Here is a 144,179-nt window from a genome sequence, read left to right as displayed (position 1 = left end):
TCCTGCCTTCACTTCTGCACTCATTTTATACTGTCTGGTTTTGGGGTATACAGCATTTGTTTTTATTGTTACTTTAACCGGGTCCACATTTGCCATTAGGCCCACATCTTTTCCTGTGAAGTCCCACACTTCGGGTACTACCCTTAGCTGAAGTTCCTCAGGTAAGTCCACAATTGTCAAAGGCTTAATATCAGCATCTTGTCTGACTAACATCAGTTTGTACAGGCCATCTTCATCGGGGGTCTGAATTTCGACGCCATTTGGTGTGCAATAAATGGTACAACGCATTTTGCACAACAAATCACGTCCCAGTAGGTTTACAGGACTGGAATCACAGACCACAAATCTGTGCATTTCCTTGAAATTTCCTATGGAAATCTCCATTGGTTCAGTTACAGGGGTACTTATTATCTGATTTGATACGCCCACTACTTGGATCGCTTCTCCCGAGAGGGGTAGGTTAGGAACATCCACTGTTCTTACAGTGGATCTGGTAGCGCCAGTGTCCAACAGAAAGGTGACATCTCTGCCTTCAACCTTTCCTTCAATGTATGGTCCAGTCTGGTCTACCGGTAAGGAGGCGCCAAGCACGCACTCCTCATCCTCCCCTCTCAGGCCCCGTCAATCTTGATCTTCACAAAGGAAGGTATCACTCAGCAAGTACTGTGGAATGACTGCATTTCTTTCACTCTCAACCTCCCATACTTCCGCCCTCTCATTCTGCTGACCCTGATTCTTAAAATTCTGTCTAGGAGCGCGAGGTACCGGAGGTAATTTTACCTGTTGCTGGGTTTTCCTTGTCCCCTCTTTCGGCACCTGTGGATTTAAACCATTTACAGGAGCATTACCGGCCTGTAGGTGTGGACACTCGTCTCTCCAATGCCCCATCTGGCCGCACCCATGGCACGGAAACTTTTTCATGGCCTCCTCACGACTCATTTTAGGTCTGGGCTTTCCTCCCCCCCCAGAATTGGTATTCGGAACATTATTATCAGAAGTTATTTTACTTAACTGTTTTTCTTGTTGTTCGGCTAATTTCACCTGTGCCCACATCACCTTCTCCTTGAGGGCTTTCTTTTTATTTTCAATTTCATCTTCACAGTATTTTGCATATTTCAGAACATCATCTATGGGCTTTCCCTGCCAACTGATTTTGTTATCTCGAATCCATTGGGATATTTCAGGCCTTAATCCTAACACAAATCTGTAACTGAAATGGGTCATGTCTTTCATGTCCACATTATCAATACCACTGTAAGTTTTGAACACCTGTAGTAACCTTTCATAGAACGAATGCACTGTCTCGTCACGTTCTTGGGTTGTTCTATCTATACGGGTCCAATCTGTCTCCTTTGCTGGTACCTTTTTCTTGAGGTATTGTATGACTTGCTCATATTTCCTCATTACTTCAGGTGCGGGGGCTCCTGTCCTCTCATCTCTGGGATATTCATCATTAGGCCAATCAATCTCGATTTTACATTCCGTCCACAGATCTACAGGGACCACAATATCGAAAAACCCATCCAGGTCTTTCAGCAGGCATTTCTGAACTTTTATGAAACGCTCTACCTGTCGGTACCAGTCAACTGGTTTCTCGCGTAATTTCGGGAAGTCATTTGTAAATGACACAATGTCTTGCCTGGACCAAGGGACATGGACGTACTTCCCTCCCGGGACCTCTCTCATGGGACACAATTTTTCTGTTGGGGTTACTTCCTTTAATACGAATTCTGAAGTTACTGACCCAGCCCTGCTGCCTTCCTTCTTCTTTGCCCACCTTGTTCTCCACTTCCCCACTTCGCCCCATTTCTGCAGGAGTTTCAACAATTCTTTTACTTGGATCTGTTTCCCCATCACATTCAGGCTTTCTAAGTCCTTGTCTGAAAAGTCCACTCTGTAGGGTTTCTGAAGGATTTTGGAGCGACTAACATCAACTCCCATTTCTGTGGCAACATCCATTATCTTTTCGTGGAGCACCCTAGCACTCCGGGTAAGATTTTTACTGATGAATAGTAACTCTGCTTCATTATACGAGCTCAGGCGCTCAACTCCCACGTTCCCAGCCATCATTTCTTCTATTTCTACTCTTAATTTATATATTTCCAATGTCTTAGGTTGAGAAGTGGTCTCTTTCTCTATCTCCTTTGTCCACCTGTCTAATTCTTCGGGGGAAACTAGAGAGGCGTTCCTGATTCCAGATGCACTTTCAATCACCACTTCCTTTTGTCTAGGCTGACTTCTTGCCCCTACTATACTGGCCCTCGGCTCCCTTATGGGCAAATCCATTAAACTTCCAGATTCACACTCACTTTCCTGATCCTCATCTATGAACACTTCTTTCCTCGGGGTCTGGAAGCTAGTAGTAGGCAGCATTGGGGTGATGACAGGAGGAAGGGGACTAATCAAGTCATTTTTATACATTGGGATAGCAGGACCAATAGTTACCGGAATGGTCAAGGCCTCAGGATGGGGATGCATCTGTGCAATGGTTCTGGCTAAGTCCTCTCGCTGTCTAGCCAGGACTTCTCTCTCCTTTTCCTGCAACCCCCTTTCAGCAGTATTGCCATGTAATACCTGGGGTACTAAGGATGGATAAATACTCGGAGCAGTCGGGGTAACCAATCGAGGGGGACTTTCCCCGAATGGTTGATAATTCGGGACTGCGGACTTGGGTCTGCAAAACTCATCCCTTCCACTATGCTTACTGCTTGTATCTGTCCTGTCTGTGTCACTCTCCCTCCTACTCCGGGGGCCATCAGTAACAGAACCTTGGGAACGCACCGAATCTGATTCCGCCACATAGGGAGGTGGATCCTTCATTAACAAGTCTTCCAGATGTTCATCTTCTACATCCCCCATAGGTGCTAGGTGATGGGTTTTTGCTTTACATTTTCCTCTTTTCCCTTCTAGTACTCCCATCATGGGAAACAGCCCTTCAGTTAACATAGACTGCCTCCACTGTTTCATTTTCTGTTCTTTGGTTGGCGTTGGAAGTCTGGGATACCACCTACTCACTCCCTTATCCATTCGGGGTTTATCTCGCTCTGCAGCCTCAATCTCCCATTCCTCCAAAGCTTCGTACTGGGTCAACCTAGGTCTAGGGTGTAATTCGTTCATGCGGGTCCTTAAGTTAAACAGGATCCGACCATTAAATGTACCTTCAACAGGGAATGCCAGGACTCCGTCATCCTCAGTATACTTTGCCCAATTTTCTAGCCAGACACAAGTGTGATACCCTTTATCAAACAACATAAAAGAGGCAGGGGTATTCGGTGGGGGAATGAGTACACCTTCCCTCGTTCTAATGGGCTTGTCAGTTTTGAAAAAATTCTTTACTTTATCAGAGAAGGACAATTTTCTCTTTATTCCATACATCATGTGCGGTCTACCTCGTATAAGCTGATCCTTATGAAATCCTAGGTACTTTGGATTCGGTATGAAGTCTGGATACCACATACAACTCTCCAGACTCGCTTCTAACTCGGCTTGATTAATTTTGTTTACCTTCGTGCTTCCAATGCTAGCGCGACTTTTATTTCGCGCCACCCAATCAGGTCAGAGAATACAACTACGGTCAACCAATGGGTGCGCGGCCTTTTCGCAAGACAGAGTCTCCCGTTTCGGCGCTCACCTCCTCCTTCACAAATTCAGCTCCGCTACACGCCCGCTGTCCTGACCAATACCAGCGCGGCACGGAGTGACGTCAGAGCAGCTCTCCGACTGACTCCCGCCTTCACAAGGTAACGGAAACTTTTTACTCTCTCTAAAGTGCGAGTGCAGGTCTTAGTTAACAATACACAACGTTTGCCACTATGTCTGAGTGTTCTAAAGAGAGAAAAGACTTTTCTTTCGCTACTAGTAAACCACTTCTGTCTACTTTTCATTCACTCTGGATAGACTTCTTTGCCTGTCCCTACACACTAGTAATATAGAACCCGTTATTCTTCTGGCTCATCCACCTTAGTCGGGGATATGTACTGAGCCAGGATTTCACCAGCGAACTATTTTACTTACCAGACAAGCCTCGGAGACCCTATTACTCCTCCCGTATGCGACCCTTACTAGGTGATATCGCAATGAAAGTTTTATAATGGACTCGTAGCTATCATTCACTCCAGAAACAAAGGTCCTAATTAGTGCTTCCAGTTATCCTTAACCCTGCACTAATATCTCAAACCTAGTGACTTCAGCAGCTAACCGGATTCTACTCACCGTTAGCTAAAATACTTTCCCCGGGGATTCAGACTACACTGAACATTTACAAACAATTCTGGGTTAATTCAACATGCAGTATTTATAACAGCAATGCAAATTCATGAACATTTACATATAAAACACATTTCAAAAAATATGGTAAAATACAGTAACAATCAGCATACAGTAACAATCAACAGCACGTTTTTGTATTCACGGTTTTATTTATGACTATCCTGCCTACCTAATCCAACTAGTCCAAACCATCCTCTGCTAGCCAGAAATTACTGCTAGAGCGCGCAGTTTTCCCCAGGTCACCCGGGATACCAATTCTCTACCACGCACTGGGCCCTCGGCGTGAAGAACACATAAATTTCGTTTGGGTGAAACTGGGTGAGGACTTCTCCTCCTGCACGCTGCTAGGAGTAATCAAGTTTGGATTTACCTCTGCTTACCATGCACCCGACTTACCACAGGCACAATTCTTTGACGGACCTGGAGCTGTTAAGAAAAAGTAGACAGGCCTAACATCCAATACACCTTTAAAATCCTTAAAATACTTTCCACAGTTTGTAAAATGACCACAGACACCTGATTAAGTTTGAGTTTTTATATAAGAATTCAAAGAGAAGAAGCCAAAATAATAAGCGATACACAGAGTAATATATCAAACATCAAAATCAGTACCAAAAGGTAACTTTGCACAAACAATATGACCATTTAGAATATATGGGAAACTACAGGGAGAAGTTTTAGCACATACTATTCACTGCAACGTTATACTAGAACCTAGGAATGGGATGGGACCTAGAACATGTACTTAACCTAAGTGTTCAGAATATTCTTGCTAAGCTCACTGCAAACCACTAAAGGAAAGGGAAAACGGGAACATGCTATGGTTTATAAAATCAATGAATTTCTAAAGGAGAGGGGGAGAGAAGGAACCAGCTAAAATTCAGGCACATATAAGTTCAATGGCAATAAGGCAATAACACAGGTAAAATGCTTAACTGATTAGACGAGCAAGAGAGAGAGAAAAGAGATACACAAACCCACAAGCTATATTTACCTAATTCAGATTGAAGACCAACCCTGGCCACGGGTCAGTTGGGAAGACGGGGACAGGGACCCTCAGAAAAGGAATGCCAGACTGTGAGCAGGTACAGCTCACGGAGAATAAGGACAGGATACCCCTCAGGTTCGGATCAAGGACTGGGCCTCCCAGGATACGACCAACACCCACAGCTTCGGACAGCAACGCCTGCGTTACCCCCTTCTGCAAGTAATCCGCCAGAAACCCTGATTGGATTTTCGAATTTCCCCAGCAAAAGTGCTTCGCCAGCACTTAGGATTTTCCACCCCTTGGGAGTTTGTGGAAAGTAAGGACAAAGTGCTCCGCAGCACTTTCAGGCTGAACACCTATTGAGATCGTAGGGTCAGTGACAGGTCTGCTACTCGGACAAGTCGGACAATTTTCCTAAGCTAAACTAGGGCAGTTATACTGTTTTGGGGACCCTCAGACCACCCCCTAATGTTGCAAGTGACAGTTTCCCATATTGTGATTGGTCAGGAGAGGTGGTGTGGTCTTTACCACCTCCTAAATTCAACGTTCCCATCATATTTATTCAATTTTCATACCCGCCCCTTCAGGTTCACGTTCCCATGCATAGAATACAGTAGTACAGGACAGTTTTTCAAATAGGTAGCAACAGAATTGCTTCTTTCAAGGTGAGACTCCGTATTCCCAGCGATGTTCCCAGGCGCATTGTGCTTCAGGAGCCAGCTGGCTAGGTTTAGCTTCTGCGCAGTTGGAACTTTCTCTGGTCAGCTGACGGTGCCCAGCAGAGCCTCAAGCATGGCTCCGCTCATGAATACCCAGCCCACAAAGACGCGGTACATGAAAAGTAAGCGAAGACAAATTAGAATCATACATAAAAATGATCGCACTGTATACCATGATAAAGAATAACCAACCCTTACTGTATAATAACTATAGCATTACGGATTAATGCGAAAGAATAGATAGGCTAAAAGCTGCTGCAATAAGCAGAGAGCGTGGTGAGAGACAAGCGGCCATATTTAGCATCAATGCGCATGAGCACAGAATCCCTCCAGAATGCGAGTGCGTCACATCACATGGGTATGACCGACGCATGCGCAGACTGAATTTGCGGCAAAGCAGCCATTTCAGCGCAAGCTTCGTTAGTACGTGAAAAGACAAACAAGCAAGCATCCTAGGGACACCCGCGTGTAGGGGAAAACACTTTACAAATGACGAACAATGGTGTTAATATGATTATACAATTATAGACCAGGGTTTTGCATACGAGCAAGGCGCTATGCGTGCGAATCCTTGCTCCATCAGGGCAACCACTAGCTGCGTGTCGTCAGCATATAAGACGATGGCGAGGTCCCATTGTTTGGCGACAGCAGCTAGCGGCTGAACATAAAGATTAAATAATATGGGGCTCAATGCCGAGCCTTGGGGGACACCCTGCTCAATAGGATGTGCCTGAGATCGGAAAGGAGGGGTGGAAACACGAAATGACCTCTCGGTCAGAAAAGATCTGAACCAGGCAAGGGCCAAATCAGTGATACCTGCCTCCTCAAGCCGGTGGAGCAGAATCTTGGAAACAGTGTCAAAGGCGGCACTGAGATCTAACAGGATCAGTGCCGCCGTTTGACCATGGTCAAGGATAGATCACAGGTGTTCCGTCATGGCCAAGAGAGCGGTCTCGGTACTATGACCAGCGCAGAAACCATGTTGTGTTTCATCCAGAATGTTATTGGAGCTCAGAACGTTGATAAGTATAGAATTAACATGTGATTCTGCCACCTTCGCTATCCCGGGAAGAAGAGAGATAGGCCTGAAATTTTCAGGCTTCATAGGGTCTAAATTAGGTTTTTTAAGGATGGGAGAGACCCACGCCTGTTTCCATTTCACCGGAACCATGGCGGATGAGAAAGAGGCATTAATCAGCTGGTGTAGCGGGGCCATACAGGGCAGAGAGGATTCTCTGAACTGGGCAGCTTTGAGTGGATCAGCTGGAGAGCCCGACTTAATTTTCACAGTCAATGTGCTAAATTCTTCCCAGGAAATCTCAGGAATAGCCGTCGGATCAGAGGCTAAGGCTGGTCTAATGAAAGGAGATGGACCGGGCATAGTCATAGAAGAAAAAGATTGATAAATAGCCCGTATTCTCTCCACGAAGAAGGAGGCCAATTCTTCACATTGGGATTCTGACGTGGGAATAGGCGCTGGAGATTTTTTGGCACTGAGATCTTTGAGAATTTTGAAGATGACTTTAGCGGGGTTGGAGCTCAATTTAATCTCAGAAGCCTAGTACTCCGCTCGAGCCCTGCATGCAGCTCTATGATATGTTTTAAGTTTGGCTAGATAGTAAGCTTTTTTTCGGGAGCATAGACTTTCCTCCACTTGCGCTCATACCTTTTGCGTGTCTTTTTCAGGGAAGTCAAGGTGTCATTATACCAGGGGTTAGAATCCTGTGTGCGACCCTTGATCTAGGTTGCCGGTATAAGAGTGTCAAGTGCCCGGGTGATCCAGGCACAGAATGAATCATATCCTGTCTCGACAATTACTAAAAGGGCCTAAAGGGTCCGCTCCTAAAAGTGCGTGGAATTCTTCAAGTCGAAACTTGCACCACGGTCTTTTAAATACCGAACGTTGAGTATTGTTGTGTGAAGATGCAGGTGTGGGAATGGTCATTTCAACTAGGAGATGGTCGGACCAGGCCAGAATAGTCTGATCCAGGTCCAGGTTAAGACCGCCAAAAATGCTAAAATTATCCGATTCCATGGCAAATGCTCCAACTGCCTCTAAGAGAGCATTGTTAAAACCGGAGGCAGGTCCGGGAGGCCTAAATATTAATTAGGGCTCCCTGTTTTCCGTTTTTCCGGATTTTTACATATAATTACAGACAGAAAACAATGGGTTTTGTGTTTTCTGTCTGCATTTATTTTTAAAAGTGGATAAATACAGAAAATGGTGCTCCTTTAAAGGGACTCTCAATGCTGTCTTTGATGAATTATAGGTCAGCAGCTGAGCCTATGGACAGCATGGTTAATTAAAAAACAGGACAAAATGTATTTAAATAACAGCATATGTCAACATACATGTAATCTGTGCACTGCACTGCATCTCAGGGCACTATGAGTCTGTGCACTGCAGTGCTTCTTAGGATACTATGAATCTGCGCACTGCACTGCTTCTTAGGACACTATGAGGGATCTGTGCACTGCAGTGCATCTTAGGACACTATGAGTCTGTGCACTGCACTGCTTCTTAGGACACTATGAGGGATCTGTGCACTGCAGTGCATCTTAGGACACTATGAGTCTGTGCACTGCACTGCTTCTTAGGACACTATGAGGGATCTGTGCACTGCACTGCTTCTTAGAACACTATGAGTCTGTGCACTGCACTGCTTCTTAGGAAACTATGAGTCTGTGCATGCTGCAACTCATCTTACTTCACTGAGGAAGCTGCACTGCACTGCACCTTACTGTACTATGAGGAATCTGTGCACTGCACTGCATCTCAGGGCACTATGAGTCTGTGCACTGCAGTGCTTCTTAGGACACTATGAATCTGCGCACTGCACTGCTTCTTAGGACACTATGAGGGATCTGTGCACTGCAGTGCATCTTAGGACACTATGAGTCTGTGCACTGCACTGCTTCTTAGGACACTATGAGGGATCTGTGCACTGCAGTGCATCTTAGGACACTATGAGTCTGTGCACTGCACTACTTCTTAGGACACTATGAGTCTGTGCACTGCACTGCTTCTTAGGACACTATGAGTCTGTGCATGCTGCAACTCATCTTACTTCACTGATGAATCTGCACTGCACTGCACCCTACTGTACTATGAGGAATCTGTGCACTGCAGTGCATCTTAGGGCACTATGAGTCTGTGCACTGCAGTGCTTCTTAGGACACTATGAATCTGCGCACTGCACTGCTTCTTAGGACACTATGAGGGATCTGTGCACTGCAGTGCATATTAGAACACTATGAGTCTGTGCATTGCACTGCTTCTTAGGACACTATGAGGGATCTGTGCACTGCAGTGCATCTTAGGACACTATGAGTCTGTGCACTTCACTGCTTCTTAGGACACTATGAATCTGTGCACTGCAGTGCATCTTAGGACACTATGAATCTGTGCACTTCAGGGCATCTTAGGACACTATTAATCTGTGCACTGCAGTGCATCTTAGGACACTGTGAGTCTGTGCACTGCACTGCTTCTTAGGACACTATGAGTCTGTGCACGCTGCAACTCATCTTACTTCACTGAGGAATCTGCACTGCACTGCACCTTACTGTACTATGAGGAATCTGTACACTGCACTGCATCTCAGGGCACTACGAGTCTGTGCACTGCAGTGCTTCTTAGGACACTATGAGTCTGTGCACACTGCAACTCATCTTACTTCACTGAGGAATCTGCACTGCACTGCACCTTACTGTACTATGAGGAATCTGTGCACTGCACTGCATCTCATGGCACTATGAGTCTGTGCACTGCAGTGCTTCTTAGGACACTATGAGTCTGTGCACTGCAGTGCTTCTTAGGACACTATGAGTCTGTGCACTGCAGTGCATCTCAGGGCACTATGAGTCTGTGCACTGCAGTGCATTTTAGGACACTATGAGTCTGTGCACTGCAGTGCATCTCAGGGAACTATGAGTCTGTGCACTGCAGTGCATCTTAAGACACTATGAGTCTGTGCACTGCACTGCTTCTTAGGACACTATGAGTCTGTGCACTGCAGTGCATCTTAGGACACTATGAGTCTGTGCACTGCAGTGCTTCTGAGGACACTATGAATCTGTGCACTGCACTGCTTCTTAGGACACTATGAGTCTGTGCATGCTGCACCTCATCTTACTTCACTATGAGGAATCTGCACTGCACCTTACTGTACTATGAGGAATCTGTGCACTGCACTGCATCTCAGGGCGCTATGAGTCTGTGCACTGCAGTGCTTCTTAGGACACTATGAGTCTGTGCACTGCACTGCTTCTTAGGACACTATGAGTCTGTGCACTGCAGTGCATCTCAGGGCACTATGAGTCTGTGCACTGCACTGCTTCTTAGGACACTATGAGTCTGTGCACGCTGCAACTCATCTTACTTCACTGAGGAATCTGCACTGCACCTTACTGTACTATGAGGGATCTGTGCACTGCACTGCATCTCAGGGCACTATGAATCTGTGCACTGCAGTGCTTCTTAGGACACTATGAGTCTGTCCACGCTGCAACTCATCTTACTTCACTGAGGAATCTGCACTGCACTGCACCTTACTGTACTATGAGGAATCTGTGCACTGCACTGCATCTCAGGGCACTATGAGTCTGTGCACTGCACTGCTTCTTAGGACGCTATGAGTCTGTGCATGCTGCAACTCATCTTATTTCACTATGAGGAATCTGCACTGCACTGCACCTTACTGTACTATGAGGAATCTGTGCACTGCACTGCATGTCAGGGCACTATGAGTCTGTGCACTGCAGTGCTTCTTAGGACACTATGAGTCTGTGCACTGCAGTGCATCTTAGGACACTATGAGTCTGTGCACTGCAGTGCATCTCAGGGCACTATGAGTCTGTGCACTGCAGTGCATCTTAGGACACTATGAGTCTGTGCACTGCAGTGCATCTCAGGGCACTATGAGTCTGTGCACTGTAGTGGTTCTTAGGACACTATGAGTCTGTGCACTGCAGTGCATCTTAGGACACTATGAGTCTGTGCACTGCAGTGCATCTTAGGACACTATGAGTCTGTGCACTGCAGTGCATCTTAGGACACTATGAGTCTGTGCACTGCAGTGCATCTCAGGGCACTATGAGTCTGTGCACTGCAGTGCATCTTAGGACACTATGAGGAATCTGCACTGCACTGCACCTTACTGTACTATGAGGAATCTGTGCACTGCACTGCATGTCAGGGCACTATGAGTCTGTGCACTGCAGTGCTTCTTAGGACACTATGAGTCTGTGCACTGCAGTGCATCTTAGGACGCTATGAGTCTGTGCATGCTGCAACTCATCTTACTTCACGATGAGGAATCTGCACTGCACTGCACCTTACTGTACTATGAGGAATCTGTGCACTGCAGTGCATCTCAGGGCACTATGAGTCTGTGCATTGCAGTGCTTCTTAGGACACTATGAGTCTGTGCACTGCAGTGCATCTTAGGACACTATGAGTCTGTGCACTGCAGTGCATCTCAGGGCACTATGAGTCTGTGCATGCTGCAACTCATCTTACTTCACTATGAGGAATCTGCACTGCACTGCACCTTACTGTACTATGAGGAATCTGTGCACTGCACTGCATGTCAGGGCACTATGAGTCTGTGCACTGCAGTGCTTCTTAGGACACTATGAGTCTGTGCACTGCAGTGCATCTTAGGACGCTATGAGTCTGTGCATGCTGCAACTCATCTTACTTCACGATGAGGAATCTGCACTGCACTGCACCTTACTGTACTATGAGGAATCTGTGCACTGCAGTGCATCTCAGGGCACTATGAGTCTGTGCATTGCAGTGCTTCTTAGGACACTATGAGTCTGTGCACTGCAGTGCATCTTAGGACACTATGAGTCTGTGCACTGCAGTGCATCTCAGGGCACTATGAGTCTGTGCACTGCAGTGCATCTTAGGACACTATGAGTCTGTGCACTGCAGTGCATCTTAAGACACTATGAGTCTGTGCACTGCAGTGCATCTCAGGGCACTATGAGTCTGTGCACTGCAGTGGTTCTTAGGACACTATGAGTCTGTGCACTGCAGTGCATCTTAGGACACTATGAGTCTGTGCACTGCAGTGCATCTTAGGACACTATGAGTCTGTGCACTGCAGTGCATCTCAGGGCACTATGAGTCTGTGCATTGCAGTGCATCTTAGGACACTATGAGTCTGTGCACTGCAGTGCATCTCAGGGCACTATGAGTCTGTGCACTGCAGTGCATCTTAGGACACTATGAGTCTGTGCACTGCAGTGCATCTCAGGGCACTATGAGTCTGTGCACTGCAGTGCATCTCAGGGCACTATGAGTCTGTGCACTGCAGTGGTTCTTAGGACACTATGAGTCTGTGCACTGCAGTGCATCTTAGGACACTATGAGTCTGTGCACTGCAATGCATCTTAGGACACTATGAGTCTGTGCACTGCAGTGCATCTCAGGGCACTATGAGTCTGTGCACTGCAGTGCATCTTAGGACACTATGAGTCTGTGCACTGCAGTGCATCTTAGGACACTACGAGGAATCTATGCACAGGAGCTGCCCGTGCAGGTAAGGGTGGCGGGCGGGGAGTGAAGAGCCGACGACGAGGGAGAAGATCGCCAGCCCACAGCAGCTATACTTAGGGTGACCAGAATTTTAAAGCCAAAAACCGGTACATTTCACAAAAATAGAAGAAGGACTACAATATTACTTCAAGCGATGAAAGCGCTCCTCAGCAGAGAATTACAGAACAGGCAGTAATAACATACATAAAATGTAATTTTTAAACCCAGTAGCTTGCCTGTTAATTAAACTGCTTTCTTGAAATAACTGCTAACTTTCCTTGTTTTGTAAAACATAAAAAAGGGAAACGGCCACTACAACGCGGCCGTTTCCACGGAAACAATAACCACGCATGCATTACAACGCATGCGTGGTTACCACAAAAGCCTTTACCACGCATACCTTTACTACGAGGTACGTAGTAAAGGCATGTGTGGTGAAGGCTAACATTAAAAAAGGGGGCTTGGGGGGGTCTCCCCCCCCCCCCCAAAAAAAGACTCACCTAAAGTCACTCGGCGTCGTTTAAGAGGAAACGGAAAGAAACTTCCGCTTCCTCTTAACGACGTACGACGTCACCACGAACAATGAGTGTAAAAGGTTACTCGTTGAAATAGCATTCCGTTGTAACGCATGCGTGGTAAAGGCATGCGTTGCAACGGAATTCGTGGTAATAACATACAACCCATAAAAAACACCTCCCACCGTTTTCAGTCGACCCTCTCTAAAAACCGGGACATGAGCTAAATTTCTTGAAATTTAGACCGTCCTGGCAAAACGGGGACACCTGGTCACCCTAGCTATACTGTCTGTGTGTGCCTGGGGGAGAGACTGCTAGATTCTACCCCCGAGATAGATGGACTACTTTTCAACGAGAGCGCGGACCTTTCAGTGTCGAAAGGTCTTCCAAAAATTCGCCAAACCTTCTCCTCAGCGGCACTCGTGGTTCAGCTGATTTAAGAAGGGCAAAAGCCATCTTAAAATGCGCAGACATTGTCCTCAGCTCCTGAGCTGGTTCAATGGCGCGCGCTTTCAATGTTACGCCGACCCCCCATGCGGACGTCACGCGGCCACGAGCTCGGACAGGCGCGTGCACGTCATGCAGAGTCTATCTCTGAGGTGAGGTCTCACGAATGCCAAGTGTTATTTATTGTGTTCGGGAGAAGGGTTAGCCGTCTTTGCAATGCATTATGGGCCACCGGATGTGCGTTGGGAGGCTGTCACGCGGTACAGGAAGTGCCATCCTAACACCGGATGTGCGCCGGGAGGCTGTCTCGAGGCACCAGGAAGTGCCATGCTAACAGCGCTGCTCAAGGAAACAAGCATTTGCATATGCAAGTGATCACGCGTCAGTGATAGTTTGAGCTGCTGGAGCTGCAGGGAAGGAGCGCAGCTCGTAGATTGTCGGCACTATCAAACACCCTCTGCACTCACACCCTGATACTGTGAGCCAGCACCTCCCCGCCTTCACACGCATGGCACTTTGTGTGGCTTTAAACGCTAATATGAGGAACACAAGTGTGATCCATTCCGATGTGGATTCATGAATGTGTGCTCATGAACCCACAGGGGCGGTCAGGTGACAGTTGTCATGTATGAGGAGGCTTGAGTTGGACTGGGACCTCTAGGGACGATCCCTGGTACTGCACGCTGACCTGACCATGAGGTACATGTAGAAGTGGTCGGAGTCTAGTATTTTTGGAGTAACGAATACCTCAAAAAATCACAATTTTTAGGGGGTAACTTAGCTTGTATCTAAACCATAAATGTCACTCAAAATAGAACAGGTTCATACATTCGGTGCATATTTTTATTTTTGCACATCTTAATTATGAATTGATCAAATTCAAAACATTAGAGTAGAAAATATTGCAATTATTTCATTGGCGATATAAATCAAATTAAAGAAAGCACATTTGAATACAATAAATACATTCAAGTATGTCAACGCGCTCACGGTGCACAGAAAGGAAAGTATTTAGAAGGGATGGGTGTGTGGGGGTAGAAGTGGGGACCGGGTAAAGGTGGTGTGACTATGTTATAATCACAGTGAAAATGAAGCCTTTACAGTCTATATACAGATCAATGGGTTCCAAGAAACTCTCAAGCATAGGTTCCGTAGCCATCCGTTATTTAGTCCTATGCTTAGAAAGGTACAGAGTATAGGTTGTCGACGTTTCGACCCCTAATGGAAAGGGTTGTTCAAAACCTCAGGCTGGGGTCTTCATCAGGACGCGTAGTAGAGCAGGAGCGCCTATAAGTAATGTGATAGTAATGAATGTATCTGTCACTACCATAAACAATTAGTGCACTCGAATTAAAGTGAAAAATTACATACTTTGTGTGGGGCCCGGATTGGGCCTCGAGCTTGGGACCTTCCAGGGTTCCTATGTTGTATATTATGGCCTGTGAATTGTGTAAAAGGATCATAATTACAATGGGCTGTCCAACATGTGGACAGGTCACCAGTGTAAAACACAAACAAATTAAAACCGAGGGAGCACTTACTGGGAACTTAGCAACTTCCAATTGAGTTTCGTACGAGTCTTTGGCCAGCTAGGACGGCCGGTCCGTGGAGAAATCCGTTACTTTCTAAAAATGAAATGTTAAACACGGATCAGTCTGAGTAAAGGAAAAAGAAGTAATTAACCGCCAATGCCACACTGTGGTTGCTGGGCACATGCGCGGCAGTATGCATGCAAATGATGAGGTGGACCTCAAAAGCTGGTTGTAAAGATCACAGCTGGTGCAGCTATAGCTTAAAATAATATGCGGGCCATCATACTTAAAGGTCGTTAAGGAAATGTCCAGGCACGCCCTGGGTGCTGGGCATGAAAACGGCATGAAAAAGGCAGCCGTCAAGCATCTGATGCAGTTAAACGTAATCAGCCTTTGTGTAAAGCGGTATTGAGCTTCGCTCTGGGTACATAAAGATAACTGCCGGGAGAAATGCTCGGATTGTGCGTAGGAATCCCGACCATTTCAAGAGGGCAGAGTGACCTGAAACAGATTCACTCATCGCTTATCAGAATATCTTAATGTCAAAAAGCAGTAAAGCGTGAACCGGTATACAGCGCACAACCAGTATTTCAGAGTCAAATCAAATAAATGCCAAATGAAATGTGCGTGGAAAACCGACCATTTCGAAAGGGCAGAGTGACCTGGGACTGAGTCACTCGTAGTCTTACAAATTATCCACAATGTCAAAACGTAAAAGGACTATTTGAGTAGAACGAGTAAATAGTCTAACTCTGTCCGGCCGCCTGAGAACGGAGAAAAGCGGCAAAAAGCGTCAATGTCTCACCTGTTCAATGGTAGTGATAGAGCGCGCAGGTCACCCGGCTCACCGAATTTTTCCACGCACTGGGCCCTGGCGTGTTTATTTTCAATCAATAACGTTTCACTGGGGTGAACCAGGTGATTTTCCAATACACGCTCCTATGAGTAATCGGTTGGGTGACTCTTACACCACTTACTATTCATGTACCTGACTTACCACAGGCACATTACTCCTGACGGATCAGGAGCTAGCAGTGGATAGGTGATAAGGGTTTTCCTAAAAGGGAAAAAATTCTATTTTACACATTTAATACTTTTAATATTACTTTAATGTATAATGACCACAGACACCTTGATGGTTTTAGGGGTTTTATATAGTAAAAGTTTAGAATGAAAATGTCATTACAAGTAGGCAAATGCAAAGCAATGCGTCAATGATTAAAATCAGAACCAAAATATAACTATGTATCAGCGTGAGTATCATAGAGTAAAAGGGAACACTATAGGGCATGAATCATAATGAACATTTATCTAATACAGTTTAAACTAGGGCAAGGACGTGAGAAGGACCTAATGTGAGACCTAATATCTTTATACTAATTCCTAAACCTTATGCTATCTTTACTAACTTCACGGCAACCATACTAAGGGAAAGGGAATAAGTGGAACAATCTGAATAAACAGTCGGGTTCAACAATGTCCTAAAGGAAGGGTAAGAAGTGGAACATTTACTAATAAGCAACTGCATGTAATTTCATTCAAAGAAGATATGGAGAATATCACAGGCAAGATTGCTTTAATCAGAGGAGGAAAAGTTAAGGGTATAGTATAGACAGACGCCCACGTAAATAGTTACCTAAGTGAGAATGAGGACTAACCCTGGCCACGGGTCAGTTGGGAAAGAACGGGACAAGGACCCTCAAGGATTCAGGAATACCAGAAGGCGAGCAGGTACAGCTCATGGACAGTCAGGACAGGATACCCCTCAGGTCTGGGTCAGGACTGGGTTCACCAAGGCACGACCAACCCCTTACAGCTTCGGATGCAACGCCAGCATTACCCCCTCTCTGCACGGAATCCGCCAATAACCCTGATTGGGTTTTCGAATCTCCCAGTAAAGTGCTTCGCTTTAGCACTTAGGACTAAGTTCCACCCCTTGGAGTTTGTGGAAAGTTTCAGGCAGAATGCTCCGCAGCACTCTGTATCCGTCACCTATAGAGTTCGTAGGGTCAGTGACAGGTCTGCTAGTCGGACAAGTCGGACAACTTCTCTAAGCTAAGCTAGGCTATATATACTGTTTTGAGTCCCCAAGACCACCCATAAATGTTGCAAAATGACAAAGTCCCATCTTCTGATTGGTCAAGGGAGGTGGTTAAGTCATAGGTACCACCTATATTCTTATTACGTATTTCACGTGACATTTCCCTCCCCCCAACAGCTGGGTTCCCAGGCATACGTGTGGGAAAGTACAATAGTAGAGCACAGATTTGCAACATTGTTGCGCATTTCAGAGTAATAATAGCATGTCTTCAAGGTCAAAGGTGCGCCTGGAAAGGACAGTCCCCTTTTCAATGGCCAACTGGCCAGGTTCCATTGCTGCACGTCCCAGATCTTTGATCACGTGATGAGGGATACGTCAGCTTCAAAATGGATCCCATCCCTATTTCAAGGCCCTCAGTTGCGCGGTACATGAAAAGTAAGCGAAAACAAATTAATAACACAGAATAAAATGAATACACTGTACACCATGACCAACTACACTTAATCCCTTATTTCATAATACTTATTGCATTAAGAGTTAGTGCAGAAAAGATGCATAGACAAAAGCAGCTTAAGCTAGCATACCGCATGATTAGAGACAAGCGGCCATTTTGTCAACAATGCGCATGAGCGAACTTTTCCCTCCAGATTGCGAGTGCGTCACATCACGTGGGTATGACCGACGCATGCGCAGACTGAATTTCTTTGCAAAGCAGCCATTTTTAGTGCAAGCGTTATTAGTATGGAAAAACACATAGGCAAGCCTCCTAGGGACACCCGTGTGTTGGGGAAATACAAAACAAATGACAAACAATCGGAGTTAGTACAGTTACGATTTAGGCGAGGTTCATGATAGAGAGCAAGTCGCGTTACGTGCGAATCCTTGCTCCATCAATCCCCTCTTTGATGATATTTACTATCATCACTACACGTGAAAACAGATGTCAACTTCATTCATCCAATTCATCCATGTCAATCTCAACGAACTTATTGTTGAGCTTTCTCTCCGCCTCTCTGTGTGAATGATTGTTCTTTATTTTCTTATATATTTGGTTTCTTAATTCTTCTAATTCTAATTCTTCAGCCTTTCGCTTTCCTCTTTTATTCACTATATATTTTCTGCATTTCTGGCATTTGCAACAGATAAATATGATCAGAACAATCAAACCTATTCCAGCTAGTGGCATCAATATTTTCCATATAAGACTTTTACCTAAGTTAGAGAACCAACTACCTATAGAGGAGGGACCATCAGTCAGTCTCTTCCAGGCACTGTCAACCTCTAATGGTTTGAGTTCTTTTTCCAAATTAGTTATGTTTCTTACATACTTCTTAATTTCGACACTTTTATCAGGAATGTAAGTGCAACAATGTTGTGCCCTCAGCATCCTGCAGACTCCGCCCTCTTTTGCCAATAAGGTATCAAGAGCAAGGCGATTCTGTAAAACCATTGATCTGATCGCAACCATTTCGGTATTGATCATCAGAAATCCAGCAGCAGTGTCAGTTGATAACCGATCCACCACTGTAGATAATTTGCAGATTCTGTGAGTATTCAGAACTACCCCCATTCCAGGTATCAGTGCACTAAAAATATCACCTACAATTTCTCCTACACTTTCACGTTTGCTACGCACTAAGCCATTAGTAATTTCATTGCTTCCAGCTGCATTGTTCACATGGTATATTTTCGGAAAGACAACGCCAAAGTAGCAGCTTCCATACCAGTGATCCGGCAATTTGAAATAAGCCTTGTTTCCACATATATAATAAATTCCTGGAAACACAGGTTCTGACCCATTTTTGAAACCCCAACCTCCAATTACCTTGTAATTGTGTTCACACTCGCTGGAACCGATGAATACATTGTTATAATAACTAGTCTTTTCTCTATGAAGACAGAGTTTCCCTTTCCGTTCAAAATCCAGCAACAGAGCAGGAGTCACTTCGCTTTGTGAGGTGTTATCCATGTTTTCTGCCCATCTAGAGGTTCTGTCCTTCTCGTCATTTGCCTTTTTCTGAAACTTTTCCCTTCTCTTCTCTGCCATTTTCAAGAACATTTTCTCGTGGAGAGGTGTGGCTCACTGGTTAGAGGCGGCAGACCCGAGTGCAGAGAACGGCCCGGGACCAGGGTTCGATTCCCGACGCGGCAGGGTCTTGGACCAGGATCAGCGGACTGATAATTCTCGCATCGGTGCCTACTCTGACCAGGGAGCACACTCGGCAACTCTGGGCATTAGCTTGCCTCATCTCCACAACGGCCCCACACAAACGCCGGGGATGCCTGGTTTCACCTTGGAGACCCCCAGGAGGGACTATCTCACAGGGAAAGCCAGGACGGGCTCCCCAGCGGTCTATAGCGCTACGAGGCCTCCGGGTAGCAGTGCGCTTTACAAGACACAACAATTTACAATTTACAATTCTTGTGCATGTAAAGAACATGTCAAGTTGTCTCTACGAGCTTCATTCAGATCTATGTCACCTATTGTCAGGAAATATTCTCCCATGTATCGGGTTACCTCACTTCTAGTATGTACAATGTTCAGGTTTCCTCGAATAGGGAGTTCAGAAAAGATAACGTCAGTATTCGAGTAGTAGTACTGTAAAGTGCTCCTATAAAATAAGCTAGCTAATATACTACAGGAAATTCCATAGGTCAGGGGTAAATGGTGGTATGTCACACCTTCAGCTACTGAGGTAGGTAGCATCATGCAGACATAGCAATCTTCTATTTCCATAGCTTCTACATAGTGCACTAAAAGGTTTGCGAAAACATTTAAGTGTGTCCTGTTCTTCATTTTGTGAAAATGTAGTTCTCCCTCATCTGATGCTTCTAAGTCAGGTCGTGTATGTCTCAGACTCATTGCATTGTCACGTCTTTCTACTCTTCGTGGTGTTTCTTCAGTATGTACAACTTCTGCGTCTTGTGTCGTCGAGTCTGTAGGATATATGTTAGGGTCTTTGCTTATCATAAGAGGTATAAACACTGTTAATCCTATCCATATCACTATCACTAGTACTATACTACAGATGCATATTTTACAACAGCTAAATCTGGACCTTCCAGTGACATTTGAATCAGACATTGTATCTTACAGGTGGCTTTCTCAACCCCTCTTCGTTTGTTCTCAGCAGAGGTTTTACTTCGCTTCACCTCAAGGAGGGTCTTCGTCAGAACTCCGATCAGTGATTGACTCTTTGTCGCTTTTGCCACTTGCTTCGGGCTCATCGATTTCTTCCAATACCAAATAGGTCCACTCAGGGCTCCGATACAGTCTGTTCTGTTTCTTTACTCTGTCGCCCTTTCGGATGGACTTTCCTCGGGATGCTTTTCTTTCACTTTCAGCCCTTTTTCGGTCTTTCAGTTTCTCTTCGACTGTTTTTATTCTTAGTCTTAGTCTTTTTACATATCGAGGTTCACCTTTCTTTTCGATCCTCTTTGTAGTCGAGGAAACTTGACCTTCTTCGTGAGCTCTTTTGCTTTTTCTTCTTTGTGGCACTATTGCTTCAGCAGTGTCTTTTTCCCTTCCTGTCTGACTAGTTCCAGGTCTTTCATCTGTTTCTTCTGCCTGGTCCTTAAGCTGACCTAGTTCAGGTTTAGACTGTATTTGATCTTGGTTTGCGAGTGATTCACTGGACTCTTCTTCCTGAACACGTTCATCTATTACTAACTTACCCTGTTCATGCTCTTCGATCTCTTGATTTTCTTCCGCATGAACTTCTGCTTTGACTACTATCTGTCTCTCTCCAGTCTCTGGTGTCTTAGGAGGAGTGTTGAAGACTTGATCTGTCCCTACTTGGTCTGTTCCCTGATCAGATTGTATGATTGTTGTGATGATCTGACCTTCTCCCTCTTGTTCTGACTCACCTGCACTGTCCCACTCACTACCTAGGTAAGAGTATTTTCTGGTTCTTATTGGATCAAGAACCTGGTCATCAGCAGGAAACCATTCAACTTCTTGACTTGTGCCTGGTAGTTCGATGTCAGCAGGATCCGGACCCTCTTCTGGAGTCTCCTCAGCTGGACTACCTTCGGCTTCAGTCGCGTTTTCTCCGGTCACCTTCTTCGTGTGACTTGCATGGATCCACTTTGGTACACCAGCACACTTCACAGCAGTTGTGGTGACAAGGATCACTTGTCGAGGCTTGCCCCACTTCGGTCCAAGGCAACTCTTTCGGGTGTGTTTCTTCAACACCACCCAATCACCTGGTCTCAGATTGTGCGCTGGAGTTGTAGGCCATTCGACAGCAGTCTCTCCAATCTGGTGAGAGATAGAACGCACTTGGTCACCCAACTGCCTGCAGTACTCTAGCACCATATCATCAGAAATACTTAGCAGTTTGTGTCCAGGTACCCATGCCTGTCGCATCATTCTTCCCATCAGTACTTCATGGGGGCTTAGGCCTGTCTTTCTGTTTGGAATACTTCTCAAGCTCATCAGCACCATAGGCAAAGCTTCTATCCAGTTCATTTTTGTGGAGTCACACAGTTTTGCCAGCCTGGACTTGAGAGTGCCGTTTATCTGCTCAACTATTCCAGAAGCCTCTGGATGATAGGCACAGTGCAGCCTTTGCTCCATTTTAAATGCTTTGCAGAGTTCTTTTAGGACTTCGTTTGAAAAATGTCCACCTTGGTCTGTTTCAATTGTCCCTGGAATTCCAAAGCGGGGGATCAGTTCCCTAAGTAACAATTTAGCTACTGTCAGGGCATCATTCTTCTTTGCTAGGTAAGCCTCCACCCACCGGGAAAACAAGCAAACTATGACCAGGACATATCTATATCCTTTGCACAGGGGCATTGTTATGAAGTCTGCCTGCATCCTAATGAAGGGACCTTCTGCTCTCCCAATGGTACTTTGTTCCACTACTGTCTTCTTTCCTGCATTGAACTGTTGACACACTAAACACCTCTGGCAAAGTTTGTCTGCTGTGCTCCTGAATTTTGGACTGTAGAACACCTTTTCAAACATTCGGCACATGGCATCCCTCCCAATATGTGTTGGCTCATGTATTATCCGTGCCATTGCGGTAACCAGTCGTTCAGGTAGTACAGGCATACCAGTCACGTGGACCACAACACCATCCTCTTCCCTTTGTCGACATTCATCCTGCCTCCACTTGTTCCTTTCTTCCCTGTCTGTTGTCCGTTGTAGTTCTCTCAATTCATCCCATGTTCCCAATCTTTCAAACAACATCAGTTGACAGCTGTTTCCACCTCCCCATAGTTTAATTAGGAGGGACATTTTGTGTCGGGCACAGTACTGGGCAATTTGGTCAGCATATCTGTTTCCGGCTGTCACTTCGTCATTTCCAGATCGGTGAGCCGCACACTTGACCACAGCCAATTCTTTGGGCAATTGGATGGCTTCTAGTACGTTTTGTACCGGTTTTCCATTTCGGATAGGAGAACCTGAGGAAGTCATGAATTCTCTTTGCAACCAGTGCTGGCCGAAATCATGAACAACTCCATAACAGTACTGACTGTCAGTAAAAACAGTTACTCTTTTGTTTTTCCCTAGTCTGCAAGCTCTTGTTAGGGCTATGAGTTCAGCTACCTGAGCCGATTTAACTTCGCAAAGATAGGAAGCTTCCAGTGTTCTTTCTAATGTGACTACAGCATAGGCAGCACTCAAACCTCCATCCTCATGTCTCAAGCATGAACCATCCACAAACATTTTGAGGTCTCCATCAACCAAGGCCACTTCTCTGATATCAGGACGGGGTTTTGTGCTAAATTCAGTCAAGTCTATGCAGTTATGCTCAATTTCATCTCCTGCCTCTACATCAATGGGAAGGGGCAATAGAGTTGCTGGGTTTAGGATGTTACATCGGGAAATTATTACATTTTCTGCACCAATGAGAATCCTCTCATACTTAGTCAGCCGACTAGGGGTGAGATACTGTGTCTTGGTTCGGGTGAGCAAGATCACAACTGAATGTGGAACAAACACAGTGACAGGATGTCCCATCACAATGTTCTCACTCTGCTCTAGACTTGTACAGGTAGCAGCTACTGCTTTCAGGCATCCAGGTAATCCAGCAGCCACTGGATCTAGTGTGGCCGAAAAGTAAGCCACAGGACGTCTAATCAGTCCATGTTCCTGGGTTAAGACCGAGAGCGCACAATTGTCTCTCGTGTCACAGAACAGTTCAAAGTTCTTAGTATAGTCAGGCATTCCTAATGCAGGAGCTGTGCACAGACAATTTCGCAATGTTACCCAAGCGGTCATGCATTCATCATTCCAACAAACAGGGTCTTCTGCTCCTTTCTTTGTCATGTTTACCAAGGGTTTAGCTATAGCTGCGAACCCCACGATCCACTGTCTGCAGTATCCAACAACTCCTAGGAACATTCTTACTTCTTTCTGGGTTACTGGTAGTGTCATCTCTCGAATGATTCTGATTCTTTCTGAAGTGACCTTTCGGATCCCTTTCTCTATCTGGTGCCCCAGATATTTTACTGAGTTCTTGCAGAACTGTAGCTTGTCTGGTGAAACCTTATGTCCTCCTTTTCCTAGGTGATTCAGCAAGGCAATGGTATCAGTGACACAGTCGTCTTGACTTCTAGACGCTACCAGCAGGTCATCTATGTACTGCACCAGGACAGACTCTTTAGGCAGTACTAAAGATTCAAGGCATTTCTTTAGAATCTGGTTGAAAATCGATGGACTTTCGGTGTACCCCTGGGGAACACGATTCCAGACATAGACCTGGCTGTCAAATTCAAAACTGAAAAGGAATTTGCTTTCTGGATGCAATGGGATGGAAAAGAATGCATGGCATAGGTCAATGACAGTGAACCATTCCGCATTCCATGGAATCTGGTACAGTATCACTGCGGGGTTTGGTACAATTGGACAGCAAGGTACTACAATTTGGTTTACCTTGCGCAGGTCCTGCACTACCCTATATTTTCCGCTAGGCTTCTTAATTCCAAGTATGGGTGAATTACAGGGACTGCTCATCACTTCCTGAATGATGTTTGCTTTGAGCAATCTGTTTAATTCCTTTGCGACTCCTTCTTTCACTTCTGCACTCATTTTATACTGTTTGGTATTTGGGTATACAGCATTTGCTTTTATAGCTATTTTCACTGGGTCTACATTTGCCATTAAGCCTACATCTTTTCCAGTAAAATCCCAAACTTCAGGTATTACGCTCGATTGCAGTTCTTCAGGTAGACTTTCAATGGACATGGGCCTAATTTCTGTGTCGGGCCTCAGTAACATCAATTTATACAGGCCATCTTCATCTGGGGTCTGAATTTCAACCCCATTTGGTGAGCAAAAGATGGTGCAACGCATTTTGCACAGCAAATCTCGTCCTAGTAGGTTTACGGGACTGGAATCACAGACCACAAATCTGTGCATTTCCTTGAAATTTCCTATGGAGATTTCCATAGGTTCTGTTACCGGAGTACTGATTATTTGATTAGAAACTCCCACTACTTGGATAGCTTCTCCCGAGAGGGGTAGGTTAGGAACATCCGCTGTTCTCACAGTGGAACGGGTAGCACCAGTGTCCAACAGAAAGGTGACATCTGTCCCTTCAACCTTTCCTTCAATGTATGGTCCAGTCTGGTCTACCGGTAAGGAGGCGCCAAGCACGCACTCCTTGTCCTCCCCCCTCAGGCCCCGTCAGTATTGATCATCACAGAGGAATGTATCATTTAACGGGTACTGTGGAATGGGTGCATTTCTCTCATTCTCTCTTTCCCACACTTCGACCCTTTCATTCTCTTGACCCTGATTCCTATAACTTTGTCTAGGAGCGCGAGGCAACGGAGGCTGGTTTACCTGCAGTGGGTTCTTTCGGATCCCCTCTTTCTGCACCTGTGGATTTAAACCATTTACGGGGGCATTACCAGCCTGCAAGTGCGGACATTTATCTCTCCAATGCCCTATCTGACCACATCCGTGACAGGGGAATTTTTCCATAGCCTCTTCTCTACTCATTTTTACCCGGGGCCTGCCTCCACCCCCTGGAGTTGAATTTTGTGCATTATTAATGTTAGTCATTTTACTTAACTGTTTTTCTTGTTGTTCAGCTAATTTCACCTGAGCCCACATTACTTTCTCCTTTAGGGCTTTCTTTTTATTCTCGATCTCATCTTCGCAGTATTTGGCATATTTGAGAACATCATCAATGGGTTTCCCTTGCCAACTGATTTTGTTATCTCTAATCCACTGAGATATTTCAGGTCTCAATCCTAACACGAATCGATAACTGAAATGTGTCATATCCTTCATGTCCACATTATCGATTCCACTGTAAGTTTTGAACACCTGCAGTAACCTTTCATAAAAGGAATGGACTGTTTCATCACGCTCTTGGGTAGTTCTATCTATACGGGTCCAATCAGTTTCTTTTGCAGGTACCTTTTTCTTTAGGTATTGTATGACTTGGTTATATTTTCTCATTACGTCAGGTGAGGGAGCTCCAGTTACAGAGTCTCTCTCGTACTCCTCATTGGGCCAATCGATTTCAATTTTACACTCGGTCCATAGGTCCACAGGTACCACAATGTCGAAAAACCCATCCAGGTCTTTCAGGAGACATTTCTGAACCTTTATGAAGCGTTCAACCTGTCTGTACCATTCGACCGGTTTCTCCCTCAGTTTTGGGAAGTCATTGGTAAAGGACACTATATCTTGTCTGGACCAAGGGACATGGACATATTTTCCCCCTGGGACTTCTCTCATGGGACATAATTTTTCTGGCGTGTTAACTTCTTGTAGGACGTACTCAGCAGTCTGTGATCTCTCCTTACTATCCTCCTTTTTCTTTGCCCACCTGGCTTTCCATTTGTCTAGATCTCCCCATTTCTGTGCTAAGTTTATCAGTTCCTTGATCTGCGTTTTCTTCCCTGCTGTGTTCAGGTTTTCTAGATCTTTGTCTGAAAAGTCTACTCTGTAGGATTTCTGTAGTACTTTGGATCTGCTAATATCTATTCCCATACATACTGCCGTGTCCATTAATTTGTCATAGTATATTTTTGCGTTCCGGGTAAGGTGTTTGCACATGAACAACAACTCCTCTTCATCCCTGACATTCAATCGTTCTAAACCCACATTCCCTGCGCTTAGTTCCTCTAGCTCTATTCTTAGCTTATAAATATCTAGTGGTTTCGGGTGAGGGGTTCCCTTTTCTAATTCTCGGGTCCATCTTTCTATTTCCTCGGGAGTTACCACTGTGGTACTTTGAGTTCCTGATGAGGACTCTATTAGCACGTCTTTGTTCCTAGTCTGAGTTCCAGTTCGAGACATACCAGGTCCCTGTTCCCTATTAGGCAGATCCATCAAGGAAACCATGGACTCGCATTCACTTGCTTGGTCATCAATAATTAGTGGTTCTTTTCTGGGCTGGGGTATCATCGGGGTTATGACTGGAGTTTTAGGAGTATGCATTCTGTCCCCATATAGAGGAAAAACAGGACCAATGGTTACTGGAATCGTCAGGGCTTCAGGATTCGGATTTATCTGAGCTATGGCATGTATGAGATCATTTCGCTGTCCTCTCAGGGCATCCCTTTCCTGCTCGTGTAACGCTCTATTCACGGGGGAATCCTGTATCATTTGGGGTACTAGAGAAGGATATATATTCGGAGCTGTCGGAGTTGATAAAACTGGTCTTTCTTCGCCAAAAGGGTTGTAATTTGGGACCACGGAGTCGGGTCTACCAAATCCCTCTCCTCCCGCTCTTCTCTGATCTATTCCTGTGGAATCTGCTTCACTAGTACTTCTTCTTCCTGAAGGTCTCAATGTGTTAGTTTGATTCTGAGATCTGGTGTCTTCATTATAAGGCGGGGGATTTTTCATGAATAAGTCTTCTAAAAACTCATCTTCCGATTCACCCAGGGGCATCAGGTGTCGGGATTTCTCAGTACATTTCTTCCCTCCCGCCATTTCATTAGCTCCGAACATAGGAAATAACCCTTCTACCATCATGTTTTGTCTCCACTGTTTCAATTTCTGCTCCTTGGTCTCTTTTACCATTTTTGGATACCATCGGGCCACTCCCTTATCCATTCGGGGTCTGTCTCGCTCTAGAGCCTCAATTTCCCATTCCTCTAAAGCTTCATACTGTGTTAATCTAGGTCTGGGATGTAATTCATTCATTCGGGTCCTCAAATTAAATAGGATTCTCCCGTTAAAAGTACCATCAATGGGAAAGGCTAAAACTCCATCCTCCGCAGTGTACTTTACCCAGTTTTCTATCCATACACAGGTATGATACCCTTTCTCTAACATCATGAAAGATGCTGGAGTATCTGGCGGAGGAATGATCACACCTTCCCTAGTTCGTACGGGTTTGTCAGTTTTGAAGAAATTCTTTAATTTGCTGGCAAATGACATTTTTCTCTTTCCTCCGTACATGTTGTGAGGTCTGCCTCTACTCATCAATTCCTTATGACACCCTAGATTTCGTGGATCAGGCAGAAAATCAGGGTACCACATACACCGCTCGTAACAATCTATAAGCTCGGTGCGGAAAATTTTTACTTCGTTTGTGCTTCCAATGCTAGCGCGACTCCAATTTCTCAACAACCAATCAGTGCAGAGGTTGCAAAAGTTCTTGACCAATGGGTGCGCGGCCTTTTCGCGAGACGCGTTCTCACGCTCAGGCACTCACCCCTCCCTTACAATTTCGGCTTCACTACACACCCGCTGGTTTAACCAATCCCAGCGCGGCACGGAGTAACGTCAGAGCAGCCCTTCGACTGACTCCCTCCTTCACAAGGTAACGGAAACTTGGTATCTTCTCTACGGTGCTAATACTAACTTTAGTCAACAACGTGTAACATTCGCCATTGTGTAGGAGTGTTCTAAAGAGATAGAAAATTCTTCCTTTACTGCAAGTAAACCACTTCTGTCTACTTTTCATACACTTCGGATAGACTTCTCTTGCCTACCCTCACGCAAGCATTAGAAAACCTGCTATTACCCAGACTCATCCACTTCTTTCCGGGATATATACTAAGCCTGGGGTTCGTCAGCGTTTCCCTTTGCTATCATACAAGCTCCGATGACTCTATTACTCCCTTAGTGTGACCCTTACTAGGTGATATCAGACCAAGGTTTCTATCAGAATCCCTTCACTGTCATTCATACAGTTTTCCGAAAAAGACCTAATTAACGCTTCCAGTTCCACTTGAACCATGCACTAACCTTTCCTCCCTACAAATGACCTCTGAACGCGATGGATTCTACTCACCATCCGTTATACAATTCCCCGGGGATTTCAGACAACACTCAACGATCACACACAATTGGTTAATAAAACATATAATATTTAGCAGCAATACATATATATATATTATTTAAAACATTTTGAAATCGATTTCTTGTACAATAAAATATTAAGTAACACAATCAATAATAAAAACAATTTTAGCAGCACATTTATTTTTCACGGTTTATTTTCTAACTATCTTATCTACCTATCTTACTAGTCCTAACCATTCCTCTGCTTACCAGAAATTACTGATAGAGCGCGCAGGTCACCCGGCTCACCGAATTTCCACGCACTGGGCCCTGGCGTGTTTATTTTCAATCGATAACGTTTTTCTCTGGGGTGAACCAGGTGAATTTCCAATACACGCTCCTATGAGTAATCGGTTGGGTGACTCTTACACCACTTACTATTCATGTACCTGACTTACCACAGGCACATTACTCCTGACGGATCAGGAGCTAGCAGTGGATAGGTGATAAGGGTTTTCCTAAAAGGGAAAAAATTCTATTTTACACATTTAATACTTTTAATATTACTTTAATGTATAATGACCACAGACACCTTGATGGTTTTAAGGGTTTTATATAGTAAAAGTTTAGAATGAAAATGTCATTACAAGTAGGCAAATGCAAAGCAATGCGTCAATGATTAAAATCAGAACCAAAATATAACTATGTATCAGCGTGAGTATCATAGAGTAAAAGGGAACACTATAGGGCATGAATCATAATGAACATTTATCTAATACAGTTTAAACTAGGGCAAGGATGTGAGAAGGACCTAATGTGAGACCTAATATCTTTATACTAATTCCTAAACCTTATGCTATCTTTACTAACTTCACGGCAACCATACTAAGGGAAAGGGAATAAGTGGAACAATCTGAATAAACAGTCGGGTTCAACAATGTCCTAAAGGAAGGGTAAGAAGTGGAACATTTACTAATAAGCAACTGCATGTAATTTCATTCAAAGAAGATATGGAGAATATCACAGGCAAGATTGCTTTAATCAGAGGAGGAAAAGTTAAGGGTATAGTATAGACAGACGCCCACGTAAATAGTTACCTAAGTGAGAATGAGGACTAACCCTGGCCACGGGTCAGTTGGGAAAGAACGGGACAAGGACCCTCAAGGATTCAGGAATACCAGAAGGCGAGCAGGTACAGCTCATGGACAGTCAGGACAGGATACCCCTCAGGTCTGGGTCAGGACTGGGTTCACCAAGGCACGACCAACCCCTTACAGCTTCGGATGCAACGCCAGCGTTACCCCCTCTCTGCACGGAATCCGCCAATAACCCCGATTGGGTTTTCGAATCTCCCAGTAAAGTGCTTCGCTTTAGCACTTAGGACTAAGTTCCACCCCTTGGAGTTTGTGGAAAGTTTCAGGCAGAATGCTCCGCAGCACTCTGTATCCGTCACCTATAGAGTTCGTAGGGTCAGTGACAGGTCTGCTAGTCGGACAAGTCGGACAACTTCTCTAAGCTAAGCTAGGCTATATATACTGTTTTGAGTCCCCAAGACCACCCATAAATGTTGCAAAATGACAAAGTCCCATCTTCTGATTGGTCAAGGGAGGTGGTTAAGTCATAGGTACCACCTATATTCTTATTACGTATTTCACGTGACATTTCCCTCCCCCCAACAGCTGGGTTCCCAGGCATACGTGTGGGAAAGTACAATAGTAGAGCACAGATTTGCAACATTGTTGCGCATTTCAGAGTAATAATAGCATGTCTTCAAGGTCAAAGGTGCGCCTGGAAAGGACAGTCCCCTTTTCAATGGCCAACTGGCCAGGTTCCATTGCTGCACGTCCCAGATCTTTGATCACGTGATGAGGGATACGTCAGCTTCAAAATGGATCCCATCCCTATTTCAAGGCCCTCAGTTGCGCGGTACATGAAAAGTAAGCGAAAACAAATTAATAACACAGAATAAAATGAATACACTGTACACCATGACCAACTACACTTAATCCCTTATTTCATAATACTTATTGCATTAAGAGTTAGTGCAGAAAAGATGCATAGACAAAAGCAGCTTAAGCTAGCATACCGCATGATTAGAGACAAGCGGCCATTTTGTCAACAATGCGCATGAGCGAACTTTTCCCTCCAGATTGCGAGTGCGTCACATCACGTGGGTATGACCGACGCATGCGCAGACTGAATTTCTTTGCAAAGCAGCCATTTTTAGTGCAAGCGTTATTAGTATGGAAAAACACATAGGCAAGCCTCCTAGGGACACCCGTGTGTTGGGGAAATACAAAACAAATGACAAACAATCGGAGTTAGTACAGTTACGATTTAGGCGAGGTTCATGATAGAGAGCAAGTCGCGTTACGTGCGAATCCTTGCTCCATCAGTAGGACATGCCTATCTCATCCGACTCCTCCGGCTGTCAGCGGCAATCTGAGCCGCCTCGAGGTGCCGGCGCTAAGTGCTGCTTGGGGGCTCGCCAGAGCCCGGCCAATCACAATAGAGTGATCCCAGGGAGCGGGGAAAAATAGAAATGCTTGTTTAACCTAAGTGTAAATCACAAAGGGATTGAGGATAGGACGGCAAGCGTTCGGTTAATAGATTAGGTAGTGTGATGTGGGAAAGGGCACTCAATCAAACATGATAAAGCGGTGTTCTGCTTTGGAAGTGTTCATGTCCGGACACAAATGGAAGAGGTTACCAAACGTAGGGCACTTAATCAATTGAGGTGTAGGAGCTAATCACGATATGCATTTCTCGGTGGACAGTCAAGTTGGAGTGAACTGAACCCAAACAACATTGCATCATTGACATAGCATTATAAGTGTACGTCCATGCGCCTGGCCCAGTTGTTAAATGACTTAAAATCTACAAAGCTGAGACAGCATGTTATTGAGCACTGGCATCAAAGTTATTCAGTAATCATCCGAAAGGCAGCTGTAACACCTTAAAGAACACAAACATCAATCCACAATTTGTTAAGCAGTGTAAGAATATTTATACATCGTACTTTCTGGATCAAGCCCAATACTATAATTCTTAGAGTTAAGTGGGGCTACGGTAGAATGCCGTTGTCAAATGACTCATTGTCTAGCTGAGTCAAAGGCGGGCTGGAGTGGCCCCCAGTTCATCAAACCCGGGACAGGATCTAATGGTATGCTTTACAGTGTGTAAAAAGGCCTCATGGATCAATCTGGATCTAAAAGTGCCATCTGAGAGAATGTTGTTTCCAGTTCATTTAGGCCATGCTGGACAGAGTTGAAAGATTGCATCCATTTACACTCCCGCACATTCAGGATGGAATTGAGATTACCACCCCGTGGGCCCAGTGTAACTTTTTCAATGACCACCCACTTGAGGGATTCTGGTGTGTGTGTGTGTTCTTGGAAATGTTCTACCAGGGGGCTCCCGGTGTTTTACATCTTATCCTGCTACAGTGCTGTAACACCCGGTTTTTGATTTTCTGTTTGGTTTGACCTATATAAATCATTCCGCAGGGGCAAAAAATTGCATAAATAACTCCATGGGTGTTGCAATTCGTGAAAGACTTCAAAGTTACAGTCAAATTATTGTGTGTTACAGTTTTAGTTTCTAGACATAGTGAGCAGGCTTTACAGTTGCCGCATTTATGGTTACCGAGGATAGTTGGTAAGTTCCACATTGATTGAATAGTGGGAGCTGCCGGGCTGTCCATCAGAGAGCATACTACAAAGTCTCTAATGCTCTTTGCTTTTTTGAAAGCATGCATGGGTAGATGATGCATTTCAAGGGCCTCTGACACGATATTCCAGTGCTTGTTCACAATCTTGCGTATTGCATTGCTTTTGCTGCAATAAGTAGTCACACAGATCATCCTGTCCTCAAACGGTTGACGATCCCTGGGTAACAGCAAGGAGTCTCTGTTGCTAAACCATGCCCTCTTCCGTGCTCGTTTCACCAGTCTTTTCGGGTATCCTCTTTCTACAAGTCGGAGGATGAGTTCGTCTGATTCGCGAAAGTAATCATCCTTCATTGTGCAGTTCCTCCGAATCCTGAGGAACTGTCCGAATGGTAGATTATCACATAAGGCCCGTGTGTGGTGGCTGGAATACTGCAGCAGCGTATTTCTCTCAGTAGGTTTTCTATAAAGAGTGGTATAGAGCAGCCCTTCCCTTTCTTTGATGGTGATATCCAAAAAGTCAATTGTTTCATTATTGCATGTGCTGGTAAACTGAATGTCACATGATTGAGTATTGAGCCAGTGTGTAAAGGCCTCCAATTCTTGCTTGTCTCCTGCCCATATGATCAGTATGTCGTCTATGTAACGACGATATTCCAAGATCTTGTCATGATATGGGTTAATTGGACAGAGAATCCTATGTTGCTCATACTCATTCATATAGAGGATGGCCAGATCTGGGGCAAAGGCCGCCCCCATGGCTACGCCTTTCATCTGCATGAAGAAATTGTCTTGAAATATGAAAAAGTTCTTTGTCATTGCAATCTCCAGGAGGTATATGATAAATTCCGTGGGGACTTCTGCTGGTTGTGGTCTTGATTCCAAGGCTCTTCGTATAGTTACCAGAGCTGGTTCTTGAGGGATGCTCGTGTATAAAGACACGATGTCCATTGTTACCAATAGTTGTTTGTCTTTGTCGAATGGGCGTTGGTCTATCAGGTTGATCACCTGCATCGTGTCCCTCAAGTAGGTAGAAGTGGCTTCAGCCAGTGGCTTCAAGAAGACATCAATGTATTTACAAAGGGGCTCCAAAAGGGACCCACAGCCCGATATAATTGGTCGTCCAGGAGGTTTGGTGGGGTTCTTGTGGACTTTAGGTAAGACATAGATCGTCGGGGTCCGTGGTTGGTCAACATTGGGATAAGAGTGTTCTTTATCAGAGAGGAAACCGGCTTCCTTTGCTTTAGCAGTGATAGAGAGTATCTGGCGTCTGATCTCATTAGTCGGGTTGGTTGTTAGTGGTCGATAGCTCACATTGTCCCTCAGTTGCGAGTATGTCTCTTGTTTGTAATCATCAGTCCCCATGATAACTATAGCTCCACCTTTGTCCGCCGGCTTGATGACCAGCGATTTATTGTTCTTGAGGCCATCTAGAGCTGCTCTTTCACTCTTTGAGATGTTGTGTCTTACATAAGGGCGTTTCTTCCACATCTTGAGTACATCATTCATTACAAGGCTTTCGTAGGTTAGAATTCGATGGTTAATCATGGCAGTGTGGGGTGTGAAGGTGGAGGGTGGTCGTAAGCTGGTAAATGCTCTGGTCTGGGTAAAAGGTTTGTGTAGGAAGAAGCTCCGCAGGCAAATCTTCCGGAAGAATCTCGCCAGTTCCGTTTTGATGTTGAATAAATTGCCCTGTGAGGTCGGGACGAAAGAAAGGCCCTTGCTCAGGACTCCAATCTCTTCAGGGGATAGTGTCTGGTTAGATAAATTCATAATGGGGCTTACTTTGGTTACCAGCTGTAAGTCTTCTTCCGCGTGCTGATTTCCCCATGGTTGGCCTGCTGGAATCTCACCTGTTTGCTGTTGTAGCCTTGCTGTCTCGAGTCGTCCCAGTTCTGAGGGTCGTGGCCTCTGGTCGGCCGTCTGTTCCATCCACCGCCTCTTCCCCGGGGGGGTCTCCATGTACTGTCCTGTAAAAAAGGTTGTTGTTGTCTGCTGGGAGGGTCCTGTGCTGGTTGGTACCACTGTTCTTGATTTTGATAGTTGCTCGGTCCAGCCGTCTCGTTGTCACTTCCTCCACTGTACGAGGAGTCTGAAAAGTTGGTGTATCTTCTTCCACCTCGTTGGCCACCCCTGTAACCCCCTCTGCCTCTGTAGAAAAAACGACCCTAATTATCCTGCTTGAAATAATCCTCAGCCAGATACGGGTAGGTTTTTTTCTTATTATAATATTGGATGTCCTTTGCTAGTTTCTCCAATTTTTTGTTTTTCTAGCAAAGGACATCCAATATTATAATAAGAAAAAAACCTACCCGTATCTGGCTGAGGATTATTTCAAGCAGGTGGAAGAAGATACACCAACTTTTCAGACTCCTCGTACAGTGGAGGAAGTGACAACGAGACGGCTGGACCGAGCAACTATCAAAATAGAAGACTTACTGCTGGAGCTTAAAAATACCTGTATGAAGCCAAAAGTACATTGTGCGGTTGCGTAGGATAGTGCGATGCGCACACACGAGGGGGGAGCGCATACAGACGGGGAGCAGGGAACCACGGAAAACCGGCACGTTTGTGAGACAAACGTATGCGTGGCTACTGTCACGTGGATCCCAATAACCGTTTTAGCCTTGTTGTTGTGAAGGACGCGATACTCTAGCCCTTACGCGTTGTGCAAGAGCAGAGACAATGGCATCCATCTTTGTGGGGGATGCGGCCTGTTATTTCGGTGAGAAGACCAACCTTTCAGCAGCCATCTTTTTGTGTGACGCCTGCCTCCCCGGCCGCCATCTTAGCATGGGGAGCGCGGCCGCTCGTCTACCACCCAAGAAGCCAATGTTATGCGGGGCGTGCGACGCTGCGACCGGTTACCGTTAGACAGAAATGAAGGACTTCGACATCATATCAGATAAATGCGCCGGTTATGGGCGCTCCTGGAAACGCGCGCACGTGAGTGTGGACTATCTGTGGATCAGACTTCATGGGGGTATAAATGGGGAAGGGGGGGTGATAAAGATAAGAGATGAAAAGTGACTCCCGGTTCTCTTCTCCTGTTACGATCTGCTGTTCTCTTCCACCCCGCCTACATCTTTAACTCCCTGTTCTCTTCTCATGTGCTGATCTGCAGCTCTCATCCACCCACCTCCTTCTTTAACTTCCTGTTCTCTTCTCTCGTGCTGATCTGCTGTTCTCTTCCACCCCACCTCCTTCTCTACCTCCCTGTTCTCTTCTCCCGTGCTGTTCTGCTGCTCTCTTCCACCCCACCTCCTTCTTTAACTCCCTGTTAACGTCTGCTGATCTGCTGCTCTCTTCCACCCCACCTCCTTCTTTAACTCCCTGTTCTCTTATGCTGTGCTGATCTGTTCCTCTCTTCCACCCACCTCCTTATCTAACTCCCTGTTCTCTTCTCTTTTCTCGTGCTGATCTGCTGTTCTCTTCCACCCGCCTCCTTCTTTAACTCCCTGTTCTCTTCTCCTGTGCTGATCTGCTGCTCTCTTCCACCCGCATCCTTCTTTAACTCCGTTTTCTGCTCCTGTGCTAATCAGCTGTTCTGTTCCAACCGCCGCTTTCTCTAACTCCCTGTTCTCTTCTCCAGTGCTGATCTACTGCTCTCGTCCACCCGCCTTCTTCTTTAACTACATGCTCTCTTCTGCTGTGCTGTTATGCTGCTCTCTCCCACCCACCTCCTTCTCCAACTCCCTGTTCACTTCTCTTCTCCAGAGCTGATCTGCTGCTATCTTCAACCCGCCTCCTTCTCTGCCTCCCTGTTCTCTTCTCCCGTGCTATTCTGCTGCTCTCTTGCACCCCACTTCCTTCTTTAACTCCCTGTTCTCTTCTCCTTTGCTAATCTGCTGCTCTCTTCCACCCACCTCCTTCTTTAACTACCTGTTCTCTTCTCTCTTGCTGATCTGCTGTTCTCTTCCACCCCACCTCCTTCTCTACCTCCCTGTTCGCTTCTCCCGTGCTGATCTGCTGTTCCTTTCCACCGCCTCCTTCTCTAACTCCCTGTTTTCTTCTCCCGTGTTGATCTGCTGCTCTCTTCCAACTGCCTCCTTCTTTAACTCCCTGTTCTCTTCTGCTGTGCTGATCTGCTGCTCTCTTCCACATGCATCCTTCTCTAACCGCGCACACACACATACAACTACACACACACAACACCACACACACAATCGCACACATAACCACACACACAACCTCACCCACAATCACACCCAACCACACACACACAACCACACATACAACTACACACACATACAACCACACGTACAAACACACACACACACACAACCACACACATCTATCTATCGCCCTCACTCTATCTATCTATCTATCGCCCTCACTCTATCTATCTGTCGCCCTCACTGTATCTATCGCCCTCACTCTATCTATCGATGGCCCTCACTCTCTATCTATCAATCTATCTATCTATCTATCTATCTATCTATCTGCCTCACTCTATCTATCTATCTGTCTATCTATCACCCTCACTCTATCTTTCACCCTCATTCTATCTATCTATTGCCCTCACTCTATCTATCGGTCATATCGCCCTCACTCTATCTATCTATCTATCTATCTATCTATCTATCTATCGCCCTCACTCTATCTATCTATCTATCGCACTCATTCTATCTATCTGACTCACTCTATCTATCTATCTGTCTATCTATCGCCCTCACTCTATCTATCACCCTCATTCTATCTATCTATCGCCCTCACTCTGTCTATCGGTCATATTGCCCTCACTCTATCTATCTATCTATCTATCTCCCTCACTCTATCTATCTATCTATCGCCCTCATTCTATCTATCTATCTATCTATCTATCTATCTATCTATCTATCTATCTATCTATCTATCTATCTATCTGCCTCACTCTATCTATCTATCTGTCACTCTATCACCCTCATTCTATCTATCTATCGCCCTCACTCTATCTATCGGTCATATAGCCCTCACTCTATCTATCTATCTATCGCCCTCACTCTATCTATCTATCTATCTATCGCCCCCATTCTATCTATCTGTCTATGTATGTATCTATCTATCTATCGCCCTAACTTTATCTATCTATCGCCCTCACTCTATCTATCTATCTATCGCCCTCACTCTATCTATCTATCGCCCCACTCTATCTATCTATCTATTTATTTATCTATCGCCCTCACTCTATCTATCTATCTCTCTATCGCCCTCACTCTATCTATCTCATTCTGTACTCCACCACCTGGTCTTCTAAAAGTACAGCCCTGCCACTTTACATGCCTTTTCCAAAGGTGCCAGGATACAGGAATCCTGCAATGATCTATCATCTCCAATGTTGCCTTCAGAGGTTTCTGGGAGAGGGGATCTTTTAAGTGGATGCAATTTGTTTTTATACCTGACCCACTCCACAGTGTCATTTATGAGGCCAAATTAAATGCAGGGGTGCAGGTTGTCAGCTGGTCGCCATGCCTGCTTCCAGCAGGCAGGTGATAGCTGCTGAGTCCGCCAGTGGTGCCAGTCAGCAGTTATTATGGACTGCATGGCCATGCGATGGGGGTTTCAGGCCGGTGGTGGATTGGATATTTGTATAGCCGTGCTGTCCCTGTGGTCCTGCCTTTTGCTGTGCTCTGCCTGTTTAGCAGAACACAGCACCACTGTTTGTAGATGGACATTTCTGAGAGTTTTCATTTCTATTACCTACAAACATAGCACCCATATTAGTAGACTGCAAGTAAAACCCCCAGAGTTTAGCTGTGCTATTGAATGGTCAAAGATCCTCTGTTCAATGGTACTCATTTTATCGACCCTAGAAGGATGGAAAGCTATGTAAACTCATGTGAAATGAAACAAGTGAACATGTGAGTATAGGAGAGCAAAGACAGATCCTTGGAGTAGGCACATTAGCTCCTTTGGCCACCAGTGTAATACATAACTGTTACCATACCTCATGTCCCAGTAAGATAACGGTGTTCGGACAGTGTAGTGACACACACAGTAGAGTGTTTTAGTGATACTGCCTGTCTTCAGAGCAGCCTGTGACGGAAAAGGGGGCTCTCTGTGAGCTCCCTGGCTCCTAGCACTCACTGCAAACCATCCTGAGTGCTCGGGTGGCAGCTATGGGGTTAACGCTGCTCGAGCAGGAGGAGTGTTCGCCGCTGGATCTTAAAAGCGCATGCGTGTAATCACACGCATGCGCAGTACACGGGCAGTAGAGTGGGGTGCTTCAAAATCCATGCAGCCAAGACATGGGCTTTCCACGCATGCGCATAATTATGCGCATGCGTGGAAACGCGGGGGGTGTAAAGCCAGATGGGGTGGCTCTATCGACAGTACACCGGGTCTTCTGATACACGCCGCTCTCCACAGCAGGGGCCGCTGCAGGCGCGCGGCGAGGGGAGCTCGCGCTGATCTGAAGGTATGACGCGGCCCTCGTGGATCCCGGCGGTTATAACCCGGCGCGCGGCGAGGGGAGCTCGCGCTGATCTGAAGGTATGACGCGGCCCTCGTGGATCCTGGCGGTTATAACCCGGGAATGCCAACAGGCCCAGTGATGCCCGCTTGACTGGCCTCAGCTCGGGATACTACTCTGTGTAGGCGCGGGCGCCTCCGCGCTTTAAGAAGTTCGGAGAAAAACGGATGTTTTTTGGCCGACAGTTTCTTGTGACTGAAAGTACATCCACGAGTCTACCGAGGCAGGGCTCTCAAGGCCACATGTAAGGCCGGATTTATTCACCAAAGGACGATTTTTGTTCGTTTTTATTTTTTAGAATCTCACTGTAAAACATAAAGCAGAGAGTGGTGGTTTTATCTGGAGTTGGTAAGTAGCAGTGAGGTTGGAACGCTTAGGAAGGCTCAGTCATTAAAGCCAGATCTAGTTTCTGATATCGTGATTTTTGTTTTTTGTCATCACAGTGGTTGTTGGTCCTGATGAGAACCCCCATACTGCAGGGGGTTTGTAACGCATAGATCGTGTTATTTCCACTCCCATTCAAATTGTTCCCTTGGTTGGATTAAGATTTATGTTATATTGTGAAAAACTGCATTGACAACATTTGTTTTGCATTTATAAAACATCTAAGAGGGAATTTCTGTTGGAGAGTGGCCAGGCCAATTTTCATAATAAGAACATTGGCCCGTTAGGATTAATGTGGTGTATGTTGTTTGTGGTGATGTGTATCAATGTGGATGTGTGTGTGTACATATGAACAACGTGGAGGGAGTGTGAGTGTAAAAAGGTGTGTGTATTTATTTGATGACATTGTTTTGTATACATAGCCCCTGTATATACACCTCATTTCAAAACACATTTTGAAAATTGCAAATAAAAGCTAATACGAAGCTGTTGGATGCTTGGTTTGGTTTCCTTGCACCTATTTATTTAATAGCATTGTAGTCAGGTATCAGTATTGGCAACTCGGTTGGTGTGTTTTGTTGGTGACTCCGCCTTACTGATTAGTCAAGCCCTGTTTTTGGTTACATAGTATCTACAATGAAGGGCCAGCAGCAGTGGTGTAGGTGAATGAGTGGGATGGAAGGGGGGGAAGAAGGAGCCCCCAGCATCAGGAATAAAGGAAGTGAGGCAATCAGGGAGCGTGTGCTCTCAACTCACTGTCCCAGGCCTTCTAGAGGCGTCCCACTGCATGCGACGATATCTCGTCTGAGCTCTTCCCCCTTGCGCCACGTCTCTACCGTGCCCTCTCAAAACAGCACCAGTGCACAAGGCCCGCAATTCAGAGAGGGGCGCAGATGTGGCAGGGCTACAGCATCCGGAGCTTTTGCGCGGTACCAGCGAGTTCAATCTCGACAAAGTTCGGTCCCCCAAGGTGAAGGAAGGAAGTCGCTCAGGCAAATTCAGCTCTTGCAGCGGTCTAGTCTCTACGCAAAGCCCCGGCTTCCGCAACCAGGAGTGCCGCAAATGCCAGCCACCATAACTTCGGCCCCAGACGTCAGTTCGATTTCGGGCTAAAAGCGTTGAGCACCACTACTCTCCGGTGTATGGATATGGCACCGGAGGATCAGATTTTTGTAGCAGATTGGCGTTGTAGGGAGGGAGTCACGGAGACAATCTAGCAGGCGGCTATGCTGGATCCTCACGAAGCCACGCCCCTTCTGGGTAGTTCTTGAGCACTTTGTTGACATGTCGTGGCCGTTCCTTTCAAGGAGCAGGGCAGAAGCGGCAGACGCACCACAGGAGTCGGAGCCAGCACTGTGGAGGGAGAGCACAACCCTATCCAGGTCCAAGGTGTAACTCTTCCCACCAATCTGCATGGAGATCTCTCTATTCAGCCCTGGCTGCCTCACCCTGTCTCCTGGAAATTCCCCAGCCCCTGTCACTCAAACTCCAGACAGGGAATACACAGCACAGCAGAGGCAGGCTTGGATAGTTAGGCAAGAAAATACCTACTTTCTAAAAGTGGCATTTTCAAACACTGAATTTTAAAACCCCCTTTACTAAAATATGTATTTTATCATTCTGAGTTCAGTCCTAATAACCTCAGATTTCTACCATGTTCCCTGAGTCAGTTAGGATTATAAGATGTAATAATCACAACTGCTTATTCTGGCCTACGGAGAACAGGTAGCCTTGCAATAGTGAAAATCGAAAATGGCTGTAATTCACTATTAGGACATGCCACATACATCAGGGCTTGTCCTACCTTATACTTACATCGCATCCTGCCTTGGGCCTACCATAGGGGTGACTGATATAAAGCAAATGGACGGTTTAGGGACTGGTACGTGGGTGCACTTACCCAGTCGACATGGCAGTGCGAGACTGCACGCAGGCTCTGCGATGGCAGACAAGACACACGTTTACAGGCTACTTCTGTGGGTCGCACAACCAGTGCTCCAAGCCCACCAGCAGCATTTGACTCACAAGCCCTGGGCACCTCGTGTACACTATACTAGGGCCTGACTGTGAGTCAAATATACCCAATCATGGATTCACAAATTCGTACAATAATTTACCATAGGGAGCACTCGCACTGTGGCACTGGACAGCAGTGGCACAGTGCCTAAAGCATCTTACACCAGAAAAACATATGAGGCACGGTAAAAAAATGGAAAGGAGACTCACACCAATGGTGCCAGGTCTAACACTCTAGATAAAACCTGCTTTAATGTTAAGCAGTCTGTAATAGTGCGTGGCAGTCTGTCTGTTTCTGCTAGTCATTGGTTAGATTGCAGCCAAACATCTCCTGTGATGCATTGGTCAGGAATAAGAAGCCATCTTCATCCTTATGATCCCAATACACTTCTGACATTGTGACAGACATTAACTGTAAGGTCTTGTTATTCACCATAAAGAAAAAAGCCTGTGTTTTTGATAAAGCTAATTGGCATCCGACAATGGTCTTAAATTGCGACATGGTCAGCTCTTCGGGAACAAGAAATTTCCTTTGTCCAATACAGGCAAATACTTTTATATTTTATACCTTTCAATGACCACCAGTAGTTTGGACAGACATACTCTGTTTCTATCACCCACCACACCTTTCCGAGTTGCTAAACTCTTCCACATTTTAAACGGGATTGGGTTTTAGTTTCTCTGCACACTTTCCATGCCATTCCCTGACAGATTTACACTGTTGCCTGTTGAACACGGCACTACACCACGCCCTCTATGCCTAATTGATCGTTAACTAATGAATTGTCCTCGAGTGGTGTTTTTATATACAGTTGTTCCAAAGTGAACAGGAAACAATGGAATGCAATTTTTTTTCTTCTTTTTAGCCTGCTCTTTGACCCTAACTTCACAGTCCCTGGCCTCCCCAGTGCCACTTAGTAGTACCACCCTTTCACTTTTTTGAGGCGTTTAATTGGAGCATGTAAATGAAGACAGCCTAGAATGGCTCCTTTTTGTGCTTCCAGGCTATCTTAATTTACATGTAATTGCAGACCTATTTGCGCCCCCCCTGGCAACACATCCACGAACCCCCAGGGGGGCGCACCGAACAGTTTGAAGACCTCTGCCATAATGTTACTGGCGCTTGTGTAGTGTGTCCATGTTAATAGCACTTGTGTAGTGTGCCCATGTCATGTTACCAGCACTTGTGTAGAGTGCCCATGTTATGTTACTGGCGCTTGTGTATTGTGCTCATGTTATGTTACTGCCGCTTGTGTAGTGTGTCCATGTTACTGGCGCTTGTGTCGCGCACCCATGTTATGTTACTGGTGCTTGTATTGCGTGCCCATGTTATGTTACTGGTGCTTGTGTCACGTGTACACATATACAACAGGGAAACCTAGGGGACTAAAAAAAGAGGATTATTAAGAACCTCTATGTACTTGACTGGAAGTATAAAATAGTACAACCAGATATAGCCATGGCTAACTAGTTATGACTTGGGACAAGGAGTATAAAAAATGTGGGCCACCAATGATTGTAGAGGAAACCCATTTTTAGGATTCCCATCAAAAGATTGTATTATCACTTGGTAATCCTATAAGGGTCGCATGTCTAGATCATTGAGATGGAGATCGTACCCTTTATCAGTAAATGGTATTCCGACCCACAATCACTTTAGGACCATGTGACTCTGATCTGATGGGATCAAGTGCAGTGCAAGAAAAATTATAAAAGTGGTGAATTTAAAATAGGATAGAGAACCACAAGAAAAAGATTTTTTATTTATTTTGGAAAAGAAGGGCCTCTTCCTGTTAAAAACAAGAACAGTGCAGTAATATATGTATCTTGCAGTTTAACCAAATACCTGCAAGGGGGCCAACATGTTTCAGCCTTTTGGGAATAGGACCCTAGGCTTTCTTCAGGGCCTCTGTTCTAACTTGTAAATGCTACTGCAAGTGATAGATAATGTACTAAATTAATTAAAAAAAGTTTTTTAGTGAAATGAAGTGATAACAAAGAAAGGATATTATTTTGTGTCATGTGCCCATGTTATGTTACTGACACTTGCGTAGTGTGACCATGTTACTGGCGCTTGTGTAGTGTGTCCATGTTATATTACTGGTGCTTGTGTAACGTGCCCATGTCATATTACTGGCGCTTGTGTAGCATGCCGCTGTTACTGGCGCTTGTGCAGCATGCCCATGTTACTGGCGCTTGTGCAGCATGCCCATGTTACTGGCGCTTGTGTAGCATGCCCATGTTACAGGCGCTTGTGTAGCGTGCCCATGTCATGTTACTGGCGCTTGTGTAGTGTGCTCATGTCATGTTACTGGCGCTTGTGTAGTGTGCTCATGTCGTGTTACTGGAGCTTGTGTAGCGTTCCCATGTTACTGACACTTGTGTAGCGTGCCCATCTTACTGGTGCTTATGTAGCGTGCCCATGTCATGTTACTGGCGCTTGTGTAGCGTGTCCATGTTACTGGCGCTTGTATAGCGTGTCCATGTTACTGGCGCTTGTGTAGTAAGCCCATGTTATGTTACTGGTATTTGTGTAGTGTGTCCATGTTACTGGCGCTTGTGTAGTAAGCCCATGTTATGTTACTGGTATTTGTGTAGTGTGTCCATGTTACTGGTGCTTATGTAGCGTGCCCATGTCATGTTACTGGCGCTTGTGTAGCGTGTCCATGTTACTGGCGCTTGTGTAGTAAGCCCATGTTATGTTAAAGGTACTTGTGTTGTATGTCCATGTTACTGGTGCTTGTGTAGTGTGCCCATGTCATGTTACTGGTGCTTGTGTGTTGTGCCCATGTCATGTTACTGGTGCTTGTGTGTTGTGCCCATGTCATGTTACTGGTGCTTGTGTGTTGTGCCCATGTCATGTTAGTGGTGCTTGTGTAGTGTGCTCATGTCATGTTAGTGGTGCTTGTGTAGTGTGCTCATGTCATGTTACTGGCGCTTGCGTAGTCTGCTCAGGTCATGTTACTGGTGCTTATGTAGCGTGCCCATGTCATGTTACTGTCGCTTGTGTAAATTGCCCATGTTAGTGGCGCTTGTGTAGTCTGTCCATGTTACTGGTGCTTGTGTAGTGTACCCATGTCATGTTACTGGTGCTTGTGTAGTGTACCCATGTCATGTTACTGGTGCTTGAGTAGTGTGCCCATGTCATGTTACTGGTGCTTGTGTATTGTGCCCATGTCATGTTACTGACGCTTGTGAACTGTGCTCATGTCATGTTACTATAAAGGAACAACAACGGTCCTTGACAAAAAGGATGTACACTGTTAAATAATTATAGGCCACAATCTGAGCTATAATGAACAGGAAGTCCAGCCGGACCTCAAAATTTAATCGATAATGTAATAAAAAGAATATCAAAGCAACATATTTACAGTGGGACACAATCCTGTATCCAACAGGGCTAGACAACAATTTACAATAACAGGGGGTGGGAAGTTTCTCAGGCAATTTACAATAAGTGAGCAGCTAGAAGTTTAGATGGAAGGACCGTTGTTGCTCCTTTATACGAATACCCTTGGTCCTTGCTTACCGAGTGGGTTCCCTTGTTCTTCTAAATAGCATGTCATGTTACTGGCACTTGTGTAGTGTGCTCACGTCATGTTACTGGCGCTTGTGTAGCGTGCCCATGTTACTGGTGCTTATGTAGCATGCCCATGTCATGTTACTGGCGCTTGTGTAACATGCCCATGTTAGTGGTGCTTGTGTAGTGTGCCCATGTTATGTTACTGGTATTTGTGTAGTGTGTCCATGTTACTGGCGCTTGTGTAGTGTGCCCAAGTCCTGTTACTGGCGATTGTGTAGTGTGTGTCTAGAAATAAGGAGGACTAAAGGCTTTTTTTTGCCAGGTCCAGCATACATGACCAACAACTGATCAATACAAAAGGGTATGCAGTTCCTGACTGAACAATACAGTTTGCTTAAGTGAAACCGTGTTCACTTAATATCCAAATCAAGGAGGGGATTACGCCTTTCGGAATTAAGGCCCTCACACACCCAACCAGCTATGTGTCATACTTCATCATTGGGTCTACTCCTCGTCGGGTCGACACTACAATACCCGACGGGCACCCTCTAAGGGGCTCTTTGGCGGAGATCTTTTATTCCTTGCCGTAAGGTGCAGTGCGTGTGAGGGGCCTAGTGATTGTAAGAGGTGTAAATAAGTGAGATTAAAACAAGAAGTAGAGGTCCAATCAAAACAAATTTAATGAGTGTGGCTCCTATCCTGGTTAAAACTGACTGTGGCGGACCCCTGCTGTAATGTTACAGGGTACCGCGCCCCCAAGGTCAACATCTTTCTTGCCTAAATGTCAAATAGATGGCAATTCTTCAGGAACAGTAGCAAATTCTATCTACACGGTCAGTGGTGGTCCAATGTAGCACAAGTGATAGACCACCTAAATGTGGCACCTGAGGATCTAGGAGGTCAACCTGTGAGAAAAAGGAAATTCACAGAATAGTTATGTGCATGTTCATGATGTTTGTTGCACAAATTTGTAAATAACCTTGCAGCACTCGACTGTGAGGAAAGCATGCTTCACGCTGGAGTGCTGTGACCATGCGTGAGGCGACGATATTAAAATCAAAAATGAATCTCATTTTCTCAGTGTGGTAGAGCAGTTAAAAATAGTGGTAGTAAGTAAGGACTCACCCCATTGGGGTCAATGGCTAGTAACAACGTGTTCCGGCAGGTGTTGACACTGAAAAGTGCAGTGTCCAATGAGATGGAAATGAGGGAGGAAACACATTGTGAGGAAAAAGGTAGTATGATACAGCTGGTTAATTGGTCTCTCCACCTGTCGCAGTGGCCAGGGATCAACGGACACAGTCAGGCCAAGGTGTATCCTAAGCTTGGTTACGAGTCTCTGAACTTGGAGTACAGAAAGGGGCTGTGTCAGAGTACTCGAGCAGCCCGGCACAGCGCGAGGAGGCACCGTATAGCCCAGCACCCAAAACTGCGTGCACCGGGATGGGACAGTACCGTACCTAACGTGTGTGCCCGCTGGGGCCGTGGCGACTGTGCAGCTCACGGCGCAATACCGCAATGTCAGGAGACACACAAACAAAGCAGCTGGCGGCCCGTAGTCTCGTAAATATTAAGGGCTCACCTGAAGCGAAAATGCCAAGGAATCCATGGGCATTGCCATGCCAGCAGCAAGAAGTCAATTACTTACGCGTCTTCTCCGTAAAATGTCGGAGGACCTACCACTCACTCTGCCGGGACAGGGAGGTAATGGCCATAAGTGGCGCGGCGTTGTTAAGCTCGTGGTTGGTGTCAAAAGGGGGTGGGCCTCCTGTCTCACTAAGAAGAGCGCTAGGGCGCTAACCTAAATTGGTTGGTGCCTGGTTGGAATAGTAGAGCGGACACCTCGAACAGGATCCGCAACCCTCCAATAGACCACGTTAGAGTGTGGGCCATTGTATAATGTCCTGTTTGACCAGGCATGTACCGATGTCACTGGTGTCCCTGTGGTTAATGCACGTCACCAACAGAACGTGTAATCGCTAAGAGGGAGTGTAATGTACTAAAGGCCATGTTCGTCTTCAAACGGGGTCTCAGCCTCATTGGGAAGTACATGTGGGCCCTAACCCTGACAATAGGCCATTGGGCGATAATTTATAGTAGTAGAATGGATCCTTTAAAAGGGTCCGGTGGTCTCCGTGGCACCTATTAATAAAAGTTAAAACCATGTCAGGATGTCACAATTAGTCAAACATACATTAGTGTCCCAAATGTAATCATGTAGATGTGTGTGGGTGGTCACATTGGGAGATAATAGTGTGCAAAAAGGTCTTAGAAGGAGCTCTAATGCAGTGTTAGCCAGCCAGAATTACGTGTTGGCCAAACAAAATACTGAGGGTATGGGATACTCTGGAGGGTATATTTTATCTAGTCAGCAGGCTCCAGGGACTATCCTCCTTTAATCCCTCTTTATCTGACGCAAACCTAAGCACCCATCTCTGTTCAGTGCGGAATAGAATGCTCTTGTTCATTTTGGGGTACGCTTCTAATATGACCCAGCATAGTGAATCTGGTGAATGTTTCAGGAGTTAAAAATGTGCAGCCATATTGGTGTTGGCTTTATGACATCGGATATTGCTCCCATGTTCTGTAATGCGTGTCTTGATGGGTCTGGTGGTCATGCCTATAAAACGGAGTCCACAGGGGCAGATGAGCATGTATAGGCAATTAGGAGTGTTGCTGTTAGTGTGCCTCTTTAGCTGCCATTTAAATCTATCGAAAAATGTGATATCTTTAGTAGGTTTTGTAAGTGGGCAAACTGTACAGGCACCGCATGGGTAGTGTCCTACAACAGGTACTTCAAGGATCTTTGTGAGGTGGAGTGGACTTTGGGCCTGGTATGTCTCAGCATATCCTTGAGGTTGCTTGTGCTTTTTAAAGCAAACCTTGGAGCGGGCAGGTTAAGTGTGCGGAATAAAGGATGCCCCGATGTTTCCTCATGGTATTCCTGATCCTATTAGAATCTGGGGTAAAAGTGGTGACATGTGAGCACCTCACTGGGCTCTTTTTGCCTTGTTTCTAGTAGTGCTTCTCGATTATTATTTCTGGCCTACTTAAGTGATAGTGCAATGTTGCGTTTCGGATATTCTCTTTTGCGTAGGTTTTCTGCTAAAATGTCTGCCTCCGTTTTAAAGTCGGCCACAGAACTGCAGTTCCTCCTAATTCTGAGGAACTGACTGAAAGGCAGGTTTTCTTTCGAGGCTCTTGGGTGGTGGCTGCTAAATAGTAAAAGACTATTTCTGTTGGTGGGTTTTCTGTGCAGTTTAGTACTGATCTGACCTTCGTCTAACATGACCTTGAGGTCAAGGAAAGGTATATTATTGTCTGAGATGGTGCTGGTGAACTTCAGATAGGGGTTTAAGGTGTTGATCCAGTGACAAAATTCATCACATCTAGATCTTTCCCCCTTCCACAAGATGAGGATGTCATCAATAAACCTCTCCCACATAAAAACCACATTAGTGAGGTAGGGGTTCTATGGACTGTGGATCTCTCTTTCCTCAAAGCCAGACATATACAATCACACCACACTCGGCACGAATGTGCTGCCCATTGAAGTGCCCTGGGTCTGATGATAGAGTTGTTTATTATATTCAAAAAAGTTCTCAGTCAAAGCCAATGTAGCTCACTCGAGCACGAATGGCACTGGGGCCGGAGATTCTCAGTCTGTTCTAGTCCGTGTATCCTCTATGACATTTAATGTGGTGGGATGTTGGCGTAGAGGGCCTCAACATCCAGGGTAACCAGAAGGTTAATTTCTTCTGGATGCTGGAGCCCCTCACTCAGGCAGAGGACATCAGTGGTGTCTTGTAAGAACGAAGGAACGGCTCTAACCAGGGGTTGCAAAAAATAATCACAGAACCAAGAGAGTGGTTCGAGGATCGACCCAATCCCCGAGACGATGGGCCTACTGGGGACTGGAGTAACCCCTTTGTGAATCTTTGGCAAGATGTAAAAGAAAGGTGTCTTGGGGTCCTTATTGATGAGGAATTCTTCTTCCTTCTTGGTGATCCACCTCTCAGTCTCAGCAGAGAAGTCCATGGTTGATATAATGGTGGCTAGTCGCGGGGTGGGATAATCTATTATGGGAGTGTAATATCTCCGGTTGCTGAGTTGTCGTAGACATTCTGTATCGTAGTCAACAGTTGACTTAACTGTTGCCCCTCCCTTATCGGCATGTTTAATGGTAATGTCTGGATCATCCGCCAGAGCCCTGACAGCCATCAGTTAAGCTGAGGATAAATTGTGAAAGGTAGTGGGTTTAATGTCACTCGTTAGGTCTTAGAGTACCGCATGCTCAAATGTCAATACCTCGTTTGGTACCTTGCTACTGTTTGCTGTGAAGGTGGATGGTTTTTGTAGCCCTGAGTCCTCCGTCGGGGTGGTGGGTTTGTCTTGGAAAAAGGCTTTGAGGCGTATCTTGCAAAAAAAGCCTTGACTTCCACAGGTGTCACAAAACTCATCAGTCGTAGGGGTAGTGACATAACCCAAACCTTTCTGTAGTACTTTCTCTTCAGAAGAGGTAAGAGTCCCAGAGGACAGATTAACAATTAATTTTTCTTCCTTCTTGTCTGGCTCCTCGTCTTGTCGTAAATATTTAATTTACCGTCATAATTTCTATACAGGAAAGTACTTAATCAATAATAACTCAATCGGAAAGAAAAAAGACAGTCCGTGGTGTTAGAGTTCTTAGGGGTTTTATTCCTTATAAAGGAATGGTCATGACTTGGATATCATGTTCCTGCAACCTCAAGGGTCCAGGAAGGGATAGAGCCATCTTTTATTGACAATACATAGCTTATATACTTAATTCGTGCAGTAGAAACCAATACAGTAGGCGTAACAGCTGAGAGAAACGAGATAACAGCATCCACGTGGTAGTGGTACGTAATTAGAAGGCGTGAACTGGGCGTAAACATAGAGGTGTGTGCTAGAAATGTCATAGGTAGGTGTCACAAGTGGGTGGCACAAAGCAGAAATGTTGCAATGTCCGCAGAAATCTGAGGCTTGGATGCGCGCGCAGCTGCATGACGTGTGATTGACGTGAAACTGGAGGGTGCTGGGGACTTGACATTTACACTGGCGGAAAGAGACAGAAGTCTGGCATGTCAGATCAACTTGTGCTTCTATCATATCTGATGTTTGGGAACCATATTATCTGGACGGAAAGGTCTCTGGGGCAGAAGCTATTCTATACTGACTGTGAGTGCGTGTATAAGCGCCTAAATGTCTGCATGAGATGTGTGGGGGCATGGGCCTTCCAAGGGAGCATGGTAACAGAGACTATGAATTACTTGCATGGAGACAGTAAGGCCTGACCCTTTGCTCTGCAGCTGGGGGAATGTTTACTTAACTAGTAGGCAGGAATGCATTCTCGAGGAGCGGAACAGATAATTCGAAGGTTGGAGTCAGTCTTGGCAGGCAACAGGCTGAGCTAAGCGCGGTGGGCCGCGCTAGAAGTAAGTCAGAGTTCACGGGTACAGAGACAGCCTGGGCTGAGGCCCTCGGAGTCAGAAAACAGAAAAAGAGGCTCGATGGCAGAATTCAGGGCCTACTTCGCCAGAGCTGAAAAACGTGCAAAGTATACCACAAAAAGACGTTGGCATAGCATACTTAGGAACGGACTATTCAACCCATTCAGGGTGGGTTCGAAAGAGGACATGTTAACGTTGGACGCAAATGTATTTGCGTCTTCATAGCTGGCACAGGAGACGGTGGGGAACACGCTAGGGAACACAATTTGACCATAAAATTTATATTTCCTCATTCCCTCCTTGTTCCCTACGGACCCTTCATGATATATCGATCCTCATGAATCGATCAGTTTGTTCTTGTAACATCATTTGCTCTTCTTTCTTCCTCTCACGGTTTGAGAGAAAACTGGAATGTTCAATGCATGATGTGGCGCACAGTCCACAAATCGCTGGCCCACACTGTAGGCACAGGCAACAACTGAATATTAGGACTAGGCCAATGCCTAGGAAGGATAGGATCTTCCATCCCCAAGCAGTTAACGTTGTCCAGAACCAACCGGACCAAGTCCAGGTGCCTGGATTCTGATGTATCAGATTTGCAATATTATGAAGACGTGTAATAGCTTTGTATACAGATGGCGCGTTTTCTGGGATGAAAACACAGCAACTTGACCCGATGACCTTACAGGCTCCGCCTCTATCTGCCAAGATGACGTCAATAACAAGACGATTCTGAAGAACAACAACCCGCATGGCGGACTGCTCCTCTGTTAAGTTACCTAGGGCGGAGGCAGTTTCATTCACTACTGCTTCAAGAGTTCTAGTTAATCTGCGTATTAATTTACTATTTTGAACGGGGCCTGTGAAGAAAAAGAATCCTTTATTGAAATCTGTATATTGCTCCCATGCCGTTTCAGTGTAGTCGACAATCGGGAGATCTCTTCGGAGCCTATTCTTTACTAGATTTGTATTTCTGTGGTAATCAGGAGGGGCTAGAAAAACAGCTGGCAGAAGGAATGCAATGTAACAGGTACCATCCCAATCTGGAGGTAAGCGTATGTATGCGGTATGACCACAAACAAAGTAGGAATGACGGGTAGCTTTAAAGGACGATTTACCTTGATCACTGAATTCGACCACAGTGGTACATTTGCTATGACCTAAGTGTACTGAACCTTTCTTACTAACACATAATTCACCAGTGACTGGTAATACTGACATAGCAGGGAGAACTGGTGCAGCTTCGGATTCAACAGTAAGAATCATAAGGTTAATTGTGTAATTACCTAATCCATATACTTCATTCTCTAGATCAGTTCCTATTCTAGTGGGGAGTCCCTTCTTGTCAGGGTAACAGACGTTAAGCAGAACTAAGTTCAAGTTTCCCCAAACCCAGCTCCCTTTGAAAACAGCAATATCAGAATCTAAGGAATTAATTATTCTAAACCATGCACCACAGGAGCCATTGTGAGTGAACGGGTACGGAAAGAGGGGCAGAGCTCCCTTCTATTTCTGATAGGGAGGGAGTCGGCCACATATCCAGCAGTTTGTAGCATTGTTAGTCTGATGGGAGTGATGTAACATACTAATGAATGTGTTGTTGCGCAGCGCAAGTCTGTAAGAAAGTTCATGTGGAGGTAATTGACTAAAAGAATGTTCAGCAGTGACATTATAAGCAGATTGTTCACGCTTGAAAACTGGCTAATAGATAGGAAGCAGTATACTGGCGATAATAATCAGAAGACTTAGAAAAAACATAATCAGTAATGTCACTATACAGTGACTGCGGAGTGATTTGCAATATGTATGTTTCTTGAGTTGTCTCTCTCTCTCTCTATCTCGATCTAGGGGATACATGTCAGAAACTTTTTAACCGATTCACCTAGGGGAGGACTTAAACAATTAAACTGTCTGACTTGCTAGATCTGAGTTTCAGTTTGTACTCCTCTTGGGGAGTTTTCTCTCGTTCGGGAACTTTAAAGTCACTAGGTTCGATACAGTCTTTGGTGGGGGTGGACGAGTCTGGGTCTGGTTTCAGTTCGTTGCACTGTTTGATATGACTCGTATGGACCCACCCCTTTCGGCCTTCAATCTTGACGGCGGTCCGTGTTGTAAGAAGGACGGTCTTCGGCTCTTTCCAGCGGGGCTCCAGCGGACTTTTCCGGTCGAAGTTCCTCACTAGGACTAGATCACCAGGACGGACATCATGCGGCTTTACATCAGTGTTGTCAGGGAAGGCTGCGGCAACCTGTGAACGACATGATTGGAGTGCAGACATCAAGGAGGCAAGGTAATCTGTCAACATGTTACAATCAACATCAGTAATTTTCTTGGGAATGGGCGTCCCCCACATATTCGGTGGTCTGCCAAAGACCACTTCATACGGGGATAGTCCTGATCTCGAGTGGGCGACCATCCTCGTAGAGAACAATGCAACTGGCAGGGCGACTATCCAGTCGACCCCTTTCTCTTGACATATTTTAGCGAGGCGGGTCTTTAATGTCTGATTATGCCTCTCTACAAGGCCTGCGGCTTCGGGATGTCGGACACAGTGGAATTTCCACTGATATCCTAGCAGCAAGGAAACTTGTTTCATTAATTCGGATGAGAATGGCTGTCCGTTATCTGAGTACACGACACGAGGCAAGCCGTATCGTGGGAAGAATTCACGAACCAGCTGCCTGGCAGTGGTCGGAGCAGTGTAATCTGAGACTGGATATGCTTCGGTCCAACGGGAAAGTGCACAAACAATTACGAGGACATATTTGAATCCTCGACAACGGTCCATCTGGATATAATCCATCTGGAGGACTTCAAAAGGGTGATCAGGAGGATGAAATCCACCTTGCTCTACGGGAACACTTTTTCCTGGATTGAACTGACAACAGATCATGCAGGTACGCACTTTCTGTTTTGCTGCTGCTCGTAAGTGTTTGTTGTACCAGAGATTCTGTAAACTGTCTAGCATCGCTTTCTCTCCTAGATGTGCAGGACTATGTGCTGTATTGATTATGACTTGAACCATAGAGTCGGGGAGAAACCATGTAGATTTTCCCTTCGTCATCCAACCTTGTTCTGTCTGAATCCCTCCTAGTTCGGTCCATTTCTTTATTTCATCTGCAGTAGCATGTGTCTGAATGTCTATTACATCTAGTGCGGGATCCTTGACTGTCATACAATTTGTCGGTACTACTGTCTTTGTCACGTCAGTTGTCTGGGTGTGAGTCAATGCTGTATGCTTTGCTGTCTGGTCGGCCAGGCCGTTACCCTGGGAAACAGAATCTGTAACCTTAGTATGTGCTTTACACTTCATGACGGATATGCCTGAAGGTAGATGAATTGCCTCTAACAATTCCTGAATGAGGAGACCATGTTGAATCTTGGCACCGTGAGAGGTCAAAAACCTCGTTCTTGCCATAACATTCCGAAGTCGTGTACAACTCCGAAGGCATAACGGGAATCAGTGTATATGTTAACATTTCTGTTCTTGGCTAGTATACAGGCTCGGGTCAGAGCAATAAGCTCTGCTGCTTGAGCGGACAGTGTGTCAATACGATGTGTTTCTTTAACTTCAGTTTCAGTGGTCACTGCATACGCGGCCACTAATTCTCCTGTACTTGTTCTCATACATGAACCATCCACGTAAAGTGTCAGGTCTGGATTTGTCAATGGAACATCTGCTAAGTCTCGTCTGGGTTTTGTTACTGCATTAATGATCTCTATACAATCATGCGGGGCTGGATCTGTCATAATTGTAGGTAACAATGTTGCGGGGTTTAGAGTGCTGCAGCGTCTGATTTCTATGTGTGGCTGAAACAGCGTCAATTCATAACCTGTCAGTCGTGCTATAGTCAAGTGTTGAGTCTGGGTTCTGTTTAAAAGAACCTCTACAGAATGTGGAACTTGTACTGTTAACTGATGTCCTAAAACTATTGAGTCGCTCTGTCTGATTGCTAGTGCTGTTGCTGCTACGGACTTTAAGCACGCAGGGAGTGCCTGGGCTACTGAATCCAATGTACTTGAAAAATAAGCGCAAGGCTTATGTGAACCTGCTTGATCTTGAGTGAGGACAGACAACGCTGTACCGTCACGTTCTGTAACAAAAAGTGTAAAAGGTTTGCTGTAACATGGTGTCGCTAAAACTGGTGCTTGGCATAAAGCTTTCTTTAATTCCTCAAAGGCTTGTGTATGTTCCTGAGTCCAAGGGAGGACAGTCGAAGTCGCTGCCTCCTGTGTCGTTAACTGGATGAGTGGTTTAGCTAGAAATGCATATTGAGGAATCCATTGTCTGCAGTACGAGGTGAGGCCTATAAAGGCCCGCACTTCCTTTTGTGTCTGGGGTTGTGTCATATTTACAATTAACTGAATGCGATCAGGAGTGAGCTGTCTCCCCACTTTGGACAGCAAGTGACCCAAGTACACAACTTGCTGAACACAGAATTGAAGCTTCGAAGGAGACACCTTGTGTCCCTTGTCGGCCAGAAAATGTAAAACTGTCAGTGATGCTTGTTCGCATTCGGGCTCACTTCGTGCGGTGATCAGCAGATCATCGACGTATTGCAGTAAAGCGGTGTTAACTGGCATTTGAATACAATCTAGTTGTCTTTTCAGTGCTTGACTATAGATGCTGGGGCTTTCTGTGAATCCTTGAGGTGCGCGTGAAAATTTGAAACTTCGTCCATTTAAACTGAATCCGAAAAGGTATTGGCTCTCTGGGTCAATAGGTACACTAAAGAAGGCGTTCTTGAGGTCAATTACAGTAAAGAACGTTGCTTCTGAATCAATAGCAGTTAGTAGGGAAGAGATGTCGGGGACCACAGGGTACTGTGGTACAATGCATTTATTCAGTTCTCGTAAATCAATCACCAACCGATATACTGGCGGTGCATTGGGATCAGTACGGTTAAGAATTGGAATGATAGGAGAATTGCAGATATTGGAGTCGGTCTCTACGACCACTCCCTGGGCAATAAGCTCTTCAATGATTTCCAGTAAAGCCACTACAGCATCGGGTGGTAATTTGTATTGTCTGATTCGTGGTAAAACAACTCCTTGTTTCAGTGTAACACGGTAAGGTGTGATATGCATACAACCTACATTAGTTGGGCCTTTTGCCCACAAGTGATCTGGTACATTTTTCAATCTGACATCAAACTCTCGTAATACATAGTGACCTTTGAAATCCCGTAGAAAGAGTCTAACTCCCTCCGGGGAACAACATATAACAGCTCCTAGAGCCTTCAGTGTCTTTATTCCTAACAGATTTTCTGGGCATGATTTTGTCAGTAACAGGTCTGTAACTCGTGATAATGGACCCACAGCCAGGGGGACGGGTTCTGATACTTCATTTACAATAGGCTGTCCTGAAAAACCAAGGGAAACATTCTGTGAGCCTGAGAGGGGTGCCCCTGGGACTTCGTTATGACTGATTGTTGTGCGGCTTGCCCCTGTGTCAATTAAAAACTTTCTGTCTTTTCCCAATACTTGACTGTGCACATAAGGACCCTCTTGATCTACCAGAATTTCAATAAGAGGCAAGCCAAATTCCCTCTCTAGGCTGTTTCATGTGTATCGTTGATAATCGGGGTAAGCGGACTGGGCATACTGATACATCTGTTGTGAGACTTGTTGAGTCGCGGCAATGGGCTGTGGCTGTGATACCGCTACTGTCTGTGCTGTATGTGGCGGATGTGGTGGAGTATGCATAGGCTGTGTGTTCTGTGAAGTCTGTTGCTGGACCTGGTCTTGTCTAGGCTGACGCGGTCTTTCTTTAGTTTTACCTGTCTCTATGTTATGTTTTAGAACTGGACATTCATGTACGTAGTGTCCTGGCTGCTTGCAATAGTTGCATGTCCCTTTAACGGGAGCTGCGGCGTGACCTGTCTGGGTCGCACCCTTCCTCTGGCCGTCGTCTGGAACCGATTGGGCCACTAACATTTTCATTTTTGTGTCTTTCATACGTTTCTGTTCATGATCCTGTTCTTCTCTAATTCTGTTCTGATGGTATTGTAACATCTGTAACATCTGTGATGGCGTATTTGCTTGCCATGTACTCTCAACCTTGTATACACGGTTTTTGACTGCTAACAGGGAATTCTCCACTAACTTTGATACAAAAAGATGCGGGTACGACTCGCTACTTGGTTTAAGACCACTATTTATAATGAAGCATTTCTCGAATCTTGAATAGAAGTCACTAGTGTCTTCATCGGGTTTCTGTTTACAGGCCGAGATTGCGTCCCAATCTTCCTTTCTAGTTGTCAGTAATCTTGGCAGAACCTGTACTATTAAACCTGGTAATGCTTTAGTTTTCTCCCCAAGGCCTAGCCCTGGGGTACGTTTATCTTCCTCGTCTTCTATTTCTGCCCATACTATCTTTTTGTCTCCCACCTCCCATTCTTTTTCTTTCAGTTTCTCGTAGATGCCCGTGGGCAGCAATACCTTTAACATTTTCATGATATCTTCATATGTGTAATCCCCCATCAATAACATGTCTTTAAGCTCTCTGTGAAAACCTGCAGGATCTTTATCATGACAAGGTACTAGTTTCTTCATTTCTAACAGTTCTAACTTAGTCAGAGGCGTGTGTACATACACGCGTTTCAAGGTCTGGTCTGCAACCATAACTGGATGCACTTCTCGCAAGGGGTTCTGACTTTCAATGCCATGCAGACGCTCCATATGATAAATTTTTCTTTCTGCGGGCGGAGCTGGAACATACTCGGAGTTCAAGAAAGTATTATATCTATGTCGTTGTTCTAGAATTATTTGTATTAACTTGGTACTTAGGCCTCTCCATCTATCCATGAGTAATGCTTCTAATGTATCGTGTAAGGGACCTGGATCAGAATGCTGGTTTCTGTATAACGTGAGGAGGTGCTGAATCATGTATACACCTGCTAATTTCTGTTCGTCTGGGGATAGGTTCAGGAATGTCTGTGCTACTGTGTCATCATTGTATATGTTCGGATTGTCAGCCCATAGTACTGCTGACCGGGCTAGTTCTTGTTCATCCATAGAATTGAGTACATGGTACCCCATTCGTTCTCAAAGCCTTTTATCGGTTTCTTGGAACTGATGTTCAGGAGAATTCGGTTTTGTTATGCCAGAGAGAAAAACTCTCTTGCTTTCTGGACGAATGCCTTTCCTAAGGTAAGTTCCCTTACCTACATACGCTATCGTATCTGTAGTCTTTTCTGGTTCTTCAAGTTCTTCCTCCTCCTCGGAGGAAACTTGTTCTTTCTCTCTTTCGTGTATTTCTATCACTGCTTTTCTTATTTTCTTGTACATACTGGCTATGCAACCTCCTTTATCATGTTTTCCTTCGGATATATTTTGACCCCATCTATTGAGTCCATCTAATTCATCCTGGTCTGTCCCAGGCCTGTCTCGTTCTCTTATTAGACAATTTATGAAAAAACGTAGTATATATGCTTGAGTGTCAACTTTCTGATGCGCCATGGCATCCTTAATACTATCTGGGTCTTCCCCAGTTCGTACAAAGTGATATATTCTATCTAGGTACTCTTTCATTCCTGCGAATAATGTTAAGTAATCTGCAGCTTGTCGTAAACGTAGTGATGCCATCATCATTCTATCATCTTTGCCAGGTACTGGATCATATCTGCAAACTGCAAGCGGTTCTTTGAGTATGTCGAGGCGGGGTGATCTGAACGTAATAGGGCTCTGCATATCCCTAAGGTGTAGTCTGTGTGTTAGTGGCGGGGTCCGGAGACCCCCGGTCGCACCTCCTGAAGCGGAGGCTTGGGCATTGTCCCTCCGCGGAGTCTGTATTTGCACTTGAATTTGTCTTTTGGTAGGATCAGGTAGAAGCGGTTTCGGTACATTAATTTTAAGTGCGGGAAGCGGTGGAGGTGGGGGAACTGGCTGTCGAACGGGAAAACCTGATTGCAGTTGTGCCGGAATTTGGTCTGGAGGCGGGTTGACACCCCCGTCACCGTCAGTAGGCGGGACGCGGACAGGCAGATTGGTGTAAGCGGGTGCTACATCCTCTAGATAGGAATTCAGGAATATGTCTTTAGTAGTCCTGTGATTTACTTTAATTGGAACCAATGGCGACGGCAGATTTTTCGGTATTTCTGAAGTGGCCTCAGGCGAACCCTCGGCCACGAGGTACATGCTATTTACGAGATTGTTTCGTGCGCGGTCTACTTGTTCCGTTTTTACTCGGATCCCTTCAGTAACTAATTCGTTTTCTTGGGCTTTATCTGATTCTTTAAGTCTGTCTTCTCTACGGAGTGCTTTTTCAGCACGCTTATGTGATTCCTTACGCCAAAATTCTATGGCGTCTTTCTGGGATTGTCTGGCTTTCCTTTTCCATAGTGCTTCTTCTACCTTCATGATGCACTCGGCATCCCATGTTCCGGTAACAGGCCATCTATGTTTCTCGTCTAGATGCTTAGTATAATCGGCCCATAAATCTAAATACAGTATGGCATCTAAGCCGTGCTTGTGATACATAAAATTTCCAGGAGTGTCCCTAGGGGGGATAGGAATTGCTTCCTCCAGAATCCCTTTCCTAGTTCCTATCTGCTTTAACTTGTTGAAAAACGGCATCTTGTTACTTAGTACTGAATACTTGTTACTTGTTATCTGATCTGAAAACAGCTAGTTACACAAAAACACAGTAATGTACAGCAAACAATCACTCATACCACGACATTAATTACATGAAAACATAAAACTATACTTGATATGCTGCTAAACAGCACAGATACACTGTCTAAAAATAGTGCAAAAACTATACTTGATATACTGCTAAACAGTACAGATACACTGTCTAAAACAGTGCAGACCGTGTTTGTGTACCCAAACCCGTCTTGATACGTCCCAGCAATGGTACTCACCGGGAAGCACGGAAACAGAAGGCCTCGGAAAACTCGACTGGACTGGACCGGACTCGACTCGACTCGACACGTGGACACTTCGGAAACTGGTGGGCCTCTTGACACCTCGGACCTTGCTTCTTTCGGCTAGGCTCTGGTCGGGATCCTCCGCACTCCTCACCGCCTCGTCTGGGTACTGATCGCAATCTTCATCACCTCCGTGGGCCAGAGGGAGATACAGGAAATCCTGCTAGTACGCGTAGTTCCTTCTAGCTGATGGCAGGGGACAGAGCTTGCAACGCACCAACCGGCGCGTGAGGTGGGGGAGGGGTCCCTGTTCGGGCGCCAAAATGTCGTAAATATTTAATTTACCGTCATAATTTCTATACAGGAAAGTACTTAATCAATAATAACTCAATCGGAAAGAAAAAAGACAGAGTCCGTGGTGTTAGAGTTCTTAGGGGTTTTATTCCTTATAAAGGAATGGTCATGACTTGGATATCATGTTCCTGCAACCTCAAGGGTCCAGGAAGGGATAGAGCCATCTTTTATTGACAATACATAGCTTATATACTTAATTCGTGCAGTAGAAACCAATACAGTAGGCGTAACAGCTGAGAGAAACGAGATAACAGCATCCACGTGGTAGTGGTACGTAATTAGAAGGCGTGAACTGGGCGTAAACATAGAGGTGTGTGCTAGAAATGTCATAGGTAGGTGTCACAAGTGGGTGGCACAAAGCAGAAATGTTGCAATGTCAGCAGAAATCTGAGGCTTGGATGCGCGCGCAGCTGCATGACGTGTGATTGACGTGAAACTGGAGGGTGCTGGGGACTTGACATTTACACTGGCGGAAAGAGACAGAAGTCTGGCATGTCAGATCAACTTGTGCTTCTATCATATCTGATATCTGATGTTTGGGAACCATATTATCTGGACGGAAAGGTCTCTGGGGCAGAAGCTATTCTATACTGACTGTGAGTGCGTGTATAAGCGCCTAAATGTCTGCATGAGATGTGTGGGGGCATGGGCCTTCCAAGGGAGCATGGTAACAGAGACTATGAATTACTTGCATGGAGACAGTAAGGCCTGACCCTTTGCTCTGCAGCTGGGGGAATGTTTACTTAACTAGTAGGCAGGAATGCATTCTCGAGGAGCGGAACAGATAATTCGAAGGTTGGAGTCAGTCTTGGCAGGCAACAGGCTGAGCTAAGCGCGGTGGGCCGCGCTAGAAGTAAGTCAGAGTTCACGGGTACAGAGACAGCCTGGGCTGAGGCCCTCTGAGTCAGAAAACAGAAAAAGAGGCTCGATGGCAGAATTCAGGGCCTACTTCGCCAGAGCTGAAAAACGTGCAAAGTATACCACAAAAAGACGTTGGCATAGCATACTTAGGAACGGACTATTCAACCCATTCAGGGTGGGTTCGAAAGAGGACATGTTAACGTTGGACGCAAATGTATTTGCGTCTTCATAGCTGGCACAGGAGACGGTGGGGTACACGCTAGGGAACACAATTTGACCATAAAATGTATATTTCCTCAGTCTCTACCGAGATGGTTGGTTGTTCCTGCCATTGTCCTCTCTTTTGATGCCCTCTTCTCCGCCCTCTCCTTTTGCTCCAACCTCTGTCTAAAAAGGGAAGTTATTTCCTTGTTGGAAAAATTACGGATGGCCATGATGGTACATGGGGACTTGCCAAAACGGGGGTGCTTGATGCGGTGGCAGTGTGCCCATGTTACTGGCGCTTTTGTAGCTTGCCCATGTTATGTTACTGGCGCTTGTGTAGGGTGCCCATAATATGTTACTGGTGCTTGTGTAGCATGCCCATGTTACTGGTGCTTGTGTAGCATGCCCATGTTATGTTACTGGCACTAGTGTAGCGTGCCCACGTAATGTTACTGGTCCTTGAGTAGCGTGCCAATGTTACTGGCACTTGTGTAGCATGCCATGTCATGTTACTGGCGCTTGTGTAGCATACCCATTTCATGTTACTGGCACTTGTGAAGCGTGCGTATGTTATATTACGTGCCCATGTCCTGATACTGGCGCTTGCGTAGCGTGCCCATGTAATGGCACTTGTGTAGTGTGCCCATGTCATGTTACTGGTGCCTGTGTAGAGTGCCCATGTTATAAGCCTATGTAAAGAAAGTTCCCCCTATAATATTTTATTTTAGGACTTAGAGAGAGGGGAGAGAAACAGGAAGCTGTGAAAAACCTCTAACTTGACCTATCTCATTTATACTTCTGATTCTGTAAATTCATACATTATACATACCCCCAAGTTATTTTGCAAACCATCACAGCTTCAAAAAGACTAACTTATTTTAATATTTTATTTTTCTGTTTTTAAACATTCAATTGTTATCTGTTATGCAGTCAGAATTGACAAAACAAATTCATAATAAAGATAAAACTGAGCAGAAAAACACAATATTTACTATAGTGAAAATAACCGTACACTCATTTATCTAACCTGCAAGCATACCAACTAAAGCATCCATACTGACATACATGCAAACAACACTACAAAATAGTGACAAAAGACAATTTAAAATACGTATGAGATCCAATAAGTTTGATGCGAGACACTAATACTGTTTCTACAATGGGCTGGAGAGTCCCAACAATTTCTTCTTCTATGTGTCTCCGGTGGGATTCCCATATGTGAGTTTTCGGTCAACGCACGTTTCGGTGGGACACAATCAAAACCATCTTCATCAGGAGAAAATAATAATTCAAAGTTTTCAAGTTTGAAGGGTGGGGTTAATACGAAAAAATGCAAAACACATGACAAAGTCAGTCCAGCGGTTCGCTAGTGGCAAAGAAAGCATTTTAGTTATTTCGCCATTTTATCAATAACACATTAAGATTGCTCCTTCCTGGTGGGTGGCATATATAGTCTGGCCGCAGAAGATACCCCTACACCGTGATAGTAAATTCACGCATACTAAAAAGAGCAAAAGAGAAAAGGAGAAAATATATGGCAATTTTTTTTTTTAAAAGATAGAGGTACCCTGATTATATAGTTTGATTATGCTCATGCCAGAAATTATTATAGCCGGAAACCCGAAACTTGAGGTTAGAAATGATTCAATAGTGCTAATACCAAGTGTGCAATAGAAAGAGCGCAGAGATTAAGGATTTCAAGAAAGAGGCCGTGACACAAACAAAAAAATTTAAGCGTGCCCAGAAACTTAAGTCAAAGAGTAAATTTACATGTATTCTAAACAAGTAAAAATGTTTAGATTTATGTTATCTTCTAATACGTAGATGGACAGATAATTACAGGTCTACAATTTGCTCTGCTTGTTGATTTAACTAAAAACAGAAAAAAAACATTGTAAGGCGATACATGTGCTAGTCGTCAAACCTGTGACAGCCCTCCAAAAGATTTTATGAAGAAAATCTCACCCTCATAGTCGAGTTAGAAAATATATCTGTTGGTTGTCAGTCTTGATTTTGCTCAAGTGCCTTCAGCTTAGCATCCAAATAAATAGAGTGCAGGCTTTGATTATATGGGAGAAACCCAGTACCTGAAAGTATTTTAAAAAGTATATGTTATACTGAGGGGTTCCTACCTAAGCTGGAATGGTGCTGCACAGATTTATTCCATACAAATATGTAGGGAGATATTACTTCGAAAGTAGATTAGCATGAGACTTAAAAACAGATTGTATGATAGAGCAAACAGCCCTTCACTCTCCAACAATTTTAAAGCAAGAGCATCCTTCATGCCATATAAAAAATCAGCTACCTTTATAGTACAGAAAATACTAACTCAGTCATGAAAGCCGATAAGTCTCAGTATGCACTAGTATATAGAATATCCTACATCTACATGTGGCCACTATACATTGCTCATTATCTATGCGGCTCCATTGGTCATAATGAGAAATTTCCTAGTTATCACAAAGGAAAGTTTCAATTCTATTAAGGAAGCGGAGGCGAGGATTATGCATATCCTTTCTCTATTTATTAGACAGCAAGTTAAAAGGAACAAGAAAAAACAGCCATGAACTACATAGCCCATGAGGCTCAGCGGTAGTCATGGAAACCAGTCTACCAATCACAGTCCAGGCAAGGGCATATAGGAGATCCCACGATGTAGTCCTTCCTCTTTCAATGCTGCAGGAAGTTAAGTTGACCATCGTCTAATCCGTCTTCTGATCTGAACCTAGGATAAAAGAGAATATAATAATCTCCTATACAGAAGGAACTCCTATATGAGAACATTACATAAGCATAAAGCAACCAGTCAAGCAAATACAAAGGCAATAAAGTACTTGAAGCACACGCTGCCAACTGTAATCAAAATAGAACATATCTGATGCAAACACAATAAATCACAAGAGCAATACTTTCCTGATACGTAGAAAGTTAATCCTCATACAGATAATCCCAGGGCTGGAGGTTAGATGAAGCCAGGGAGGGATAATCCTCGCCTCCGCGTCCTTAATAGAATTGAAACTTTCCTTTGTGATAACTAGGAAATTTCTCATTCTATGTCAGGAAGCGGAGGCGAAGATTATGCAAGTTTAAAGCTTACTTACCACAAGCGCAGAGGCTTCATGAATTGGCTTGAAATAAAACTATATAAAAGTTGATTCCGAAGACCAATCAGACGCATTCATAACGTCCTCCAATCTGCCACCAACGTGGACAGCCTTGGAGGCCACAGCTCCTTTAGTAGAATGAGCTCCAAAATTTCTGACAGCAATCCCAGATTCAGACATAACCCACTTGACCCATCTAGCAATGGTGGGAGAGGAAACCGCCCTAAAGAGTTTCTTAATGGCAATAAGAAGTTGCCGTTCACCAGGAGGTGGAACCTCCAAAGTCAAGAAATAAGACGAAGGAGAATAGCGAGTTTAGCTGAAATCTCCTTCCGAGACAGATAATCATTATCTTGCAAAGATAAAAGATGACGAAGAACCAAATTAACATCCCAGAGGCCAGAATAACGTGGCTCTGGGGGACGTGAAAGACGAATGCCTTTCAAGAGCTTACAAACCCAAGGGTGTTCTCCAACCGGAGCCCCATCCACCAAAGAATGACCAGCAGAAATGGCTAAATGGAAAGAATTAATGGTACAATAAGCCAACTTCTGATGGAAGAGTTCCGCAAGGAAGTTGATTACCTCAGCAACGGAGGAGCCCACGGGATCCAGGTGTTTCGACAAACACCAAAGAATCCAACGTCTCCAAGCAGATCGGTATCGCTTGGTAGTACCCGGGGCCCAGGCCTGTTGAATGAGGAGTTCAGCTTCTCTCGAAAGCGAGTAGTCAGTCCATCGTCTCCTGAAATCCTCCAGGCCATAAGATGTAGATGGCCTTGGAGAACCAGGGGGTGAGGATGGCGCAGGGGATCCGTCAGAATGTGCTCGAAAGACGGCAACCGAAGAGGCCTGTCCCAAGACAATTCCAGAAGGGACGGGAACCAAATCTGAGCTCTCCAGATTGGAGTAATCAGGATAAGAGAGGCTTTCTGCCTGCGGACTTGAGCAGCGACCCTCTAAATGAACAGGAATGGGGGAAAAGCATAAGCTGGAAAACCCAACCAATCCTGAAGGAAGGCGTCCACCGCCTCCGCTCCCGGATCCGGCTTCCAACTGAAGAATCGCGGGAGTTGGGCATTCCATCTGGAAGCAAAGAGATCCACAAGGGGAAGACCCCACAGGTCCATAACCTGATGGAAAATCGCAGGATCCAGCCTCCAATCGCTGGCATTCAGGAAATGTCGAGAGTTCCAATCTGCCACGCAGTTCTGAACTCCTGGGAGATACTCCGCCGTCACCGAAATTTGACGTTGAAGGCAATAATTCAAAAAATCCTTGGCAAGATCTGCCAGAATCTTGGAGTGAGTACCGCCCAGGGGATTGATGTATTGAACCGCCGTCATATTGTCCATCCTGAGTAGGACAACAGCAGGAGACTCTCGTTGTCGTGAAGGAACGAATGGCGAAAGTACCCCCAGGAGTTCGAGGCAATTGATGTGGTGATGCAATTCCTCCTCCGTCCTCCTGTCCCCCGCAGACAGAGAGACGTATCTGGCCCCCCAACCCAGGCGACTGGCATCGACTCGATTACCAGAGCTGGACGGGAGCCGAAAATCGCTCTCCCATTCCAAGCCTCCATGTGGTCGATCCACCAGAGGAGTTCCGACCTGCATTCCAGGGAGAGGGAGATCAACTCTGAGTAAGTAAGACCTCTGCGGAGGTGAAAAGCCTTCAACCTCTGAAGGGCCCTGTAATGCAGAGGACCCGGAAAGATAGCCTGAATCGAAGATGATAACAAACCCACAATTCTGGCCACTTGCCGAAGAGAGATCCTGTCCCGACGGAGTACCTTGCGAATCTCCTTCTTGATTTTGGAAATCTCCTGAGACGGAAGATTCAGGGTGGCATCTGTCGTGTTGATGCGAAACCCTGGAAAAATCATGCTCTGCTGCGGAATCAAATCTGATTTCTGCGCATTGATGGTGAACCCCAGATTCTGCAAGAGGGACACAGTAACCTGCAAGTGGAGGAGAAGTTGATCCCTGGGCTGCTCCTTCAGGAGAATGTCGTCCAGATAAATGATCAATCGAATGCCTTTTGTGCGAAGCTGTTTGACCACCGGTCGTAGGAGTTTTGTAAAGCACCAAGGTGCTGAGGAAAGACCAAAGGGAAGAGTTTAAAACTCGTAAATTTGATCCTTCCATTGAAACTGGAGGAACCGGCGATGTGGAGGGAAGATGGGAACCGAAAGGTAGGCATCCTTGAGGTCCAACCGGACTAACCAATCGTCTTGGAGAAGGAGATCCCTGAGGAGATGGATTCCCTACATTTTGAAATGGCGATAAACCAACCACTCGTTGAAGGAACGGAGGTTGATAACTGGCCTGAAGCCTTTTTCTTTCTTTTCGACCAGAAAGATATTGCTGAGAAAACCTCTTGGATGAAGATTGGAATGGACAATAGCTCATTTTGAGAGAAGATCTTGAACGTCCAGATCGATGAGTGCGTCTTCCGCTTCGGAAAAAAACAAAGGACGAGACATTTGAAGAGGGGACTCGTAGAATTCTATGTGAAATCCTTGAACTGTTTCCAGCACCCAAGGATCTGACGTGAGATCTGCCCAATTTGCTAGAAACAAAGAAATCCTTCCCCCCAGACAAACCGGAGAGAGGAGATTCATACTTACCATTGAATCCTTTGGAATTATTCTGGTTGCCACAGCGGCCTCTGTCTTGATCTCTGCCTCCACGGGAAGGATAGAAGGATCCCTGCCTACCATCGTTCCAGCCATTGGTGCGCTTTCCTTGTCCCTTATTGGAGCCTTGGTTGAACTGACGGCCGGAAGAGCGACCCCTGCCTCGTCCAGCCTCGGCAAAAACCTTTTTCGGAAAAATCTTCTTTATCAAGGGCAGAAAATGTGGCCACAAACTTTCCAAGTTCCTTCACAAAGGGATCACCAAAAAGTGTGCCCTGTGCCACAGAGCCTGCCTCGGACGAAGACAATTCCCCAGCTTTGGGTCAATCTTTAGGAGGAGAGAACGGCGACGCTCAGCTGAGAGGGCACAGTTGGCGTTGCCCAAAAGGCACATCGCCCCCTGTGCCCACCCCGCAACATCGTCCGCTGGAAGAGGTTGTCCGGCTTCTCGGGACCTTTGCGCTAATTCCATGATTTTAGTCAAGGACCCAACAACATCTAGAAGCTTGTCCTGGCAAGCTCTCTAAGATCTATCGATGCCCTTCTTAGGGTCCTTCATGTACTTTGCAAAAAAGGTGCACAATTTTGGGTCTATCTCCGGGGTAGCAGTAACGCCATTAGGGAGTGTGGGCCGAGGGCACTCTGACCTGAGGTGAGATCGCACCTCCTGAATGAGGGGTTGTCTGATTTTAGAGGCAACATAATCGGCTGTCATCCTATTGGGTACCCATTCAGTGGAACGTGGGCGGAAGATACAATTAGGGTCAAACATGTCCGGATGAACCGGCTCACCATCACCAATGTCCGAAACAGAAGGCCTAGGACGCCAAGACCTGCCCGAATCCATCAAATCCTCTGAGGATTCATCATCATCTGCAAAGACATCATCATCCTCACCCTCTCCGCCTTCGGGAAACCCTTCTTCAGGGTCAAAATCCGGTGTGGCATCGCCACCTGTATATCCGGGTGAGCTTTCCTCCCGGTAGGGTGCATTTCTAAGTGTGTGCGCACTCTTATATAAGACTTCAGCAAGTTTACTGAAGCCCTCCAGGTGCCCTGCTTCACGCTTGACTGCCTTACGTGACACCACAGAGTGAATACCACTAGGCCCTGCCCCACTGTCTCCCAGGATTCCAGAAGAAGACTTAAAGACATGAGCAGACAGTTTATTAACACTGTCCTGCAGAGGAGCAAGCGCCTGGGCAATAGCCGAAGAAAGGAGCTTGTCAACCTCTGCAGGAGAGCGCACTTGGGGTTGCGGGGGGGGGGCTGTCCCTCAGAATCGGGGATAGACACATAATCATGGTCATGACGTGACTGCATATTCACAGAGGGTCGGGCACCCATAAACAACACCCAATAGCTATGAATATAAGGGTTCCCCCCAACACAGGTGCCCTGCGCAGTAAATAGCAGTTGTAGAATGAATACAATATATGATGGAACACTGTACCAAAGTTATGCAAGAAAACAGCCAAGTGTGGGCCAAGCCCGTCTTTCCTACCGCAAACGCGGTGTCAGTGAAGGGGGCAGGAGGCCACACAGTGTAAAACAACAAGAAATGCCCCCAGCGTGTCTCATCACATGCACGCAAAGGGCGCTGTGGTGAGAGCTCCGACACCGCGTCGAACAGACAGCCCTACACGGCGCACCGCATAGGACAGACGCTCGAGCCGGAGCCTCCCGCGTCAGACTGCAAGCAGGAATGCTCCGCCAAACAAGAAAACCACAAGCAATATAACAATTTAAGAAAACAAGCCGTCACAACAATAACTGCCCATGCCACAAGAAATACGCAATAAGAATTGAAGCAAGGGACTTAACTGACGGGGCAGCAATAGAGAAAGAGGAAGGACTACGTCGTGGGATCTCCTATATGCCCTTGCCTGGACTGTGATTGGTGGACTGGTTTCCATAACTACCGCTGAGCCTCATGGGCTATGTAGTTCATGGCTGTTTTTTCTTGTTCCTTTTAACTTGCTGTCTAATAAATAGAGAAAGGACAGTCTGTAGCCAGTGGGTGGCGCATGCGCAGATCTGTATTCACTACCTCCGGAAGTGACGTCCTGTGTTGCGGCAGCCAAGAAATGCTGCAGCCCCAGGGGCGCCTTGAAGCGGAGGCTTCATCTCCAGGCGCTGCGAGTCCTGGTGAGTCAGAAGAGAGGCCGGGGGGGTGAGAGGCCTGGTGAGTCAGAGGTGAGGCTGGGGGAGGGGGGTCATCTCTGTCATCGACCCTCATCCTCCAGCATTGACCCCTCAGACCCTGTGTTGACTCCTCCTGGAGGCTCCTCGAGGCCCGGGGCCTTTACAAGCCTCAGTGTGATCTGCATTTTTATAAACCATTTGTGAATTCTGTATCTCTGCTCTCAGAGCACAGGTCCTGAACAATCATCGTCAAAACCAATAGCTGTCACCCATGCACAATCTCTTGGCTTTGCCAATGTTTGTTTAGACATGCTGCACAGCACTGCGGCTGATGTAAAATACACTTAAAGTAAAATAAAACAGAGCAAAGCGCTGACACCCCAGAGTGCAACGCGGCCTGGGACTTTGTTATTCTTTGTCATGTTCCACAGCAGCTTGCGAGCTTTGCATTATGTCTAAATAAGCATTGACAAAGCCAAAATACCTCTCATGTTACCTGAGAGCTATTTGGCTTTGTTAATGTTTTTTAGTGACGATGCAAGGAGTGTTGGCAGCAACATTACTCCAGGGCTTCCAACACCTGGAATATGTGGGTATGGTTTCATAAACACAGTCACTCATTTAATTACAATACCACGCAAGCAATATTCCCTCTATTTTTATCCTCTGTGTGCGATAGAGTAAAGTCTCTGTGCACTGCGGCCAAAGCTATGTCAAGAACCTAATCATGCATGTAGACCCGGGCTTTAAGTGGGATGAAAACACTAGGGTGTCTCTCAAAAGGCATGACCAATGCAATGAAGGGCGTGGCTTAAAAGCAATTAAGTTAGCTTAACATAGTGTGCCACCTGACTGATATTTTGCTTCTTCTGTCATTGCATCCAGATATATAATACAAGTATAATTACACCTACAAGAAGCCAGGATTATTGGCTTTGTCAATGGTTGTTCGTTGCATAAAGTTGTATATCAATTGAAAATGCTTCTGCTCTTGTGGTAGAGGTTGTGGCTTAATGCTCGAGCTGCCAACTTAGGCGATGGGTTTTCTGTCTCGGTCAGACTAACATTCTGTGATTCTCTGAAAATCGATGAATCTCCCCATGCATACAAAAAAAATAATCGGGTGAATTGCTCCAATAACTTTGGGTTGAGTTCCCACTATATACAACTTGCTACATTTCTTTTCTAAATGCGGGGCTGATGGTTTGCCTTTTGAAAGAAGTTATCTTAAATGCAGCCCATGACGGACGCTGTGATCAGGGGAGCAACTAGACCCGACCTTCGGAAGGGGGCTAACACTCCCACCCAGGGATAGCCCTAGCACGCGTTGCACACTGTGCAACAGTCTTTCTTGGCGCCCCTTCTCCTTCTTCGCCATGAATTCCATCACTATCACTCACCAACATCCAGGATCATCTGAAAGCACACGTTGTGCTTTTAAACGTCCTGCTTTTCTTTTCCTAAAGCAGCACTGCTGCAGGGCTGATTGTGGGCCTTTTGAAAGAATTTATGTTAATCACAGCGTCCGTCATGGGCTGCATTTAGCATAAAAATACTTTCAGAAGGCAAACAATAAGCCACACAGCTGCGCTATATTTAGAAAAGAAATGCATCAAGTTTAAAACCACGTACCTGTTCTTTCAGATGATTCTGAAAGCACACCTCCTGTTTGTAGACTTGTTGCATTTCTTTTCTAAGTAGAGCGCATCTTTGGAGTTGATTGTATGCCTTTTGAAAGTATTTGTTAAGTGCTGTCCTTGATGGGCACTGTGATTAACATAAATACTTTCAAAAGGCCCACAATCAGCCGAGCTCTAGTTAGAAAAGAACGGCAGCAAGTACATGTTATGTTAATTAAACTTTTAGAGTGCAACGGTTACCCTGAGGTGTCCTGGTGCTATGCACTGCATATCAGGAGAAATTATGTCTCTGAGTAAACAGCCATGTTTTCAGCCCCCTTCTAAAAAAGAGGAGATCTGCTGAATTTCTCAAATGGAACGGCAGATCATTCCAGGCCTTAGATGCGCAGGCGATGAAACTCCTAGCTCCCCCAACTGTTTTTTTTTTAAATATAGGAACTAGGACTTGTCTTGCTCCTGTGGACCGAAGAGTCCTTCCTGGAACATACCATTTGAATCTTTGCCTCAGATGGTCAGGCCTATTCCATTGAGGGCTTTAAATGCCGTACAGAGGGCCTTAAAGCTTACCCTTTGTTCCACAGGGAGCCAGTGTAGTTATATTAGTTCTTTTTTGACAATATTTAGGTGTCCCTGTCAACAACCTGGCCGCCGCGTTTTGCACGCTCTGAAGCCTGTTAATGTGCTGTTTTTGGGCGTTCAGACAGACGCTGTTGCAATAATCCAGACGTGCCATAACAAGTGCCGTGGCCGCCGTCCTGAGACTTTCTTTTGGAAGATAAAGCTTTATTTTTCTTATGATTCTGAGTGTCAGAAAACAAGCTGACACCACCGTGCTTATTTGGTCACTAAACGTACGTTTGTTATGCACTAACACCCACAGATTTGTTGCTTTTCCAGTGCAATCAGGGCAAATACCAAAATCTTCTGGTCACCAGTCTGGTGACCATAGCTGTGGGTTATTCCTGAATATGATGACCTCTGTTTTGCTTGAATTTTGTTTCAAGCAGTTGGTCGACATCCACCCTGAGATGGCTTTCATACAATTGTGAACATGTGCCCCAGTTTCCTTTTTATCCCCATCTCTAAGAGATAACACAATTTGAGTGTCGTCCGCATAGGAGGTGAGTTGGAAGCCAAAGGATCTTATTAAACATGCCAGAGTTATCATGTACATATTAAAAAGTGTTGCGCTTAACGGTGAGCCCTGAGGCACCCCACAAGGGAGGGAACACGGCTTTGACATGTTGTTGTCGTCCAGATCAACTGTTTGTGTTCTTTCAGATAGAAAGGACTGCAGGAGGTTCCAAGCAGCACCCTGTACCCCTGCTTCACACAGCCAGTCCATCAGAGCTTCATGATAGACCGTGTCAAAGGCCGCTGACAAATCTAGCATCATCAGTATTGCCTTGCCTCCACAGTCCAAGGCCTCCCTCACTTCCTCTGTAGATTTAATTCAAGCCAGCTCCGTGCTGTGTTTGCCTCTAAACCAGTACTGAGACTGGTCGAGTAGATTATTGGTTCGAAGAAATAAATCGAGCTGGGTATTCATAGCTTTTTCAGCATTTTTTGCAAGAAGCGGAAGCCATGAAATTGGCCTATAACTACTTGGGACCTTAGGAACCAGAGTCGTTTTTTAGGTTTTGCCTAGCCAATGCGTACGAAGTACGCATGCGCTAGCAAAATCTTATGTTTTCCTCTGTGGGGTCGGGTATCCGCCCCCTCCTCCCATTGGCTAGCTCCATAAATGGAGGCTAGCCATTGGGAGACGGCTCTGTCCGTCAATCCCGGACCAGATTCGGGGGCGTTCCCGAGATTTTTTTCTCTCTCCACCCACTTCTGATCGTCAATGCGGCGGTGGGTGTGTGTTATTTTTTTTTTTTCGAGTCGGCCTGTTTTCTTCTTTTTCCAAGTGTTTGTTGTTGGAGTTGGCTGCAAGATTTGAGTTCCCACGAAGCGTTCAGGTAAGGAGCATTTTCTTTATAAATATGTTTTCACTTTGTATGTTTACGTATGTTTGTTTTGATCCCGTCCCTGACCCTCCCCTCCCGCTGTCCGTTCCCGCCCCCCCCTCCCGCTCTCTGTTCCTTTCCCGCCCCCCCTCCCGCTGTCCGTGTGCTCGTGGTGCTTGTTTGTCAGAGCTAGCAGCGAGGATGCTAACTCATAACCAGCACTATATATTAACTGCAGCTTCTCTTGTAAAGATTAGCAGTTTCTGTTCTGACCTATTATGCGAAAAACAAGCCCGGCTTGCTGCTTGTTGTGACGGCGCAAGCCGTGTTTACATCGACGCTCATACTTACGGGGATGCACCGAAGCAGCTGCGCCGGGAAGCTAGAGGAAAGAAAATTGTGCGCGTCTGGGGAGGGTTTATATAGCACCAGATGCCGGCGGCTCAGGGCGTTCCCAAATATAGCCTGAGTAAAGCCCTCTGCAAAACCCAAAGGGCGCTGGCGCCCTGCACCCTGCAGGGATGGAGGATAGGGTGGGGGGGCAAAACCCAAAGGGTACTGGTGCCCTGCACCCGGCAAGGGAGGGGGGGGGCAAAACCCAAAGGGCGCTGACGCCCTGTACCCGGCAGGGATGGAGGGTGGGGGGGGCCCAAAGGGCGCTGGCCCCCTGCACCCGGCAAGGAGGGCGCGCATTCTGACCTCGTGCAGAGCAAGACCCCCTCAAACAGCAGCACAAAACCTTCGACCCGCCCGCGGTCCCGAGACGTCGCCCATAATGAGAATACATGATGCTCTGAGATTGACACGTATATCGGCGGGTCACTGCTCCTGTACACGATCAGATGTCAGACAGAAAGGAAACCCCTGATATCGAGAACAGAGTCGCGTGGTGGATGGACGGATATGAAAACATAAGGAACTCAGCAAATACAAATGGACCCGGATGCCATATAGGCACTATATTGCATAACTAATGTGCAAAGTGAATTGTATACTTTTTAAGACGCGGTAAAGAACCAGCGATCGCCTTGTGTGCGCAGGTAGCCCAAACCCTAAGCAGGCATAAATAAGGCTTTTCTGTAGAAGTTGAATTCACGCATGGATAAAATGTGTCTAAAAATATGTGAACTTCTAAACAACATGAATGTGTCCTAACTCAACATGTGCTCATGTAAAGCGCTCTAACCCCTTCGGGTCTCGTTAGCGCTATATACAACTTTTTTTTTAAAAGCTTTAATGTGTACTGCCTAGCAGTGGCATCGGGAGCGGGGGGGGGGCCCTCCGGCGGACGGGTGGCAGCATACTCTTCACACCCTTATTAACTCCACCGTGTGGGAGAAGCTCCGTAGCTCACTATTTTACCGAGGTGTTTATTCAAAAGTGCCTCTTTGTGTTCACGAGTGGCACTGCTAGGTTGAAGCATTACATATTAATTAAAAGCCCCACTCTCTTCTTCTTTGGGCCACAGGGATAACGTGAGAAATTGTTGGGCAGAGAAGGGGGAGAGTGCCTATGATAGATAAGGCTCTTTGGTCCGGTTATAGTCTAAGTCTGCTAGACAGAAATTTTACTGATGGGTTTATTTAATATACAGCCCAGCCAGGGATCTTCTTTTAATTATTTAGAACTAATACAGCCTAAGCTGAGGATCGAACTCTGCTCTCCACCTCCAAGGTCGGCAGCTTTATGTGTTACGCCACCTCTCCTCGCTTCACTTTGTTTCCATTGCGTGACCTTTAAGTGCCCCTGGGGCACAAGCAGGGGCCTACTAAAGTGCTTCTCTTCGGAATGCACTGTGCGGTCCCCCGGGGTATACACTATGCGTCATGTTTTCTGTTCCGATTGGTCATGCCTTTCCACAGTTTGTGGGTGGCCACAAAGCCTAGCAACCGTAAAGACAATATCACTACATCCCATCTAATTGAGTTAACTTCAAATTATCAATTTCTCAGTTCTCGAAATAAGGTATTCAAGCCAAGCCGGCTGTTGCGTGAAGAAAGTTAGGCAGATGCTCTTAAATATACTATACACAGAAGATTCGTTTTAAGGTTCCTCTCAATATGCAAAAAAAAGAACTAAGGATCGATCATGTATCTATAGAGCTATCCTGTATATTTGTTTCTGCATTTCAATAGTAGGTATGAGTGTATAAGAGAATCGGGTTGCCTTTCACCTGATTCACTTGTGCCAAAGTAAATAGTGGCCAAATGTGTTGGCAGAGTAGACAGTAAGGCTGGAGGTTGGGACACCCAGTTACCACTTGTTGGCTGACCTTTGATGCAGGGTGAGTACAATAGAAAGTCCTGGACAATGAATGTAATAATTATGTGGAGCGCTGTCTCGTGCACTGTGAGGCTATCGGCAGGGCTTAAGCAGGAGCAAGTTGAACCAACTATTTCAAAAGAAGGAGTTTGTGCAGGTTTTTTTTTTTTTAAACGGGTCATTTTTAAGGACCAAGGCTTGTTTTTCATCCTCGGACTTCATCTAGAGTAGGAGAGAACGGAAGGAGAGGAAGAAAGGAGGAAGAGAAAAAATAGGGAAATTGTGATAAATGAGAAAGCATGGACGGAAAAGAAACTGCGAAGTGAGATGAAGAGACAGGCAGTGTGGCTTGCTGGAAGAAAGGTGTGAGGTGGAATCCAGTTTAGACAGCCTTGGTATTTTCTAACATGGCATTTGTAAGTGCCAGTGGCGGGCTCTTAAAAATTCTTTAGGCCCCTGCACTTATTTTATAAATTCAACCCTAAATGGAGTACATTACTGTGTGCCACTTTTACTGTGTGTACATGTGTTGTGTTTGCATAGCGCAAACATTCCCAAAAGACAGCAAAGCAGTGTACAGGCTCAAAGGAAGAGAGCAGCAGTGAAAGGTGGGTGTGAATGCCCTCATTCTGTTTCGAACAGTAGTCACACAACTACCAAGAGGCCCTGTGTGTTGTGGCCCCACACGCTTTCTGTTGGCTAGGTGAGTGTCTTTGACAGGCGTACCTTTTTGTGTTTTTTTGTTTTTGTTTTTTTTTATGGTCGAAGCCTACATCTTTTGGACCTTCGGAAAGCGGCCATGAGAATGCATTTCACCCATTGCTTGCCAGTGGCTTTGTACCTCACATTTTCTTGCTTTTATTTGGACTGTTCAGCTTGAGTTTGTCCCTTCCATTGCCCAGTCAAGTCAAGTATTACACCGTCTCCTCCCTCGGGACTCGCTCCTCTCTCCGAACTTTGCCTCGCAATGCAGGAACATCGCTGCCAGCAGCAGCAGTGCCGACCGGTGGGGCCGCATCCCTTGCTGAGCTTTGCGGGGAACCCGAGGAGTGGCAAGGGGTCAGCGGTGCCACCGGCAGGTCCTGGCTCTGCAGTCATGCAGCTCCCAGGATGCAGGACTTCTGCTCATACTCTCATCCCGTCACTCACTCTTCCCTTTCACCACTCTCCTTCTCTCACTGCCTCTCTCCCTTCTGCTCATACTCTCATCCCGTCACTCACTCTTCCCTTTCACCACACTCTCCTTCTCTCACCGCCTCTCTCCCTTCTGCTCATACTCTCATCCCGTCACTCACTCTTCCCTTTCACCACACTCTCCTTCTCTCACCGCCTCTCTCTCCTGCTCTTACTCTCATCCCGTCACTCACTCTTCCCTTTCACCACACTCTCCTTCTCTCACTGCCTCTCTTTCTTCTGCTCATTCTCTCATCCCGTCACTCACTCTTCCCTTTCACCACACTCTCCTTCTCTCACTGCCTCTCTCTTCTGCTCTTACTCTCATCCCGTCACTCACTCTTCCCTTTCACCACACTCTCCTTCTCTCACTGCCTCTATCTTCTGCTCATACTCTCATCCGTATGATGGTTATACATTCACTAGTATTATACACAAATTTCAAGTGCGCCCACACGGGAGAGGGGAAGGGGTGCAGAGGGAGGGGGTGTGTTTCAATTAGTTAACATCACTAATCAAAAAAATCCTTAAGCACAAATCCACAAGTGAAACCATCATTATCATTGATCCATGAGTAAGAGATCAAGAGGAACACATGTTAAATAAAACATTCTACATGAGACAGAGACTCCTGTAATGATTCTTATTATCAATCTTGGGGTAAGGAGTTCGTATAAGTAGAAGATGGTCTACGTTTCGACCCAGAGGTGTAGGACAGTAGATCCTTACTCGAGGGTCTTCATCAGGACGTGAGTGGGTGAAGGAAGAGGTGGGGCTGAGTCCTAGGTATAATGGTGAAAAAATATATATGCGCATTATTTTAACGGTCTCAAAGGAGTCCCGACACACATAGATTAAAAAAGCCCGGAGGCCATTCACATCAAGATACTAAACGTGTGAAAGAGGAGTTAAGAGGAGTTAAAAAGGAGGGTAAGTACACTGAGGGCGGAACAAAAAATGATTACCTGGCAACGCAGGTAGACAAGGCCACAGGCCTGCTGTGCGTGTTGCGTCTCCAGGCAGGGCCCAGTCCGGATTAATATTAGAGGTGTCTGAAAAGACATATGGAAACAATTCGGTACATTAGCACCAAACACCTAAGGTAACCCGTTTCAGAGCAGGTGGGGGGCAAGGGCGTCAAAAGCCTACCTTATAATAAGTAGTTGTTAGTAAGTAGTTCACCCGTTCTAGATGGCACGGAGGGTGTGTCCACCAAGTACGTTTTAGGAATTCCCCAGGCGCTCGTCTGAAAGACACCGAGTGGAATATCACGTATCAAATAACGGAGAGCTGGATATGCAAGCAGTATGGCACGCATTGTCAAAGAGCTGTGACTCACCCAAAAGGGGATTGCGAAATGCTATCAGGAAGGAGCAGGCTCAGCGTGTCTCCTTGAAAGTGGCAGGGGCCTCCGTGGCCTGAGCGTCCCAAAAGTGGATAAAGTGCATCAGACCGCCATCTGGAAAAGCGAATTCCGGAGAGAATGTAAGGAGACGATTTTGGCTCTAAACGGAAAAAGTTACAAACGCGGCTACTTTCAATGGACTCACCCGTAATGGGTCAGAGCGGAGCCAGCGTCCGCGCGTGTCTGCCTGGAACCAGGAAGTGTTACCATGGCTACCAGGATCGATTTGGTAAACTCCTGAAAGAAAGACTCAGACGCGTTGCTGAGTAACAGGGTAGCATCCCTTTGGAGGAAAGACTGATGCAAGGGGATTATTGAAAAGGGTTGAGACCCATCACAGGTTGACAGAGTTGCTATTATAAACCAATATGACACGGTGATGCGAGTTCACCCTGCAGTGATTGACGCTTCCATGTGGGCCCCAGATAGACATAGAAGCGAAGTGTGAATTACAGTCAAAAAAACAAAAAAACAAAATAGCGCGAACCTGCCAACATGGCGGTCTGGCGCACAGTGTCTCAAACCAAGGTAGATCAACCGAGTCACAACAAGCATAGGGGTCATATAAACATAAACATTTGGTGAAAGCCCGCATTCAAGAGTATGGCCATTCGTATGTGTTGAATGTACTACAAATGCGCGGACCAACCCAACACGGTAGTCAAGGCGCATATGGGTCAAAAGAATATTTCACAAAAACGTCCATAAGGCAACCATTACATAATCCCTCAGTATGGTCATTGGTATACAACACATGTACTCCATAGGCGCGGACCAACCATACAAGGTAGTCAAACGCATATGGGTCAAGGCGCATTAGGTTCAAAGGAATATTTTACAAAAACGTCCATAAGGCAACCATTACATAATCCCTCAGTATGGTCATTGGTATACAAACCATGTACTCCATAGGCGCGGACCAACCATACAAGGTAGTCAAACGCCTATTGGTCAAAACACGCCCTGTTGGCAAACATACGCATGATTACCCAATGTGGCCAAAGGTGTGCACTGCATGTGCTGCAAAGGCGCGGACCCACCAACCAGGGTGGTCAAACGCCTAAATACAGTGGAAAACACTCAAGCTGGATTAAAGAGACGAATGAGTTAGAGAGTCAGCATGTTAGTGTGTATAGGTACCCAAGAGCGTGGAACCTAATTCACAAGGTGGCCATTTGCGCAAAACTACTTTCTGATTCATTCAAACCCCTGGATACTGAATCAAAGAGACGAATCCATTTAATCTCCCTTACATTGAGGATGGGTTCGATGCTGCCGCCCCTTGGGCCCAGTCGGACCTGTTCCAAAATTGTCCACTTCAGACTTTCAGGGGGGTGATTGTGTGTGTTACAGTGATCGACCAGCGGGGCTCCTACGACCTTACATCTCACGCGGCTGCAGTGCTGCAGAAAACGTACCTTCGCACGTTGCTGTGTCTGACCCACATATATCTGGTCACAGGGGCATATTATGCACGCATTTAAAAAGGCAAGGAACATCCGAGACCATGTGGTGCGCTCCTTCCTATCGAGCCCAGCTGAACCATCGATCACAACCATGTGGAACCTTCCTCCTATTGTGGGACATTATCGATGCGGATCCTGCAAAGCCTGTCCATCGACTATTCAGACGAAGATCTTCACCCACAAACAACATCAAGTTCCCCTCAAGTCACACACCAATTGTAACTCCACCAATGTGGTATATTGCATAATATGCCCCTGTGACCAGATATATGTGGGTCAGACACAGCAACGTGCGAAGGTACGTTTTCTGCAGCACTGCAGCCGCGTGAGATGTAAGGTCGTAGGAGCCCCGCTGGTCGATCACTGTAACACACACAATCACCCCCCTGAAAGTCTGAAGTGGACAATTTTGGAACAGGTCTGACTGGGCCCAAGGGGCGGCAGCATCGAACCCGTCCTCAATGTAAGGGAGATTAAATGGATTTGTCTCTTTGATTCAGTATCCAGGGGTTTGAATGAATCAGAAAGTAGTTTTGCGCAAATGGCCACCTTGTGAATTAGGTTCCACGCTCTTGGGTACCTATACACACTAACATGCTGACTCTCTAACTCATTCGTCTCTTTTTTTTTTTTTTCAAATTTATTTTTATTGATTCTTAAAAGCAAACAAAAAAAGGGGGACAATCAAACATAGCGACAAAAGCAACAGACCCAACGGGTAGACTCCAGGACCGCCATTATCACAGTACAGAATGCAAGAGGGCGTAATGACCGCCAAGTCAGTGTTCATTCGCATAAGTGGCTCACATCAGTTCTCCTTCAGTTGCAGAAGAGCGAAGCCAAGCCGCCACCGAGGCGCATCACAGCACCGGAGTCCTCTATAGTCCATTACTCAGCTACGTGTCGCGTAAACAGTAACTTCAACCGCCCCCACCCCACCCTCCCACCACCCTCCACCCGTGGCGGCAGCTCACATTCATTCATACCGGGAAGTATACCACTCTGCTATCAGATCTGGAACAAGTGTAGTGCTCGCAAGCCCGACGGGCACACTGCCGATGGGAGACCCCGGGACAAGAACCTGACCAAGGGGCCCCACGTAAACATGAAGTTCTTGAAGTTGCCCAGAAAGATGTCGGAAACCCTTTCCAAACTCAGTAGTCGCCACAACCGCGCATGCCACAGCGAAGTCGCCGGTGCCGTAGGCTTCTTCCATGCCGCTGCCAGTGTCAATTTAGCCGCACCCAGGCACAGCCATATAATCCGCTTGTCGGCTCTAGTCTGATGCGCCAGCATCGGATCACGAAGCCCCAATAGGACATAATCCATGGTCTCCGGGATCGGATATCCAATCACCTCTTTAATGTGAGCCAGTATCTCTGACCAGAAAGGCTTGATGGTTGGGCAGTCCCACCATATATGGCGGAAATCTCCCAGCAGGCCGCACCCTCTCCAGCACCTGTCGGAGGTCGATGGGAAAATGCGGTGCAGCTTGGATGGATAGAGATACCAGTCATACATAAGTTTCAAATGAGCTTCCCGAAGTCCAATCGAGTGGTTGTGGGCTTTGATATCTCTCCACAACCCAGTCCATTCGGCTTCCGAAATGTCCCTCCCAAGACAGGTCTCCCAATGCTCCTTATAGCGGGGCCTAGGGAATATTACTGTGTCCATGAGCAGTCTATATATGAAGGATATTGTCCCCTTCATACATGAGGTGCGAACAATGAACGCCTCGAAAGCCGTCAGTTGTCTCGTGGCCGCGTCTCTCACCCCAGGCGAGGTAGCCCAGTGTAGGAGTTGGTTATGATGGAACCGTTCGGTGGGAGGTACCCCATAGTCCCTCATGCAATTGTGAAATGTAAGTGGATCTGCCCCATGGAACAGGTGGGTAAGCGCCCTGCAGCCCCCCTCACTCCACAGTGTAAACGGGCCATCGCGTACCGCCGGAGGGAAGGACAGGTTCCTATGTATAGGGGTAAATGGTGATGGAAAGGTGGTCCAATGGTCATCCCCAGCCAACGTGTCCCAGATTTTCAGGACCGTACCCGTAGGAGTGCATATATAGGCATTCTTGGGTCGGTCTGCCTTCGGCTTCCAGGCCAGATCCCATATGGATCTCCCAGCCACACTACGCTCCATATGTAGCCAATGCTTCTCTGACATGCGTTGAGACCATTCCACAAGCACTCTCAATTGCGCCGCCTTTTAGTATAAATGCATGTCTGGGAACCCCACTCCCCCCTCCCCCCGCGGCCGGCGAAGTACTGCAAACGGGAGCCGAGCCCGGCCCTCTTGCCATACAAATTTCAGCATGAGTGTCTTCAAGCGCCGGAAGAAGTCTAGGGGCACAGGTATGGGAAGGGCCTGGAAGAGGTACAAAAATTTGGGCAGCAGCACCATCTTGAGCGCATGAATGCGCCCGAGCCAAGAAATGAATTTTGGCTTCCATTTCTCTAGTTCCCCCCGGATCGCCGCGAAAGTTGGAGGGAAGTTAGCTGCAAACAACCCATCCAAGGCGGGGGTTAAGTTAACACCCAGATACAGCAAGGAGGCGGAGGACCACGAAAGGGGCGTAAGAGGACGCACCTGTTCCACCACTGCAGACGATAATGTCAAGTTCAGGATGTACGACTTGGCCATATTGACCTTAAATCCCGCCACCTTCTCATAGTCAGAAAGAACCACGTGGACATGGGGCAGCGAGCGAACTGGGTCTCCCAGTGATAAGAGAACATCATCCGCGAATAGGGAGATCTTGTGCTGTTCTCCAGTGAAGGGAATGCCCATAATCTCTTCCTTTTCCCGAATTGCAAGCGCCAGCGGCTCTATACTGAGCGCGAAGAGCAGTGGGGAAAGCGGACACCCCTGCCGCGTACCGCGGGTATGGGGGAAGCAGGCAGACCTATGTCCGTTAACCAACACTCTAGAGGTGGGCCGGTCATAATTAGCTCGAAGCATTCGTACAAAGTGGGGAGAGAACCCGAAGGCCTCCAGCGTTAAGTTTAGAAATCCCCAATCGACACGGTCAAATGCCTTCTCCGCATCTAGGCCCACCAATACAGCAGGCAAGCGAAACCGGTCTGCTTTTTCGATCAAGTGCACCACGCGTCGCAGATTGTCATGCGTCTGCCGCCCTTTGATAAATCCAGACTGGTCTGGATGGATGATAGTCTGCATCAGTTCTCGTAGCCGCTTTGCAAGAATCCCTGAGTAAAGCTTGGCGTCCAAGTTGGGCGGTAGGAAGCACATTGAGTGGGGTCTTTCCCAGGCTTGGGAAGGATGGTAACTAAAGCTTCTGCCATTGATCCCGAGGTCCGCCCCTCCGTAGCCATGGAGTTGAACAGGGTGACTAAGAACTCGCAGAGCTCTCCCGCGAATGTCTTATAGAATGAGGCCGTGTACCCGTCCGGCCCGGGGGCCTTGTGGAGCTTAAGAGCTGTTATGGCGTCAAGCACTTCTTCCCTCGTAACAGGTGCCGAGAGTAGCTCATTCCATTCCCTGGAGACTTGGGGTATAGGGAGGCCAGCCAGGAAGGCGGACTGAGCCACCCGATCTCATTCGTCTCTTTAATCCAGCTTGAGTGTTTTCCACTGTATTTAGGCGTTTGACCACCCTGGTTGGTGGGTCCGCGCCTTTGCAGCACATGCAGTGCACACCTTTGGCCACATTGGGTAATCATGCGTATGTTTGCCAATAGGGCGTGTTTTGACCCATAGGCGTTTGACTACCTTGTATGGTTGGTCCGCGCCTATGGAGTACATGGTTTGTATACCAATGACCATACTGAGGGATTATGTAATGGTTGCCTTATGGACGTTTTTGTGAAATATTCTTTTGACCCATATGCGCCTTGACTACCGTGTTGGGTTGGTCCGCGCATTTGTAGTACATTCAACACATACGAATGGCCATACTCTTGAATGCGGGCTTTCACCAAATGTTTATGTTTATATGACCCCTATGCTTGTTGTGACTCGGTTGATCTACCTTGGTTTGAGACACTGTGCGCCAGACCGCCATGTTGGCAGGTTCGCGCTATTTTGTTTTTTTGTTTTTTTGACTGTAATTCACACTTCGCTTCTATGTCTATCTGGGGCCCACATGGAAGCGTCAATCACTGCAGGGTGAACTCGCATCACCGTGTCATATTGGTTTATAATAGCAACTCTGTCATCCTGTGATGGGTCTCAACCCTTTTCAATAATCCCCTTGCATCAGTCTTTCCTCCAAAGGGATGCTACCCTGTTACTCAGCAACGCGTCTGAGTCTTTCTTTCAGGAGTTTACAAAATCGATCCTGGTAGCCATGGTAACACTTCCTGGTTCCAGGCAGACACGCGCTGACGCTGGCTCCGCTCTGACCCATTACGGGTGAGTCCATTGAAAGTAGCTGCGTTTGTAACTTTTTCCGTTTAGAGCCAAAATCGTCTCCTTACATTCTCTCCGGAATTTGCTTTTCCAGATGGCGGTCTGATGCACTTTATCCACTTTTGGGACGCTCAGGCCACGGAGGCCCCTGCCACTTTCAAGGAGACACGCTGAGCCTGCTCCTTCCTGATAGCATTTCGCAATCCCCTTTTGGGTGAGTCACAGCTCTTTGACAATGCGTGCCATACTGCTTGCATATCCAGCTCTCCGTTATTTGATACGTGATATTCCACTCAGTGTCTTTCAGACGAGCGCCTGGGGAATTCCTAAAACGTACTTGGTGGACACCACCCTCCGTGCCATCTAGAACGGGTGAACTACTTACTAACAACTACTTATTATAAGGTAGGCTTTTGACGCCCTTGCCCCCCACCTGCTCTGAAACGGGTTACCTTAGGTGTTTGGTGCTAATGTACCGAATTGTTTCCATATGTCTTTTCAGACACCTCTAATATTAATCCGGACTGGGCCCTGCCTGGAGACGCAACATGCACAGCAGGCCTGTGGCCTTGTCTACCTGCGTTGCCAGGTAATCATTTTTTGTTCCGCCCTCAGTGTACTTACCCTCCTTTTTAACTCCTCTTAACTCCTCTTTCACACGTTTAGTATCTTGATGTGAATGGCCTCCGGGCTTTTTTAATCTATGTGTGTCGGGACTCCTTTGAGACCGTTAAAATAATGCGCATATATATTTTTTCACCATTATACCTAGGACTCAGCCCCACCTCTTCCTTCACCCCCTCACGTCCTGATGAAGACCCTCGAGTAAGGATCTACTGTCCTACACCTCTGGGTCGAAACGTAGACCATCTTCTACTTATACGAACTCCTTACCCCAAGATTGATAATAAGAATCATTACAGGAGTCTCTGTCTCATGTAGAATGTTTTATTTTACATGTGTTCCTCTTGATCTCTTACTCATGGATCAATGATAATGATGGTTTCACTTGTGGATTTGTGCTTAAGGATTTTTTTGATTAGTGATGTTAACTAATTGAAACACACCCCCTCCCTCTGCACCCCTTCCCCTCTCCAGTGTGGGCGCACTTGATATTTGTGTATAATACTAGTGAATGTATAACCATCATACGGTTTTTTGGGTTCAGTGATAATAAAAACACTGTTAACCATTACTTTTGTTTTGATCTTATCTAATTGTGTGAAGATTTAGTGATTTTTGTGTTTTTGGTCTGGGACCTCTTCATATACTTCAATTTATTACCCAGGTCCCACTGACCACATGGGTCGAACCCCTCTATCTACAACATACTCTCATCCCGTCACTCACTCTTCCCTTTCACCACACTCTCCTTCTCTCACTCCCTCTCTCTCTTCTGCTCTTACTCTCATCCCGTCACTCACTCTTCCCTTTCACCACACTCTCCTTCTCTCACCGCCTCTCTCTCTTCTGCTCATACTCTCATCCCGTCACTCACTCTTCCCTTTCACCACACTTTCCTTCTCTCACTGCCTCTATCTTCTGCTCATACTCTCATCCCGTCACTCACTCTTCCCTTTCATCACACTCTCCTTCTCTCACTGCCTCTCTCTCTTCTGCTCATTCTCTCATCCCGTCACTCACTCTTCCCTTTCACCACACTCTCCTTCTCTCACTGCCTCTCTCTCTTCTGCTCTTACTCTCATCCCGTCACTCACTCTTCCCTTTCACCACACTCTCCTTCTCTCACCGCCTCCCTCTCTTCTGCTCATACTCTCATCCCGTCACTCACTCTTCCCTTTCACCACACTCTCCTTCTCTCACCGCCTCCCTCTCTTCTGCTCATACTCTCATCCCGTCACTCACTCTTCCCTTTCACCACACTCTCCTTCTCTCACCGCCTCCCTCTCTTCTGCTCATACTCTCATCCCGTCACTCACTCTTCCCTTTCACCACACTCTCCTTCTCTCACTGCCTCTCTCTCTTCTGCTCATACTCTCATCCCGTCACTCACTCTTCCCTTTCACCACACTCTCCTTCTCTCACCGCCTCTCTCTCTTCTGCTCTTACTCTCATCCCGTCACTCACTCTTCCCTTTTACCACACTCTCCTTCTCTCACCGCCTCTCTCTCTTCTGCTCATACTCTCATCCCGTCGCTCACTCTTCCCTTTCACCACACTCTCCTTCTCTCACTGCCTCTCTTTCTTCTGCTCATTCTCTCATCCCGTCACTCACTCTCCCTTCAACACACTGCTAACTCTCTCCAATGCACCACTCTCTCTCTCACCCTAATTTGTTTTTCCTTCTTGGCTCTATCTCTATTCATTATCCCTCCCCGACTCCTCCTGATTCTATAGAGCACTTTTCAAAAAAATTTGTAACCATCGTCCATTTGCGTGAGATTACGCTATTGGCATTGTAAATGACAATGGCATTAATTTATCTGTTTTCAAAACCAACACATAAATAAAAAAATTGTCATTGACAACGCCAATCGCTCTAACTTTGTCAAAGGCAGAACCATTGCATTGTAAATGCTTGTTTTAATAGAGGGAGGATAGAGGCCTTCTTCCAGTCCCTGGGAAATATGCCGGTGGTGAATATGGTGTTGAGCAAAGGGGTAAGAGCTTACCCTTTGACTTCCGGAATTAATTTCAATACAAACGCCGGACATGGGTCCATGGAAGACCCTGATCGAATAGAGTTCAAAAGTTTGATTGACTCTGATGTTTCTAGCAATGAGAATTTATCTAAAACTGGTGTAGGGTTGGGTCTATTAGGTTCTATTTTAGGTGGCTGCACTCTTTCACCTTTTTGGGCTAAAGTGAATGTAGAAAAAATACATTCCACCTTTTGTTGGAAAAAAAGTAGAAATTTTTTCGCACAATTCAGGACTACTTAAGCTCTTAGGGGCTGGTGCGGCAAGTTTAGTAATCGTTTTAAAGAGTTCTTTGAGATTGGACTTAGCTTGAGAAATTTGTTCTGTAAAACCTTCTTTTTTGTTTCCAGCAATAGTTCCTTATAGATTCTGAGACTCTGCTTATACATTTCTATATCCTTACTTTTATACCCTTTCCTCCATGCCCATTTAATATTTTACAGGCTGTTTCAGGTTTTTTAAAATCCTCTGAGTACCAGGGGTCTGAGGGTTGGGCCCGTGTAAGGGTTCAATGTTTCACCGGAACTAATTTATTGCATGCCGCGTCTATCCAATCTGTATAGGCTGACGTAGCCTCGTCCCCCCAGAGGGGAGCGGGCGCAAGGTTCTCTTCAGTGCCCCTTCTAATTCTAAACAATCTGCATTTTTCCAGGCTCTTTTTGTAATCTTCCTTATGGGTTCAGGTCTGGGTTGAAGGCCGTTTGACTCTTTCAGTTCAAATAAAATGGCACTGTGATTGGACCGTGCCAATGGGAGTACCACAGTGCAGGTCAGATTTGGATTATTAGAAACTGTCAGCATTTTACAGGACTGTATTTCATTTGGATAGCTCATTGGGTTAATACACCTCCTGCAAAGAGTCTGTCGGCATATTAAAGGACTGTATTTTATATCGATAGTTCAGTGGGTTAATGCGCCTCCTGCAGAGAGTCTGCCAGCATATCACAGGACTGTATTTTATATCGATAGTTCAGTGGGTTAATACGCCTCCTGCAAAGAGTCTGTCAGCATATTACAGGACTGTATTTTATATCGATAGTTCAGTGGGTTAATGCGCCTCCTGCAGAGAGTCTGCTGCATATTACAGGACTGTATTTTATATCGATAGTTCAGTGGGTTGAATGCACCTCCTGCAGAGAGTCTGCCAGCATATTACAGGACTGCATTTTATATGGATAGCTCAGTGGGTTGATGCGCCTCCTGCAGATATTCTGCCAGCATATTACAGGACTGTATTTTATATGGATAGCTCAGTGGGTAAATGCTCCTCCTGCAGAGAGTCTGCCAGCATATTACAGGACTGCATTTTATATGGATAGCTCAGTTGGTTAATGCGCCCCCTGCTGAGTCTGCTAGCATATTTCAGGACTCTATTTTATATGGATAGCTCAGTGGGTTAATGCGCATCCTGCAGAGAGTCTGCCAGCATATTACAGGACTATATTTTAAATGGATAGCTCTGTGGGTTAATGCGTCTCCTGCAGAGAGTCTCCGAGCATTGTTCAGGACTCTATTTTACATGGATAGCTCATTGGGTTAATGCGCCTCCTGCAGAGAGTCTGCCAGCATATTGCAGGACTGCATTTTATATGGATAGCTCAGTTGGTTTATGCGCCTCCTGCTGAGAGTCTGCCAGCATATTACAGGACTCTATTTTATATGGCTAGCTCAGTGGGTTAATGCACCTCCTGCAGAGAGTCTGCCACCATATATTACAGGGCTGTATTTTATATGAATAGTTCAGTGGGTTAATGCGCCTCCTGCAGCGAGCCTGCCAGCATATTACAGGACTGTATTTTATATGGATAGCTCAGTGGGTTAATGCGCCTCCTGCAGAGAGTCTGCCACCACATATTACAGGGCTGTATTTTATATGAATAGTTCAGTGGGTTAATGCGCCTCCTGCAGAGAGCCTGCCAGCATATTACAGGACTGTATTTTATATGGAACGCTCAGTGGGTTAATGCTACTCCTGCAGAGAGTCTGCCAGCATATTACAATACTGTATTTTATATGGATAGTTCACTGAGTTAATGCGCCTCCTGCAGAGAGTCTGCCGGCATATTACAGGACTGTATTTAACCCCTTCCATGCTGGTGACGAACCCCAGCCGTCATGCACTACAGTGCTCGTGTGCTGATGACGGCTGGGGTTCGTCATGGCCCGCCCGTGTTCTGCCGGCGGCCGCACACGGGGAAAATCGCGGCCGCACGGAAGGGGTTAATATGGATAGCTTAGTGCTTTAATGCGCCTCCTGCAGACAGTCTGCCGGCATATTACAGGACTGTATTTTAGATGGTTAGCCCAGTGGGTTAATGTGCCTCCTGCAGACAGCCTGTCAGCATCTTTCCAATGCATTTTAATGCTGGTGTCCGCATCACTGCTTTAAAATGCATTCAACACACATACATAGCTCCCAGATACGATAGAGAGCACATACAATGCTTAAAAAACAGCATTGTGTACCGTAGATAATCTATGCACTGCGCTCTGCAGGGCCTGCGAGACATCAATCCTGCTTGCGATGAGGAGATGGATTCCCTACATTTTGAAATGGCGATAAACCAATCACTCGTTGAAGGAACGGAGGTTGATAACTGGCCTGAAGCCTTTTTCTTTCTTTTCGACCAGAAAGATATTGCTGAGAAAACCTCTTGGATGAAGATTGGAATGGACAATAGCTCATTTTGAGAGAAGATCTTGAACGTCCAGATCGATGAGTGCGTCTTCCGCTTCGGAAAAAAACAAAGGGCGAGGACGAGACATTTGAAGAGGGGACTCGTAGAATTCTATGTGAAATCCTTGAACTGTTTCCAGCACCCAAGGATCTGACGTGAGATCTGCCCAATTTGCTAGAAACAAAGAAATCCTTCCCCCCAGACAAACCGGAGAGAGGAGATTCATACTTACCATTGAATCCTTTGGAATTATTCTGGTTGCCACAGCGGCCTCTGTCTTGATCTCTGCCTCCACGGGAAGGATAGAAGGATCCCTGCCTACCATCGTTCCAGCCATTGGTGCGCTTTCCTTGTCCCTTATTGGAGCCTTGGTTGAACTGACGGCCGGAAGAGCGACCCCTGCCTCGTCCAGCCTCGGCAAAAACCTTTTTCGGAAAAATCTTCTTTATCAAGGGCAGAAAATGTGGCCACAAACTTTCCAAGTTCCTTCACAAAGGGATCACCAAAAAGTGTGCCCTGTGCCACAGAGCCTGCCTCGGACGAAGACAATTCCCCAGCTTTGGGTCAATCTTTAGGAGGAGAGAACGGCGACGCTCAGCTGAGAGGGCACAGTTGGCGTTGCCCAAAAGGCACATCGCCCCCTGTGCCCACCCCGCAACATCGTCCGCTGGAAGGGTTGTCCGGCTTCTCGGGACCTTTGCGCTAATTCCATGATTTTAGTCAAGGACCCAACAACATCTAGAAGCTTGTCCTGGCAAGCTCTCTAAGATCTATCGATGCCCTTCTTAGGGTCCTTCATGTACTTTGCAAAAAAGGTGCACAATTTTGGGTCTATCTCCGGGGTAGCAGTAACGCCATTAGGGAGTGTGGGCCGAGGGCACTCTGACCTGAGGTGAGATCGCACCTCCTGAATGAGGGGTTGTCTGATTTTAGAGGCAACATAATCGGCTGTCATCCTATTGGGTACCCATTCAGTGGAACGTGGGCGGAAGATACAATTAGGGTCAAACATGTCCGGATGAACCGGCTCACCATCACCAATGTCCGAAACAGAAGGCCTAGGACGCCAAGACCTGCCCGAATCCATCAAATCCTCTGAGGATTCATCATCATCTGCAAAGACATCATCATCCTCACCCTCTCCGCCTTCGGGAAACCCTTCTTCAGGGTCAAAATCCGGTGTGGCATCGCCACCTGTATATCCGGGTGAGCTTTCCTCCCGGTAGGGTGCATTTCTAAGTGTGTGCGCACTCTTATATAAGACTTCAGCAAGTTTACTGAAGCCCTCCAGGTGCCCTGCTTCACGCTTGACTGCCTTACGTGACACCACAGAGTGAATACCACTAGGCCCTGCCCCACTGTCTCCCAGGATTCCAGAAGAAGACTTAAAGACATGAGCAGACAGTTTATTAACACTGTCCTGCAGAGGAGCAAGCGCCTGGGCAATAGCCGAAGAAAGGAGCTTGTCAACCTCTGCAGGAGAGCGCACTTGGGGTTGCGGGGGGGGGGCTGTCCCTCAGAATCGGGGATAGACACATAATCATGGTCATGACGTGACTGCATATTCACAGAGGGTTGGGCACCCATAAACAACACCCAATAGCTATGAATATAAGGGTTCCCCCCAACACAGGTGCCCTGCGCAGTAAATAGCAGTTGTAGAAAGAATACAATATATGATGGAACACTGTACCAAAGTTATGCAAGAAAACAGCCAAGTGTGGGCCAAGCCCGTCTTTCCTACCGCAAACGCGGTGTCAGTGAAGGGGGCAGGAGGCCACACAGTGTAAAACAACAAGAAATGCCCCCAGCGTGTCTCTCATCACATGCACGCAAAGGGCGCTGTGGTGAGAGCTCCGACACCGGCAGCGCGTCGAACAGACAGCCCTACACGGCGCACCGCATAGGACAGACGCTCGAGCCGGAGCCTCCCGCGTCAGACTGCAAGCAGGAATGCTCCGCCAAACAAGAAAACCACAAGCAATATAACAATTTAAGGAAACAAGCTGTCACAACAATAACTGCCCATGCCACAAGAAATACGCAATAAGAATTGAAGCAAGGGACTTAACTGACGGGGCAGCAATAGAGAAAGAGGAAGGACTACGTCGTGGGATCTCCTATATGCCCTTGCCTGGACTGTGATTGGTGGACTGGTTTCCATAACTACCGCTGAGCCTCATGGGCTATGTAGTTCATGGCTGTTTTTTCTTGTTCCTTTTAACTTGCTGTCTAATAAATAGAGAAAGGACAGTCTGTAGCCAGTGGGTGGCGCATGCGCAGATCTGTATTCACTACCTCCGGAAGTGACGTCCTGTGTTGCGGCAGCCAAGAAATGCTGCAGCCCCAGGGGCGCCTTGAAGCGGAGGCTTCATCTCCAGGCGCTGCGAGTCCTGGTGAGTCAGAAGAGAGGCCAGGGGGGTGAGAGGCCTGGTGAGTCAGAGGTAAGGCTGGGGGAGGGGGGTCATCTCTGTCATCGACCCTCATCCTCCAGCATTGACCCCTCAGACCCTGTGTTGACTCCTCCTGGAGGCTCCTCGAGGCCCGGGGCCTTTACAAGCCTCAGTGTGATCTGCATTTTTATAAACCATTTGTGAATTCTGTATCTCTGCTCTCAGAGCACAGGTCCTGAACAATCATCGTCAAAACCAATAGCTGTCACCCATGCACAATCTCTTGGCTTTGCCAATGTTTGTTTAGACATGCTGCACAGCACTGCGGCTGATGTAAAATACACTTAAAGTAAAATAAAACAGAGCAAAGCGCTGACACCCCAGAGTGCAACGCGGCCTGGGACTTTGTTATTCTTTGTCATGTTGCACAGCAGCTTGCGAGCTTTGCATTATGTCTAAATAAGCATTGACAAAGCCAAAATACCTCTCATGTTATCTGAGAGCTATTTGGCTTTGTTAATGTTTTTTAGTGACGATGCAAGGAGTGTTGGCAGCAACATTACCCCAGGGCTTCCAACACCTGGAATATGTGGGTATGGTTTCATAAACACAGTCACTCATTTAATTACAATACCACGCAAGCAATATTCCCTCTATTTTTATCCTCTGTGTGCGATAGAGTAAAGTCTCTGTGCACTGCGGCCAAAGCTATGTCAAGAACCTAATCATGCATGTAGACCCGGGCTTTAAGTGGGATGAAAACACTAGGGTGTCTCTCAAAAGGCATGACCAATGCAATGAAGGGCGTGGCTTAAAAGCAATTAAGTTAGCTTAACATAGTGTGCCACCTGACTGATATTTTGCTTCTTCTGTCATTGCATCCAGATATATAATACAAGTATAATTACACCTACAAGAAGCCAGGATTATTGGCTTTGTCAATGGTTGTTCGTTGCATAAAGTTGTATATCAATTGAAAATGCTTCTGCTCTTGTGGTAGAGGTTGTGGCTTAATGCTCGAGCTGCCAACTTAGGCGATGGGTTTTCTGTCTCGGTCAGACTAACATTCTGTGATTCTCTGAAAATCGATGAATCTCCCCATGCATACAAAAAAAATAATCGGGTGAATTGCTCCAATAACTTTGGGTTGAGTTCCCACTATATACAACTTGCTACATTTCTTTTCTAAATGCGGGGCTGATGGTTTGCCTTTTGAAAGAAGTTATCTTAAATGCAGCCCATGACGGACGCTGTGATCAGGGGAGCAACTAGACCCGACCTTCGGAAGGGGGCTAACACTCCCACCCAGGGATAGCCCTAGCACGCGTTGCACACTGTGCAACAGTCTTTCTTGGCGCCCCTTCTCCTTCTTCGCCATGAATTCCATCACTATCACTCACCAACATCCAGGATCATCTGAAAGCACACGTAGTGCTTTTAAACGTCCTGCTTTTCTTTTCTTAAAGCAGCACTGCTGCAGGGCTGATTGTGGGCCTTTTGAAAGAATTTATGTTAATCACAGCGTCCGTCATGGGCTGCATTTAGCATAAAAATACTTTCAGAAGGCAAACAATAAGCCACACAGCTGCGCTATATTTAGAAAAGAAATGCATCAAGTTTAAAACCACGTACCTGTTCTTTCAGATGATTCTGAAAGCACACCTCCTGTTTGTAGACTTGTTGCATTTCTTTTCTAAGTAGAGCGCATCTTTGGAGTTGATTGTATGCCTTTTGAAAGTATTTGTTAAGTGCTGTCCTTGATGGGCACTGTGATTAACATAAATACTTTCAAAAGGCCCACAATCAGCCGAGCTCTAGTTAGAAAAGAACGGCAGCAAGTACATGTTATGTTAATTAAACTTTTAGAGTGCAACGGTTACCCTGAGGTGTCCTGGTGCTATGCACTGCATATCAGGAGAAATTATGTCTCTGAGTAAACAGCCATGTTTTCAGCCCCCTTCTAAAAAAGAGGAGATCTGCTGAATTTCTCAAATGGAACGGCAGATCATTCCAGGCCTTAGATGCGCAGGCGATGAAACTCCTAGCTCCCCCAACAGTTTTTTTTAAAATATAGGAACTAGGACTTGTCTTGCTCCTGTGGACCGAAGAGTCCTTCCTGGAACATACCATTTGAATCTTTGCCTCAGATGGTCAGGCCTATTCCATTGAGGGCTTTAAATGCCGTACAGAGGGCCTTAAAGCTTACCCTTTGTTCCACAGGGAGCCAGTGTAGTTATATTAGTTCTTTTTTGACAATATTTAGGTGTCCCTGTCAACAACCTGGCCCGCCGCGTTTTGCACGCTCTGAAGCCTGTTAATGTGCTGTTTTTGGGCGTTCAGACAGACGCTGTTGCAATAATCCAGACGTGCCATAACAAGTGCCGTGGCCACCGTCCTGAGACTTTCTTTTGGAAGATAAAGCTTTATTTTTCTTATGATTCTGAGTGTCAGAAAACAAGCTGACACCACCGTGCTTATTTGGTCACTAAACGTAAGTTTGTTATGCACTAACACCCACAGATTTGTTGCTTTTCCAGTGCAATCAGGGCAAATACCAAAATCTTCTGGTCACCAGTCTGGTGACCATAGCTGTGGGTTATTCCTGAATATCATGACCTCTGTTTTGCTTGAATTGTGTTTCAAGCAGTTGGTCGACATCCACCCTGAGATGGCTTTCATACAATTGTGAACATGTGCCCCAGTTTCCTTTTTATCCCCATCTCTAAGAGATAACACAATTTGAGTGTCGTCCGCATAGGAGGTGAGTTGGAAGCCAAAGGATCTTATTAAACATGCCAGAGTTATCATGTACATATTAAAAAGTGTTGCGCTTAACGGTGAGCCCTGAGGCACCCCACAAGGGAGGGAACCCGGCTTTGACATGTTGTTGTCGTCCAGATCAACTGTTTGTGTTCTTTCAGATAGAAAGGACTGCAGGAGGTTCCAAGCAGCACCCTGTACCCCTGCTTCACACAGCCAGTCCATCAGAGCTTCATGATGGACCGTGTCAAAGGCCGCTGACAAATCTAGCATCATCAGTATTGCCTTGCCTCCACAGTCCAAGGCCTCCCTCACTTCCTCTGTAGATTTAATTCAAGCCAGCTCCGTGCTGTGTTTGCCTCTAAACCAGTACTGAGACTGGTCGAGTAGATTATTGGTTCGAAGAAATAAATCGAGCTGGGTATTCATAGCTTTTTCAGCATTTTTTGCAAGAAGCGGAAGCCATGAAATTGGCCTATAACTACTTGGGACCTTAGGAACCAGAGTCGTTTTTTAGGTTTTGCCTAGCCAATGCGTACGAAGTACGCATGCGCTAGCAAAATCTTATGTTTTCCTCTGTGGGGTCGGGTATCCGCCCCCTCCTCCCATTGGCTAGCTCCATAAATGGAGGCTAGCCATTGGGAGACGGCTCTGTCCGTCAATCCCGGACCAGATTCGGGGGCGTTCCCGAGATTTTTTTCTCTCTCCACCCACTTCTGATCGTCAATGCGGCGGTGGGTGTGTGTTATTTTTTTGTTTTCGAGTCGGCCTGTTTTCTTCTTTTTCCAAGTGTTTGTTGTTGGAGTTGGCTGCAAGATTTGAGTTCCCACGAAGCGTTCAGGTAAGGAGCATTTTCTTTATAAATATGTTTTCACTTTGTATGTTTACGTATGTTTGTTTTGATCCCGTCCCTGACCCTCCCCTCCCGCTGTCCGTTCCTGCCCCCCCTCCCGCTCTCTGTTCCTTTCCCGCCCCCCCTCCCGCTGTCCGTGTGCTCGTGGTGCTTGTTTGTCAGAGCTAGCAGCGAGGATGCTAACTCATAACCAGCACTATATATTAACTGCAGCTTCTCTTGTAAAGATTAGCAGTTTCTGTTCTGACCTACTATGCGAAAAACAAGCCCGGCTTGCTGCTTGTTGTGACGGCGCAAGCCGTGTTTACATCGACGCTCATACTTACGGGGATGCGCCGAAGCAGCTGCGCCGGGAAGCCAGAGGAAAGAAAATTGTGCGCGTCTGGGGAGGGTTTATATAGCACCAGTTTCCGGCGGCTCAGGGCGTTCCCAAATATAGCCTGAGTAAAGCCCTCTGCAAAACCCAAAGGGCGCTGGCGCCCTGCACCCTGCAGGGATGGAGGATGGGGTGGGGGGGCAAAACCCAAAGGGTACTGGTGCCCTGCACCCGGCAAGGGAGGGGGGGGCAAAACCCAAAGGGCGCTGACGCCCTGTACCCGGCAGGGATGGAGGATGGGGGGGGCCCAAAGGGCGCTGGCCCCCTGCACCCGGCAAGGAGGGCGCGCATTCTGACCTCGTGCAGAGCAAGACCCCCTCAAACAGCAGCACAAAACCTTCGACCCGCCCGCGGTCCCGAGACGTCGCCCATAATGAGAATACATGATGCTCTGAGATTGACACGTATATTGGCGGGTCACTGCTCCTGTACACGATCAGATGTCAGACAGAAAGGAAACCCCTGATATCGAGAACAGAGTCGCGTGGTGGATGGACGGATATGGAAACATAAGGAACTCAGCAAATACAAATGGACCCGGGTGCCATATAGGCACTATATTGCATAACTAATGTGCAAAGTGAATTGTATACTTTTTAAGATGCGGTAAAGAACCAGCGATCGCCTTGTGTGCGCAGGTAGCCCAAACCCTAAGCAGGCATAAATAAGGCTTTTCTGTAGAAGTTGAATTCACGCATGGATAAAATGTGTCTAAAAATATGTGAACTTCTAAACAACATGAATGTGTCCTAACTCAACATGTGCTCATGTAAAGCGCTCTAACCCCTTCGGGTCTCGTTGGCGCTATATACAACTTTTTTTTTAAAAGCTTTAATGTGTACTGCCTAGCAGTGGCATCGGGAGCGGGGGGGGCCCTCCGGCGGACGGGTGGCAGCATACTCTTCACGCCCTTATTAACTCCACCGTGTGGGAGAAGCTCCGTAGCTCACTATTTTACCGAGGTGTTTATTCAAAAGTGCCTCTTTGTGTTCACGAGTGGCACTGCTAGGTTGAAGCATTACATATTAATTAAAAGCCCCACTCTCTTCTTCTTTGGGCCACAGGGATAACGTGAGAACTTGTGGGGCAGAGAAGGGGGAGAGTGCCTATGATAGATAAGGCTCTTTGGTCCGGTTATAGTCTAAGTCTGCTAGACAGAAATTTTACTGATGGGTTTATTTAATATACAGCCCAGCCAGGGATCTTCTTTTAATTATTTAGAACTAATACAGCCGAAGCTGAGGATCGAACTCTGCTCTCCACCTCCAAGGTCGGCAGCTTTATGTGTTACGCCACCTCTCCTCGCTTCACTTTGTTTCCATTGCGTGACCTTTAAGTGCCCCTGGGGCACAAGCAGGGGCCTACTAGAGTGCTTCTCTTCGGAATGCACTGTGCGGTCCCCCGGGGTATACACTATGCGTCATGTTTTCTGTTCCGATTGGTCATGCCTTTCCACAGTTTGTGGGTGGCCACAAAGCCTAGCAACCGTAAAGACAATATCACTACATCCCATCTAATTTAGTTAACTTCAAATTATCAATTTCTCAGTTCTCGAAATAAGGTATTCAAGCCAAGCCGGCTGTTGCGTGAAGAAAGTTAGGCAGATGCTCTTAAATATACTATACACAGAAGATTCGTTTTAAGGTTCCTCTCAATATGCAAAAAAAAGAACTAAGAATCGATCATGTATCTATAGAGCTATCCTGTATATTTGTTTCTGCATTTCAATAGTAGGAATGAGTGTATAAGAGAATCGGGTTGCCTTTCACCTGATTCACTTGTGCCAAAGTAAATAGTGGCCAAATCTGTTGGCAGGGTAGACAGTAAGGCTGGAGGTTGGGACACCCAGTTACCACTTGTTGGCTGACCTTTGATGCAGGGTGAGTACAATAGAAAGTCCTGGACAATGAATGTAATAATTATGTGGAGCGCTGTCTCGTGCACTGTGAGGCTATTGGCAAGGCTTAAGCAGGAGCAAGTTGAACCCACTATTTCAAAAGAAGGAGTTTGTGCAGGTTTTTTTTTTTTAAACGGGTCATTTTTAAGGACCAAGGCTTGTTTTTCATCCTCGGACTTCATCTAGAGTAGGAGAGACCGGAAGGAGAGGAAGAAAGGAGGAAGAGAAAAAATAGGGAAATTGTGATAAATGAGAAAGCATGGACGGAAAAGAAACTGCGAAGTGAGATGAAGAGACAGGCAGTGTGGCTTGCTGGAAGAAAGGTGTGAGGTGGAATCCAGTTTAGACAGCCTTGGTATTTTCTAACATGGCATTTGTAAGTGCCAGTGGCGGGCTCTTAAAAATTCTTTAGGCCCCTGCACTTATTTATAAATTCAACCCTAAATGGAGTACATTACTGTGTGCCACTTTTACTGTGTGTACATGTGTTGTGTTTGCATAGCGCAAACATTCCCAAAAGACAGCAGAGCAGTGTACAGGCTCAAAGGAAGAGAGCAGCAGTGAAAGGTGGGTGTGAATGCCCTCATTCTGTTTCGAACAGTAGTCACATAACTACCAAGAGGCCCTGTGTGTTGTGGCCCCACACGCTTTCTGTTGGCTAGGTGAGTGTCTTTGACAGGCGTACCTTTTGTGTTTTTTTTTTTTTTTTTTTTGGTCGAAGCCTACATCTTTTGGACCTTCGGAAAGCGGCCATGAGAATGCATTTCACCCATTGCTTGCCAGTGGCTTTGTACCTCACATTTTCTTGCTTTTATTTGGACTGTTCAGCTTGAGTTTGTCCCTTCCATTGCCCAGTCAAGTCAAGTATTACACCGTCTCCTCCCTCGGGACTCGCTCCTCTCTCCGAACTTTGCCTCGCAATGCAGGAACATCGCTGCCAGCAGCAGCAGTGCCGACCGGTGGGGCCGCATCCCAGGCTGAGCTTTGCGGGGAACCCGAGGAGTGGCAAGGGGTCAGCGGTGCCACCGGCAGGTCCTGGCTCTGCAGTCATGCAGCTCCCAGGATGCAGGACTTCTGCTCATACTCTCATCCCGTCACTCACTCTTCCCTTTCACCACTCTCCTTCTCTCACTGCCTCTATCTTCTGCTCATACTCTCATCCCGTCACTCACTCTTCCCTTTCACCACACTCTCCTTCTCTCACTGCCTCTCTCTCTTCTGCTCTTACTCTCATCCCGTCACTCACTCTTCCCTTTCACCACACTCTCCTTCTCTCACCGCCTCTCTCCCTTCTGCTCATACTCTCATCCCGTCACTCACTCTTCCCTTTCACCACACTCTCCTTCTCTCACCGCCTCTCTCTCCTGCTCTTACTCTCATCCCGTCACTCACTCTTCCCTTTCACCACACTCTCCTTCTCTCACTGCCTCTCTTTCTTCTGCTCATTCTCTCATCCCGTCACTCACTCTTCCCTTTCACCACACTCTCCTTCTCTCACTGCCTCTATCTTCTGCTCATACTCTCATCCCGTCACTCACTCTTCCCTTTCACCACACTCTCCTTCTCTCACTCCCTCTCTCTCTTCTGCTCTTACTCTCATCCCGTCACTCACTCTTCCCTTTCACCACACTCTCCTTCTCTCACCGCCTCTCTCTCTTCTGCTCATACTCTCATCCCGTCACTCACTCTTCCCTTTCACCACACTCTCCTTCTCTCACTGCCTCTATCTTCTGCTCATACTCTCATCCCGTCACTCACTCTTCCCTTTCATCACACTCTCCTTCTCTCACTGCCTCTCTCTCTTCTGCTCTTACTCTCATCCCGTCACTCACTATTCCCTTTTACCACACTCTCCTTCTCTCACTGCCTCTTTCTTCTGCTCATTCTCTCATCCCGTCACTCACTCTTCCCTTTCACCACACTCTCCTTCTCTCACTGCCTCTCTCTCTTCTGCTCTTACTCTCATCCCGTCACTCACTCTTCCCTTTCACCACACTCTCCTTCTCTCACCGCCTCCCTCTCTTCTGCTCATACTCTCATCCCGTCACTCATTCTTCCCTTTCACCACACTCTCCTTCTCTCACCGCCTCTCTCTCTTCTGCTCTTACTCTCATCCCGTCACTCACTCTTCCCTTTTACCACACTCTCCTTCTCTCACTGCCTCTCTTTCTTCTGCTCATTCTCTCATCCCGTCACTCACTCTCCCTTCAACACACTGCTAACTCTCTCCAATGCACCACTCTCTCTCACCCTAATTTGTTTTTCCTTCTTGGCTCTATCTCTATTCATTATCCCTCCCCGACTCCTCCTGATTCTATAGAGCACTTTTCAAAAATTTTTGTAACCATCGTCCATTTGCGTGAGATTACGCTATTGGCATTGTAAATGACAATGGCATTAATTTATCTGTTTTCAAAACCAACGCATAAATAAAAAAATTGTCATTGACAACGCCAATCGCTCTAACTTTGTCAAAGGCAAAACCATTGCATTGTAAATGCTTGTTTTAATAGAGGGAGGATAGAGGCCTTCTTCCAGTCCCTGGGAAATATGCCGGTGGTGAATATGGTGTTGAGCAAAGGGGTAAGAGCTTACCCTTTGACTTCCGGAATTAATTTCAATACAAACGCCGGACATGGGTCCATGGAAGACCCTGATCGAATAGAGTTCAAAAGTTTGATTGACTCTGATGTTTCTAGCAATGAGAATTTATCTAAAACTGGTGTAGGGTTGGGTCTATTAGGTTCTATTTTAGGTGGCTGCACTCTTTCACCTTTTTGGGCTAAAGTGAATGTAGAAAAAATACATTCCACCTTTTGTTGGAAAAAAGTAGAAATTTTTTCGCACAATTCAGGACTACTTAAGCTCTTAGGGGCTGGTGCGGCAAGTTTAGTAATCGTTTTAAAGAGTTCTTTGAGATTGGACTTAGCTTGAGAAATTTGTTCTGTAAAAACTTATTTTTTGTTTCCAGCAATAGTTCCTTATAGATTCTGAGACTCTGCTTATACATTTATATATCCTTACTTTTATACCCTTTCCTCCATGCCCATTTAATATTTTACAGGCTGTTTCAGGTTTTTTAAAATCCTCTGAGTACCAGGGGTCTGAGGGTTGGGCCCGTGTAAGGGTTCAATGTTTCACCGGAACTAATTTATTGCATGCCGCGTCTATCCAATCTGTATAGGCTGACGTAGCCTCGTCCCCCCAGAGGGGAGCGGGAGCAAGGTTCTCTTCAGTGCCCCTTCTAATTCTAAACAATCTGCATTTTTCCAGGCTCTTTTTGTAATCTTCCTTATGGGTTCAGGTCTGGGTTGAAGGCCGTTTGACTCTTTCAGTTCAAATAAAATGGCACTGTGATTGGACCATGCCAATGGGAGTACCACAGTGCAGGTCAGATTTGGATTATTAGAAACTGTCAGCATTTTACAGGACTGTATTTCATTTGGATAGCTCATTGGGTTAATACACCTCCTGCAAAGAGTCTGTCGGCATATTAAAGGACTGTATTTTATATCGATAGTTCAGTGGGTTAATGCGCCTCCTGCAGAGAGTCTGCCAGCATATCACAGGACTGTATTTTATATCTATAGTTCAGTGGGTTAAATGCACCTCCTGCAGAGAGTCTGCCAGCATATTACAGGGCTGTATTTTATATGGATAGTTCGGTGGGATGATGTGCCTCCTGCAGAGAGTCTGCCAGCACATTACAGAGCTGTATTTTATATGAATAGTTCGGTGGGATGATGCGCCTCCTGCAGAGTCTGCCAGCATATTACAGAGCTGTATTTTATATGGATAGCTCAGTGGGTTAATGCGCCTCCTGCAAAGAGTCTGTCAGCATACTACAGGACTGTATTTTATATGGATAGCTCAGTGGGTTGATGCGCCTCCTGCAGATATTCTGCCAGCATATTACAGGACTGCATTTTATATGGATAGCTCAGTTGGTTAATGCACCCCCTGCTGAGTCTGCTAGCATATTTCAGGACTCTATTTATTTTATATGGATAGCTCAGTGGGTTAATGCGCATCCTGCAGAGAGTCTGCCAGCATATTACAGGACTATATTTTAAATGGATAGCTCTGTGGGTTAATGCGTCTCCTGCAGAGAGTCTCCGAGCATTGTTCAGGACTCTATTTTACATGGATAGCTCATTGGGTTAATGCGCCTCCTGCAGAGAGTCTGCCAGCATATTGCAGGACTGCATTTTATATGGATAGCTCAGTTGGTGTATGCGCCTCCTGCTGAGAGTCTGCCAGCATATTACAGGACTCTATTTTATATGGCTAGCTCAGTGGGTTAATGCACCTCCTGCAGAGAGTCTGCCACCATATATTACAGGGCTGTATTTTATATGAATAGTTCAGTGGGTTAATGCGCCTCCTGCAGCGAGCCTGCCAGCATATTACAGGACTGTATTTTATATGGATAGCTCAGTGGGTTAATGCGCCTCCTGCAGAGAGTCTGCCAGCATATTACAGGACTGCATTTTATATGGCTAGCTCAGTGGGTTAATGCACCTCCTGCAGAGAGTCTGCCACCACATATTACAGGGCTGTATTTTATATGAATAGTTCAGTGGGTTAATGCGCCTCCTGCAGAGAGCCTGCCAGCATATTACAGGACTGTATTTTATATGGAACGCTCAGTGGGTTAATGCTACTCCTGCAGAGAGTCTGCCGGCATATTACAGGACTGTATTTAATATGGATAGCTTAGTGCTTTAATGCGCCTCCTGCAGACAGTCTGCCGGCATATTACAGGACTGTATTTTAGATGGTTAGCCCAGTGGGTTAATGTGCCTCCTGCAGACAGCCTGTCAGCATCTTTCCAATGCATTTTAATGCTGGTGTCCGCATCACTGCTTTAAAATGCATTCGACACACATACATAGCTCCCAGATACGATAGAGAGCACATACAATGCTTAAAAAACAGCATTGTGTACCGTAGATAATCTATGCACTGCGCTCTGCAGGGCCTGCGAGACATCAATCCTGCTTGCGATGGCCTTGGAGGACTCGTTATAGTTACCGTCCACGGATATATGGTTTCTTTTCCTGCTGCTTCCTCGGTCAGGTGCCCTCCCCCAGCCTCCCTGAAACAGACATGGGCATGGGAGGGGCTGCTAAATGAGGAAAGTCACTGAATAAGTGTGCTTGCTGTACACACTTAAAATATTCAAATATAGTTTGTGGTGCTGCGGCCTTCCAGCGTAAGACACTCTAGGAGGAAAACGGACTGACTCTGCGCCCACTCGAAAAAAACATAGAAATGCTGCATTCCATTGCTGCATTCCATTTCTGCATTCCATTTCTGCATTCCATTGCTGCATTCCATTGCTGCAGTCCATTGCTGCTCTCCATTACTGCAGCCCATTGCTTCTCTCCATTACTGCAGTCCATTGCTGCAGTCCATTGCTGCACTCCCTTACGTCATTCGTCCATTGCTTCAGTCGTCCATTGCTGCAGGCCATTGCTGCAGTCGTCCATTGCTTCACTCCATTGCTGCAGGCCATTGCTGCACTCCATTGCTGCACTCCATTGCTGCACTCCATTGCTGCAGTCATCCATTGCTGCAGGCATCCATTGCTGCAGTCGTCTATTCCCGAAGTCCATTGCTGCACTCCCTTACGTCAGTCGTCCATTGCTTCAGTCGTCCATTGCTGCAGTCCATTGCTGTAGTCGTCCATTGCTGCAGTCGTCCATTGCTGCAGTCATCCATTGCTGCAGTCGTCCATTGCTTCACTCCATTGCTGCAGTCCATTGCTGCAGTCCATTGCTGCACTCCCTTACGTCAGTCGTCCATTGCTTCAGTCGTCCATTGCTTCAGTCGTCCATTGCTTAAGTCGTCCATTGCTTAAGTCGTCCATTGCTTAAGTCGTCCATTGCTTAAGTCGTCCATTGCTTCAGTCGTCCATTGCTTCAGTCGTCCATTGCTGCAGTCCATTGCTGCAGTCCATTGCTGCAGTCCATTGCTGCAGTCCATTGCTGCAGTCCATTGCTGCAGTCGTCCATTGCTGCAGTCGTCCATTGCTGCAGTCGTCCATTGCTTTACTCCATTGCTGCAGTCCATTGCTGCTCTCCATTACTGCAGTCCATTGCTGCAGTCCATTGCTGCACTCCCTAGTCGTCCATTGCTGCAGTCTTCTATTCCTGCAGTCCATTGCTGCAGTCCATTGCTGCAGTCATCCATTGCTGCAGTCATCCATTGCTGCAGTCATCCATTGCTGCAGTCATCCATTGCTGCAGTCATCCATTGCTGCAGTCATCCATTGCTGCAGTCGTCTATTCCTGCAGTCCATTGCTGAAGTCCATTGCTGCACTCCCTTACGTCAGTCGTCCATTGCTTCAGTCGTCCATTGCTGCAGTCCATTGCTTCACTCCATTGCTGCAGTCCATTGCTGCACTCCCTTACGTCAGTCGTCCATTGCTTCAGTCGTCCATTGCTGCAGTCGTCTATTCCTGCAGTCCATTGCTGCAGTCCATTGCTTCACTCCATTGCTTCACTCCATTGTTTCACTCCATTGCTGCAGTCCACTGCTGCTCTCCATTACTGCAGTCCATTGCTGCAGTCCGTTGCTGCACTCCCTTACGTCAGTCGTCCATTGCTGCAGTCATCCATTGCTTCAGTCGTCCATTGCTTCAGTCGTCCATTGCTTCAGTCGTCCATTGCTTCAGTCGTCCATTGCTTCAGTCGTCTATTCCTGCAGTCCATTGCTGCAGTCATCCATTGCTGCAGTCATCCATTGCTGCAGTCATCCATTGCTGCAGTCATCCATTGCTGCAGTCATCCATTGCTGCAGCCGTCCATTGCCGCAGTCCGATACTGAAGTCCCTTGCTGCAGTCCCTTGCTGCAGTCCATTGCTGCAGTCGTCCATTGCTGCAGTCGTGCATTGCTGCAGTCGTGCATTGCTGCAGTCCACTGCTATACTCCACTGCTGCAGTCCATTGCTGCAGTCCATTGCTATACTCCACTGCTGCAGTCCATTGCTGCAGTCCATTGTGGCAGTCCATTGCTTCAGTCGTCCATTGCTGCCTTCCTTTGCAGTAGCCCATTGCTGCAGTCCATTGCTGCAGTCGTCCTTTGCTGCGGTCCATTGCTGCGGTCCATTGCTGCAGTTGTCCATTTCTGCAGTCCATTGCTGCAGTCGTCCATTGCTTCAGTCCATTGCTTCAGTCCATTGCTGAGGTCCATTGCTGCAGTCGTCCATTGCTGCAGTCGTCCATTGCTTCAGTCCATTGCGGAGGTCCATTGCTGAGGTCCATTGCTGAGGTCCATTGCTGCGGTCCATTGCTGCGGTCCATTGCTGCGGTCCATTGCTGCAGTTGTCCATTGCTGCGGTCCATTGCTGCGGTCCATTGCTGCGGTCCATTGCTGCGGTCCATTGCTGCGGTCCATTGCTGCGGTCCATTGCTGCGGTCCATTGCTGCGGTCCATTGCTGCAGTCCATTGCTGCAGTCCATTGCTGCACTCCATTGCTGCAGTCGTCCATTGCTGCAGTCCATTGCTGCGATCGTCCATTGCTGCAGTCGTCCATTGCTGCACTCTATTGCTGCACTCTATTGCTGCACTCTATTGCTGCACTCTATTGCTGCACTCTATTGCTGCACTCTATTGCTGCACTCTATTGCTGCACTCTATTGCTGCACTCTATTGCTGCACTCTATTGCTGCACTCTATTGCTGCACTCTATTGCTGCACTCTATTGCTGCCTTCCTTTGCTGTAGCCCATTGCTGCAGTCCATTGCTGCAGTTGTCCATTGCTGCAGTCTTTCATTGCTTCACTCCATTGCTGCACTCCATTTTTGCAGTCCATTTCTGCAGTCCCTTTCTGCAGTCCATTGCTGCGGTCCATTGCTGCAGTTGTCCATTGCTGCAGTCCATTGCTGCAGTCGTCCATTGCTGCAGTCCTTTCCTGCAGTCCATTGCTGCGGCCACAGCTGCCATGTGGCTTAATCGCGTGAATCCGATCGCTATCACATTTGCGGCGCTTGTGCACTCAACTCCCGGGCTTCTTTTCACGCACTTGAGGTGCCCACTTCTTTTACGCGTCTTTTCACTTTCAGCCCGGCCGCCCTTCAACTCCACCTCCCTCCCTCACCGCAAGATCGTGTGTATTTTCACTTTCAGCCCGCCCTCGCTTCAACTCCCTCCCCCTCCCTCACCGCTAAGCGCGTCTTTGACCATGTTAACTTGTTATCTGAGTTATTCGAATTCCTCTCCAATCGGGTAAAGGCCATATGAATACATCGCAATAATGAATATTTCTTTCATGTTGTTCCAAACAAAATGCAGCTTTTAAAAAGCGCCTGCACAGCCTGAGAAACAGCGCTCGGCGCTACAAAAGAGCAACGTCTGATATGTTTCTACTCACGAGGCTTTGAAATACATGCAGTGGAACGTCTAGCCTATATGTTGCCATAGTAGCCAGCGGCTGCTTTTCATATTGGCTTTGCCTTTCACAGACTAGAGTTTGGGATTTTATTAAAAGGTCTGACGGTCTGTTATCAGGTGACATCCATTGCGGCTGCTGGAAAACATCCCTCGGTACGTGGTCACATTTCAGCACATACTGTCCTCTGAATGAGTTTGACATTTTTAAGGGCCACTTTAAATCTATTGTCGTTTTTTTTCTTCATTTTGGCACACATGTATGCCTACAATCAATATTCAATGTTCCTTCCTGCCACTGGAATGTGAGAATTTCAAATACTTCATCATTCTTTATCTTTGTTCCATTCTTGAGATAAATTGGTGCTAACTGTGAGCCCAGGCATCGCTTGTAAAATCAGCAACCTTCGTAGTGTCAGGCTCTGCCTACACATTCAACCACCGCTGCAAACAAGCATTAGCATAGCCAATATGTCTCACTTTTGGGACCTTATAAGTATTTAGTTATGCAGCACAGTATCCTTGGTGCAAAAACAGAAACTGTTTCACTGCTAAACACTTATAAGGTCCCAAAAGCGAGACCTATTGGTTGTGTCAATGCTTGTTTATTAACCTAATTGTAGCAGGTAGACGTATAGTGTGCACTCTGTCAACATGTGGACAGGCTACTCTATGCGTTCCTTCTGGTCTAAATGCTGTTATGTTTGGCTTGGTGTACATTGGGAAACCTGGCACGCAGCTGATGCCTTGGGCAATATTTTATTAAAAATCAAGTATTAAAAGAACTGGGGTGGGGATACCTTGTTGGAGATTGAGTGTCTGCTGTGGTGCATTCCTGCAGCGTCACTCAGATCTATGTTACTACATGTGCCCAGGGTCTGCAAATTATTTGCTACTAGAGGTCTGCAGCACTGATTGTGCTACCCACCTATGCAGCCTGAAACCATGTCTCAGGCCTTCCACTGCAGTGCCTGTGTGTGTGCAGTTTACTGCCACATCAACTTTACATTTAAAACTACTTGCCAAGCCTTCAAATCTCCTTTCTTTACATATTAGTCGCCCCTAAGGATGGCCCTTGGTAAACCACCACGAGAGTGCTATGTAAGTAAAAGTTGGAACATATACTCTGTGTTTTACATGTCCTGGTAGTGACAAACAGCTAAATTCAGTTTTCACTGCTGTAATGCCGACTTTCATTGGCTAGAACTGGGAATTCCTTAGAATACCTATAAGCTGTAATTCCTGATTGGAAAGGAGTAGCCGTTTCATGTTTCATATTTCATATCTTTGGAATAGTAATGATAAATCCTCTTTACTGGTAAAGACTGATTTAACATTCCTATTTTAAAAATGCTACTTTTAGAAAGTGGACGTTTCTATGCTTGTACTGCTCTTTGTGCCTTATACCCTGTCTCTAATACACGTCTGGGCTAGGTGACCGACCCCTTTGTGCATTCCGTCTACACAGCCACAGACAGTGCAGGGGTTGGGTGTGATTTAGCACCCATCTGCATCCATCTGTATTCTGATGGGTCTTCCTGGGAAGATGGGAGGAAGGGGCCCACCCTTACACATCACAGGGTAGTGAACTGGCCCATACAAATTACTGATAACTCCCTTTGGTAGTCTGGAGTGAGTGCTGGGATTGAAAGAGATACTGGTGCACTTCAAAACCACTCTTTGGAGTTTCCCTCAGATCATTGGCACATTTGGACGTAAGTGCTAAGTCTCTGGCCCTGTCAACTCCGTCACTTCTGGATCTACACAGAACCGCTGTCAGAAGAACTGGGGTGCTGCAGAAAAGACTCAATTGGATTGTTTTTGACAAAGAATTGCTTTTCTGTGTGTTGCCCTGTGGAGTGCAGCTCTCTGACTCCTGGAAGGAGAGCTAGACTCTGTCTTCACTCCAAAGTGTGCTCCAAGGGCTTTTTAGCTTGCCTCCTGTTTCTCAAGTGTCAGAGACACAAAGGACTTCCTGCAGTTCTGCTGATGCTGCTGGACTCTCCCTTCCTATCCGTGTCTGAGGTGCCCCCTCCAAGTTCTGGACCTCAGAAGTGGTTTCTACAGCTGAGTCTCTGCCAAATCTGATGTGACGCAGCACGAAGCCCTGCAAAGTTTCTTCCGCTAGATGGCACAAGGCCTCCCCACGCACACTGCACCCCAAGCTCCAAGGTACTGTGTTCAGTGGGCCCAAATGGGTCCCTGCAGTCTTTCTGCGCTCCATTGTAGTCGGCCTGCACTTTGAATTTGCACCGGTCCCTCTTGACCAATCTGAAATAACCTTTTTTAGTGTTACCTGCTTTCAATTGTTTTATTACCTTTTTTTTCTTCAACATTCAATATCGCAGCTTCTACTTGATTGATTTTTATCGTTTTGGACTTGTTTTACTCAGATACATGTTCTCTATATTTCTAAACTGAGTCTTTTTGTGAGGTATTCACTGTGTTGTTGCATGAGTTATTGCACAAACCCTTTAAACATTGCCTTTTAAGCATGCCTGCTCTGTGCCCAGCTACCAGGGGGTGAGCGCAGAATAATTTGCAATTGTTTTGTGACTTACCCTGACTAGGATTGCTGGCCCTACTTGGACATGGTGCATACCTCTGCCAACCAGAGACCTGTTTTCTAACCGGTTCCATCTTGCATTATTCGTTAGGCCGTTTGATAATAGGAACCGTTCCCTGGATAAGAAGGGCGGCATCTTGTTGCTGTGGATTTAACATTGTAGTGTCTCTTGGGAGAAGATCTCACTCACTGAACAAGCAACAGTCTCTGGTCTCTTGGTTACTCCTTGAGTCCACACTCCTCAATAGAAGGGGATCACAAAAAGATCGTATGCCCTTACTCTGCCTATTGCATCTTTACATTGAAAGTGGAATCTAGGATTTCTTCAACGCACTTGTCTATATGAACACTTAAATGCATCATTAAATGCCAATGAGTTTTTCTGATGGGTTTTGCATTTAAGCTTAATGATTGTTTCTTTTTCTTAATCTAACAGGTGAAATAAATGCAGTAATGAACGTCAAAAGTAAAGCTATTAAACATCACTGGTGTGGGGAGTGATGTAAAAACAGTGTGCCTCAAAAACTCTTCCCTTGAAGGCTAATGCCTCGCCGAAGTCTTTTTCTACAGCAGAAAACCCAAGATGCCCAATGAGGTCTGTACTTGGCTCTTAGATATCAGCTGATAGACATTGGAGACACAACACACTGACATACTGAAGCAAGTCTAAGGTGCTGATTACGAAGGAAGAGAGAACCTGGTATCAGAAAGAACACACATGAGAAAAACCATATGAATTTCTAGAATGTGACAAAACATTTATTAGGCCAAAAAACAGCAAGTGCGACATAAGAAACTTCATACTGGAGAAAAACCAGATAGATGGACTGACTGTGAAAACGTGTTCTTTGCAATGAAAGACCCAGTGCAGCATCAGCGTGTCCACGTAGAGGAGAAACCATATAAATGTACAGAATGTAATAAATTGTTCAGATGGAAGGCGAGTCTAAAGCGGCATCAAATGATCCACACTGGGGAGAAACTGTATGAATGTACAGAATGTGACAAAGCATTTATAACAAATGAAAAGCTAACACAACATCAGAAAATCCACACTGGGGAGAAACCGTACCAATGTACAGAATGTGACGTGGCATTCATTAGAAAGTCACATCTAATGAAACATCATAAAATCCACACTGGGGAGAAACCATATCAATGTACAGAATGTGACAAAGCATTTATAACAAATGGAGAGCTAAAACATCAGAAAATCCACACTGGGGAGAAACCACATCAATGTACAGAATGTGACAAAGCATTTATAACAAATGGACAGTTAACACAACATCAGAAAACCCACACTGGGGAGAAACTGTATGCATGTACAGAATGTGACAAGGCATTTATAACAAATGGAGAGATAAAACGACATCAGAAAATCCACACTGGGGAGAAACCACATCAATGTACAGAATGTGACAAAGCATTTATAACAAATGGAGAGCTAAAACGACATCAGAAAATCCACACTGGGGAGAAACCATACCAATGTACAGAATGTTGCCTGACATACATTAGAATGTCGCATCTAATAAAACATCAGAAAGTCCACACTGGAGAGAAACCATATCAATGTACAGAATGTGACAAGGAATTTATAACAAATAAACATCTAAAACGACATCAGAAAATCCACACTGGGGAGAAACCATACCAATGTTCAGAATGTGACAAGGCATTTATAAGAAATAGAGCTCTAAAGCTACATCAGAAAATCCACACTGGGGAGAAACTGTATGCATGTACAGAATGTGACAAGGCATTTATGACAAATGAAGACCTAAAACGACATCAGAAAATCCACACTGGGGAAAAACCATATAAATGTACAGAATGTGACAAGGCATACAGTAGAAAACACCTTTTACTGGAACATCAGAAAACCCACACTGGAGAGAAACCCTATCAATGTACAGAATGTGGCAAATCATTTATAAGAAATGTACAGCTGAAGCAACATCAGAAAATCCACACTGGGGAGAAACCACATCAATGTACAGAATGTGACAAGGCATACAGTAGAAAACACCTTTTACTGGAACATCAGAAAACCCACACTGGAGAGAAACCCTATCAATGTACAGAATGTGGCAAATCATTTATAAGAAATGTACAGCTGAAGCAACATCAGACAATCCACACTGGGGAAAAACCATATAAATGTACAGAATGTGACAAGGCATACAGTAGAAAACACCTTTTACTGGAACATCAGAAAACCCACACTGGAGAGAAACCCTATCAATGTACAGAATGTGGCAAATCATTTATAAGAAATGTACAGCTGAAGCAACATCAGAAAATCCACACTGGGGAGAAACCACATCAATGTACAGAATGTGACAAAGCATTTATAACAAATGGAGAGCTAAAACGACATCAAAAACTCCACACTGGAGAGAGACCATATCAATGTACAGAATGTTGCCTGACATACACTAGAAAGTCGCATCTAATAAAACATCAGAAAGTCCACACTGGAGAGAAACCATATCAATGTACAGAATGTGACAAGGCATTTATAAGAAATAGAGCTCTAAAGCTACATCAGAAAATCCACACTGGGGAGAAACTGTATGCATGTACAGAATGTGACAAGGCATTTATGACAAATGAAGACCTAAAACGACAACAGAAAATCCACACTGGGGAGAAACCATATAAATGTACAGAATGTGACAAGGCATACAGTAGAAAATACCATTTACTGGAACATCAGAAAACCCACACTGGAGCGAAACCATATCAATGTACAGAATGTGACAAAGCATTTAAAACAAATGGAGGGCTGAAGGGACATCAAAAACTCCACACTGGAGAGAGACCATATCAATGTACCGAATGTGACAAAGCATTTATAACAAATGGAGAGCTGAAGCGACATGAAAAAGTCCACACTGGAGAGAGACCATATCAATGTACCGAATGTGACAAAGCATTCATTAGAAAGTCACACCTAATGGAACATCAGAGAGTCCACACTGGGGAGAAACCATATCAATGTACAGAATGTGACAAAGCATTTACAACAAATGGAGAGCTGAAGGGACATCAAAAAGTCCACACTGGAGAGAGACCATATCAATGTACCGAATGTGACAAAGCATTTATAACAAATGGAGGGCTGAAGCGACATGAAAAAGTCCACACTGGAGAGAGACCATATCAATGTACCGAATGTGACAAAGCATTTATAACAAATGGAGAGCTGAAGCGACATCAAAATGTCCACTCTGGGGAGAAACTGTATGAACGTACAGAATGTGGCAAGGCATTTATAAAATACAAACAGCTAAAGCAACATCAAATGGTCCACACTGGGGGAGAATCCGTATGAATGCACTGAATGTGGTAAGGCATTTATAACAAATGGAAAGCTGAAGCGACATTAGACAATCCACATTGGGGAGAAACCATTCAACTGCACTGAATGTGAGAAGGCATTTATTAGAAAGTCACTTGTTATGCAACATCAGATAATCTACACAGGGGAGAAACCCTATGAATGTACATAATAGTACATCAGAAATTCCACACTGGTTAGAAACGATATGGCTGTACTGAATGCGATTTAGCAGTTATTACAAAGCAAAGTTAAAAAATACACCAGAAAGTTTCCACATGAGAGAAACTATATCATTGTACAAAATGTGACAAAGAACTTATACCAAATGGAAAGAGACCATTCAACCTCACTGAATGTGACAAGCTATTCATTATAAAGGGAGATTTAAAACAATATCAAGTCCACTGTGGGGAGAAACCACATGAATTTACAGAATGTGACAAGGCATTCATCACAAAGCAAAATTTAATACAAAATCAAGAAGTTCACACAAGAGAGAAAATGTATGTATTGAATACCACAAAGCATTCATAACAAATGGACAACTGAAGCGATGTCTGAAAATCTACATGGCAAAAAAATCCTATGTATTTAGAGTGTAATAAAGTCTTCCAAGGAAGAATAAGCTAACATCAACAAATCCACACTAGGGAGAAACACTATTAATAAATATAACGTGGCATGGGATTGATTACAAAACAAAATGTAATATATCAGAATGTTCACACAGGACAGAAACTCTATAAATGTATTGAATGTGACCATTGATTCATAAATGGAAAGCTAACGCAGCATCAAAAGTCCACCCTGAAGACTGCACTGATTGTAGCAAGGCATTTGTTAGCAAGGGAGAGCTAAACAACATCAAAGTCCCCACTGGGAAAAATCTATATTAATGTGCGCACTCAAATCAATCAATCGGTATTTATTAAGCACGGCAAATCATCTGTGAGATTCTCAAGCCGCAGGGGAGGAGTTGCTGTCCGGAGGGGCTGATCAGTTGAACAGCCAGATCTTGAGTTCTTTCCAGATTCACTAATGAGTCGGATCTCCAGTGCAGGGGAAGTTCATTCCAGGTCTTTACAGCCAGGTGGGAGAAAGAGCAGCCTCCGTGCCTGGTTTGACACTGGGAACGTGAGCAAGCAAGAGGGAGGTGGAATGCAGGTGTCTGGCGGGCTGGTTAAAGAATAAACTTTGGCTGATGTAGGACGATCCTTCGTTGTGGAGTGCCTTACAAGCATGGGTCGGTATCTTGCCTCTTTTCTAGACTGGGAGCCAGTTGAGTTTACTGAGGTGGGGAGTGATGTGGGTCTGCTTCAGGAGGTTGAGGATTAGTATTGCTGCTGAGTTCTGTATTGTCTGCAGTTGTCTCTGGAGGTTAGTGTTGATTCCTACATACAGAGTTTTTAGGTAGCCAAGCCAGTTAGTCACCAGGGCTTGGGTGATCATTTGTCTGGTGCTGATGGGGAGCTGCAAGATCTAAAGATCTTACAGCACATGTGCATTGTGAGTCATGGCATGGTCTGTAAGGGAGGGGACTGCTGACCACCATGCGTCGCTCCACGGAGATGCCTGGTAACTGAAGATGAGGACTTCCGTCTTGTCTGTGTTCAGTTTTAGGCAGTTGTGCTTCATCCAGTCGGTGATGTTGGCCGGGCACCTATGTAAGTTGTCTCTGGAGTTGGTGAGGTGGGTGTAGAAGATGACTTTCAGTCTGTGTGATCTAATAATGTTGGCTGGGGGTATCATGTTAGTGTAGAAGAAGGTGGGGATAATTGAGGATCCTTGTGGGGTACCACAGATGATGTCCTTGGGCTCAGGAGTAGGGCAGGAGTCTGATTTTCAGAGTTTTTCTGGTGAGGTAGGAGGCGATCCATTTCAGGGCATTTCCTTGGATTCCGATGTGGTGGAGCTTGTCGATCAGGATCTGGTGGGAGACCATGTCAAAGGCAGCCGAGAGGTCGAGGAGGATGGGGCTGTATTTTGACTGAGGTCCAGGTGGGCTTTGATATCATCTGTGGCTGCTATCAGGGCAGTCTCTGTGCTTTGATTGGCATGGAAGCCTGAATGGGAGGAGTCCAGGAGGTTGTTGTGCTCCAGGTGTCTGGTCAGCGTACTCTTGATTGTCCTCTCAAAGACTATGGCCAGGAACGAGAGCAGGGGTATCAGTCAGGAGTTCTTCAGCTGCTCTAGGTCTGCTGAATGTTTTTTAGGAGGGGTTTCACTTCTACATGTTACCACTCTTCTGCAGAGGGGGCCAAGGCGATCGATCTGTTATGTGGGTTTGTGAGCTCTAATCTGATCACCTTGCTCCTGAGGTTAAAGATATGGTGGGGCATGGATCAGCGGGTACCCCAGAGTGCATTGTGTTCATTATAGAGGTGGTGTCTTGTGCAATGAGGGTATCCCAGGAAGTGGCCCGAGGTCAGAGTTAGTGTCAGTGGGTGTGAGGAGGGCGAGGCTGTCACTTGCAGAGAGCTGAGGTTCAAAGTCCCTGTAGATGACCGCGATCTTCTAATGAAAGTAGTCAGCAAGTGTGTAGCACAGATCCTAGGAGGGAGTTATGATATTCTCTGTGGCTGCAGGGTTGCTGAATTCCATGATGGTGAAGTGCTCATTGCTGTGGATTGATCTGATCTTTATCCAGCATGTGAGCGCTCTCTTCTTTGAGGAGGTGGTAGTGGTTGATCGATGTCCTGAAGGTGGTGTAGTGCACTGGATCCTTATTGGTACGCTATCTTCTTTCTAGCCAACAACAGTTTCATTTAGAGGTCTGAAGTTCCAGGGTAAAGAGGTTGACACTCTTTGCCGATTCTCTGATCTTGGTCGGGGTGGCATAGTCGGTGATCCAGTCTGTGAAGTTCCTGAGGGCCTGTTTAAGGTCTAGAGCTGTGTCCAGACAGTTGGCATGGCGAGTGTTTCAGTTCTCATCTGAGAACGTTTTCCAGTTGCGCTGGGTTGTTTGGCTTTGGTTGCCGTAGTATTGTGCCCTGTGATGGTGAAGTGGACAATGGAGTTGGTCGGTCCAGGTGAGTTCTGTGACATGGTGGTACTTGATTGGTTCGCTGGAGATGAGGATGGAGTCAAGCGTGTGCCCAACGATGTGTGTTGGGTCGATGACGAGTTGGATGAGGCTGATGTTGCTCATGCTTTCTATTAGGTTGGCAGTGCTGACGTCGCTTAGGTCTTCCTTGTGGAAGCTGAGATCTGCTATGAATATGTAGTGTTCAGAGGCAATGGCGAGCTAGGTGATGAAGTAACGGATGGCTTTGCAGATCTCTGGACGAGTTCCTGGAGAATGTGACAAAGTGTTTTTAATGAAGTATCTGTATGAATGTACAGAAAGTGACAAGGCATTTATTAGAAAGGCACCTCACAGCCAATGTATCATGGGAAAGCCCACCCTGGGGAGAAACCATATAAAGGGCCACGGGTATGCCTAGACGTGGGTCCCGGGCTCACTGTACACTGGATTCAAGATGACTGATGAGGGGTGATACCCTAAACCGGTCCCAGTATGCTTGTTTCTGGTCCAGGGAGGACCTGCCTTGAAAGTTCAAGCTGGACTGTACCCATGAGGAGCAGGGCCAATGATTTGAATATGGTTAAGTCTTAACTGGCTTGGCATGGTGAGCAAAAGAACAATGGATTTAACCCAGATCACTTGACTGGGGGTGAATGTTTGAATTATTCCGAATTCCGTCCATAATTTGTGTGTCTTTTGGTTATGTATATAAGCACAAGACAAATTTTAAACCATCAACACAAGACAAGAGACCTTGTATCAATTTTATCAACTCTATGCCCGCATACGTAGATTGATGTGGTCTACAATGTCACTTATGGGTGTGGTGACGAGATAACACATCCAGTGATGTGTCCTGTTTACAAAGCTGACTCATTGTCACTAAGCAGCATGACCAAGCCCTTTTCCTGTTCCAGAGTCTACTATAATAAACTGTCATGACAAATTCAACAGTGCTGTACCACACTCCTCTCCAACTGGACTCCCACCAAATAACATAAAAAAACATAAAACTACTGAACTGTACGGACCCATCTGGTGACCAAAGAAACGCAGCGGGGAGAATACGAAGTTAAATCCTCAGTCCTTGAATGGATAGTAGGAGCAATTGATAGGTCAGTGTGTCACCATCTTGAAGACATCGATACTTGGATAGAGGCTATAAAAAAACTGGTCGCTTCGCTTTGCTTGTTTATGAAAGGTTAACTGTTAATTCCACAGTGATCAAGGCTTCAATCGAGCAGGATTTATAAAGCCCGGCTAATCGCCCAATAGGTTATCCAGGCGCTTGCAGGTCCTGTAGGCTTATTCGAACACCCAGGTCTTGAGGGTTGTTGGATGTGGCCCTTTTTGCAGGGTTATCCCCAAACATTTTGCTTCCACCTCCTATTTTTTTCATGATCTGTTGTTCTTGGTTTTAGGACTCTGGGCACTTTACCACTGCTAATCCGTGCATAAGTGCATATGCTCTCTGTGTAAATTGTTAATATGATTGGATCTCCCTGATTGGCAGGTTTGGATTTACTGGTCAGTACCTAGTAAAATGCACTGGGTGTGCCGGTGCTGGTAAATCAAATACTACTAGTGCAGCACTGATTCTGCCACCCACATGAGTAGCCCTAAAAAGATGTCTCAGGCCTGCCACTGCAATGCCTGTGCGCAGTCTGCTAAGTGCCATGTCGCCGTGGCAAGTGCACACACTTGCCAGGCCCTAACCTTCCCTTTTCTTACATATAGGACACTCTTATGGTTGGCTCAAGGTACCCCCCGGGCAAGGTGTAGTGTATGTGAAAGGTAGGACATGTACTGATGTGTGTAACATGTCCTGATAGTGAAATACTGCCAATTTCGTTTTTCACTATTGAAAGGCTAGCTTGCCCCATAGGACAGAATGAGGAATGCTTTGTAACATTCTTAAGCATATCTTCCCATAGGGATAAGATGGAAAAATAAAATTTAGGCTCTCTGAACTCAGAATTTATTAACACATATTTTACTAAAGATGGTTTTTAAATTGCGCGTTTGCAAATGCCACTTTTAGAAAGTATTTAGAAAGAAAGAAGATCCCCTAGGTGCTACTTTAGAATGCTGCTATTTATTTAAGCAGACTTAGTGTCTTGACCATACTGTTCATAGCCAAATTTGACTTTTATCACATACATTTTTTATGTACTTAAATGCTTTTTTCAAGTACATATGTCTGAGCGCAACACAATCCGTTTACATCCAATATTTTTAAACAATTAACAGTTGAAGAATAGACATGAATTCTTCAAGCTACAACAATAATGTTACTAAAATTAAATAACATGTAATAATTACACCAACATAATCAGCTACAACAAGCAATCCTGAAGCCTGCTACTTAACGCCTTAGTTAGGACTGCTGTCACAAGGGCAGTTTTTCTGTGGGGCTAAATCTTTAGGTGAAGGCGTCCTCAGAAAACTAGTTAGACATGGACTAGTGAATGTCCCTTTGTGAATGAAAAGGAAAAGTTGTTATGTTTCCAATCCCATTGTTATGTCGCTGGATTTTCGTCAGGGCTGGGCACGGTGTAACCTGTTGGTTTAATAGAATGGACAAATAAATATGGGCTCTTTCTCGCTATTGAGACTATTAACTATTGTAGTGGGTGAAGTACCTTTATCAGTAAAGAGACTCAGTCAGGTTTCTCAAGAACTTTAAGGCTGGGCCTGTAGTGGAAAAAACGGGAAGAGACACGGACATCTTGTCTCAGTATTGATTGATATTCGGCCATTAAATATATATTGCTCCAGTAAAACTAAAAAGTGTAGAAACTTACGTTGATTTGGGTTGTTTGTAGATAGTTGGCCTCGAGTCTTTTCAGCAGTCTAACTTTGGAGTGAGTTAGACAGAAACACCACAGTGTTTTAGTTCAACAAAGTGTCGTGGAGATGACCCGTACATTTATATAGTGTTAAGTTAGCATGAGCTTATTAGAAGTTTAAACACCATTTTTCCTTGCCTGCTCTGCTTTGCACATGACATACTCTGCGCTGGTGTTTAGAGAAACGATAGATGCTTTGCTTCACATGAGAATAACTTGTTTTGCTGCATTTCTAGCCTGCTTCGATAGTTTAGTCTGCACAGTATGCGCTGACACCGTCAAGGTTATCTTAGACACTGAGGTTGTTGTTCTAACTGATCAGCGCACGTTCTATCCATCACATGTATGCAGCTGTGGCCACCTCTGAGGTTCGGCACGTTTAATAATGCACTGGGTGGGCATGAATAGACACACTTGGAGAACATTTGTGTGCTGAGAGCTTGAGGAGAATATGATGTGATCCACTCCTGCTGATTACCAGAGGTATGGGGCCACCCATGTAAACCTGTGAGACCTTAATTAGTTATAAAATAACTTGCTATCTAGGGAGGGCGAAATATAGGTATATGTATAACCTGTTTCCCTTTAGCATTATAACATGCTTTCTCCCTTTGTATTTTATGGAGCAGTAACAATGCTGACAACCTGCTTTTTATAATACGTTTACTTATACTAGCAAAGATGCTGCTCATTAGAACACGTTGTTAGAAATAAACATTTCAAACTTATTTGTGTCTCATTTACTCCTTGTTTTGGACTGATATGATAGTATAATGAAAGAGTGTTCTTGCTTCCACCTTACCTGAGGAATCCTAAGTTTCATGTTCTGGGTTGACTAATCATTGGGGTTTTCACTATAGGACGAAGAACCGATGAGTCACTGATGCTAGTCTGGTAGGGGATGTTAGGTACTAAGGTGAGTTTGGTGTACCCTAATTCACTGAGGTCCTAGGTCTCTATGCACAGTTCTGTATAGGAACGGAATCCCTGCAACATGGCGCCCAACGTTTGGTCGTATATACGAGGCGCTTGAGTAGTGCTACTATCAGTCCTTTTTTCTTCTTCTTTTTTTTTAAAAACATTTATTGCCAATGTCACAACTCACACAGCTTTTGTAGCCTACAACCCGCAGGCCGGCAGCATGACATATCCAAGCATTTAGGTGCGTTAACACAGCCATATTTCCGACAACCAGTGCAGTCCGGTGGCGAATCTGAGGTGTTACCATACTGTATCTTCTGCCTGTGCGTAAACGCATGTTAATATTGTTCAGGTGAAGCTGTGAACTGTCACTAATGCTTAATACTTAATACCACATCCAAGCCTGGCTGCAAATTACCCATTTGGTTCTCCATCATATCTAAATAAGTCCTCTGGCTCTAGCTGCGATCAATCCTCCCAGTCTCAGACTTCCCTCAACCCTCCCCCTATTGATAGTCCACAAGTACGAACATCCGCGCCAGATTCATGTCTTTTGCACATTACACTACTCACATCCCACAGACAAGCACTCCCATTCAATCGAACATGCTCACTGTTCCGCGCCACCACGACCCAGCCATTCTGCAAATGGTTCCCAAATGTCCAGAGGCCGTGTTCTGGCTGGCGTAAGTTCCCAATAATTAGTCAGTTGGTCCCTACAGTATGTGACCGATTGGATCCATCTTGCCACTGCAGGAGGAGCTGCTTTCTTCCAATGTAAAGCTACCTGTCGTTTAGCCAGCAGCAGCAGCAAAGCGGTCAGCTTACGAGACCCTCGTGGCATCTACAGAACAAAACCCAACAGTGCCAGCAATGGACTCGGCCTCAAGTCCACTTCTATAATCCTCCCGATGTATCCTAAGATTTCCTCCCAATAGAGCGCAATATGCCTACACCCCCATGTCAGATGGAAGAAGTTCGCATCGGCAGCTCCACATCTCCAACAATTCGCATCAGCCTGAAACCCATTCGATGAAGCTGTTTAGGCGTGCGGTAAGTTCTATGCAAAAAGTTAAAATGTATTAGCCTCAGCCTATAATTAGGACACAGGTTCTCAAGCTGCCAGCAACAAAATGCCCACTGCTTTTCACTAATTGCCGTGCCTGATTCCCTTTCCCACTCAGTACTGGATGTGCACACAAATATTGGTGAGTGCTCCTGTGTGTTCCTGTAAATTCGAGTGATCAGTTTTCGAGGAGAGCTATTAGACAATACATCTTCCAGCGCCGGTAACGGGGGAGGCGCCTTCGGGAACTCTGGGTATCTAGCTTTTCATGCGGCCCTCAGCTGGTAATAGAGCAACATGTCCGAGGCCGTCGGTTCCTCCGCTGCGCACATCTGTTGCAGCGTCAGAAATTCATCAGCAGGGTATAAGTCTCCTGCAAGTTTTAAGCCATGATTACGCGCTCTCTCCGTCACCGCTTTGTCCGTTAGAGGTCTCAGCAGAGGATTACCTCCCAGCGGCATCGACGGAGCATAAAGCTCCGACACAACCGCCCTGTGTGCTATTTTCGACCAGGCCCATCTAGTCACTTCAACTGTGTTTATGTCCGATGGGGATTTCTTGTAAGGGTGGTAAGCCGTCGTATTCAGTGGGGTTGGAGAAGCAATGTCAATCTTAATCGCTACATGCGGTTGGTATGGGATGGGGTGCTGCCAAAAATGCAAGAACTGCGCCTGAGCACTGAACGCATATAGTTCAAAGTCTGGAGCAGCAAGCCCACCCTGGCTGAATGGTAGTGTCAATAGCTTCCATGAAACTCTAGGTTGACGTCCTGCCCAAACTAGCTCCAGAAACACAGTTCGCCGCCGTTTAAAAAAGTGGGCGTTGAGGGGAATAGGGATATTCACGAATAAATATAACAGTTTGGGTAGAATTACCATTTTACTTATAGCTATTCGACCCGTCAGGGAGAGAGGCACATTTTTCCATCTCTGCACTTTTCCCTCCATCCAGTTCACCACTTTTCCATAATTTGCTAACCATATTTCCTGTACTGATCTACTGAACCAAATCCCCAAATACTTAACACTGTCGTCTGTCCAGGCTATGGGAAATTCTGTACTGCACCTAGTGATGCCATCAGTCAAGGGCATCATTACAGATTTGGTCCAATTGACCTCTATGCCTGAGAGGCCCCCATACCGTATGAATTCTCTCATCAGTGGGTCAAAGTGTTCTGCAGGCTTAGTCATATAAATGGTCATGTCGTCTGCGTACATCGAGACGAGCAGTCCTCTAGAGGTGAAGCCAATACTGCGATGAGTGTGGTGTTGTCGCAGCCGCGCGCAAGGGGTTCTGTGGCTATGGCGAAGAGCAGCGGCAACAGAGGACAGCCCTGTCTCGTGCCCCTGGTTATTCCAAACGATTCCGAAATCTGACCGTTGACTGTCAGCCGTGCCGTAGGAGACGCATAGAGGAGCGTGATCTGTTGAATAAATATCGTGCTAAACCCCATGCGGGAAAACAGAGCAAATAAAAACTTCCACTCTAGGGAATCAAATGCCTTAGTGGCATCCAGTAAAGCGGCAGCTGCCTGCACACTAGGGTCTAAATAATGGAGTAGGCCGAAGAGAACTCTCAAATTATGTGATGTGGCGCGACCAGGCACAAATCCTGACTAATCCGAGAGCGCTATCTGCGGTAGCCTGGGTTTCAGTCTTTCTACCAGCAATTTGCCGTATATTTTCGCATCCAGATTAATTAAGGAGAGGGGGCGGTAGGACTCTGGGTACATCGGGTCTTTATCAGGTTTGAAGAGTAATTATCATGGCTTCTCTGAGTGTAGGTGGCCTCCTTATACACCTGATGCAGTCTTGGAGCAACTATGTCTATATACTCTTTGTAGAACGCAGCCGTCAGTCCATCCGGACCCGGGGCTTTGTCAGCCGGCATTCCAGCAATCACTTCTCTAACATCCTCTATTGTGAAAGACTGGTCCATGTATCGTCTGGCTCCATCATTAAACAAGGCCAACGCTATCGTGTCCAGATAATCTGCTATGTCAGTCTCATTAGCATTTGTGCGAGTGGTGTATAACATTCTGTAGTATTCCGTCATTGTATGCAATATGGCCTGTGGTTCTCTCACCGTCTCGCCGCTCGATCCTTGTAATTCTGTTATATATTCTGCCCCGCGTGGCGCTCGTAGCAATGCGGCTAATGTCTTCCCTGCTCTGTCCCCCTCCCCATACCTCCTAGCTTGTGCGTATTTATTAAGGTACGCTGTTTCCCTTTCAGCTTCTTCTTGGAAGGCCGTTAGTTTGATTCTAATTACTGCTTGAGTGAACGGATATGGACTTTCCCTATTACTTCTCTCTAGATTCGCAATATCCTTCTCTAGGCTACTCAATGTGTTCTGTATAGATCTAAGCACCCCTGTTTTTAGCGCCATGCAGCTGCCTCGGGTCACCACCTTGAACGCCTCCCACAGGACACCTGGTGAGTCCACCGTGCCTTCATTTAATTCAAAGTATTCAGACAGTTTTGCCCTCAGTTCTTCCCTAAACACTTGGTCCAGCAATGCTCCTGAGGGAAATCTCCAGCTAAAAGGACGTATGTATTGTGGAGGAATCTTCAAGCGTACACACACAGGCGCATGATCAGAAAAGGACCTTGGCAGATGTTCTGCCACTGCCAGACGTGCATGTAGATCTCTGGACATCAACCAATAATCAATCCTGGACCATGCATTTCTATGTGCAGTCACACACGTGCCCTCGCGTCCATCCGGGTGTAGAGCTCTCCAGGCATCCACCAGCCATTCTTCAATCATCAGATCTCTCAGAAAGCCTGCAGCTCTAGGGTGGTGCTCACGGGCCGTACCCTGTCTGTCCACCTCGGAGTATAGGACCACATTCAGGTCTCCGCCCCATAATATCGCCGCCTGGCCACATGACTGGACCTTTTGCCACAGTGTGCTGAAGAAACTCGGACTATCCACATTTGGCCCATACACATTGACAATCAGTACCGGAGTAGCACACAGTGTTCCTAGCAGTAAAATATATCTACCCTCCTTATCTATTATGGATGTGTGAGTTTTCCATTGTAAACCTCTGCGTATGGGGATGGCTACCCCTCTAGTATAGTTTGAAAAAGGTGCTTCAACAATCTCACCCCATCTGTAGTGTTTAAGCATGTTAGTGGTGGTAGAGGCCAAATGAGTTTCCTGCAATAAACAGATATCTACCTCCATGGCGCATCAGGTATGAGTGAATTAATCTCGCTTTCCTTCTGTCGTTCAGCCCTCGGATATTCCAGGATAGACAATTAACCGTCTTATTAGGGGACCCCATCATACGTAAAACAAGCTACAATTAGGCCTCCCAACTCAGTCAGCCATTTCCGTATGCAGCAGCGAGCCAGGTCATACATTCTCTCAGAGTGACTACAGCCAGACCCCGGAAGACCTATGTGTGGTATTGCACTTGATCTGAAGTTTCGAGCTAGTGTAACTGTGAGGCCAATCAGGCAGCAAACATAACCAAACATCGTGTATCCCTGCCGCTCTGTCCCCCCGAACTGGCTGAGCATTATCCACCCCAATTATCCTTATCTTGTGAATTCGTGTCCCAACATCCCCTCCCCCCCCACCCACACCAACCTCCCAATCAGGTTGTGTTGTCCCCCCCAATACCCCAAACCATACATTCCATAGCATCATGTATTGGTACATGGGACTCATCCCTTGGGGCATGCAGAGTGACCGCCGTTCTCCCCCGTACTCTTGACGGGGTGGCCGAGCTGCTCGCACCACGTATACCCCTCAAGGCCCCATCCTTAATCATAGTTCCCGAGTGATGTTCGGTGAAATTTCTGAATGTCCTCCTGAAATGGGCACCCCACTCACCCTCCCATTTTGAATCAGCTCCCTTTTGGGCTTGACTTGGCACAGGTGTACACATGCCTAGTATCTGCTGTATTATTCATATTGTACCAAGTCATTCAATGTCACTCAGTCTGTTTCCAGATGTGGCGTTGTCCGAGTTCGTCTGATTGCGGTGTTCTTTCACTTGTTGCTTAGCATATGCAAGTGCAGCACCAGGGTCAACAAAGAAGGTGGGTCTGCCTGGACCTTGGCCCCTCAATTTGGCCAGATATAGCAAGGCGTATTTCGTGCCGATCTGCTGGAAAATCCTTTCCGCCGGGATGAATTCCCTGTGAGCTGTTTGTACCTGTAGGGTGAAATCTGGATAAAACGCTACGTTATTTCCGTTATATTGAATTGCTCCCTTTTCTCTGGCCAAGCGTAAGATTGTGTCACGGTCCCTGTTGTTTAGCACTCGTGCCAATATGGGTTGTTCCATTGCGCCTGGCTTGGGCCTAGGACCCAACGACCTGTGAGCCCTTTCTATGAGGAACATGGTGGACAAATCGGTCCCAAACATGCCCTTAAACATAGTTTCCACATATTGCGCCATGTTTGGAATGTCTGTTGATTCTGCAATGCCTGTTATACGTATGTTGTTACGTCTTGATCTCGCTTCCAAGTCCTCATTCTTCTGTTGAATCAAGGCTAAAACTTTGTCCATGCCTTTCACTTTCTTCTCTATCTCCGTGTGACCCTCCTCAGTTTCTGTGACTCTTGTCTCCAGGACACCGCCTCTTCCCTCCTGCTTGTCCATTCCTTGCGTGATCCTATCCATGCGCTCCGCAAAGTGTCCATTTTAGAATCGATGCCCTGCAGCCCAGCCTTTAGTTCCTGAAACATGTGTTTCACATCGTCATCAACTGTGTTTTTTGCACTTTTCTTCTGTCCATCAACTGTGTTTTTTGCAATTTTCACATAGTCAGCCGGCATCTGATCCTGCACTCCGTCCTCTCCCTGTTCACGCTCCGCTGCCCCCGCATCTTGTTGTTTATTCGTCTTCTTTTCAAACGTTATTTTTGGCTGTCTAGTTTCCAGCTTCCCCATTGTGAACAAGCGCTGGAGCGCCCTCCAACCCAGTATAGCGGCTCAGCAGTGTGACACAGTCTCTCCCTTAGGCTGGCTCAGGACCCAGTGTGGGTCACAAGGATTGTAGGTCGGAGCAAGGCCGCTCTCAGCCGCAATGGTGGTAGTTCCTTAACCTCCCCAGCACACAGAGTACAACCTGCGCAGCAGTGGCAGTACCAATGCCCAGAGCTCACCTCTCATGCACAAATCGTCGTCGCCACACAGCCCGCACATATGGCACAACTCTCTTCCTGGGCTCCCCTGATGGTGGTCTGTGGCAGTAGCCGCCGTCTCTCACGCCTCACAGATCGCCAATAAATGAATGACCGGGGGCCCAATCAGGTTCGCTTGGAGGGGTCAGTGTATCACTGTGCAGCTCCTCAGAGTACCTTCTCTCTTCCCGGGTTGTCTGTTAGGGTCCCAGACCTGTCCCAGCTCACTGCACAGTGTTTGCACGCCGTCAACACTTGTTCGGATCCACTAGCGCTGTGCAGTCCCCTCAACGTGACTACTCTGCGGGGCGCATGCAGAGCACAACATTAGCCTGATGGGTGTTATGAGTTACCAGGAGCGCGTGTTCCCCTGCAATCCAAACCGAAATGTCTGCAGTCGCCTCCTGCGCCCTTACTTATTTATTTCCGCTGCCTTTTCCTCGGACCACAGTAGATCCGCAGCACCGGGAATACAAAATGGCGGCCGCCCTCTCCTCAGACGATCTCTGTATTGGCGCGGTGCTCCTCACGTCTCATTAATCCAAACTTTCCCGAACCAGCCGTCTCATTCTGTCAGGTCCCACATACAGGTCGCGTCGTCACCCAGAAAGCGAAATCACTTTTACACGCTTGCAGCTCCTCAGATGCTATCGGCCCTCGTCTCACCTTGTCTTCCCTCCACCATCTAGTTTCTGATTCTCCCTCCGCTTGTCGAGCCGTCTTTTCCGCCAGTGCAGAGTGGAGCCAGATGCCTTTAACACGCTGCTTGATGCTACGTGCGTCCACCACCTCACATCCCGCAGCGCCAAGCGGGCAGCGCCCAAGCCACTGCTCCCCCTCCACAGCCGGCTCCGCTACTTGAGGGCCCGGCTTCAGCCGCTCGTCCAGGCCTCACTTCCAGATCCAGCCCTTGTTCGCCGCCACATCTCCAGATCTTCCTGTGCTGTCCTGATTTTACCTACAGCGGCTGCCGGGCGCCCACACAGTCTCACCCATCTGGTGGAGCCGAGGTGTACCGTGTTAGGGTCGGATTTATGTCGGATATTCAGCTCGGCTGGCAGAGCTGCAGATTCAAGCAGCCATTACGCTCAGCGGCCAAGCCACGCCCCCGCTACTATCAGTCCTTAACGCCTTCACCATTGTTTCCGGATAACGGTGGTGACGGATAAACCTACCTATAGTTACATAGGTCTTTTTAAGCTTGAATCTATCAAAACGGTTTTATTTTCGAACTACTACCCAGTTGTGCTACGCAGTTTGGTCTAGAACCGGACTTTTCTGTTTCGTAATGGCAGACGCAGTGGATATACGCTGCATAGTCGGATTGCGGTATGCAATCATTTGCAAACGTATACCGTCCCTTTGGAGGGCATGGCGGTAATTTTTGTGGTGAGTGCGGAGGTAGCTTACCCATTTGAGATCTTTTACTCTTGGGTTACTTTTCCTGCAGTAGATGCTTCTTCTAATGTGTTTCATACATATACTCTCTGTTGGACCTGGGGTCACCAGTCCACATAGGGTAGCCTGGCACAGAGTGAAAGGACTTATCTCAAAGGCAATCGTGTTATGCTTGAGTCGCACTTATCACAGTAACACAGCGCCCATCCACTGAAAGAAGACACCACACCTTGTTAGAAAAATAGAAATGCTTTATAGAAATCTTTTGATAGGTTTACTCCTTCAGTAGTTCAACCTTATAATGCATTAAGCACTTCCACCTTTACTTATTTGCATAAATAGAGCACCACTTTGTTTTGTCTTACATGTTACACTTATTCACCAAAAACAAAAGAACTCAGGGAAACTCTTGGCACTTCAGGCTTCCAGCAGTTATTTTAGATTAACATCTCACCATTTTACTCATAGTGTACTTGACTCTGAGTTTACACCCCATGTTCCAACTTTCATTTGACTAAGAATCTCCCTTTAGCCCTAGTTTTACATCAGGGCAAAAAGGTTCCAACCACATCCCATACAAGTATTGGTTTACTCAAATTTGACTCAGGCTAGTGGGAGATTTCGTCACTGTCCATTGCTAAAGCACCATAGCCAAAGTCAGTAAATATTAGCCGCTAGCATACATCAAAGAAAAGTCCCCAATGACATTAGTGGATTGCAACAACATGGCACCCTAAATGCAGTTTCCCATTTAGTTTCACCTTCTTCTCACTTTCACATAAGCGTAGGGAGAGGGTTGTCAAAGTTAGCGTACATTCAAAGGTGTTAACCCTCCTCCCTTGAAAGCACTGCTACATTCAGTTCTTTTTCCCTAACTAACACTGTGTTATGATGATGCCACAGTTCTCCCTCAGTTTTCCGGCCTGCTATGCGTGAAGGGAGAGTTCTCAGAGAGGATTCAATAACCTCTGTTTCCCAGCCTGCTACCCTGCTTACTTTACAACCGGACCATCCGGCCAATGCCAGCAGTCTGAGGGATCATGGCGACAAACCGGGGAGTGTAGGGGTTAATTCTGGCCCGGTATGCTAAAGGCGGCCACATCCATACAGGGAGAGTCCGTGGTAACTGGAGTGCCTCAGTGCTTGTGAGTCCCTTCCTCTCCACGCCCCTCGGAGGTCCGGGCTCCTCCCTTCCCGGCCTCTCCCACTCTTGCCTTTCCCCTTCCGGGCTCAAATCCTCAGCGCCGGGTCAGCTCCGATGACAGAACATCCTGCGGACTCGAAGGCTTCTCTCCGTCGGAGATCAAGTCTCGCACGGGGCCGTCTCTCACCCGCCCTCGGCTACTTCACCTACGGCTCTCACTGGGAGCTCAGGTCGGCCTTGGTAAGTCTACAGCCACGAAGAGAGAGGGGGGGCAGATTCTGGCCAGGCTCACAGTCGCTGAGGGGAATCTCTATGCCCTGCCTTTAGAAACCACCAGGTAGGGAATTGACTACACGAGAGTTCTTTTTGTGGTAATCCCCGATATAAGGCAGTCCCAGACACGCTTACTTTTCAGATCTACATAGATCTTTTCTAGCGATCCTTACTGGGGGAAAGTCTCTCTTCTCTGGTACCTCAGGTATGTCGTGAGGAGACGGCTCTGCCGGGTCAGATCCACGGTTGAGGGGGGGTATCAGACAGTAAAGAGGAAGCAGCCCCCAGAGTCTGTTAGACCCTCTACCGCGCGCCCACCTCCTCGCTCCTCAGCCTGGACTCCAGCTCGCCCTTGACCTGAGTACCACCTCTCCTCAGCTCAGCTCTCTCTACAAAATGGCCGCACAACATTCCAATATTTATAACCTAGGACCAGAGGGTCTAGAGTGGACCAGAAAGTTCTGGAACCCCTCATATTACGTATACAACAAAGGGGGACAGAATGGGGACAATATTTAAAGGGGTCCAGTGTACCTGTCCTAACAACATGTAACCAAAGAGTTGTACAAAGTTCCCCTGGGAAGCATCTTATAAAAAAGGGGGGGGGGGTATCTCTCTCTCTCTAGGTTGACTGATGTAGCCGGTATTCAGGGGACCAGTCAGGTCCCTTGTCGGAACTAAGAAACCTCACACAACTAATAGGCTAGATGACTTATTTCATTAAGCCCTTGTGGTGTTGTATCATCATCGGCTTCCTGCTCCTGCGTCAAGCTGGCGCTGCAATGCCTGACGGGTAACAGCAAGTGTTACACTTTTGTGGAGATCTTTTGTTCCTTGCCGTGGCTTGATGATGTGTGAGGGACTTAAAAAAGTGGTAGTGAGCGTAGAGTGAGTTTTAAAAAGGGTTGGTTAGTCCACTAAGTAGCCTTTATTCATGTGGTAAGCCACCCTAATAAAAAGTGCAAGGAGGGGTATGGAGATCCAAAAAAGAATTAGGTTGGTCTCGGTTCAACCCTCAAGTGTGGTCAACATGTTTCATGCCCTAAGGGCAATTCTTCAGGATCTAGTAGTGCTCATATACCAATCAGGGGCCCGGGAAAGGGCTTTAGTGTATATAGTATACAACCTGGTAGGTCTATTGCTGGGGCAAGCTGGTAGTCCTGCGTTCCCGTCAGACCTAGGGAAGGAATAGAGGCATTAGAAACAATCTGTTTACATTCCAAGTAATTTGTATGTTGCTGCCTTCCCAAGTTTAGATATATATAACACCCGAGCATCAGTGGTATCTATTGTGCTCATTGATACAGAGGTGAAAATGTGAAAGAGAGAGAGATGTTGTGAGTGACTTAAGTGAATATGTGAAAACAAAATGTTTTCGGGAACATAATGGAGAACTAACTCTTAGAGGAAGTCTGTTTCCTAAGTAATACAAGGACTTCTAAGGTTAGATCATTGTTATGCTTTCACTGAGGAGCCAATTACCCCCGGGTTAGGAAGGAGAAAAGACAATAGACTACTGCCTAGAGAATATTGTGGCTTACCATTGTAAACCCTCAGTAGGACCACGCGGCTCATTCCTGTGGGGCCTGCGCTTTGCGGTAATTACCTAAGGGATGTACAAATCAGGGATCAATTGGAGCCTGGATACTGAGAAAGGAATTTTAAAAAGAACTTTGTAAAGGTACAGCCAGCAAGCCACATGGAGCACTGTCCCACCAGGCTGCCCCGTCCAGAAAGACATGCCGCACGCCATGGCCCACGACGCTGCCCGCAGCTGCCGCGTATCCACACTGGGATCGTAGGGGGGCTCAATTGTGCCGGCAACTGGTAGGCGAGGGTCCCAGTTGGTAGCGCTAACCATCCAACAACCAGCGCTGAGGGGCCAGGCAAGGGCAGCCTCCAAGAGGCTGCAGCCCGGCGGAGGACCGAGAACCATATGGTCTCGCTCGGGAGTCCGACACTCATCAGGGTTGGAGTCCTGAACCAGACCACGGGGCTTACCTTAGAGGCGCGAGGCCACTGCCGGTCAGAACCTACCCCCACACTTCGGCGTGTACTTGACATGCGGAACAGCCGGTGATGTGTTGTAGAGACCGCCGCCATTAAGTATACGGCGTTAGCGTCTCTATAGGGGGGCGTGTACAGATGACGTTGCTCGTGGACCGGCCAATGAGGTGCCTCGGGTGTCAGGCAATCCCGAGTGGAGGTCGATAGGCTGCCTGCAATGTTAGGGAGTGAGGGCAAAGTGCCTCACTAGAGTGGGGTGGCAAGATGTTGTAACTCTGCGGTATCTGGGTCCCAATGACACGTAGTGTGGGATTCTGATTAAAATATAATGCGTGTCAGTCTCCGTTGTGGTGCGGGGGGGGGCGTGTCCTGATGACGTCACTCGTAAATCGGCCAGTGAGGCCACTGGTATCAGGCGAGTGGGAGCCAATAGTCTCCATAAAATCTGAGGGACTGGGAGCAAAGTTGGAAGGTTGTTTTCACCTTAAGGCACCCGGGTCCCAATAATTCGTGATTTGGGATTCTGAATGAACCAGATGACAGCTCTATGAAAAGGCACCTCTCTAATGCAAGAAGTATGATACATCACCGGAGGTGCAGAGTTTTATTGGGGATATCGGTGGATAAGGAGTCAAGTGGAGTTGGCCTAATTTAACCCATGGATAGGTGGGTAACGTCAGTCTTGGAGGTAATAAGCCCGCAGGGTGCCCTACGCTCAGGGGATGGAGCCTGCGCTTTAAATGATGGAATCTACCTGATTCTATCGGGTATAACTATTGGATGCTATGTAGTAGCAGCAGCAACGCTACAAGGGATTTGAAGGAGACTCAGCAGGTAAGATGTGGGTACTATAGTACTTATCGTGGTATTTGGTTCCAAGGAACTGAGTCGTTGAGCCCACAGGTGTCTAGTTGTAGTCGGTGCACCCACCTTTGTTCCATTCTCAAGAGGGCTTGTTGATTAATGGAGGGGTGGGACTCCAACACCACCCATTTCATGCTCTCTGCTGTGTGGCCAGTTTGCTTACAATGATCGTAAAGTCGCGTGTGTGTCTTTCCACAGCGAATGTTGCTGTTATGTTCAATGATGCGCACTTTGACAGTGCGCATCGTCATGCCTATGTAGTTAAGCCCACAGGGGCATGTGAGCATGTAGATGCATCTACTGCTATTGCAGTTGGTATGCTTGTTGAGGTGCCAAGTAAAGGTATCGGATAGCCTGATGGTTTTACTTTGTAAAGACTGGGGACAAACGGGTGCAATTTCCGCAACGGAAGTGGCCCACGACTGGTGGTAAATCCCAAAGTGTATTTGGAGGCAAGGTGCTTGTCTTTTTGGGTCGAGTATGGATCAAAGTATCCTTCAAGTTGGCAGTTCTTTTGAAGGCAAATCGTGGCCGTGGAATCTCCAAGCCAGCGGAAGTGATGATTCCCCAGTGTGAATTTACCGTTTTTTTGATGAAGGTTGAATTTTTGGTGTAGGTAGTTACGCAGGTAATGACATCATCTGTAGCCTTTGTGTGTGTCTCCAGAAGGGCTTCTCTGTTGTTGTTAAGTGCTCTTTTAGCTGACTGTTTGAGGAGTCTCGTCGGATAGCCTCTTTCTTGAAGTTTATGTTGCAGGGTGGATGCCTCTTGTTTGTAGTCCGATACTGACGTACAATTCCTGCGAATCCGCAGGAATTGTCCAAAGGGTAGGTTCTCTCTCAAAGCCCTGGTGTGGTGACTCTGGTAAAGGAGGAGACTGTTTCTATCAGTCTCTTTTTTGTAGAGAGTGGTGGTGATCTCTGTAGGGTCCAACCTGATGGTAAGGTCGAGGAAGGGGAGAGATTGTTCGGAAATGGTACCTGTGAATTTGAGGAATTGGATCTGGAGATTAATCCAGAAGCAAAAGGCTTCACAACTGGCCCGGTCTCCATGCCAGAGGACCAAAATATCGTCGATATAGCAACGCCATAGGGTCAGATGTTCAAGGAAAGGATTGGTCTCCGCGGAGTAAATGCAGAGCTCCTCAAAAGTGGCCATGTAAATACATGCCAGGCTTGGCGCGAAAGTAGAACCCATAGATGTCCCACGAATCTGATGGTACATCTGTGACTCACATCTGAAAAAGTTCTCCGTCAGAGCTATACTTGCTAAAGCCATGATAAATGAGATGGGGGTGGGTGATGTCCATTCCTCCGTCCTCAAGGCAGACTCTACTGCTTCCAGAGTTGCTTGCTGTGGAATATTCGTGAATAGCGCTTCCACATCCAATGTCAGTATGAGATCTACATTTTCCCTGCCATCCATATCATCAAGCAAACGTAGGACATCTCTAGTGTCCTGTAAAAAGGATGGAATTTTCTTTACTATCGGTTTTAGGAATACATCGCAGAATTGGGATAGGGGTTCCAACAAGGATCCTACTCCAGAAACAATGGGCCTGCCTGGCACCGGAGTGACTCCCTTGTGGATCTTTGGTAGTGTGTAAAAGTAGGGGGTCACCGGCTCTGCTGTAATGAGGAATTCTGCTTCCTTCTTTGTTAGCCATTCATTAGTTTCCCCCTCAATCACGAGATTCATGATGGTAGTCGTCAAACGTTTGGTAGGATCTATAGTGAGGGGTCTGTAGTGAGTGCTGTTTGATAGTTGTCGTCTACATTCCCGGTCGTATTCCTCATAGTCTTGGATGACCATGGCTCCTCCCTTATCCGCCTGTTTAATGACGATCGTGTTGGCTTGAGCGGCTTGTCTCTCTGCTTTGGTCAAGTTATTGAATTGGTTGATGTACGGTTTCTTTGTGAGGCCGGTTAAGACAGCTCTCTCAAAAGCCAGAATCTCCGGGGGGACCATCCCATCCGTCGGAGTAAAAGTAGAGGGTTTCCGTAATCCTGTGTCTAGAGTTTCTGTTTCAGGTTTGTCATCGAAGTAAGCTCGCGGGCGTATTTTTCTGAAGAGCTGCTTGATTTCAATCATTTCTTGAAAGTTATCTGGAGTTGGGGTTGGGGCAAAGCCAAGTCCTTTTTCTAAGACTTTGTTTTCACTGGGGGTCAAAGTCCTTTTCGAGAGGTTCACCGTCAGACTCTTCTCCCTCTGGTTGTGCTCCTGGTTTCCACAGTGGTCTGTGGTGTTGGCTGGTCTTGCCACTGGACCCCTTTCTGTCCGCCTCGCTTTCGCACTCTTCCTCTGCCCCAACCTCTGCCTTGAAAAGGTGGCTGGTTCAGAGGGAAAAATTGTGGTGGACCCTGTTGGAAAAAGGGGTACTGCCACGGGGGTGCCATATGTGGGGGCCCATGGAAGTCGGGTCCTTGGTGGTAGCCAGGTTGCCAGTTGGGGCATTGTGGGGCCCGATTGTTCTTTGGATTATATCCACCACTGGAATCACTGCTGTTGGAGCCTCGTCTACTGTTGTTGTCCGAGTTTTCATCCGAGGATTAGCTGGTCTTTTTATTCTTATAGCCATCCTTCAAGTATGGGTATACTTTCTCCTTTTCGAATTTTGCGATATCTTTCTGTAGTTTGGTTGTTTTAAGATTCAGAAGGTATTCATGGTGGTCAGCCATTTCCTGATTGATATCAGCTAATTTCGTGGTGAAGTTAGCCTTATTGTTCTTGTTGACTGCGCTCCTCATTGTCGCTTCTATGGCTGTAATTTTCTCCATTAGGGCATCGGACAATCGTTTCGAGGTTTGCTCAATTAAAAAGAGCAAGTCTTTTCTTTGGTGCACTTCCAGGATACCTGGACCCAATCAACTTTAAATTGTTTATCTTCCAAGAAGAGTCTGGGTATGATGTTGATAATTAGGCCCTGTGGGGCAATGTTACTTCTCAAATATTCAGTCATCATTGTCCCATGTATCGTGATCCTTATCAGTTCTTTCTTCATCTCAGTTAATATGACCCAGTCATCATTGGAGGTACCAGAGGCAGAGGTAGCCGAGGTGGTGAGAATGCTAGGGGCTGCCCTAAGGGCTTCAGCTATTGCGTCCTCATCAAAGCTAAGACCCGGTACATCATGGCCGCACAACATTCCAATATTTATAACCTAGGACCAGAGGGTCTAGAGTGGACTCATATTACCCAATGGCCCCAAGCCCTGAGGTAGCACTTGGCAGTTGGCAGGCACCATTTTGTAAAAGATCAACTCCAACACCTCCATTTTAAAAGAGCACCTGTGCCCCTTCATGGTGTAAAAAAACAATAATAAGGCACCCAGAGCTCTAAGAACAACACCAAAAATTGTAGTGGACACAAAAAATAAAAATTAGGAGGCAAAAAGGAAAAATAGGAGTGTTAGACCTGTCTGGCTTTTTGGCGAAGTCCCTCCTAATTTTTATTTATTTTGTCCCCTTTTTGCCCCTCATACCCTTGTTAATTTTTGTGTCTACTGACTTTTTGTAGGTGTTGGTCAGGGGGATAGGTGTTTTCTTCCCCCCTCATAATCTTTTACCTTAGGCCCAGAGGCCTGTTCTGACAGGAAAGTTGGCACCACCTAAAATGGTGGCCACCAACTGCCCCAACTGTCACCAACAGAACCTGGCCATAGCCTAACATAGGGCATTCCAGAACCTTCTGGTCCATTCTGGACCACTGAAGGGCAGCCTATATAAGACGGAATGCGGGGCAGCCATTTTGTCTACCTGTGGAAGTCAGCTGGAGGACAGGCTGTAGCCAAGGGTGGGAGAGGTTAGACATAGGGTTGACCTCCTAGATAGGGAAGCTGCCTTGGGTTGTCACCTCAAAATCCCCCTTTTGGGTTATTTGTCCTGACCCCGCTGTGAAGGATTACTGGAGACCCTGGGCGCCTAGCTTGCCCCTTGTCCAAACTGTACAGGGGAAGTTCGAGGAGAAGGAGACTGCAGTGCTGCGGTGCGCAGTCCTCTGCCCAGCAGAAAGAGACTCAGGAAGGATAACCTTCCTCCCTAAAATCCCAACCCCTTCTTCAACTCAAGTGCTAAAAGGACTTTGTGAGGAGAACTGGGTACAGAATCAAGCCAGCGCTGTCCCTACCTTCCTGGGTGCTGGGGAAGGCTGGTGTACTGAGGAGCCCTGGCTGGATCTGCAGACAACTGATCCCGGGAGTCCTTGGTGGAAGGCATCAAGCGTTCTGGAAAAGCGCCCAACCCCGGGATCCACTGAGCCTGGGAAGCTTGTCAGGGCTTCCCTTCGAACGCGGGACCCCGGGGGCACCTTCCGCGCTCCAGTCGCGTTACCGAGTAGAGTCCCGGTTTACAAAGAAGAGCCTGGGCGAGACGCTTTGCTAATGCGCAATCGCGCATGCCCAGTCGGCTGTAATATTCCCTCAGGAGGGGCCTAGGTCCGAGCAGGCCCGGTGCGGTGTCGCTTCTCCCCTGCGCATGCGCAGGAGAGCCCGGGGGCGTGTGGAAGCGCCCACGCGACGCTGAGGAGAGCTGTCCGGAGGCAGCCTCGGCGAGTGGCAGAGATCAAGTGGGGCGCCGAGGGACAGATCCTGGACGGTGAGGAGCAGCCCTGTGGCGAGGCTGCATCGCCGTGTCTGCGCTCCGTTTTCTGTTTGCTGAAGAGGTCTCTGCTCCTCTGAGAGGGAGCGAGGGGGCCGAGTAACAGCGGTGAAGCGCCCTCGAGTCCAGAGGGTGAGCGGAGGACTCGACTGCTGCCTGCTCCTACAAGTAAGCGGGGAGGAGTGAGGGGAGGCGAGGGAGAGCTGGTTAGGCCTCCTTTTCGCCTGGTTTCCTTCCCACACTGGTTGAGCCTGAAAGGAAGAAGGAGGGGGGAGAGCCTGGAAAACGAGGGGCTTAACTGTGGAAAAACTACCTATAACAAGGAGCCTGGTTAGCTGAGGGGTGCAAAGAATATAAGAGTCCCAGTCAACCCCCTGGCTCTTGTTCATTAATTACAGTTGGCCCCCCTCTAATGGAGTAGAGTGTCTGAAAGGCAAAATAGAAGCCCATTGCATCATTAACTGTCCTATGGACTTAGAAGGGTTATCTACCAGACCTGGTTGTGGTGCGTATTCAACTGTAATGAGCTATTGGAATTAATTATCAAACTGCATAGTAATTTAAGAGTGTTATTGCTATTGCTGAGACCAGTTATAGAGTATAGGTCATCTTTAGAAACTATGCCTAATTAAGCGCTAGAAATGCTAGGAATGTACAGCTGATGATTTAAGCTAGCACCTTGACAGAATCTGTAACAAATTCCCTGACTAATAAGATTTGTGCTTTCATCTCATAAGGAAATCTACTTGTATTTAGGTGGCGCTGGGGTTTTTCCTCCCAAGGTTCTAGCAGAGTGATAAATAACCTGATTGATTCTAAGGTACAGTTTATCCTAATGTACAAGTGTAATAGGAGTTCAGGGATATAGCCACTGCTTTAAAGACAACGTGTTAATCTGCTATTAATTTCAAAAGTGTAACTGCTGATTCTAAAAGTGATTTGAAATGTTTTGAGCTAATTACCTGTGAGCTACTTATATTTGACAACACAGAGAACATTATTTTTATATAAAGCAGTACGTATTTTCACATAATTTTGGTGTAGTGTTTTCTTTTTGAGTGCTATTGCGTGGAATTACTTTTGGGTGGTCTGCAACCTTTACACTGTGCCTCTGAATGTTAGTCTTGCCCTAGGCCAGGCTACCTAATTCCAACATATTGGTGCCTAGCGGTGGGATTGCGGACTTGGTTGCAGCTACTTACTAGTAATTTGACGTAATACACCCAACCTACACCAGGAGTTTTCTCCTTGCGGCCCTCCCAATTAGTCTTTTTGTTTTTTCTAAATTTATTCCTGGTGGTGGGTGGAGTTGGCTTAAGGTTGCCCTTGCCCCTTTGAAATTTCTGGTGTGTATCCAGGTTTGCCAGACTCACAATGGAGTTTGCGGTGGAAAACCTGGAAGTCTATTCCGTGCCCCAATTGAGAATGTTCTGCCAACGAATGGGGGTCTTTTTCAAACATGGTGCTAGGAAGGGGGAGCTCCAGACTAGCCTCAGGGCCTGGGTGGAGGCACACCAAGAGACAAAGGAGGAGGATGAAGAGGTCGACCAGGACACGGTGGGGGAGGTGGAGGAGTTATTCCGCCATGAGGGGGAAAACTTGCTCACCGGACCAGTTTCCTATTCCAGAAAGGGCAGTAGTATTTCTGGGAGAAGCCTAACGGAAGCCGAGCTCACCGATAGGAGGGAGAAAAGACAGCTAAAGTGGGACTTGGCTAAGATGGAACTGGAGAAAGAGGAGAGGAGGATGGTCCACGAGTTTAGACTGAAGGAACTGGAGCTCCAAAGTCTGCAACGGGGGTCCTCTCCTGTTAGGAATGGTGGCAGCGAACCGAGAGAGTCAGCCAGGGAGACCAAACCCTATATCCCAAAGGACCTGATAGCGAGCTTCAGTCAGGGGGATGATGTTGCTAAGTGGCTGGCCGCTTATGAGGTTTCTTTGAAGGTTCATGGAGTGCAGGAGAAGCACTGGGGGGGTAGTTTGTACAAGTACATGCCTCCTGCTGGTCGGGACACCTTGCTGGCCGTGGATCCAGAGGAACAGACAAACTACCCCACCATGAAGCTGGCGTTATTGAGGAAGTTCGGGCTCACCCCAGAAAGGTACCGACAGAAGTTCAGGGGGAGCCACAAGATGGGCACTCAGAACTGGGTGGACTTCCTTGATTACGCCAGAAAGGCCTTAGAGGGTTGGGTCAAGGACAGTGAGGTAAAAGATTATGAGGGGCTGTATGATCTGTTTTTGAGAGAACACCTCCTCGAGAAATGTTTTCCCGAGCTGCGCCAACACCTGGTAGACAGCAAGCTGACCAATCCCCGGAAGCTTGCAGAGGAGGCGGACATCTGGACAAGTACCCGGGTGTCCTCCAAGGGGACTGGAGGGGAATCTCAAAAAGCCGGACAGGGCGCCCCCCAGAAGAAGGAGGGGGGGGGAGAAAAAGAAAGAGTTCTCTAAAGGTCCCCAAAATAACTTCCAAGGGAAGGGAGCAGGTTTCACCCCTAGGGCAAACCCGCCCCGGAACCCTCATCCTGGCCAGAGCCAGCAGCCCAGGGTTCTCCACTGTTTTGAATGCGGTGGCGTTGGACATTATAAGGGAGATGTCAGATGCCCAAAGAGACCACCCCCTCCCACCGGAGGAAAGTCACCGGGAGTAGCTAGTGTAGCGCTCGGGGAGGAGTTGCCCTTAGATAAAGAGGGTGAGTGGGCGGGTGTCACCTTAGTGTCCCTGGGAGAGCGGGAGATGGTGCCAAAGATCCAGGTGCCCCCAAATACTACAAAGTATGGGCAATGGGTTACCATCAATGGCCAGAGAGGGGAGGCTCTGAGGGATACAGGAGCCAGCATGACTATGGTGAGAAGTCAGCTGGTGTCCCCAGAGCAGGTTGTTCCTAATGTACTCCACCCCGCCGCGATGGCTGACGGCAGAATGGGCCACTATCCAGTGGCTGAGGTTCCCTTTGAGTGGGAGGGGGTTGCAGGTTCACTTCGAGTTGCCGTAAGCCCTGCCGTGCCAGTCGATTGTCTGTTGGGGAATGACATGGAACACAACACTTGGAGAGAGGTGGAATACCGGACGCATTCTGCGATGCTGGGTACACCTGACTGGGCCTGTGTCAGCACACGGTCTGCGACTGCCCGGAGAGGGAGTTCGCCTGGGTTGGAGCCTGGAACAATGGCCCAACCCGCTGCTAAGAAGGGACAGACCCGGAGACAGAGAAAGCCTGCTCCGGCTTCCACACCCCATGAGACAGATCGGCCACCTGCGGTGGTGGACCAGGAGTCCGTGGAGGGGGAAGTAGACTCTCTGGAGGATTTGCCCATCCCTGCGGAGTGGCATGTGGAGGGAGGTCCTACCAGAGAAGAATTCTGTAAGGGGCAGAGGGAGTGCCCCACCCTTGAGGGACTGAGGCGACAGGCTGAAGCCCAAGCAGCAGGTGATGTTACGGGACATTACCATATTTACTGGGAGGATGGACTCCTCTACAGTGAACCCAAGGTACCCTCGCCTGGTTCATCGAGGGCCTTGGTAGTCCCGCAACAGTACCGAGCCTTTCTTTTGGAATTGGCTCATGCCATACCCCTGGCAGGACACTTAGGCCAGGACAAGACCTTTGCACGGCTTGTTCTCCACTTTTACTGGCCTCAGATGAAAGCGGCGTCCAACACATACTGTAGGACATGTGTAACCTGCCAGGCCAGTGGGAAAACAGGGGTGAAGCTAAAAGCTCCCCTGGAACCACTTCCAGTCGTTAGCACCCCCTTTGAGAGGGTGGGCATCGACATTGTAGGGCCTTTGGATCCACCAACAGCAGCTGGTCACAGGTTTATCCTGGTACTGGTGGATCATGCCACACGGTACCCAGAGGCAATACCTCTGAGGACAGTCACTGCACCTGTAGTGGCAAGAGCCCTAATGGGAATCTTTACCCGAGTGGGATTTCCCAAGGAAGTTGTGTCCGACAGGGGGACCAACTTCCTGTCAGCTTACATGCGGGCCATGTGGAAGGAGTGTGGAGTGACCTACCGGTTCACCACTCCTTATCACCCCCAGTCGAATGGACTGGTTGAGAGGTTCAATAAGACCTTGAAGGGCATGATCAGAAGTCTGCCCGAGAGCCTGCGGAGGAAATGGGATGTCCTCCTACCCTGTTTACTCTTTTCCTACAGGGAAGTGCCCCAGAAGGGAGTGGGCTTCAGCCCCTTTGAGCTTCTGTATGGGCACCCTGTACGCGGTCCTCTCAGCCTGGTGAAGGATGGTTGGGAGAAATCTCCCAGGAAACCCCCCCAGGATGTGGTGAGATACATGCTGGCCTTCAGGAGCCAAATGGCGAAGTTGTGGAAGCAAGCTTCTGACAACTTGGAGGCCAGCCAGGCAGTCATGAAGGAGTGGTACGACCACAACGCTCACCAGGTGGAACTGGAGCCTGGACAGAAAGTGTGGGTGATGGAGCCTGGAGAGCTTAGCGCCCTCCAGGATCGCTGGACAGGCCCCTTTGAGGTGTTGGAAAAGAAGGGTAAGGCCACATACCTGGTGGACCTTAAGACCCCTCGACAGCCCCTACGGGTGCTACATGCCAACCGACTCAAGCCCCACCATGAGAGGCCCGAAGTCATGCTGATGATGGTGACTGACGGGGGAGAAATAATAAGTAAGGAAAGGGGACCCCCTCTGGGAATTGCTTTCAGGTCAGGGAGTAGAGGGGAAGGCAATAACAAGAACAAGAAAAGAACTCCCTCTTGACCTATAACTACTTAAACTATAGGAGTAACCTCTCAAACATAGGGCATATACCAACAATGTCTACACAAGATGAAGAGTTTTTTTCATTTTATTTCATTTTAGCAGTTTAAAAAGTCATTTTTTTCTCCTCTTTTTTTTATTACTCCTTTTTTATATCATATTTTTCAAAATTCATCAGTTATAAAAAATATATACATTTTACACAATAGCTACAAAAAAACATTTTACAACACAATCAAATTGTCCTTATTTCTTCAAATTTATACAAAACATGAAATCAATTAAATAAGCACACCAGGTAAAGAGCCACGCACACACCACAGACATCCTCCTAAACATCCATTCCATCACAAAGACAGCAAAAAAGGAGATTTCCTATAACATTGAGACTGTAGTCCAGTAAATGACCAAAGTCATTTAGATTTCAACAGGAGAAGAAAGGTCGACGCGTTTCGGTGGAAATGCCGCATAAGGGACCACCTTCATCAGGACCAAACAGACAGTATGGTATAGGATCTCTCAACCTGGGGTGCAGATCTTTCTAGGACACGTACAGGCATTTAGGGGTGTTTCTACTCGTTTCCAAACACTTAAGCCCGATCTGGAGATACGTAGATGTTCACCAGGCCAGATTTATATTCCTTTTTTATTAATGGATAAGGCAGCTGTTTTTTTAGGAACCTGAACTGTATACAAGGGGACAGAACCCGGCAGAGGAGGGCTTATAACTGTCTCTAAGGTCGACTTATTTTTCGTTGGTGGTGTGGAGGGGACGCCACATTTTTAAATAATTTTCCTAGTTGTATAATCCTCATAAAATGGTATGTCTTTAATCATGTAGATACATTTTGCAAGATCCAAAGATCCTGGTCCCCAATGCAAGCCGCCTCTGCCGTCGTCCGTAGTTTACTCCGCTCCGGAGAGCGGGAGATGGTGCCAAAGATCCAGGTGCCCCCAAATACTACAAAGTATGGGCAATGGGTTACCATCAATGGCCAGAGAGGGGAGGCTCTGAGGGATACAGGAGCCAGCATGACTATGGTGAGAAGTCAGCTGGTGTCCCCAGAGCAGGTTGTTCCTAATGTACTCCACCCCGCCGCGATGGCTGACGGCAGAATGGGCCACTATCCAGTGGCTGAGGTTCCCTTTGAGTGGGAGGGGGTTGCAGGTTCACTTCGAGTTGCCGTAAGCCCTGCCGTGCCAGTCGATTGTCTGTTGGGGAATGACATGGAACACAACACTTGGAGAGAGGTGGAATACCGGACGCATTCTGCGATGCTGGGTACACCTGACTGGGCCTGTGTCAGCACACGGTCTGCGACTGCCCGGAGAGGGAGTTCGCCTGGGTTGGAGCCTGGAACAATGGCCCAACCCGCTGCTAAGAAGGGACAGACCCGGAGACAGAGAAAGCCTGCTCCGGCTTCCACACCCCATGAGACAGATCGGCCACCTGCGGTGGTGGACCAGGAGTCCGTGGAGGGGGAAGTAGACTCTCTGGAGGATTTGCCCATCCCTGCGGAGTGGCATGTGGAGGGAGGTCCTACCAGAGAAGAATTCTGTAAGGGGCAGAGGGAGTGCCCCACCCTTGAGGGACTGAGGCGACAGGCTGAAGCCCAAGCAGCAGGTGATGTTACGGGACATTACCATATTTACTGGGAGGATGGACTCCTCTACAGTGAACCCAAGGTACCCTCGCCTGGTTCATCGAGGGCCTTGGTAGTCCCGCAACAGTACCGAGCCTTTCTTTTGGAATTGGCTCATGCCATACCCCTGGCAGGACACTTAGGCCAGGACAAGACCTTTGCACGGCTTGTTCTCCACTTTTACTGGCCTCAGATGAAAGCGGCGTCCAACACATACTGTAGGACATGTGTAACCTGCCAGGCCAGTGGGAAAACAGGGGTGAAGCTAAAAGCTCCCCTGGAACCACTTCCAGTCGTTAGCACCCCCTTTGAGAGGGTGGGCATCGACATTGTAGGGCCTTTGGATCCACCAACAGCAGCTGGTCACAGGTTTATCCTGGTACTGGTGGATCATGCCACACGGTACCCAGAGGCAATACCTCTGAGGACAGTCACTGCACCTGTAGTGGCAAGAGCCCTAATGGGAATCTTTACCCGAGTGGGATTTCCCAAGGAAGTTGTGTCCGACAGGGGGACCAACTTCCTGTCAGCTTACATGCGGGCCATGTGGAAGGAGTGTGGAGTGACCTACCGGTTCACCACTCCTTATCACCCCCAGTCGAATGGACTGGTTGAGAGGTTCAATAAGACCTTGAAGGGCATGATCAGAAGTCTGCCCGAGAGCCTGCGGAGGAAATGGGATGTCCTCCTACCCTGTTTACTCTTTTCCTACAGGGAAGTGCCCCAGAAGGGAGTGGGCTTCAGCCCCTTTGAGCTTCTGTATGGGCACCCTGTACGCGGTCCTCTCAGCCTGGTGAAGGATGGTTGGGAGAAATCTCCCAGGAAACCCCCCCAGGATGTGGTGAGATACATGCTGGCCTTCAGGAGCCAAATGGCGAAGTTGTGGAAGCAAGCTTCTGACAACTTGGAGGCCAGCCAGGCAGTCATGAAGGAGTGGTACGACCACAACGCTCACCAGGTGGAACTGGAGCCTGGACAGAAAGTGTGGGTGATGGAGCCTGGAGAGCTTAGCGCCCTCCAGGATCGCTGGACAGGCCCCTTTGAGGTGTTGGAAAAGAAGGGTAAGGCCACATACCTGGTGGACCTTAAGACCCCTCGACAGCCCCTACGGGTGCTACATGCCAACCGACTCAAGCCCCACCATGAGAGGCCCGAAGTCATGCTGATGATGGTGACTGACGGGGGAGAGGAAGCGGAAAGCGAACCTCTCCCAGATCTCTTTTCGTCCCAAGAGAAGGATGGGTCAGTGGAGGGAGTGATTCTCTCTCCCACTCTCACTCCTGAGCAACGGGAAGACTGCCGCCAGATACTGGAGCAGTACTCTTCGTTGTTCTCCCTTGTCCCGGGAAGGACCCACCTGTGTACCCATGATGTGGACACAGGAGACAGCCCACCAGTGAAGTCCAAGACCTACCGGCTGTCTGACAAGGTGAAGGCTAGCATACATGGAGAAGTTGCCAAGATGCTAGAGCTGGGAGTAATTGAACCTTCCAACAGCCCTTGGTCCAGTCCGGTGGTGCTCGTGCCAAAAGCCGCACCACCAGGCACCACACCTGAACTGAGGTTCTGTGTGGATTACCGAGGACTGAATTCAGTGACAAGGACTGATGCTCATCCGATCCCTAGGGCGGATGAATTGATTGACCGGCTAGGAGCTGCCCAATATCTGAGTACCTTTGACCTCACTTCAGGGTACTGGCAGATCTCCTTGACAGATGGAGCAAGGGAAAGGTCAGCCTTCTCTACGCCTGAGGGACACTACCAGTTCTGTGTGATGCCCTTTGGGCTCAAGAACGCCCCTGCCACATTTCAGTGGCTGGTGAGCCAGGTCCTCTCTGGAATGGAGAGTTTCTCTGCTGCTTACTTGGATGACATTGCTGTCTTCAGTAGCAGTTGGGAGGACCATCTGCAGCATTTGCAGGCCGTTCTCCAGGCCCTGAGACAAGCTGGATTGACCATCAAAGCCAGCAAATGCCAGATTGGGCAGGGGTCGGTTGTGTACCTTGGACACTTGGTGGGTAGGGGGACTGTGCAGCCCCTGCAGGCTAAGATTGAGGCAATCATAGCCTGGGAACCCCCCAAGACACAGACTGAGGTCCGAGCTTTCCTGGGCCTCACAGGATACTACCGTCGCTTTGTGAAGGGGTATGGCACTATTGTAGCGCCCCTCACAGAGCTCACCTCCAAGAAACAACCTCGACGGGTAGTTTGGACAAAGGCTTGTCAGCAAGCCTTTGAAAAGTTGAAACAGGCAATGTGTGCGGCACCGGTCCTGAGGGCCCCAGACTTCTCCAAGGAGTTCATTGTCCAAACGGATGCATCAGAACATGGCATTGGGGCAGTGTTATCGCAACTCAATGAAGAGGGCCTGGATCAACCTGTAGTCTTCTTATCCAGGAGGCTGCTTCCCCGGGAACAGAAGTGGAGTGCCATTGAGAGGGAAGCTTTTGCGGTGGTGTGGGCTCTGAAGAAGCTGCGGCCATACCTCTTTGGCTCGCACTTCCTGGTTCAGACCGACCACCGACCCCTTCGTTGGCTGATGCAAATGAAGGGGGAAAATCCCAAGTTGTTGAGGTGGTCCATCTCCCTACAGGGAATGGACTTCCGGGTGGAACATCGGCCTGGAGTGGACCACGCCAATGCAGACGGTCTCTCCAGGTATTTCCGCCTTAGTGATGAGGACTCCCAAGGGGTTGGGTAGTTCTCCCCACTTTCAGCTGGGGGGGACGGGTGTTAGACCTGTCTGGCTTTTTGGCGAAGTCCCTCCTAATTTTTATTTATTTTGTCCCCTTTTTGCCCCTCATACCCTTGTTAATTTTTGTGTCTACTGACTTTTTGTAGGTGTTGGTCAGGGGGATAGGTGTTTTCTTCCCCCCTCATAATCTTTTACCTTAGGCCCAGAGGCCTGTTCTGACAGGAAAGTTGGCACCACCTAAAATGGTGGCCACCAACTGCCCCAACTGTCACCAACAGAACCTGGCCATAGCCTAACATAGGGCATTCCAGAACCTTCTGGTCCATTCTGGACCACTGAAGGGCAGCCTATATAAGGCGGAATGCGGGGCAGCCATTTTGTCTACCTGTGGAAGTCAGCTGGAGGACAGGCTGTAGCCAAGGGTGGGAGAGGTTAGACATAGGGTTGACCTCCTAGATAGGGAAGCTGCCTTGGGTTGTCACCTCAAAATCCCCCTTTTGGGTTATTTGTCCTGACCCCGCTGTGAAGGATTACTGGAGACCCTGGGCGCCTAGCTTGCCCCTTGTCCAAACTGTACAGGGGAAGTTCGAGGAGAAGGAGACTGCAGTGCTGCGGTGCGCAGTCCTCTGCCCAGCAGAAAGAGACTCAGGAAGGATAACCTTCCTCCCTAAAATCCCAACCCCTTCTTCAACTCAAGTGCTAAAAGGACTTTGTGAGGAGAACTGGGTACAGAATCAAGCCAGCGCTGTCCCTACCTTCCTGGGTGCTGGGGAAGGCTGGTGTACTGAGGAGCCCTGGCTGGATCTGCAGACAACTGATCCCGGGAGTCCTTGGTGGAAGGCATCAAGCGTTCTGGAAAAGCGCCCAACCCCGGGATCCACTGAGCCTGGGAAGCTTGTCAGGGCTTCCCTTCGAACGCGGGACCCCGGGGGCACCTTCCGCGCTCCAGTCGCGTTACCGAGTAGAGTCCCGGTTTACAAAGAAGAGCCTGGGCGAGACGCTTTGCTAAGGCGCAATCGCGCATGCCCAGTCGGCTGTAATATTCCCTCAGGAGGGGCCTAGGTCCGAGCAGGCCCGGTGCGGTGTCGCTTCTCCCCCGCGCATGCGCAGGAGAGCCCGGGGGCGTGTGGAAGCGCTGAGGAGAGCTGTCCGGAGGCAGCCTCGGCGAGTGGCAGAGATCAAGTGGGGCGCCGAGGGACAGATCCTGGACGGTGAGGAGCAGCCCTGTGCCGAGGCTGCATCACCTTGTCTGCGCTCCGTTTTCTGTTTGCTGAAGAGGTCTCTGCTCCTCTGAGAGGGAGCGAGGGGGCCGAGTAACAGCGGTGAAGCGCCCTCGAGTCCAGAGGGTGAGCGGAGGACTCGACTGCTGCCTGCTCCTACAAGTAAGCGGGGAGGAGTGAGGGGAGGCGAGGGAGAGCTGGTTAGGCCTCCTTTTCGTCTGGTTTCCTTCCCACACTGGTTGAGCCTGAAAGGAAGAAGGAGGGGGGAGAGCCTGGAAAACGAGGGGCTTAACTGTGGAAAAACTACCTATAACAAGGAGCCTGGTTAGCTGAGGGGTGCAAAGAATATAAGAGTCCCAGTCAACCCCCTGGCTCTTGTTCATTAATGACAGTTGGCCCCCCTCTGATGGAGTAGAGTGTCTGAAAGGCAAAATAGAAGCCCATTGCA

At 46.8% G+C, this 144,179-nt stretch overlaps 1 protein-coding gene and 1 pseudogene across 1 annotated transcript; one reads left to right on the top strand and one right to left on the bottom strand.

The window, feature by feature from the left end:
• Positions 1-38,324: 38,324 nt before the first annotated feature.
• LOC147737255 (uncharacterized) lies at positions 38,325-116,748 on the top strand. Its single transcript, XM_086921758.1, has 2 exons — positions 38,325-38,727; positions 107,234-116,748. Exon 2 carries the CDS (start codon positions 107,651-107,653, stop codon positions 110,135-110,137), a length of 2,487 nt encoding a protein of 828 aa, XP_086777884.1. The 5' UTR covers positions 38,325-38,727; positions 107,234-107,650; the 3' UTR covers positions 110,138-116,748.
• On the bottom strand, positions 41,036-41,475 carry LOC147737256 (microtubule-associated protein 1 light chain 3 gamma pseudogene; annotated as a pseudogene).
• Positions 116,749-144,179: the final 27,431 nt, after the last annotated feature.

Source organism: Lissotriton vulgaris, chromosome 1_1 (assembly GCF_964263255.1).
Source record: "Lissotriton vulgaris chromosome 1_1, aLisVul1.2, whole genome shotgun sequence".
NCBI classification, from domain to species: domain Eukaryota; kingdom Metazoa; phylum Chordata; class Amphibia; order Caudata; family Salamandridae; genus Lissotriton; species Lissotriton vulgaris.
The sequence above is the reverse complement of the archived record's forward strand: the minus strand, read 5'-3'. Positions and strand labels throughout refer to the sequence as shown.

Excerpts from the sequence above, each read along its gene's own strand:
- LOC147737255 (XM_086921758.1), top strand. The coding sequence starts at position 107,651 with ATGAAAGACCCAGTGCAGCATCAGCGTGTCCACGTAGAGGAGAAACCA.